A 130692-nucleotide genomic window follows, 5' to 3' on the forward strand; every position below is an offset into this window, starting at 1 on the left:
CCCACTCCAGTATTCTTGCCTGGGAAATCCCATGGACAGAGGAGCCTGGTGGGCTACAGTCCATGGCATCGTGAAAGAGTCACACACAACTTAGCGACTAAACACCAACCTGTAGCCAATGCCAGACAGGAGGTGTCTGGAACCCACGTCCCTACAAGAGAGAACCTGTAAGGGTGTGCAGCTCTCTGGCTGTGACTGGGGAAAGGAGCCCTGTGGCTTAGGGGCTGCACGCAGAGGCCCAAATGAAACACACCTGCAGGTCATAAATCTTTTATTCGTAGTTTCAAGTATGTGTAAGTGTCCGTGATGACACATGGCGATCGGTGAGCGTCCTCCTCACCCAGAACCCTGGTTCTAGCACCGTTGAATCAATTACCCACAGAATTAGAAGGACAGACAGAGGCGTCACTTACACAGGTGGGCTGCTTTTTCTTTTGAGCTGTACGTTCAAAGGCCCAGATACCCGATATGAAATGCCACTAAATTACTTTGTGTTTCAAAGTCTGTGAAAATAGAATATAATTATAGTATCTTGAAAAATAGGAGGACACAGGGGTGTAGGTGTCTGGGGGCAAGAGAAGCACCATCTCTGAGCTCACTGGATCAGAAGACAGGTGGCAGCATTACTTATATGTGTGAATAGAATAAACAGAGTAGAGGCAGGTCATTTAATTGGAAGAGAAGTCTAGATATTCAAGTTGGCTGGAAACAACCTAAGAGGAGGAGAAGTGGGATCCAGCCTGGCCTCCTTGGGCTGCTAACCCACGTTGCCAACATGTAACTTGAGAAGAAAATGGCCCCATGTTATCTGTGGTGAGCCGGGCAGGTGATGAGGCTTGGAGTGGACCACGCCTTGGACGGGACAAGCAGCTGACCACCTGTGTGCCCGTGGTCCCAGCCAGGATGGCTCTTAGTTGGCGCTGGTCCCCACCGCCCCGTGGACGAGCCCCAGCCCCGGAGGCTGTCCCAGGCTGCAGGTGTCAGGAACATGCCTTCCTCGCCTTCCTCCTGAGCTTGGCCGAGGGCTGCAGGGGGTCGAGATGGGCAGGGCCGGGCTGGATGAGGGGGAGCAGGGTGATATCCGGTCAGACTGCAGTTCTTGGGGGAGATGCCCGTGGCCTGAAGGCAGGAGATGACCATGTTGCCACTTTACCGCTTGGAGACCTGGTTATTTATGAGTCCACTGAAGTGCTCAAACTTTTTTTCCGTCTCTTCACTGAAGGAACCACCTGGGGAAACGGGCATCAGAGAGACAATGTTGGGCAAACCAGATGCACAGGTCTCCCCCCGCAGAGCTGGAGCCACCCCATCCTCCCCAGGCGGCCTGCAGGGCCACCTGTGTGTGATGCCAGCAGGGCAGTGACAGGTGCTGGCCATCTGTAGGGCCAGGCTCACGTCAGCTGCCCTGGCAGAGTCGGCTGAAGGAGTGACTTAATCTAATGCCGTTAGTTTTCGCCTCCACCGAGAGCAAGGCCATCACCTTGCCAGTGGAGGAGAAAGCCCAGCCTCCCTTTTCGGAATCCAGGTTGTATAATGCAGGGAAATGCTTCTTCACTGGTGGCCAGAAGCCACAGGGGCGGCTAGAGCTCGACAGGAAAATGACACACAGAGCCCACAAATTGCCGACGCCCACATTTTTGCGGTCTCACGCATAATGAGGTGGTGGCCTCAGCTTCGCCAGCCCTTAAATAGCTTTGGGGTCTGTGCTGGGCCGGCCCATTTCTGTCCCATTCTCTTGCCTCAGCCAAAGCTGGCCGTGAAAACTCCGTCTTCATCCAGGCCTATGTGTTCACCATATCCTTCCCGTGTGTGGAAACGTGAGACTGGCCCCCCTCCCCAAGGTCTTTACCCAACTTAGGAAGGCGCTCTGTTTCCTGGAGAAAGTGGGGCAGCTCCCGCCTGTCTCCTGGAGGTGGGTTGAGGAGTGGGAGGACCTGGCTGGCCTGAGGAGGGGCAGCCCTGGGGGCACAGTGCTCCCCAGCAGGCCCCGAGGCCTTACCTATGTGACAGTTGTACATCCAGATGCGGTGGCCATCATACCGGGTCCTGCACTTCATGATGTTGTTGGTGTAGTCAGACTCCGCCACCTCGTAGTTGGGATTGATGACAACCTGGGGGAGAGTCAGTTCAGAGGGGATCCTGCCTCGGCTACCCTTCATCGTAGGCCCGGCTGCGATGCTGAGACCAGGCCTGCCTCCAGAGCCAGGCTGAGCTCACGAGACAGAGCAAAGCATGGCCGGTGTTGTGTTCTCAGAGCAGAGGGGAGGGTGTAGGACTGGCCAGAGGTGAGGCCAGGGAGGCAGAGGGGAGACCTGGAGGAGACCTCCATGCACCTCACACACACACCCACATACTCCTATCAAGAGTGAGCCTTCAGAGGTGGGCAAGGGATAGTTACTGAGTTTGGGATGGACATGTATACACTTAAAATGGATAACCAACAAGGACCTATTGTACAGCACAGGGAACTCTGCTCAATGGTATGTGGCAGCCTGGCTGGGAGGGCGGTTTGCGGGTGAATGGATACATGTATATGTTTGGTTGAGTCCCTTCGCTGTTCAGCTGAAACTATCACAACACTGTTTGCTAACTGGCTATACTCCAGTACAAGGAGGGCAGGACAACCCTCTCTAGTATTCTTGCCTGGAGAATCCCCGTGGTCACAGGAGCCTAGCGGGCTACAGTCCGTGGGGTCGCAAAGAGTCAGACACGACTGAGCAACTAACCACAGCACAGCACATACCCCAGTACAGAATAAAAAGCTTTTTTTTTTTTTTTTTAAAAGACTGTTAATCACTCAGTCATGTCCGACTCTTTGTGACCCCATGGATTGAAGCCCACCAGGTTCCTCTGTCCATGGGATTCTCCAGGCAAAAATACTGGAGTAGGGAGCCATTTCCTTTCCAAGGGGATTTTCCCAACCCGGGCATGCCTTCAAAAAGGGGTTACCCTCTCCTGGTGCCAGAGAGGTTTGAGGTTAGTAGAGAAGCAGGAGCTGAGGCCCGGGGTGGCCATGAAACAGCTGCTAAAAGAGCCAGAAGGGAGCCAGGGAGTGGGACTGGCTGGGAGGGCATGGGGACCAGGACTGGATGCTGTGGGGAGTCAGAGGGGGGCTGCCCTGGGTGCTGCAGATGACACTGCTCCTGGCAGCACGGCATTAGACACAGCCCTTCTGTTCTCTGGGTCCGGGTTTGCTCTAGGGGGTCCCCAGGCCCTTTCTACTCACCAGGGCAGGTTTCCCCCTTGTACCCCCTGCCTCTGCATCATCCCAGGTAAGAGGGTGGCACCCAGAGGAGCAGGAGCAGGAGGGACCACTCTTTTGAGGGGGCTTCTGGGATTCGTCAGTCCTAAAGGAGATCAGTCAGTCCTAAAGGAGATCAGTCAGTCAGTCCAAAAGGAGATCAAACCAGTCAGTCCTAAAGGAGATCAACCCTGAATATTCATTGGAAGGACTGATGCTGAAGTTGAAGCTCCAATACTTTGGCCACCTGACTCAAAGGGCTGACTCATTAGAAAAGACCTTGAAGGCAGGAGGAGAAGGGGATGACAGAGGATGAGATGGTTGGATGGCATCACCAAATCAATGGACATGAACTTGGGCAAACTCCAGGAGATAGTGAGGCACTGGGAGGCCTGGCATGCTACAGTTCATTGGGTCGCAAAGGGTTGGACACAACTTAGCAACTGAACAACAAAAACACCTGGGAGCAGACAGAAAAGGGATATTTAGTGGTGAGGAGCCCAGAGGAGGAACTGAAGGAATGGGAAAGTGAGGAGACAGAAGCTGGGCCTGGGGCTGTGGGCGAAAGTGCAGAGGACACAGATGAGGCTTTCCCTGAGGGTCCTGCCACATCTGAAGGGCTGAGACCCCAAGGAGGCAAGGGGGACAGGGCCACCCATGGTCAGTATGATGGGGGAGGGACAGCCTGCTCGTTAAGGTGCATTCTATAGGCTTGGGGCCTTCAGGACCTCTTCCTCCAGGACTGAGAGTCAGACCATAAAGAGGATAGAAGGCTGAGAATTGATGCCTTTGAACTGTGGTACTGGAGAAGACTCTTGAGAGTCCCTTGGACAGCAAGGGGATAAAACCAGTCAGTCCTAAAGGAAATCAACCCTGAATATTCATTCGAAGGACTGATGCTGAAGCTGAAGCTCCAATACCTTGGCCACCAGATGCAAAGAACCAACTCACTGGAAAAGCCCCTGATGCTGGGAAAGATTGAGGACAGGAGAAAGGGATGACAGAGGATGAGATGGTTGGATGGCATCACCAACTCAATGGACATGAGTTTGAGCAAACTCTGGGAGATAGTGAAGGACAGGGAAGCCTGGTGTGCTGCAGTCCATGGGGTCAGAGAGTCGGACATGACTTAGTGACTAAACAGTAACAAGAGTCACCCTTTAGCAAGCTGGCTGGGCCTACCAGAGCTACTACGGGAAACAGGTCAGTGGGGGCTCCAGCCCTGAGTCCTAGCCCGTGCAGACCATTCTGGGGGCTCTAGGTTATGCCCCATGGTGACCATCTCTCTAGGTAAGGCTGGAAAATGTCCTGCTCTGGGGTGGCCTTACTTTGATGTTTTCTGCCTGACAACCTTAGTTGTGCCATGTACCAGCCCATGCGTGGCTCATAGCCCAGGACAGACAAACCCCCTGCACCAAGACCCAGGCAGCCTTTGCTCACAGATAGTCACGCCCAGCATGGGTCCCTGCAGGGTGACCGGGAGGGCAGTGGGGACTATTAGGGCCCATTTGACCCACTCGGGTGCAAGGGTGAGAGCTGAAATGAATGGTTTCCACAATCCCATCAGACTCATATGTAGGGTCCTCAGTCTCTTGGGGATCTGTGGGCAGTGGCTTTAGTTCCTTAGACGAGACCTGCTGTGGTTTACAACAGCCAACATGTGGAAGCAACCTAAGAGTCCATCAACAGATGAAGGGGTAAAGATATGATGTGTATATATGTATACACACAATGGAATGCTCAGCCAGAAAAAAAAATGAAATTTTGCCATTTGCAATAACACAGATGGACTTGAGGGTATTATGCTTAGTGGAATAAGTCAGAGAAAGAAAAATACTGCATATTATCACGTATATATGCAATCTAAAAAACACAACAAACTAGTGAATGTAACAAAAAAAACGAGAGTTTGAGTGAATTCCGGGAGATGGTGATGAACAGGGAGGCCTGGCGTGCTGTGATCCATAGGGTCGCAAAGAGTCGGACACGACTGAGCGACCGAACTGAACTGAACTGAACAAAAAAGAAGCAGACTCACAGATATAGAGCGTAAGCTAGTGGTCACCAGTGGGGAGAGGCAAGACAGGCGTACAAACTTCTGTGTATGAAATAAACTGTGAGGATATACTACTGCAAGCACAGAGAATTAAGCCAATGTTTTCTAATAACTATCAATGGGGTACAATCTAGAAAACTTTTGAATTGCTATGTTGGACACCTGAAACTAATACTGTAAATCAATTATACCTCAATTTTTAAAAAACTTAAGAAAAACACACAAACAAAATAAAGTGACAGTGGCAGCTTTGTGTTGAAAAACAAAAAAGATCTGCTGTGGATCCAGGAAATGGTGGAAATTAGGGATCTACTAACTCTGGAACCCTGCCTCTGAGCCTCTGTGCACTGGCCTCTTGGGCTGGAACGCCACCCGCTCCGCAACCCAGCTTTCTCCTGTTCCTGCAGCGTTGCCGGGGCCTGCACGTGGGTCCACATGGGAATGGAGAGGGCCAGTACTCCCAGGCCAGGACTCTTTCGAGTCTAAAGCTCCACGTCCATCCCAAGGGAAGATGACCTGGCCTTGCTGGCTGTGAAGTGCGGGTAATGATAATGCCCATCCCTGGGGATTACATGAGACCATGGGCCCACAGGGTATGGCCAGGGTCTGGCCTACCACTGATCTTCAGTGTACAAGTACCTGCGTGCTCAGTCATGTCTGTCTCTTTGTGACCTCCTGGACTGTACCCCTCCAGGCTTCCCTGTCCATGGGATTCTCCAAACAAGAATATTGGAGTGGGTTGCCATTTCCTACTCCAGGGGATCTTCCCAACCCAGGGATTGAACCCACATCTCTTGCATCTCTTGCATTGGCAGGCAGATTCTTTACCACTGGGCCATCTGGGAAGGTTTTAATGAGTCACAGTTATTAAACAGACATTATCAAAATACATGACGCTACACGTTCCCCTTGCAAAGGGATAGCAGACCTCAAACATAAACTGAAGTATGTGTACAGAGACATGGATATCCGATTCTTTAAATAAAGAGCACTCTGCTCTTTGCTTGGGCCTCTCCAAGTCTGCGGTTCTGGGCTTGTGGGTGGAAAAGTGCTTGGCTGTCTGATTACCAGTCTCTGAAACTGACCAGGGAAACCTTCAGAGCCCCTCTGTGGTCACTTCCCTGCAGGTGTTGGTTCCTCCCAGGATTTTCTATAAGGTGGGGACCGTGGCCAGGCCCTGGGCTGGCTGAATGCCCTCCTAGGAAAGCTTTCAAGACAAAATGACACATTTCTGGTCACCCAAGGATCTAGCTTGAAAGCAAGATGGGTGGGGATGTGGGAAAAATAAGGTGAAGTCTCCGCAGGCAGGAGTGCGCCTGTGTGCCTGAAGGGGAGACGCTGGGGATACAGTGACCCTGGGTTCCCCCACCAGTCTGGGCCCTGGCTGGGGCCTGCAGCTATTTGCAGGAAGGTGGGAGGCCAATGCGTCTTAGTTCCTGTCTCAGGGTGGCCCTTCCCCTAGACAGAGTACGTAGAAGCCCTGGGAAGTCGCTGCACAAACAGTCACTGGACAGGCTGTCTCTAGTACCTAACAATCTACCATTATAGGTTTATTTCTTTGCATTGAACATTGCCCCCTCTGCAGATCCTCTTCTATGAGGCAAACATTTCTGGGAGAGGCAAGTCACAGACATTTGTGAGTGAATGGCTCTTTACGTGATTGCTTTTAGCCCTGACAGCACAGGCCAAGATAGCCTGAGGGAGGGCACTGGGAGAAGCCAGGGTGGAGGTGCAAGTACAGCTCCAGAGACACAAGAAGTGTAGGCCGCCTTAGAGTCTGCACAGATTCCTGGCCTGAGGACCAAATCTGGCCTGCAGATGCCCTTTGATTTGCAAATACCAGGTGCAGGACTCTGTGCCCTTTTAGACAGCCCGGCCTCCATGCCTGGGCACCATCAGCAGGAGGCTGCCTACCCATTTGCTCAGGCAGAGACCCCTCCTCCCATCAGCGGGGGGCCTGGAGCCCCTTACGCGCCTCACCTGGAACAGGTAGTCTCCAGGAGGCACGTCGGTGATGTCGACCCACTGGCAGTCGATGTCATGACGGTACATGTCCCAGCAGCCCATGGTGATGCCCTGCTCACCAAAGTTGGCGCACTCGTAACTCTTCTGGATGTCTGCATGTGGAGACAGAGGGAAGCCCAGTCACCAGGCACCCACGGTCCCTCCACCGTGCTCCCCACGAAGGCCCCCAAGCAGCCTGCTAAGCAGAGGCGCATCTCCAGACCCCACCTTCAGCATCTCTCCCTTCTCCAGGCCCACAGCCTTGGCTGCCTCTGGACTCGGCAGCCCATCCCTGCTCTGCTCTGCTTTTGGTAGAATCCCCCCCTCAATTCCCTATCCACATCCCACTGCATCCTCCTCCATGAAGCCCTCCTGGGCCACTCTGGCCCACCCTGGCCTTTCTGAGGAATATCAGCCTGGGAATGAAGCATGCGCTATTCTGGGTAAGTTATGGTGTTTATTGTTGACCCTGAGGTGGGGTCATCTGGTCTCCCCGAGGGCATCCGTTCTTGGATGTGGTCTTGGTCTGACCCATCTCTCTGACCCGTCCTGGGTCAGCCCCTTGTGTGGCACAGAGTGGGTGCTCAAAACCCATCTGCTGGGTGATTTCATGACATGCCAGAGGCCACATCAACCACTGACATTTAGCACCCATTTACTGAGAGCCTGCCGAGTCTGGGCGCTACTCTTAAGTCCCAGCTGCCCTGAGAAGAGTCATTTGTCTCCTCTTGAGAGAGCTCGGTCAGGCCAGGATGGCAGGGGCGCCCACAGTGGTCACCGTGCAGGTATGGAAGTGACTGGGGGTGTGGGTGGGGTGCTGCCTCTGCCTGGGGCAGTCAAGAGAGTCTGGGAACCTCAAAGTGGGGCTTTGAGCTTGAACTGGAAGGTAAGAACCTGTGGGGCTTGTGTATCTGTGTTGGACACAGAGAGAAAGTGTGGCAGCCAGAGCGGGAGGGGACTGCGTGTCAGGTTCAAGGGTTTGAGCCTCACAGGGGAGACCCACCAGTGGACGCACTGGATCCACCAGTGCCTGTCAGCATGACTCTGGGGACCCAGGTGCCTTTATAGCCAGGCCTTGCCCACCCTATCCCTCCAGCCCCAGATGGCAGTCATGAGGTCTCCAGTGAGGAAGGTCCTGTGAGGAGTCAGCAGGGGCCAGGGTGACACAGAGTCCCGAGCCAGGCCTGGGATCCTGGCCGAATGAGCACGCGCGGGAGCATCTGAGTCCCTCAGAATCTCCCTGGCCCGCCCTGTCCCCCGAATACCTCCTTCACATTCTGTGTCCTCCAAGCAGAAGCTAGCTTTGTGGCCCTCTGCCACCTTGGTGCCATTGAGGTTCAGCAGGTCGTAGTGGGTGAACACCTCCATGCTGTGGTAATGCCTGGGGGCGAGAGGGAGGTCTGGATGTCAGTTTCTGGAAGGATTGCCACCTGCAAGCGATGGCCCAGCTGGCCATTCCCCTCTGGGGACATCTCGAGCAGAGCAGTGTGGTCCAAAGTGGTGGTGGAGGGAGAAAAGTGTGCAGTGGACAGGGCATTATGAGATGGGGGATGGGACAGAAGTGGAATCGTGGCGCTTCCATGGGCTCCGGAGGGGGACAACCCACTACCTTCCCGAGCCTCAGTTTTTTCATCTGCTAAATGGGAATAATCATGTAACGGATGGGGTGCAATGGGAATTAATCAGATAAACTGATGAACAGGGGGCTCAGCATCAATAAGCTCAATAAATTAGGATATATTTAGTAAAAGGATGTAGCACCCTCCAGAGACCTAAAGTGGCTGTCACAGCTCATTCATACCTGGGCACTTTCTGCAGATGAATGCAAGTCACTCTTCGATGTCTTTCAGTTCAGTTCAGTTCAGTCGGACACGACTCTTTGCGACCCCATGAATCGCAGCACGCCAGGTCTCCCTGTCCATCACCAACTCCCGGAGTTCACTCAAACTCACGTCCATTGAGTCGGTGATACCATCCAGCCATCTCATCCTCTGTCATCCCCTTCTCCTCCTGCCCCCAATCCCTCCCAGCATCAGAGTCTTTCCCAACGAGTCAACTCTACGAATGAGGTGGCCAAAGTACTGGAGTTTCAGCTTTAGCATCATTCCTTCCAAAGAACACCCAGGGCTGATCTCCTTTAGAATGGACTGGTTGGATCTCCTTGCAGCCCAAGGGACTCTCGGGAGTCTTCTCCAACACCACAGTTCAAAAGCATCAATTCTTCAGCACTCAGCTTTCTTCACAGTCCAACTCTCACATCCATACATGACCACTGGAAAAACCATAGCCTTGACTAGACGAACTTTGTTGGCAAAGTAATGTCTCTGCTTTTGAATATGCTATCTAGGTTGGTCATAACTTTTCTTCCAAGGAGTAAGCATCTTTTAATTTCGTGGCTGCAATCACCATCTGCAGTGATTTTGGAGCCCCCAAAAATAAAGTCTGACACTGTTTCCACTGTTTCTTTAGAAAACGTTTAAAGTGGGAGTATGGTCGGGAGGGAGACAGAATGAAGAGGGGAAGAAAGGGTGGGAAGAGCAGGCGCTGATGAGCAGGGAACACATGTGTCCCAAACTAGGTGATGGAGGCAGAAACTTGTGCTCCTGGCATCAAGAAAATTTTTTTTAAAAAGAGGGGGAAAAAGGGGCTTTGAGACCCCGTGGGAGGGAGAGGGTGACCGGCACATCCTCTAGAAGGGAGCAGAGAAGGAAGAGAGATTGTGCACCCCCGTGGCTCTTGCCCCGGATGAACATTTACCTAAGAGGGTCCCATCTCATCCCTCGGGAAGAATTGAGAACAGATGCAGGTTCTTGGAAAGGCCTGTGTTTGGTGCAGAGTAACATGGGAAACATGGCTTCCGAGAGGCCTTCCTGAGGGGCTTGGTGCCAGGCCCATCCTAAGCTGCTACATGTCTCATCACAAGTGGCTGCAAGTATTCGCACTCGCTCGTCTGTCATTCCAGCAACATTTGGAAAATGGGAGAAGGCACCAGGTGCCAAGGTTTGGGGAACAGAATCACGAGTTTTGTTTCCCTGTGACCTGAGTTCCCTCCGCAGGAAAGAGGGAATGATAGCATGACCCCTGTCAGGGGTTCTGTAAAGATGAACTAGGAGACGGACTTCCCTGGTTGAGTCCAGAGGCTAAGACTCCACCTTCCAATGCAGGGGGTGTAGGTTCAGTCCCTGGTCAGAAAGCTAAGATCCCACAGGCCTCGCGGCCAAAAAACCAAAACATAAAACAGAAGCAATATGGTAACAAATTCAATAAAGACTTTAAAAAAATAAATAAAAGTAAACTATTAACAGGAAAGAAAACATGGATTAGAAGTCACAGAAATGCCTAACACGGGGCTTGAGACAGAGGAACACTCAGTACCTGTCCACCCTCTCCTTACCACTGCTACTCCCCTGAGTGATGGAGTCCTGCTTTATTACTATCAACACCGCTACCATTGCTACGACTGTGTGTATTAGTCACTCAGTCGTGTCTGACTCTTTTCGACCCTATGGACTGTAGCCTGCCAGGCCTCTGTCCATGGGATTCTCCAGGCCAGAATACCGGAGAGGGTTGCCATTCCCTTCTCCAGGGGACCCATTGCTATGATTATTTCCTGGCCGACAGCAGCTTCCTCGCCGCCCCCCACCACCCCACCCCCAGCCTTAGGTGTTTGCCCTCAGGCTGTCTCGGCTGGATGGGAACAGGAGAGGACAGAGAGAAGAGGAAAATTAAAAGGACAACTTTTCAGAGAGGAAATGAGAGGCCCTTTCCCCTTCTTCCTGCATTGGGCTGGTGCTATAAATAACGTCAGAAGTTCCTAACTTGGGCTTTTCCCAGGTCACTTGGGTTCCTGGGTAAAAGGATGCTGAGCCAGGGACCCATGGGGAACAGTTACAAGGATGCATTCTGTGGCAGTTGAAGGAATGACTTTGAAAGAGTCTATTTTGGCTTCTTGAAGGAGCAAGATGGGACACAAGGTCTGACTCACTGCCTAAAACATGTCTACCTCTTTCAGAGAGGGGTTTATGTTGCTATGTTTACTGGCTGGAAAGACTGAAGAGGAATAGGTTTATGTTCCGCTGTCTAAACAAAATGCAGACGGAGCCCACAGACAGACTCTTGTAAGGCTGACCTTCTCCTGCTGCCCATGCTTCCTGCAGACTTGATTTAAGAGTCTTCTCCGACTCTTCGTTTTTTCCCCTGTGGACACAGGGAGGGAAGCAGCTGGCTGGAGACTCATGATGCTAGCTAGCTGTGGTCCGGGAGCCTCTGTGTTTTACTGCTGGGGCGTGTGTGGACATCACCTCCCGGGCCACCTCTCCTCCCAGCGGGCTGGTTGGAAAGCCCAGGGGCACCCACCCTTCACCACCCACACTCACACCCCAGGAGATTCAGATCGAGGCTGCTGGGAAGGAGGGAGGAAGCATCTGTTGATCCAGGGACATTTTCTCATTTCAGGCTGAGCGTCCTAATCTTCAGAGGTCTAAGAGGTAGCCTGATCTATGGGATAAAGACAGGGAAACACCGGTTTGCAGAGATTCAGGAAGTCTAGGCAGGAGAGAACACCGGACACTAGCTCACTGGAGGCCGGCGGAGGTCGTTGCAACTTGGCGGAGAGGAGGGGTGATCTTCCACCGTGAGACTAGAGAGCGAGGTACACTAAGGCACGGCACCAGCCGAGGTACAGGGCTCTGGGTGGACACGCGGATGACAGACAAAGACAGTCCAGAACCAGAAGTGAGGTTTGGGTATGTTCTTTGTTACCCTAGGTCATCTCGGGCCCGGATAAGACTTTCCGTCTGAGCATCAGCGCATGTTACAGAGATGCTTCACTCTTCTTCCTTTCTCATACCAGCCATGTGTCTCCCGGTGCCTCCAGGTTGGCCAGTCCTGACTGGCGTTCAGGTGTGGGTCAGAAGATGCTCCCATTCCCATTTCAGAGAACGTAGGGGCGTGTTCCAACCTCAGGAGGTGCTGCCACAAAAGGGCAGGAGCCCTGCTGCTCGCTCGGCCTTGCCCTTCCCCACCTGCTAGGCAGTCCTCGGGTGGAACAAAGCCCTCCCGGATGGGATGAAGGCCTCAATTTGGCTCACTGAGGCCGCACGGAATCTGCAGGGCTTTGACCCAAAACATGGGCTGCTCTGCACATGGTGGCAGGGGTGGGGGGTGGGATGAACGAAGTCCCGCCTTTTGTAGCCGGGCCACCCGTGTGGGGGGGTGATGAACGAAGTCCCGCCTTTTGTAGCCGGGCCACCCGTGATCAGAGGGTCTGGCACCTGTGTTGGATATCCGTCTCCCTGCATCTCCAGCTCCCAGTTCCCCTCCAGGGCTTTCCTGAGGTAGGGGGCAAGGCAGGATGCTGCACCCTGGGACACAGCGGGGGCTGAGAACCAGGAGCGGCAAGGCTGCTCTGTGACATCATGTGCCATGTGAGCAGTGTGGCCCACTAGCTGGGGCGCAAGAAGCAGGAAGGGGACCCCCATCAGGATCATCAGTCAAGAGCCATGGTGATGAGAGAGAATGGCTCAGAGCATTTCCCTTTAGGCTGGCTCGTGAGGAGGCTCTGAGACGGCTCAGTCTCTGAGCGTCGCCTTGTGTGTGCCTGCTCAGTTGCTAAGTTGTGTCCAACTCTTTGTGACCCTATGAACTGTAGCCTGCTAGGCTTCTCTGTCCATGGGATGTCCAGGCAAGAACACTGGAGTGGATTGCCATTTCCTTCTCCAGGGGATCTTCCTGACCCAGGGATCAAGCCCACGTTTCCTGCATTTCCTGCACTGGCAGGCGGGTTCTTTACGGCTTTGCCACCTGGAAGCCCCTGTGGTGTTTCATCTTAGCACTTTCAAAGACTATATCTCTGTTCCTCATCATAGCATCAGCTAAATTGGGAGTGACCATTTTGCAGACTCAGGCTAACTTGAGCCAGAGTTCTCAACTTTGACTTCACAGATGGGCTTTAGCATCTGTAAATCTGCTGAAACAGGGTGTAAAATCCAGAAATAATTTTTTTGAGTGGAGGATGGGTCAGTTCTCATCATGCTTCCAAAGGGGCCCAACAGAGAGATTCAGGGCCAGGAGTCCTGTTGAAAGTCCTCCCACAGGTCCTGGAGAAGCTCCCCTGGAGCTCTGGAGGCCAGGCGTGGGGAGTTTCTTACACTCCCTGGGGTCTTGTGGTCAGAGGTTCTCAGCCACAGTCCAGGAGGGCAAGGCTGAAGGGACATATGCTTAGCCAGTGTGATCTTTCCCACCCATTCCTTCCAAACCGTTGACTGCAACATCTTGTAAACAAAGAAAGGAAATAGACCACAGGAAAAGCAGGGTTTGGGGCGGGGAGGTCAGGGTGGCTTGGAGCTCCGGCTCAGAAGAAACACTTCCATGAGGTCACCATGTGTATTCTTAGAGAAGAAACCATTTCTTGGAGAGCAAGCCTATGTCACAGGGAGAGCCCTACCGTGTGATGTCTGGGTGGAGCACCATATATGGGGCAGAGACTCAATTACCTTCTACTTATAGATCCAAAGGGCAGCGCTTCCACCATGTATTCTCGGAAGGAAATCAGGCACCCATACGTCAGGGCTTTAATTTTACTCTCTGACTCCCTCCCTGCAGAAGACCTCCATGCTTCTATATAAAGACCCAAACTTCTTTGGCTAATTAGGACTTTCAGGACATACCAAGAGTAATTGCAGTTGACCTTTGAACAACGCAGAGGTTAGGGGCACTGACCTCCGAGCAGTTGAAACTCCAAGAACTGTTATCTCAGCCTCAGAAACAAAGGAGCTCAGAAATGACTCACCCGAGGGCAGGAAACTGAAACTGCCTGGATAGAATCCGGACACAAGCAGCCCTAATTCTTTTGATTCCACGTATTGTGATCTCTAATCGAACACAAACTTTTCCCCACACTGAGTTAATTTAAAAGCTATAAAATGAAAATATGTAGAGGTACTACGTTAATTGGAAAAGAAAAATTCATGTATAAAGGGACCCACGCATTTCAAATCTGTGTTGTTCAAGGGTCAACTACACAAAGGAATATTAGCACCCCCAAGTTCTATCACAGTCCTTTCTTTCTTTTTTTTTTTTGATACAGACCATTTTTGACCAGATTATTAAATCTATTACAATAATGCTTCTGTCTTATGTTTTGGTTTTCTGGCCATGAGGCATGTAGGGTCTTAGCTCCCTGACCAGGAGCTAAGAACCTGCAACCCCTGCACTGGAAGGTGAAGTCTTCACCACTGGGCCACCAGGGAAGTTCAAATTGTCCTTTCTTTTGAAATGGAGTGAACAACTCTATCCCTAAACAGTTTCAAATGTGACTAGGCCATAAATTATGACATGAAAAAGCAGCCCAACAGGTTTGTGATGAAGACTAGGGGAAAGACAGGAAAGGGTTAGTTGCTCAGTCATGTCTGACTCTTTGCGACCCCATGGACTGTAACCCACCAGGCTCCTCTGTGCATGGGACTCTCCAGACAAGAATACTGGAGTAGGTTGCCATTGCCGTCTCCAGGCGATCTTCCCGACCCAGGAATGGAACCCAGGTCTCCTGCATCACAGGCTGATTTTTTTACTGTCTGAGCCACCAGAGGAGCCCTTCTGAAGACTGGGGGAGGTACCAGGAAGGGCACATACTGGGAGTCAGGCAGGCCCCAGTTAGGACCCCCATTCCCCAACTTCATCCTGGACAAGTCATGTGAATGCAGAGCCACGGCTTCCTGATTCAGAATAAGGAGGGTACCCTGCCTGGTACCTTTTTCTACCAACTCTAGTTCTTGTGTCCCTAACAGTGATCATCACACTTCAGAGCTGGAAGGACCTAGAGGTCAGCCAGACTGGGGCCTCTCAGACTGATGGCACACAATCCCTTGGGGACCTGTTAACATGCAGATTCTTACGCAACTGTCAATCTCCCAAGGGCCCTGGATTTGACACTGACTGCAGATGCTGCCAGCCCTCGTGGGGACCTGATGCAAAACTCTTGTAGGGATGGGAATTTAAGCACAGCGACCCTGCACTCCCGCTGGGTCAAAGTCTGTGGTCCCTCGGGGAAGGGGTGGGAAGGTGGCTGCCATGTTGAATGGCAGGGGCCTCCCTCTGTTCGTTTTCAAAACTGTTCACTCTGTTCCCTCTACCCACCCAGCTCAGGTCAGAGCAGCAAAATGAGAGCCAGCAGCAACAGACAGAGGGTTCTGGATTAGGGTGGGAATCAAGCAAAGGAACAAAAGGAAGGAGGTTGGGGAGCACAGGGAGATGAATGGCAAGGCTTCTGTTGGCTCCAGCTTGGGCTGGCTCTGGGGCTGTGCTCTGCTCTCATCCAGGAATTTATATAGCACTGGGAACAAGCCACAGACTGAGGGTGGGAAGGGACAGTGGAGGTCCCAGCTGACGTGGCCCAGATGGCCTGACATCATGCAGCTGGTTAGAGGCATGGCTGGGTTGAGAGACCAGGTCTCATGACTCCTGGGCCTAGAACTTGTGTCTCCACACTCACCATCTTCCTAGAGACGTCCAACATGTAGAGCATACTGGTCTTTAAAATAACCCACATGCCACAAGTAGAGAGACTGCATGCCACAACTAGAGAAGCCTGGGCACCACAACGCAGACCCAGTACAGCCAAAAATAAAGATAAAGTAGACTAGACTAAAATAAAATATATTTCTACATGAACTCAGCATCCAACACCTGCAGCACCCCAAGCTCCCTGCAGAGCACATATGTGCTGAGAACACACCTGACACCATTGACTGAGGTCAATGGAGGGGCACTGGGTTCTCAATGAAGTTTGTTTCTGAGGTGTCAGGGGCAAGAAAGAGAGCAGGCTTGGAGAGGGTGAGGTGGGCCAGGGCCTCTGGGAGGGGAGAACGCTGTCTGCAAATGTAAAGGAGCCCTCCAGCTAGGGGGAGCCCTGCCCCCAGGACCATGTGGCCACTCAGCTGTGTCTAAGTGGCCCTGTGAGTCTGCGTCCCATCTGGGTCCCGTGGGTTGGCAGGCTGGGGCAGGGAGGGATGGCTCACCTGTGGCAGTCATGCCAGATCCAGGCATGGCGCCCGTTCTTGGGTCGGAAGTCGGACTGGCCATTGTTGTGGATCTGGGAGGAGAAGCGTAGGAGCCGCCGGTAGCCCGTGGTGGGGTTGGTCTGGGCGGCCGAGGCCGAGAGGCAGTTCTCCTCCATGGCGCACTGCAGCATGAACATGGGCCGGTCCTCCAGGTAGGTGCTTTGCTGCACGATCTCTGCGTTGAGGACCAGGTCAGGGGCGGCTGGGAGCAGGGCAGACACAGGCTTCAGACAGGCCAGAGACCCCACGCCCCTTCCCACCTAGGTTTCCTCTGATTCCCGAGCAGTGACTGGCCTGCATGCCTGCCGAGCATCTGGAACTGGCTCTTGTGGTCTCCCCTATCCGGGTCAGGGATTACTACCCCCAACTCCTTCTCCCTTCTCTGAGAGCCCTGCTGGACACCTCTGCAGATCTCACTGTGTGCATGCATGCTTAGTGGTTCAGTGGTGTGTGACTCTTTGTCATGTTTGCAAAATATTGTCAGTAGTTCAATCTGGGTAATGGGTCCATGAGGCTTCATTATATTAATATTATTCTATCTCCTTTAGAATAATCCTGGAGTAACAGGCAAATTTGGCCTTGGAGTACAGAATGAAGCAGGGCAAAGGCTAACAGAGTTCTGCCAAGGGAATGCACTGGTCATAGCAAACACCCTCTTCCAACAACATAAGAGAAGACTCTACACATGGACAACACCAGATGGTCAACACCAAAATCAGACTGATTATATTCTTTGCAGCCAAAGATGGAGAAGTCCTATACAGTCAGCAAAAACAAGACCAGGAGCTGACTGTGGCTCAGATCATGAACTGCTTATTGCCAAATTCAGGCTTAAATTGAAGAAAGTAGGGAAAACCACTAGACCATTCAGGTATGACCTAAATCAAATCCCTAATGATTATACAGTGGAAGTGAGAAATAGATTTAAGGGACTAGATCTGATAGACCGAGTGCCTGATGAACTATGGCTGGAGGTTTGTGACATTGTAGAGGAGACAGGGAACAAGACCATCCCCAGGAAAAAGAAATGCAAAAAAAGCAAAATGGCTGTCTGAGGAGGCCTTACAAATAGCTGTGAAAAGAAGGGAAGCAAAAAGCAAAGGAGAAAAGGAAAGATATACCCATTTCAATGCAGAGTTCCAAAGAATAGCAAGGAGAGATAAGAAAGCCTTCTTCAGTGATCAGTGTGAAGAAATACAATGGGAAAGACTAGAGACCTCTTCAAGAAAATTAGAGATAGCAAGGGAACATTTCATGCAAAGATGGGCTCAATAAAGGATAGAAATGGTATGGACCTAACAGAAGCAGAAGGTACTAAGAAGAGGTTGCAAGAATACACAGAAGAACTATACAAAAGACATCTTCACGACCCAGATAATCATGATGGTGTGATCATTCACCTAGAGCCAGACATCCTGGAATGTGAAGTCAAGTGGGCCTTAGAAAGCATCACTACGAACAAGCTAGTGGAGGTGATGGAATTCCAGTTGAGCTATTTCAAATCCTGAAAGATGATGTTGTAAAAGTGCTGCACTCAATATGCCAGCAAATTTGGAAAACTCAGCAGTGGCCAAAGGACTGGAAAGGTCAGTTTTCATTCCAAGAAAGGCAATGCCAAAGAATGCTCAAACTACTGCACAACTGCACTCATCTCACACGCTAGTAAAGTAATGCTCAAAATTCTCCAAGCCAAGCTTCAACAATACATGAACCATGAACTTCCAAATGTTCAAGCTGGTTTTAGAAAAGGCAGAGGAACCAGAGATCAAATTGTCAACATACGCTGGATCATCAAAAAAGCAAGAGAGTTCCAGAAAAACATCTATTTCTGCTTTATTGACTATGCTAAAGCCTTTGACTGTGTGGATCACAATAAACTGTGGAAAATTCTGAAAGAGATGGGAATACAAGACCACCTGACATGCCTCTTGAGAAATCTGTGTGCAGGTCAGGAAGCAACAGTCAGAACTGGACAGGGAACAACAGACTGGTTCCAAATAGGAAAAGGAGTACATCAAGGCTGTATATTGTCACCTTGCTTATTTAACTTATATGCAGAGTACATCATGAGAAATGCTAGGCTGGAAGAAGCACAAGCTGGAATCAAGATTGATGGGAGAAATATCAATAACCTCAGATATGCAGATGACACCATCCTTATGGCAGAAAGGAAACAAGAACTAAAGAGCCTCTTGATGAAAGTGAAACAGGAGAGTGAAAAAGTTGGGTTAAAGCTCAACATTCAGAAAACAAAGATCATGGCATCTGGTCCCATCACTTCATGGCAAATAGAAGAAAAACAGTGGAAACAGCGTCAGACTTTATTTTTTGTGTGTTCCAAAATCACTGCAGATGGTGATTGCAGCCATGAAATAAAAAGGTGCTTACTTCTTGGAAGAAAAGTTATGACCAACCTAGACAGCATATTAAAAAGCAGAGACATTACTTTGCCAACAAAGGTCCATCTAGTCAAGGCTATGGTTATTCCAGTAGTCATGTATGGATGTGAGAGTTGAACTATAAAGAAAGCTGAGCACCAAAGAATTGATACTTTTGAACTGAGGTGTTGGAAAAGACTCTTGAGAGTCCCTTGGACTGCAAGGAGATTCAACCAATCCATCCTAAAGGAAATCAGTCCTGGATGTTCATTGGAAGGACTGATGTTGAAGCTGAAACTCCAATAGTTTGGCCACCTGATGCAAAGAGCTGACTCATTTGAAAATACCCTGATGCTGGGAAAGATTGAAGGCAAGAGAAGAAGGGGACGAGAGAGGATGAGATGGTTGTATGGCATCACCAACTCAATGGATATGAATTTGAGTAATCTCTGGGAGTTGGTGATGGACAGGGAGGCCTGGCATGCTGCAGTCCATGGGGTAGCAAAGAGTCAGACACGACTGAGAGACTGCACTGAGCTGAACTGAATCTCCTTTAGAGTGGCTTGAGATTTTCCATAATAAAAAGCAGACAATAACAATGAATCGGGGCTTCTCTGGTAGCTCAGATGGTAAAGAATCTGCCTGTAATGCAGGAGACCTGGGTTCAATCCCTGGCTTGTGAAGATCCCCTGGAGAAGGGAATGGCAACCCACTGCATTATTTTTGCCTGCAGAATGCCATGGGCAGAGGAGCCTGGTGGGCTACGGTCCATGAGATCGAAAGGAGTCGGACACAACAGTGACTAAGACTTCTAACTTCTAACAGTGAAATCATGCTACCCATAGAGAGAACACTCTTAATACTTTGGTCTGATTCTTCTGGGAATTACAAATTCCCACCATGTGTAATACTGTATGAAGATTTGTACTACATACAATACTACTTGTATTAGTCTGTTAATGCTGCCTCTCTCAAAACATATCTTGACATATTCACTTGTTCATAGATATCCATTACAATATTTAATTGATAACCCTAACCTACACTTTATTTATTTTTAAATTAATTAATTAATATTACTTATTAACTTTTGACTGCACTATATCTTTGTTGCTGTGTGGGACTTTATCTAGTTGCGGAGAGCGGGGTCTGTTCTCTAGTTGCGGTTCTCAGGCTGCTCTCAGTTGCAGAGAATGGGCTCTAGGCGAGAGGGCTTAGTTGTCTGGTGGCATGTGGGATCTTTCTGGAGCAGGGACTGAACCCATGTCCCCTGCATTGGCAAGTGGATTCTTAACCACTGGACCACAGTTAAAGATAAAGCAGTGATAAACATCCTGTAGTAAATCTCCGTGTGTAACTTTAATCGTTTCTTCAGAATATATTTCTGTAACTTGCTGGGGGCAGGTTGCATGCTTTCAAGGCTCTGATATATATCCGGTTCTACCAGTTTCCCCTTGCACTGTTGCTCCACGTGAGAGTTTTAACCCAGTTACCTCTTTTAAAACAAGCTTGACCTATTCAATTAGCACAATGTACATAGCAGGTGTTAAAAAAAAATAATCACCAGTGGTTACAATCTATGTTTACTAAACAGTTATAGTAGAAGGATTAACTTCTTCGCCAAAGGATTAACTGTATCTCTGTTTAAAAGTGAGATTCTACTGAACATTTCTAGTGTACCTCAATTCACAGGAATGTAGTATATGAATCATTTATGACAAGACCCAGGGACTTCCCGGGTGGTCCAGTGGCTAAGACCTTGCCTTCCGACGCAGGGGATGTGGGTTCGATCCTTGGTTGAGGAACAAAGACCCAAAGACCCCACATGCCTCGCAGCCAAAAACAAAAACAAAAAAAACATAAAAGCAATATTGTAACAAAATTAATAAAGGCTTTAAAAAAATGATACACATCAAAAAAAAAAATCTCAAAACAAGCAAACAAACCTTCAAACCTAAGACCCATCCATCTTTTATTTTCTGATGCTTGCAAATTTCTGAGGTGAGTGTCCTCTATGAGCTTTGCTTCCCTCATGTTCATCACTGCCTGGAGCAATTCTGCCCAGTCTGGGTCCCCTCCCTGGCTGTGCATGGAGCCCAGTAGGTTTTCAGGATGCACAACTGCTGGTGCTGAGTGTTGAGTGCACAGTTTAATGAGGGTGTTGTGGCCTCTTTTCATGATCTGTACACTAGTCAGTACTTAATGGACAATCCCTTTGCCTCCCTCTGCGCTGGTCACTGGGGTCTCCATCAGGCTCTCTTCTTTCCGGGAGGAGGCCAGCCCTACCTCCGTCTCAGGAGTCTCAAGGTAACGTGGCCTGACTTAGCTGGTAGCCCATTCTCAACACCTGCCATGGAATGAGATCTTGACCTTCCTAATACCCAAAGCATCCCCAACTCTGTGCGACCCTATGGCCTGTAACCCACCAGGCTTCTCTGTCCATGGGATTTTCCAGGTGAGAATACTAGAGTGGGTTGCCATGCCCTCCTCCAGAGTATCTTCCCAACGCAGGGATCAAACCTGGGTCTCCTGCATTCCAGGCAGATTCTTTACCATCTGAGCCACTAGGCAAGCAAAAGGTTGCTAGAAGAATATATTTTCTCTTTATGAATAAAATATGAAGCCAGATCAGTGTTCCTGGCCCCAGTGGCTCTTCCTCCCCCTGCAGACTCTGACTGATGCCTTCAGCCTAGGCAGAGGGGTTCTTTGAGCAATAGCCCCATGAAGGTCATTTTTGGTCTGCCGTGAGCATGTGAGGGCCCTGTTGATCTCATAATTCTTGGTCCTCATAATGAAAAACTCCCCTTTGATCTCAGTATCTAGGAGAGTGGGCTTCTCTTGACTCAGGGTTTGTTTCTACCTCATGCATGGTGGTGGTGGTGGTTTAGTTGCTAAGTCGTGTCTGACTCTTGTGATCCTGTGGGCTGTATCCTGTCAGGCTCCTCTGTCCATGGGATTCTCCAGGCAAGAATACTGGAGTGGGTTGCCATTTCCTTCTCCAGGGGATCTTCCCGACCCAGGAATTGAACCTGGGTCTCCTGCATTGCAGGCAGATGATTTACCAACTGAGTTATGAGGGAAGCCCAGGCATACTGTTAATTATATTAAAGACCACATTTCTCTCTTTCCTTTGGCTGGTAGGAAGCTTCCTGTATAATGACAACAATAAATGTATACGACTCTATGACAGTAAATGTATGTGCTGTGCTAGCCTAAGTTGTGTGCAGTTGTGTCCAATTCTGTGTGACCCCACGGACTGCAGCCCGCCAGGCTCCTCTGTCTGTGGGATTCTCCCGGCAAGAATATTGGAGTGAATTGCCGTGCCCTCGTCCATGGGATCTTCCCAGCCCAGGGATCGAACACACGTCTTTTACATGTCCTGCACTGAAAATCAGGTTTTTTTTTTTTTTTTTTAATCACTAGCACCACCAGGGAAGCCCAGTAAATGTATAGGTCTCTATAATATACAAACTTTTATTAATCTCTGTCAGTTCCAGTTTGAGCCACTCTCATTTTGCCAATACCTACTTTTTAAAAATTATATATATATATATATAAAATTTTAAATATTTACTTATTTGGCTGTACCAGGTCTTAGTTGCAGCATGCAGAATCTTCAGTTGCAGCATGTAGGATCTAGTTTCCTGACCAGGGATCAAACGCAGGATACTAGCATTGGGAGCATGCAGTCTTAGTCACTGGACCATCAGAGAAGTCTCCCTACTTTTTTCTAAATCTGCTTTTATCTTATACTACCTTGAATTTTACTTAGGTTTATATTATCTTAGTTTCTTTTTTTGATAAATGGTATATTAAAAATATAAATAAATTATTAAGCTGAGAAAAGACTCCCGATGATGGGGAGATCACATCTCTCTGCCTGGGGGTCTGGTAAGGGTGGTACTCTCACTCTTTCCTCTCAGAAAGGATGCAACAATATATAATGTCTCCCCGGAGAAGCTCACGCTGGGGTTGAGAGTCCTGCTTTACAAGGGTTACGAAATGCTGAAGGGGTCTAAAAGGGGGAGAAGTCGCTGAGTTCAAGTTTAATCTCCCTAGTTCTCCGTGATGGTAAACGACAGTGCATCACTGTTTTTTATGCGGTTGCACGTGTTGTTGTCACATTTAATTTCCAGGCTCTAGGAAAAACAACGAAGACTGTGGATCATAGCAGTGAACTAACTTTGCCAAGATCAGCTAATAAACGGCAGGCAATGCCTGGTCTGGAGTCCTTTGGCCAGGCTCAGGGCCTCTCCCACCTCCCAGATCCACAAGGAAATCCTTTGATAAGGCAAGGAGGGTGGGATCCAGAGAAGAACACACCCACAGGGCTGTCAGCCAGTCCTTTCAGCTTGGCAGGGAACCTGCTGAGATGGCCATTCTGAATTCTGGCCAAGGTGGGGATAGAGGTGGGGGTGGGGGCTCCCTTCCATATTGTCAAGCTCTCTAGGATTCCCAGGGAGTCACTAGGAGGTTAAATCACCCTGTGTGTGTGTGTGACAACAAAAAATGATCTATGTCCTTTTGTTTTTTTGACCATTCCACACAGCATGTGGGATCTTAGTTTTCTGACCAGGAATTGAACCTATATCCCCTGCATTGGAAGCGCAGAGTCTTAACCATCGGATCCCCAGGGAAGTCCCAGGAAATGATCTGGGTGGCAGGGCAGAAGGAAGGAAGCGGACCCACCAAGCAGTGTGTGTTTCACTGCTAAGCCAGAAGCCAGCTCCCCGGAGACCAAGTCACTTAATTCTCCTAAGGCCACTTAAATAATCCACAGTGACCCTGCCTTTGAACCCAAGGCTTCCAGACTCCAAACTCCTCCTTCCAGCCTTCTCCACTGTTATTAGGCAAGATTCCAGGGTTGCCTATGGGGGTAGTTCCTCTTGCCCCTGACTCTTCTCACTTAACAAGAATCCATCCCTACTTTCCATTTTGCTGGGCTCATAGCAGAGACCCCAGGCAGAGCCTTGCAGGGAATAACCAGTGAGGCTCTGTGCCCCTCCTGAAGCCTGGCAGGACAGCTGTCTAGACCCCCAGGAACTCTCACTTTCTGAGCAGGCGACTCCAGCCCCGTACCGCACGCCTCCCTCAGGGCAGGCCACGTCCTCCCCGTCGTGTCGGCAGTGCGCCAGGGACAGCTCCGTTCCCGAGCACTTCACACCACTCATGACCACCTTGTTGGCGTTGATGTTTCCATGCCAGTACCAGGTCTCCTGCATGAACCAACAACAACAAATAGCCAGCACATCACCTTAAATTGTCACTTTCCCACATTCTATCAAATTTCAGTCTCACCAAAACACCCAAGGCTTTCTGATCCCATTTTTCATATGGAGACAGCCAAGACACAGTCACTTACCCAAGTCATGCAGTTTGTTGGTGGCAGCGCAAATGAGGCCCACCCCCTGCACTTGGATTCTGCCCCTCTCCCCTTTTGGAAAGCACACCTAAGAGTGTGCTCAATGCTATGTATCAGGAACAGCAGCCATACTGCCTGCTCCCTCTTCCTGAGCCCTGGGCAGACATTACTAATCTATCACAGCACTCTCCTCTAAGCCTGACTGTGCTCTCAGAATCCTTCTCACCACCGTGCTCCAGGGAGACACCACCAACTGATCAGGATTGGCAGGAGAGAAGAAATCTAGTCACATTTGTCAATAGTTCCATCTTCATACATCTCATTGATTCTGATTTTCTAGAGAACCTATGCACTCCTCATCCTCTAGAGAGAAAACTGGGGCCTCGGGAAGGGATAAGGCCTGCAATCAGCGTACTGAGGTCAAGGGTAGGCCCATCTCACAGCCTCCGCTGTGAGAATCAGGTGTCTTAGGAAAGCGCTGACGGGGAACAAAAATAGCCGGACGGCCACTCTGTTGCAATGAGCACTGTTCTTCTACACTCCATGGAGACCCAGCGAGTGCCTTAGCTGGTCAAAAGCAGGATCAGCAGAAACATGATGTGGCAGTGCGAAACCAGGCTTCCAGACGGCCCCGGGTACCAGAGGCCTGCCCCTTCCTTCTGGGTGGTTTGTGGAGTTGCCACAGGGCTGCCTGGCTGAGTTCTCCCATGTCGCTACTAAGAAACCCCTTCCTCAAGCAGCCACCCAGGGCACAGGGGCTGAAGTCAGGTTAGCAAAGTGAGATGGGGGTGCTCCGGACATTTTCCTGTTCTGGGAGAAGCTTAAGAAAGGTGTTTATAGAGCCTGGATATTGAGGACCTGGACTATTTGTTCCATGTTCACAGAGAGGCTGGGAAAGGTGGCAAGTCATTATGTAGCCAGCTGGTGGGGGTCCAATTGGGAAGTGACCTCCAGCCTCCCGGGTCCCACTCCTCTTGCCCCTGGCCTCTTTCTGACAATGTTCCATCCCAGGATGGGGTCCAGAGGGCAATGATTTTTTAATCCAAACCACTGCTTGTCTTTCTTCTGTTCCTTTCTGATGGGGGGTGGAGCCTAGCTGCCCTTGGCTGAGTCACTTCTGAGCTGGCGGCAGGAGTGTGCAGCGGCTGTGAAAGGGTCCTGAAGCAAGGCTTGGGGAACTGCCAGCCAACCAAGGAGAGGATGCATGGATGTGGACACAGCGAGGATGCATGGATGTGGACACAGCGAGGAAGCATGTTGTGGGAAAAGGGGCCAGCAAGGGAGTGAGCTAAGACAGGGGTCTCCACCCCCCTGGTACTGGTCCGAGACCTGTTATGAACCCGGCCACTCAGCAGGAGGTGAGTAATGGGTGAGTAAGCGAAGCTTCATCTGCCTCTCCCCATTGCTCTCTATCGCTCACATTACTGCCTGAAGCATCCATCCTGCCCCTACCCCGTCTGTGGAAAAGCTGTCCACAAAACCAGTCTCTGATGCCAGCAAGGCTGGGGACCACTGAGCTAAGGCGTCTGGGGTGTTGGGTTGGGTGGTCTCCACATGCCACCCCCCCATAGGACTGAGTGGCTTCCCCCTGCAAAAGTCAGCTCGGGACACCCCAGAATGAGCCTCTGGCATGGTCAAGCCCGGTGCACAGAGCTGAGACCCGAAACCAGAGTCCAGAGAGTGCATGACCCATGCAAGGACTTGGGCCTGCAGGGGACAGAGCAGTGGAGGACAGGATGAGGTTTTTCCTCCAAGTCCATGGCTCTCTACCTCCTGGGAGTCACAGAAGACAGGGGCTGACGAGAGATGGGCAGGATAGGACTGGATGCAGGGTTCAAGGCCCGCGGCGGTGGGGTGGGGGTGGGGGCTTCTCACCTGGAAGGCATTGCTGGCAAACCCCAGGCCTAGCTGCCGGCAGACGACCATGGCCTCCACAATGCCCCAGTTCTCGCCGCATACCATGCCCCATACGAGGGACCCGTTCCTCTCCACCAGCACCTCCACTCGGCCCTCGTAGGGGTTTCGGCCCCCGTTCAGGCGCAGCTGTGGAGGGAAAGGAAGGCATGATCACTGGGAGGGGAAGGCAGGTTGATGCCCCACTATGGTACTGCCTTCAGTCTCAATTTCCCCAAGGCAGGGGGTCCTGCCTGCGACACAGAAGGCTGGCATTACTGAGAACCTGCTGTGTGCTGGGCATCGTGCCCAGCATGGTCTTCTGCATTAGGTGCCCCTCCCCTGCCCTACTGCAGCCATCCTAGGACCCTAGATGCCAATACAGCCGGGGAGACCCACTGACCCCACTATAGACCTACTGATCTCACTGTAGAATCTGCCTCCACTTCCCATGAGCCCACCAGGGGGGTGGGTCTCAGATCAGATGCTTGGAAAGAGGCAATAAGGAGCCTTAAAATGGTAGAATCCCCCGATTCTTTCTGGGACCATTTTCTCCTCCCCACACCCTCTCCTGTACCCCAGTTCCAGCTCCTGATTGCATCTCCTCCCACAACACCCCCTGCTGTCCTTTCCAGAAGAACTCTTACTTGACAGTCCCACCTGGCACCTCGGAGACCCCAAATCTAACTGGTCCTCTTTTTCTCTCTACACCTAAACCTGTGCTCTACCTCCCCCTCATTCTCTGTTTCAATGAAAGGCACTACCACCTGCCCCAGGGGCAGCAAACCGCGTAGGGTGAATGCAGGGACCACAGTATGTAAATAGCGGGGCTCAGCTGTGTGCCCAAGAAACCATATTTACAAATACAGGCAGAGGGATGGATTTGCACTGCAACAGACAGTTTGCTGATCCTGAATCTATTCTGTTAGACAAGCCAGAAATCTAGGAGCGAGCGTCAGCATCGCCCTCTTTCTTATCCCTGACATCAGGAGCTCCCAACCAACCCCCTCCACTCCTGCCTGTTAGGAACTGGACTGCACAGCAGGAGATGAGCAGGGGGACAGCAAGCGAAGCTTCACATCTATATTTGCTCCCCATCACTCTCCCATCACCCCCAGATGGACAGTCTGGTTGCAGGAAAACAAGTTTAGGGCTCCCACTGATTCTGCAATATGGTGAGGTGTATAATTACTTCATTATATATCACAAGGTAATAATAATGAAATAAAGTGCACAATAGAGGTAATGCACTTGAATCATCCAGAAACTATCCTCCCTCCCAACCCATCCTGGTTGGTGGAAAAAACTGTCTTCCATAAAACTGGTCCCTGGTGTCAAAAAGGTAGGGGACTGATGCCCTACATCCCATCAGAATCTTCCTCCATGGATTTTATCTCCCAAGTCCCTCCCACTTACGCTCCTCCCTCCAGCTCCATCCTTATCCCTCTTCCCAGGCACCTTCACCTCTCACCTGAAACAGCCCTCCTCACCTGCCTCCCACTGCCTCTCCTCTTGCCATCACTGACCTATTCTCCATGCAGAACCCAGAGTCACTTTTACCTCCAGGCACACAGTCTTCTTTCCGTTTCCATGGCGACCTAACTCTCCTGACCAAGTTACACAGTAAGTCTCATTTCACACTGAAGTCTATTACATACAGAGGCCCCTTTGCTTTTGGCTGGTCCCACTCATCTTTCCAATTCTATACCCAGTGGCACTTCTCTCCAACGGGGGTCAGTGCCCACTTACACAGTCTCTCTCTATATCTCCTTCTTAGCATTCTTGACAATTATAATTAAGCTAATTTATAATTTTACAATTAAATGGCTGTCTCTCTGATGATATATAAGAGCCAAAGAGCAGAGCTGTATTGGTCTGGTTTACTGGAGGGTCGATAACTAAGACGGCACCTCTCAGATGTTAAGTACCTGACACAATTCCTTTTGGAATGGATGAATATAACACCAGGCTTACAGAATGAAAGCATGGACCAACACATGAGTCCAAGCCCATAAAGGGAAGCAGGATAAGGTATTTGGATTAAGGACTGGAATTTGGGGGAAGGGCTCTGAAAATGCAGTCCTTAATCCAAGTACCTTACCCTGCTTCCCTTTATGGTTCTAACAATTCATCCCTTTGAGATAAGACCTAATACTCCAGGAATCTTCAGCTGTTTGTTTGCCAGTCCTTAGCAACAGCACAACCCTTAAGTCATAGGTCTTAATTCTTATTGACTTGGGGGCTGGGAGGGTCACGAGGTCAGCCAGCAAACAGACAGGCCGAGGGCAGTCCTGACCTTAGATCTATCTACCAGGGCTGAGCCGATGCATAAGTGGCATATACGGTTCCTGTAAAGTGCTCAAACAGGGCCTGGCACTCAGTGAGTGCTGAGGAATCTCAGATATCATCACAGCAATGATCATCATTAGGGTGGGAGTCCCAGCAGGAAGCAACCTTTCCTCAGAGGACCTAGAAGAGGTCAGAGCAGGTAGGAAGAGGGCTGGCCCTCGGAAGACTGACATTTGACTTCCTGAGTGCCTCTGGGCTGGAGGAAACCCCAGTCCAGGCGCTGGACACTGGCTATGGATTGCACATCACCTGTGACTAACATATCTTTGTTGTTGTTTAGTCACTCTTGTGACCCAATGGACTGTAGCCCACCAGGCTCCTTTGTCCATGGGGTTTTCCAGGCAAGAAAAGCAGAGTGGGTTGCCGTTTCTTTCTCCAAGTGATCTTCCCAACTCAGGGACTGAACCCACATCTTCTGCATTGGCAGGCGGATTCTTTATCACTGAGCCACCAGGGAAGCTGGATCTATATAAAAACAAATAAGCAGGCAGAGCCATGGAGAAAGTCCTAGAAAGGCCTGAGCCTCAATGGGAGGCAAACCAGCCAGCTCCAACATCCACAGGAAGGCCAGCAACCCTTGGGGAGGGTGTACCTTCAATCCATCGGGATGTCTCCAAGTAACTCCAAGCCATCCCCTCTGTTCATTTGAGATCTAATGAACGCCTGTATTTCATCCTTTATGTGCTTACTGAACTCTGCCGGTAATGTTGGCACCTCCTCAGAAATGAAGTGAATTGTGTGTAATTCCCCAGATCCATTCATTCATCCAGTATTTATTTGGCTTTTATTATGTGACAGGAGCGGGCTTCCCAGGTGGCTCAGCGGTAAAGTATCCGCCTGCAATGCAGGAGACTCAGGAGATGTGGGTTTGATCCATGGGTTGGGAAGATCCCCTGGAGGAGAGAATGGCAACCCACTCCAGTATTCTTGCCTGGAGAATCCTATTGACAGAGGAGCCTGGCAGGTTACAGCTATGAGGTCGCAAAGAGACAGGACTGAACTGACTTAGCAGGCATGCATGAGACAGGAGGAGTGCTGGAAAATTCACAGGCAAACTTTCAGAGCGCTTACCTTGTCCCCCGCCCTATGTAAGCCCTTTATGGACATTCGGTCCTCACAGCATCCCTAGGAGGCAGTGGTACCATGTCATCCCCATTCACAGATGAGGGGAGTCTCAGATGGAGTAAGCATCTCTTCATTACCATACTAAACCACCTCCAAACCATCCACCTAAGCCTGCTTCTTCAAGGGTGCTTTTGTCCCAAAGCAGGAATCGCTGAGTCAGAACGGAGGACCAAATTTGTGCCTTACAGTCAGGATAGAGAACTCCTCCTGCTGGGAGGTTGGGGTCCTGAACCTTGGGCCCCATGTTTTGAGGCCTTTATAGTAAGTCCCCTACATAGGAAGTAAATCCCCTTCAAGTTGCAGATTTTCAAGGATGCGAATGTGCCGTTCCTGCCAGCTGTTGTACTGTACTACTGTACTTTTCAAGGTACTGTACTACAGGAGTAAAAATGTTTTCTTTGTTTTTTATGTATTATTTGTGTGAAAAGTATCATAAACCAATTACACTACAGTACTAATAAATAGCCAATTGCGTTAGCCTGGGTAGCCAGGCTAACTTTGTTGGACTTACAAACAAACTGAACTTACAAACCCACTCTGGGAATAGAACTGGTTCATGTGTAGGGGACTTACTGTATTGTCCATTGGAGTCAGACTGGGTCCTGAGGCTTAGGATACTAAAGCTTTAATCACTAAAGTATTAGTCATTCAGTTGTGTCCGACTCTTTGTGACCTCATGAACTAATGCCTGCCAGGCTCCTCTGTCCGTGGAATTCTCCAGGCAAGAATACTGGAGTGGGTTGCCATTCCCTTCTCCATGAATCACTAAAGCTCGTGATTTTGTGCCTTGTGAAAACCATCTCCAGTTGCCTCCAAGCACCTATAGCTTTGGCAAGGAGTGGTGTGCCAATCTCTCACACACACCCCCTCCCCACCCACCTGGTCTCCTGTGTCTCCAGCCTCCTGGACTGATTATGGCCTGGAGGACACTGTCCAGGACAAACGACAGCAGGGACTGTGATGGCGACCGCAGGACTGACCTCTAGGCCACAGGCTGAGCCCTCTAATGGCTTGCATCCTGATTTAGGGAGTCTGGAGCCTTCCCTCTCTTTGGGAAGTCCAGATGCTCTTCCCTTCCCCTCCTCGTGGTTTCCGAGTTCCAGCACCAAGGCTGGTGGAGCCGCAGGTTTGCACAGAGGTACACCCTGGGGCACCAGAAGCCGTGGGCAGGGACCCCTCCTGGGGGCTAGGTTAGCACTGAAGTTCAGAATGTCCTGATGGCTTAGGTGGTAAAGAATCCACCTGCAATGCAGGAAACCTGGGTTTGATCCCTGGGTTGGGAAGATCCCCTGGAGCACTCCAGTATTCTGGCCTAGAGACTTCCATGGACAGTCCATGGGGTCATAAAGAGTCAGACAGGACTGAGCAACTTTCACTTCACTCAAAATGCCAGTGGGCAGTGCTGATGGATAATTGGGTTTATTATTATTTTTTATTTCGCTAGGGACTGTGCCCTGCCTTTTTGATTGCACTGGCAGCTAGCTCCCTCTATGGCCCCTCTCCTAGGCACTTCTCCCCCCTAAAAAAAGACTTCATTTTGTTACCCTAAAGTTTGCAAAAATTAGGACTGGGGAGCCTGAAGAATTCCGAGTCCAAACTTTTTCCCGCTACCAGGGGGCAGTGAGGCTCCCAAGTTTGAGTCTCAAAATGAAGACTTGAGTCTTATATGAAAGTCACCTGTATTGAGTCTCAATATGAAGGTTCCTGTCTCTAGGGCTCTCTTTGGGAGGATTCCTGTCCTTTGTCCCCCACTGTCTGTGCAGCCCAGGTTGCTTGGCCAGGTGTTCCTGTCCTAGGTTCTAGAGCCAACAGAAGTCTGAGAGGCTCTGGCCCAAGAACGTGTCTGCACACTGACTCTGGGGCAAGGAAAACATAAGGCCTTCAATGGGAACTGGGGCCTCTCCTTGAGACACTTCCTAAAGCTCCAAGCTGTGGCCATTCCGCCAAGGCTGAGCAGGCCTGGAGCAACCGCTGTAACAGGCAGCAGAGTTTCATTGCCCCTGGAAGAATCCAGGCACCTCAAGATGTATTGGGGGCCTTTTCTCGTTTCCTAGAGGAGACTGGGGGTTGCAAGAGAGGCTGGCCATGAAGTTCAAACTCAGCCCAATACATAGCTCTCCATTCCCAGGGCTCCCCTCCTGGGCACCCCATTCCAGAAGTGATCTGGCTCGAAGTTCCAGTATCCATGGAACCCCAAGAGATCTTGGGGTCAGCCAGGAGCCTCTGACCCACACCCTCTCCACCTCATTACCCCTCAAGGATGCCAGGGGAGGTCCATCCTTCTCCAAATTTCTTAAAACAATCCAAGGCATTTCTTTTTTCCTATTCCTTTGGTTCTTCGTGGCAGTAGTATGCAGTTTGAAAAAAGGGAGTGACATGCAGGATGCTGAATTTTTCCGAGCATGAATAGAGAAAACAAAACACCTACCTCCAGCCCAAAATACAGCGAGGCCACCCTGTATTTTGATAAGGTTGCAGTTCACCAGTCCCTCATCTGTTTTTGGAGGTGGCAGGTAGGAAGCGAGGTAACAGGACCCAGATGTTAACAGGCAAGCAAGCACTGGCACTCTCCAACTCACATTCCACACGTGGGCATGGTCCTGCCATCCGGACAGGGCCAGGCCCACAGTTCAGAAGGGAACTGGAGGTCAGCAAGGCTGCCAGGGGACCCTGTGTGGACGAGCTCACCTGGTAAACCCACCTGCCACCCCCAGAGCCTTCCCACCTTGGCATGTCTCCCCAGCAATGAAAGAAACACAGCTTGGCTGTGGCTGAATGGATGAAACCTCCCAGGTTCATGTCTGTGAGTTTTATTTATTAGTCATTCAATAAAAAGTCAATTTCTTAAAGAACTGGGGGTTGGAAGGGAAGCTAGGAATCACCTCTCTCACCTCCTTATTTTCCAAGGAGGAAACCGAAACCTGAAAGAGATTAATTAAGGAATCAGCCAGTGAATGATAGTAATGAACTGACTTGTGCAAGCATGCTTAGTTGCTCAGTTGTGTCCAACTCTTTGTGACCCCATGGACTGCAGCCCACCAGGCTCCTCTGTCCACGGGATTCTCCAGGCAAGAATACTGGAGTGGGTTGCCATTTCTTCCTCCAGGGAATCTTCTTACCCAGGGATCGAATCTATGTTTCCTGCATTGGCAGGTGGATTCTTTACCACTGCAGATCTTTTACCACCAGAGAAGAAAGCCCTTCCAGGGGATAGAAATGGCCAGATTCACGCATAAAGCTTCCCACACCCCACACTTAAGCACGAGGCTCACTTTCTAGAGTCCGAAGGGCCCCTGAAAGGATGAGGGTGTTTTGTGCTAGGAGTGTGGTGCCCCCCCTGGCATGCCTGGGCACACAGCCTGCCTCAGCTCCACCCACCATAAAGCCCTTGTGGAAAACCTCATTTTCTTTGGCCTAGGCCTTTCATTTGGGTTGAAAACCCCATTCCACCCAAGTCTAATCTGTCTGAAGTGAATGGTACCCCAGCGCACGGGGACTCTTGGCACGTCAGCTTTTGGAGCTCTATTATAACTTTCTTGGAATGCTGCTCAGCAATTAGAGATGGCAAGCCTTTCCCACAGCTGTGGGGCTTGGCCCACGCCCCTGCTCACTTACAAGCAAATGCTTGGCTCAAAGGAGAGGTGTCGAGTTCACATTTTTAGCCCCATGGGGCAATAAGTTGTTGTGGCTAACCAATTCAGTAGTGCCTTTGACATGATGATGCCAAGGTCAAGAAGCAGTGTCAGAGCCTGGCTGGAGAGCCATCCTGTACCCCAACATGTCTGCATTTGCTCATTTTAAAAAATAAGCCCTCAAGAAGCTCTTCCAATGTGCCAGCCTGGTGACCAAATTCATGGTTTAGCACAAAGCATTAGATAGGATTTACCAGGCCTTTTTGGAGGATGGGCTAGACCTCCCAGCAAAATCTTGTTGGTTATCCCTGTAGGGATAAGTCGGAAAGTCACCCACATGAGGGTACATGATGCAGGTTTTTAGAGACCCCGTCTCAGGAAGGGAGGGGTGTGTATCAGACATAATGCTATTAAGGTTTCCTTTCCTTTCCCTCTGGAAACCAAAGTACAGTGTTCGGCCCCAAATACTGGCTACATCGTGCTTACATCTGTGTGCTTTACAGACCAACTGTGGTTCCTCTGGGTCTTTGGAAAGGGCTGTTGCCAAGGGGACCACAGGTGTTGCAGTCCTTGAATCCTTTGCAGGAAGCACTGAGTTGCAATCACACTGTATGTCCAGCCCCAGAGTACGGCGGGGCACACAGAGGATCCCCAACATCTGAGGACAGTGGAGCTTATCCATGTGTCTTTTCATCTGGCACCTTCACCAAAGCCAGGTGACAGCCACTGAAGGTGACAGCATTAGAGCCCAACAACTTTCTGAACTCATCATCAAAGTACCTGTTGGCAAGCTTCAGCCTGAGACCATCTGGTCTACCCTTTCTACGGATTCAATGACCAAAACGTAACAGTCCCCTCTGGGCATCCAGGCTCCTCACCTTTTTCTGGAAGCCCATGGCGGGGATGTTACATCTCACAGCAGCATCTTCCTCATGATTGCAGCCCTGAGACTCAGCATTGAACTTGCAGTCTATGATGGACTTCTCATTCCCCGTGCACTCGATTTCATTGAGGTGAATGGGTCCTATCCCTGGGAATAGAAAATGAACATGCACTATGAAAGCTTCCACAAGAAAGTTTCTGCAAGGGGAAAGGAAGTCCCAGACAGTAAGAACATGCCTCTCCCATCCTCAGAATGTTCCCAACTGCCTCCCACAATAGCTCAATGACTCAGGCCTCTTCTACCTGGAGAGAATGTTGTCTTGGGAGTCACTTCTCCCACAAGAACAAAGGTTGTTACTAATTGATGTGGCCTTGACCAACTCACTCAGCCTCTTTGAATACTGGTTTTCTCACTGAAATAGAGGAGCTGGTCTAGAGGGCATTTAAGTTCCCTTCTCAACTTGTACACCCTGTGTATTGATGAATCCTAAAGGGGCAACTCTCACAGAGTAGTCGGACTCCCAGCAGGAAAGAGATGGCATTCTCAGATTGGATGATCTGAGTTACAGAAAGGAATTTTAAAAATAAAAATAAGAACAAAGCATGAGGAAATCACAAAATCGCAATGGATAGTCCATTGTGTGGACTAATACCACCTCCAGGCCCGCAAGAAAGAAAAGTGTCTGTCGCTCAGTCATATCTGACTCTGCAACCCCGTGGACTGTAGCCCACCAGGTTCCTCTGTCCATGGAGCTCTCCAGGCAAGAATACTGGAGTGAGTAGCTGCTCCCTTCTCCAGGGATCTTCCCAAATCAGGGCTCGAACCCAGGTCTCCCGTATTGCAGGCAGATTCTTTACCATCTGAGCCACCAGGGATGAGGGGAGGATGTTAATATCTGGTCCAGGAGAACAAAAGAGCCTTGTGGGGAGGTCACCTGTTAAGAGCTATTACCCTCAGTGAAGGGACACAGTGGCCCTCAGAGAGAATAAAGACCCAGCTCCTCCCCATCTCCAATCTCCCCCAGTGTTCCCTGCGGGCCACATCCAAACCTGCCTTCCAGGGCCCTGAACCACGTGGACAAGGAGGAGCGTGGAGCCGCAGGGGCAGACAGAAGACATCCCACAGGGACCCCTAATGCACATGTGGGAAGCTTTCCCTACAGGCACCGGGATGGCAAGGGGGAATTCCCCACTGCTGGGGAGAGGGAATCCCTAGTTTGTCAGTATTCAACTCAACTCACCTCACAAAACCACCTCTCCTCTGTCTAGCTCATAAAGATGGATCCAAGTCTAATTCTTTCTGGGAGCTCTGGGCTGCTTCGACTCCCACCTTGGGCCTTGCCCTGCTCCGTGATCTCCTCTCTATCTTGATCTTCACCATCATCCTCTGGTTTGGGTCCATCCCTCAGCACTCATCTGATCCCATAAAATCTCCCGTCTTTATGATGACCCTCCCCTGACTCCACACCTCCTTCTGGCTTGTCACTTTCCTCCCCTTCAGAGTGAACTTGAAAGAGTCATCTGCTTTTGTTCTTTCTGCTTTCAGCAGGAGGACCTTTCCTAATCTGCTTCTCCACAGCATCTCCCTAACTCAGGAAGCAGCACCTCCATCCTCCTGGTTCTTGCCAGAACCCAGAGGCATCACCTCCTCCTCTTTTATCCACAGACAAGCAACCCATCATCGTGTCCTATTCACTCCCCCCAAAGCTCAGTGCTTTTCATTTCTGCCACTCATCTAACTCTGTCACCTCTCATTTGGACAAATGACATAGCTTCTAGTCTCCCTCCTGCTTGTTTATCCCAAAATATTCCCCACGCACAACCCAAGAGATTTTTTAATGCATGTTTAATCATGTCACTCCCCTGTCTTAATCCCTGTAATAGTATCTCACTGCAGTTCAGGGTACCATTAGTTTCCAAATGGTCCAAACAGGGACCAGCCTCCACAAAGCGTCCCAGCTATGCTTGCTCCTCCCCAGCTTGACCACATGTCTCTCCTTTGGCTATTCCTTCTGCCTAGACCCTCTTCCTCCTTCTCCTCAGCAGTGAACTCCTGCTCAACCTTCAGGGCTCAGGTCTGATGTCACTTCAATGGCACAACATTTCTAAGCCTCATCTAAGCTGGGTCCCCTCAGGTCACCTCCACTGAGCACTCCACTTCATGCTGTATTCTGGTGGCTCTCTATTCAATGTCTGTCTGAATCTCCACTGGGCTGCAGGTCCCACAAGGCAGGCATTACATCTATGTTTCTTGGGGATTACCAACCAGAGACTAGCAAATAGGAGGTGCTGCAAACAGTATCTGAATGGACACCCTTCACTTAAGTAAGTGCCTGTTGATTGTCAGCCTCTGTACCAGTGTTGGGGACTCACAGAGGAATACAGCAGTCCCTGTCATGACAAGCTCACAGTATGTGCCTGGGGGATGTAGACACTTAGACAGACTTGTAACATAATGTGGTACATGATAAAGATGGAGGTAACTCTCTGCACTTTGGAGCCCCAAGGAGGGACCCTTGGCTCTGGGTTTCTGGAGACACCTGGGATCTAGACTCTGAGGCCAGAAATTAACTTCTAGGAGCAACCCACTGTAATGGGTAAGAGCCAAGTTTCCATTTCCTTGGAAATTCATAAATGAAGAAGCTTCCAATTCCTTGGAATTTTATAAAATTTATAAAAACACATCAATCAGAACTTTCCTGATGTTCCAGTGGTTAAGAGTCTGTTCTTCCACTGCAGGAGGCATGGGTTCAATCTCTCATTGGGGAACTAAGATTCCACATGGCACATAGTGCAGCTCCCCCCTCACCCCCCCAAAAAAACCCCAACAAACACATCAGTCACTATGGCTAGAAACACCCAAGGACTTAGAGCAGAAACGCTGTGCAAAATACAGATTCCAAACAGAGACGCTGAAGCAAGCAGGGCCATGGCTCATGAATTAAGATGGGCTCAGAAACAGGCAGCAACCTAGGACTTGGATGTGCAGTTAGAGCAGAGGCCTGTTAGATGATTATAAGGATGATGGTGATGGCGGTGGTAATGATAATGGTGGTGATGGTGATGAAAATGGAGGCGATAGTGGTGATGATGATGGTACTGGTGGTGACAGTGATGATGGTAGTGGTGACGGTGGTGATGATGGTGGTGGTGATGAGGATGATGGTGGTGATGATGGTGGTGATGGTGATGAGGATGGTAGTGGTAATGGTGGTGATGATAATGATGGTGGTGGTGATGATGGTGGTGATGGTGATGAGGATGGTGATGGTGATGATGATGGTGGTGACGGTGGTGATGGTGATGAGGATGGTAGTGGTAATGGTGGTGATGATAATGATGGTGGTGGTGATGATGGTGGTGATGGTGATGAGGATGGTGATGATAATGGTGGTGATGGTGATGAAAATGGAGGCGATAGTGGTGATGATGATGGTACTGGTGGTGACAGTGATGATGGTAGTGGTGATGGTGGTGGTGATGGTGGTGGTGATGAGGATGGTGGTGGTAATGGTGGTGATGACAATGATGGTGGTGGTGATGGTGGTGGTGGTGGTGGTGGTGGTGATGATGATGGTGGTGATGCGAATGGTGGCAGTGGTGGTAATCATGATGGTGATGGTGGTGGTGATGGTGGTGGTGATGAGGATGGTGGTGGTGGTAGTGATGGTGATGATGGTGGTAGATGGTACTAATATTTACTGAGCACTCACTATGTTTTAGATTCTGTCCTAAACACATTATTTATATTAACTCATTTCATCACCCCAACAACTCAATAGACTGGACCCCACTGGGGACCAAGGATAAGTAACAGTCCAACAGAGGAACCAGGACTCAAACCAGACAGTCTGACTCACAGCATGATTTTGCTGAGTTTCTCGAAGTTCTTTCAGGAGAGTCAGGGGAGGAAATCCTTTGCTGGAAAGAGTGGCAGATTGCTCTGGAGAGAGCTGAGCCATTGAAGTGCCTATGTTCTCCATCATCTAGGGGTGCTCCCTCTGCCTCCTCCCTCCTAGAACACCTCCTGCTTTCTGCCCATCTAAGTAGAGGTCTGCCTTCAGGGAGCACTGTGAGTCCTTTCTCCTTTGTGGCTCAGCTTGAACAGCCTCACTCTCATCTGCAGCATTTACTTTTTACATCTTTCTTTCTTGCTTACAAAGCAGTAAGCTGCAGCTTCAGCCTTAGAGTAGATTCAGCCTGCGTCTCCTTGGGAAGTGACGGGACCTTTTTGAACTCCACTTTCCCCATCTGTAAAAGGCAATAACAATGTCTCTCTTGCAGGACTGGGCTTTTGAAGATTGAATGAGACCAACTGTGTCAAGTTACCAGGGACTCAATGAATGATAAGAATTACTGGGTTGCTCAAAAAGTTCATTTGAGTTTTTCCTGATATTATCAGGATAATTTCTTATATATCATCACCTATTTGTTAGTGTAAAATACCTTTGGTGCTATTTCTTATTTCGTCCACTTGAGCTAACTTCCTAGAGAGCAGAAACACTTACTAGAAATATCTGTGGAAGAAATGAATTCTCTGTTCCAGGCTCCAGCCCAAACAGTACTCAACAAATGTGTATGGATTGCTAAATTCTGAGACTGGACAGGAGAGAAGAGATTAACGCAAGAGCCTTAACACTTTAGACTCCAACTAACAACTGCTTGGAGCTTCCCAAGTGGCTCAGTGGTAAAGAATCTGCCTGCAATGCAGGAGACCCAGGTTCGATCCCTGGATCAGGAAGATCCCCTGGAGAAGGAAATGAAACCCACTCTAGTATTCTTGCCTGGGAAATCCCACGGACAGAGGAGCCTGGTGGGCTACAGTCCATGGGGTTGCAAAGAGTTGGACATGGCTTAGAGATTAAAAAACTGCTTAGTCTCCTTCTGGCCTAACCGATGTAAGGCCAGAAGGCTGTCTCTAGACATCTGGTGACGAGGCCTGGGAGGGCAGTACCCACTTTCCTGAAGCCTGCACATTCATGGCACACCAGGACAGAATAGAGAGATGGAAGAGCCAGTATTTCTTACATTCTTCCCTATACCACCCAGTTTTGCTGTGAGTTGAGCAGGGTATGAGGTGTTACTGAAGAATACCGGCCTGGATGTCCAGCTGAGGTCGCCCAGCAGTGTCTGTGAGTTCCTAGCTCCTTTTGTTGATCTGGGTTTGATCCGCTGCATCGTGAACCCCAGCTTTGCCCTCATCCTGGGTTCTGGACTGTCCATCCTCTCATTATGCCTCCCCCACCTCCACCTTGGCCTTGCTTTTCCCCAACCTGAACCCTGTGACCACAGGCCTGGGGCAGGAGAAGGATGTGAGACAGAAGCCACGGCCAACCTCTCAGAACAATGTTATGGACTTTGGACCCACAATCAACTGCAGGTTGTCATTAGTTTTTGAAGATCACAGTAGAATAGACTAGGACAATGCAATCTGTTTTTCATGTTAGCACTGTTTCTGGAGACTTCTGTTTAGGCTTTACATGTGTGGCACATGCTGTCAGTATTTCTGATCAGAGATTTCAGGCCTGCTGAATTTCAGTCCTTTCAGAGTCTAAAAGGGACTGATCTCGAGCTGCTCCATCCAGCGCAGTGGCTGCTGCCTCACTGAGTCCCTGGAATGTGGCCAGTCCAGACTGAGATGGGCTGCAAGTGCAAAACACATTCTGCATTTCTGAGAGTCAGTACCCCACCTTTGAACTATCTCATCAAGAGCATTTATGTTGATCAAATGTTGAAATCATAATACTTTGGAAATATATATATTATTAAAGAAAATAGATTACTTAAAAGAATTTCACCTGTTCCTTTTTATTTGTTCTTTACATGGCTACTAGAAAATAACATTACATATGTGGCTTCAAAGAGTTGGACATGACCAAGCGACTAAAACTTGGCGTTTTATGTCTATTGGATAGCGTGGGTCTGGAGTGTTAGAATTTTCTTTTGGCTGCACCGCTTGGCATGCAGGATATTAGGTCCCCAGCTAGGGATTGAACCTGGGCCCCCTGCAGTGAAAACACAAAGTCTTAACCACTGGACCACTAGGGATGTCTGGGAGAGTTGGAAATTCTTGACCAAGTGGGTTGTTTAGCTGATCCTGCTTGTGCAACTGGAACTCATTCATTCATTTTTGATAAAATGAATATCCCCAGAGCACTATAGGGCTTCCCAGGCTGCACTGGTTGTAAAGAACCTGCCTGCCAAAGCGGGAGACAGAAGAGACGTGGGTTTGATTCCTGGGTGGGGAAGGTCCCCTGGAGGAGGGCATGGCAACCCACTCTAGTATTTTTACCTGGAGAATCCCATGGACAGAGGAGCCTGGTGGGCTACAGTCCATAGGGTCGCAAAGAGTTGGACACGACTGAAGCAACTTAGCACACACATACACAGCACACACAGAGTGCTATAAGCTGGGAATGGTGGGGAGGTGGGTGTGTAAACAGCGGGAATCCAGATGTGTTCAGGGGATCTCAGAAAACAAAGCACAGTGCCTGACTCTGACCTAACATCCATGCTGATGAGAACAGGAGGCTGGAGCCAGACAGAACGTAAGACACCATGAACCCAGGGAAGAATCTGAGGCCCAGAAGGTTGCTCAAGGTCACCAAGCATGTAGGTGGCAGGGCCGGGACCAGGACTCAGATTGCCTAACCTGAGCCCTTGCCCTTTCACCACCATCGCTGTAGGTGTGGTCATTTGGTCCACAAGCCACAGCCTGAGCTGAGGACAGACCCTGTCTGCTCCTCTGTGACTTGACATCGAATGTGGACTTTTCCCTTCCTGTCTACCAGAGGTGATCTGTCCAGCGTGGCAGCAGGTGATAAATCATCCAATGGTTCTTTCAAGGACAGCACTGAAAATGCCAGCTGTCTCTTTCTCCAAGAGTTCCGTGGGCCCTTGGAAACGCTTGGCTGCTCTGGGCAGTGAAGTAATTAGGTCAAACAGCACACACCCATGAAAAGCGGAATGTTTATGTCATCCAGTGCTTGTCCACTCCTTGGAGTGAGTGGTCTCTGTCCTGGGGGCCTTGCCAGACCACAACAATGCACTAGCCAATGAGTACAATGGACTCTGGGGCTATTTGAGACCCAAGGGAACCACAAGGAGCTCACCACAACAGGGGAGGGAGGAGGAGTGTCATGTGGGGTCACTACCAGCTGGCACTCAAAGTTCAAGTCCATCCAAGACCCTCAAACTTCAGTGGAAATACCCGGGAAGCTTGCGGGGGTTGGAGAACGGAGATAAGAGATGCTCTGAAGGTAAGCAGGATGAGACAAGGTGGGGACAAGGGAGAAACCTACACCCGAGAGTTAGAAGATGTAGGTTTCCATGCTTCTCTGCCACTAACCATGGGTGTGGCCTCAGACTTGCTCTCTGGAGCCTCAGATTTCTCATCTCTTGGACCAAATGACCTCTGAGCTCTTCTGCAGCAATACCATCTATGATTCTAAGATTCTCTCGGATCTACTGGCTATTATTTCCTTCAGGCTGTGATCAATGACCTAACCACATTCCTTTCTGCAGGGCGACGGCCCTATGTCTGACAGTGTGGAAACATCCTCTCCCCACAGGACAGGACAGCCCACCCTCGCCAGCAGCTCACTCTCCTTCCTCCCCACCCTCTCCAAACCACAGCAATCCCCCGGCTGCAGCAGCCTCCCTGGGGGTCAGTGGCGAGAAGATTCCAGATAACTGGTCTCCTCTGCTCAACACAGTTCTATGGGGGGAAGGCTGGACGCTCTCTGGGCTGCAGACTCTGGAGCGAAGATTCCATTCTCTGCAGGACAGGGGCTGACACGGAGCAATGGCCTTCACAGGGCTCGGGAGAGGAAGTTTCCTACTGTGCTGTCATGTCACGTTTACAACATTCCTCTCAACAGGGTGACAGGCTTGAAAGCCTCCTATACTTTTGCTCCTTGCTCAGAAGAAAGATTTGTTTGGGACACTTAACAAAAGCCAGGCCCCTTTTTTTCTTAGCAGCTCAAGACACTGGGAGAAGTGCAAACTGTTCCCAACCTCTGGTGGCAGGGAGAGAATGTTCATAGCGCTAACCTAAGCGGGGAAAGTAAGATTTGGAATTCTGTGCCTGGGGTGGTCCACAGCCTCATGAATTCCCAGTTCTTCTCCTGGAGAAAGGGCCTGGAAATTCCAGCTTTCTCAGTGGGGCCGTGGGGAGCACTGGGTTAGGAGCTGGGAAACCTCTGTTAGAATATCCAATGGTTGCTAATATGTTGTCTTATCTTGGTTGTTTACTTCCTTCTCGGGGCCTCAGCTTCCAAATCCATAAAATGGGGACAATGTTCTCTAACGCCCTTCCAGCTTGAACTACCTGGAGAGAGGTGTAGGACTGTCTAACAGAGCTGGGTGCTGGATATGTGGGTGTGCACTCTGTCATGTCTGACTCTTTGCGACCCCATGGACTGTAGCCCACCAGGCTCCTCTGTGCATGGAATTCTCCAGGCAAGAATACTGGAGTGGATTTCCATTTCCTATACCAGGGGATCTTCTCAACCCAGGGATAGAACCCGCTTCTCTTATGTCTCCTGCATTGGCAGGCGGGTTCTTTACCACTAGCACCACGTGGGAAGCAGGTGCTGGAGGGAAGAGGCAAAGCCAGAAGGGACTGTAAAGGACAAAGCCAGCCCAGGCTGGGCTCCCACGTGATGCCTTCTGTGAAGAGAGGCCAAGGAACACTCTTCCCACGCCTTACCTTGCCCCAGCCGGGAGCCCGTGATGGCCTCTTTGGCACTCCCGAAGCCCAGCTCTCTGCAGACCACGCTGGCAGACACCAGGTCCCACTTGTCATCGCAGACGGTACCCCATTCTCCATTCTTGAGCACCTCCACGCGGCCCTCCCCGACGTTGGCACCACCTCTCAATCGCACCAGTGGTTGCTGAAGAGACACACCGTTTGCTGAGCACAGCCTACTCCCCTCTCTTCACGATGCCCCCTGGCTCCCCACTCCAAACCCAGGCACCAGACTGGGAGCTGACAGTGCTCCATCTGTGTGAGCGTCTGTGGAGGGGATGGAAAGCGCGCATGCTCACTCTTCAGCTCTGCTGCATGCTCCCTTTGCAATCTTTGTCCTGGACCACCGGGCAGCCCCTCAGGGACTCTCATCAACTCCTTATCCCACTCCATACCTGTTCTAGGGCATAACCACTAGTACTTCCCTCCACTTCCTCACTCCAGAACCTGAAGCTTCAGCACTATCAAAAGACGCTCCTACCCACAAAGTCTGCAGATTCCAAACGGATCCTAATTCTATCAGACGTGTAACAGAGTGCTTGTCCAGCCCTAGGGGAGATTCTGGGGCACTAAGGTGATCACACTGCAAGAATCCTGCCCTGCAGACCCATGAGAGGCAGGAGAAAGAAGACAGAGGGTGAGAGGGCGGGGCCTGACCAAGGCAGCACCAAGGCAGCCAAGACTTGGAGTTCTGCCCAGACAAGGGGATGGGGAGCCTCCCACTGGTTAAGACCAACATCTGTCCTGCAGCTGGACTTCTGCCTGGTCACTACTCCTGCTTCTGCCACCCCTGACTCTACTCCAAGCCCAGACCTGGACAGCCCTTCAGGAGATACAGCCCCACCAGACATTCAGAGAGAGTAGGTGGTTATAGTTTGTTGTTGTTCAGTCACTAAATCATCTCCCACTATTTTGTGACCCCATGGACTGCAGCATGCCGGTTTCCTCTGTCCATGGGATTTCCCAGCAAGAATACTGGAGTGGGTTGCCATTTCCTTCTCCAGGGGATCTTCCCAAATCAGGGATTGAACCCCCATCTCCTGTGTCTCCTGTATTAGCAGGTGGATTCTTTACCACCATGCCACCTGGGAAGCCCAGTTATAGTATAATTGCCCCTAATTGCTCACCATCGGCCTTGAAGCCTTAATAGTCTTATGGGATTTATTTATAATTGCACAGGAGTAAGACCCACTCTTCCCAAGCATCTTAATCCCACTGGATCATACCTTACAAGATAGGAGATGGGTCATTTGACTCCCATCTGCCCACATAGCCTGCTTTGCATCAGTTTCTGTGTGTGTGTGTGTGTGTGTGTGCATGCACGCATGTTGGGGTGGGCAACTCAGAAGGCTGTGAGGCTCTGAACTATTGATTCTATTTGATTCAATACAGAGGGAGTATGAGGTAACTGTGCAGTGCTTCTGCGTGTGGGGATCAGACCAGAGTCATTGTTCTACTTTGGCCTCTGCAGTTCACAGCCCTGGACTCCATCCCACTCACTGATGGAGGCATCCCACTTCCATCCCACCCCTGAATGAGGCAGGCCTGGTTGGTGGTGGTGTCTTTCAAACATTAACATACACCAGTCACCTTGAGCTTCCCTCATGGCTCAGTCAGTAAAGAATCTACTTGCAATGCTGGAGACTGCAATGCATGAGATGCGATTCAATCCTTGGGTTGGGAAGATCCCCTGGAGAAGGGAATGGTAACCCCCTCCAGTATTCTTGCTTGGAGAATCCCATGGACAGAGGAGCCTTGTGGGCTACAGTCTACAGGGTTGAAAGTGTCAGACATGACTTAGCAACTAAAACCACCACCACCTCTAAGAAAACCACCACTGGTCACCTTGAAAGCCAAGACATAGAACAAGAGCTTCTGTCTCCATCTTCCAGTCAAGGTCTGCACCCCAATTTACTGACCTTGGGTAATGACCCTGGCACTAGAGGGAGAAGAAAAGAGGGACAGGGAAGGGCTGCAAAACCCCTCACTGGCTTCAGGAATCTTTATTCTAGCTTTAGCAGAACACGACAAATACAACTGCTGGATCCAGCCAGATGGCTGTAGAATCATGACCTTTCCCTTCCCCCACTTCCCTTCCCAAGCTGCCTAGCCAGATTCCAGGGTCCCCTTCCCATGGAGCGGACCATCCGTGACTCAAGCTTGTGGGAGGCAGAGTTCCAAGTAACCTCACCCCATCTAGCAGTGGCCAGGCAGAGTCAGCTGGCCCTGGAGGAAAAGAAAGAAGGGAAAATGTGATGTAAGCCTCGCTTGATCTTTTTTTTTTTTTAATTGGTTTGGTATAACTTGATTCCTCCGCTTTCAACCACACAGTAAGAGGAATTCCAAAACAGTAGGACCTGGTGTTCTGGATGACACATGAGGCAAGCTCAGAGGCTCAGCCTGAGGCTGTGGAAAGGATGTGGCCATCAAATCATGTGGCTGGGGGGGCAGCGAGGGCCGTGGGGGCTGGCACTGTCCAGGTGTGCCTGTGTGGCCTGCCTGCACACGTGAGATGTGTGGTCAGGTCCGTGCAGTTTGGACGCCCCTGTGGGGCAGGGCTGAGGGTGGGGGAGGGCTGGCTGCTGGCCAGAAGTGTCTGGAAGACACCCCAAAGAGTTCCCACACCCTCTGGTCGATGCCTGGACTTGCTGCATTCACCTCATGCCTTTTATTTAAGGCTTATTCTTTTGTCCAAATACACCACCCCAGCCTTTCCAAATATAGCACCCAAAGCTGTTTATCTGGTTTCTGCATCAGTTTCCTGTTTCTACTGGATAAGTAGATAAGAGATCACTCCCCATCCATGAGCAGGTTGATAGATGTTGATGGAGAGGAGAGATTGGAGAGGGAGATGGGGTGGGGGGCTTCCCAGGTGGCACTAGTGGTAAAGAACCTGCCTGCCAATGCAGGAGACACAAGAGCTGTGGGTTGGATCCTCGGGTCAGGAAGATCCCCTGGAGGAGGGTATGGCAACCCACTCTAGTATTCCTGCCTGGAGAATCCCATGAACAGAGGAGCCTGGCAGGCTATAGTCCATAGGGTGGTACAGAGTCAGACACGACTAAAGTGACTTAGCACAAATGCACGCTTGGGGGGAAAAATGGGGGAGGGGACAGCAGATGCAGAGTGGGGCTGCCTCAGCTTGGGGAGGGGCTGTTACTATCCTCCCTGCAATACCAAGTCCCAAGTTTCGTCCAGCACAGGGCGTCATTCCTTAGTAAATGATCAGCTCTCTTTCCCACACTATCTCGCTACTGTTCCCACCCACTGGCCTGGATTAGCAGTTTCCAGAACATGCATGTCACAGAGAACCTTTAGGGATATGTGCGAAAAGGAGAATGGGAAAAAGATGAGCCAACTAGTGATTTCTGAGGGAAGAGAGAATAGTGCACTTGCTCTTCTTCAGAGGAGCTTCCCGGGTAGCTCAAATGGTAGTAAAGAATCCCCCTGCAATGCGGGAGACCTGGGTTTGATCCCTGGGTTGGGAAGATCCCTGGGTTGGCATGGCAACCCACTCCAGTATTCTTGCCTGGAGAATTCCCACAGACAGAGGAGCCTGGTGGGCTACAGTCCATGGGATCACAAAGAGTCAGACAATACTAAGTGACTAACATTTTCACTTTCTTTCACTTTTCTTCTTCAGAGGAGTCATCAAGCCTGCCTTGGCTGGGACAGCTCAGCGGTCCTAAGGCATCAGTCAGCTGAGATGGGGATGATAATTCAGATGTGCATCCACATCTCTTTAATACAATTCTCCCCACATGCAGGTACTGACTCACAAACATACAGTGTGATAACAGGCACAGATAACATAGATGTGCTGATGACATGTTTCCATTTACAGGAAGTCCCCTATGTACGAACCTTCAAGTTGTGAACTGTCAAAGATGCGAACTTGTGTTTGTACGTCCAATTACGTATAGTTCAAGTGCCCAGCATCCATTGTCACATGGCTGCATCCTCTGCAAGTGTTGCGCTTTTCTGTACTTTCCTATACAGTACTATATACAAAACAGTAGTAGCTGTTTAGTCACTCAGTCATGTCTGACTCTTTGCAACCCCATAGACTGTAGTCCACCAGGCTCCTCTGTCCATGGCATTTCCCAGGCAAGAATATTGGAGTAGGTTGCCATTTCCTTCTCCAGGGGATCTTCGTGACCCAGGGATCGAACCCTTGTCTCCTGCAATGGCAAGTGGATTCTTTATCACTGAGCCACCAGGGAAGCCCATAGAATATAGCAGTACCATATTTTTATTTCAAGCCTAGCATGTCCGGAAGCGAATGTAAAAGCAGCAATACATAACTGATTGTGTTAGTTGGGTACCTAGGCTAATTTTGCTGGACTTATGTACAAACTGGATTTCTAACTTACTCTTGGAACAAAAGTCATCCATATGTAGGGACTTACTGTACTAACTCTGAGAAAGCTTTTAAAATTTGTTATTCTTTCTGATGCAGAATAAGTAAAACCTGTTTGAAAACCATTGTAGTTGACTTCTTGTGCTTTTGAGAGATGGATCACATTTCCAACGGCTCTGAAAGTGTTAGTCCCTCAGTCGTGTTTGACTCTTTGTGACCCCATGGACTGTAACCCGCCAGGCTCCTCTGTCCATGGAATTCTCCAGGCAAGAATACTGGAGTGCGTAGCTATTCCCTTCTCCAGGGGATCTTCCAGACCTAGGGCTCTAACTCATGTCTCCTGCATTGCAGGCAAATTGTTTTCCCATCTGAGCCACCGGGGAAGCCTGCCAAGGGCTCTAGGATGCTTGATTTCTCAGGGAATCGCCCAGGAACCCCTAGTTCTCACCCCGACCCTTCGTGCTGGTCCACAGACAGCACACAGAACCTGTGACGGTCAGTAGTGAGGCACAGCCCTCTCGCGGGTGTTTGTCTGCCACAGGGGGGACACTAGTCTCAGAGTTGAGCAGCAGTGCCAGAAGGACAGTAAGGGTGCTAATGTTTGGGGGCAGGCTCCCAGCTGCTTGTCACACCCCAGCAGCAGCATCTATCAGTGAGGCTGGCCCTGACAAGTATCCTGCATCTTCCTGCCCTCTAGAAAAGTGGTCCGAGTTGCTGCCAGTTCTCTTCGCAGGGGGAGAGGGGGTTCCCTGTCTGATCTTTTAACGGCCAGCCCACCCCTCCAGGTACCAAATCTGCCACCCCATCCTCACCTCTGGCTTATAGGCTTTCCGGAATCTTGACGGTCCATCAGGACTGAAGACCTGGCCGGGCACACAGCTCACCACAGCCGGAAGCCCATTCTCACAGGTGACGTTCTTGACAGGGTCCAGCGACACCTGAGGGCCCAACTTGCAGCTGGAGATGTGGGCCTCCGTGCCTGTGCAGTCCATGGAGTATGGCCAGTACCGCTGCTTCTTGCGGGCGGCAAACATCCTGCGGAAGACGAGACAGGGCAGGTGACCAAGACATCATGGTGCCCACCCCTCCCTTCTTTCACAGCTGGGCAACTGACCCCTGCCCGGGGCTGGTCACTAAGGTAGTGGAACCAGATAGACGTGGTCCCTGCTCCTGCAGTTCAGTCTTGCTCCAGACAGGGCTCTGCAGGGCATGTCTGCCAGCACTCACTGGTCATGCTGGGCAATGGGGAGCCAGACTTGGAAGGGCAGTCATGGCTTCCTGCTTCCAGGGAGCTCACATTCTAGCAGACAAGGGTCTAACTCAGTGTGTGTGCATGCTAAGTCGCTTCAGTCATGTCTGACTCTTTGTGACCCTATGGACCATGGCCCACCAGGCTTGTCTGTCCATAGGATTCTCCAGGAAAGAACTCTGTAGTGAGTTGCCATGCCCTCCTCCAGGGGATCTTCCCAACCCAGGGACTGAACCCAAGTCTCTTACATCTCCTGCGTTGGCAGGCAGGTTCTCTACCAACAGTGCCACCTGGGAAGCCCCTAACTCAGGGTAGTGACATATGATACTAATGCCTATACATGCAAAGTGTAAAAAGGGATCTTGGAGAGACAAATGCAATGTGATATCCCTCAGCCAAAAAAGAATGAAATAATGCCATTTGCAGCAACATGATGGACCTCGAGATGATTATACTAAGTGAAGTAAGTCAGACAGGAAAAAACAAATATCATAGGACAGCACTTATGTGTGGAGTTTAAAACAAATATTACAAAATATATACAAAACAGAAACAGACTCAACAGACATAGGAAACAAACTTGTGGCTGCCAAAGCGGTGAAGTGGGGAAGCTACCCTTCCCTCTCTCTTGTCCTGGGTCTTTGAAGTCTGTGTACTCATCGGTGATTGGCAGAATCCAGTGAGACGCACTGCTGCCAGACTGCCCAGAGGAGGGGCTGCCAAGGGCAGGTTGGCCCCAGATGAACAGAAGCGGAGTCCTGTCCCTATTGGTCTAGCAGGCCTGGAAGTTTCTGCTTTGCCTCAGAGTGAATGGGATGTGAACAGAGAGGAAGGATAAACCTGACAGACGCCACTGATATCTCTCCTTACCAAAAACTGTGACTGGTAGTAATGCTATTCTATGCGTGCAATGACACAGAATCCTTGAAAGAAAAAGGACTGTCTTGGAAAGCTCAGGGTTTGTGCTCAACATAGCTACAGCCAGAGCACAGAACTACACAGGAGGACTGTTAATAATCCCAAGACCCAGGGCTTCCCTGGCGGCACAGTCGATGGGAGTCCACCTGCCAATGCAGGGAACACAAGTTCGATCCCTGGTCCAGGAGGATTCTACATGTTACGGAGCACCTAAGCCCACACACCATAACTACTGAGCCTGTGCTCTAGAGCCTGGGAGCTGCAACTACAGCCCACACACCCTACAGCCTGTACTTTACAACAAGAGAAGCCACTGCAATAAGAAACTTTCACACCACAACAAAGAGTAGCCCCCGCTCGCTGCAACTAGAGAAAGCCTGTGCAAAGCAATGAAGACTCAGTGTAGCCAAAATAAATAAATAAATAAGAAGTAAAAAAGAATTCCAAGAGCCATTGGCCCTCTCCACTCCCTGGAAGCCCCCTGCACTTGGAAACACAGCCTCCAGTTTGATTCCCATGACACTCACACATGGGACAGAACACACTTGAGGTGGCGGGTAGGATGTTATAGCTTGTTACGACACTCCCACAGTCAGTCAGGTGAGCAAACACTCCCAGGGGATGTCAGGCGCACAGGGAGTGGTCAGGTCTCACTGGATCGGAACATCTAGCTCCCAGTTTTCAGTGACCACCAGGCTCTGCCAGGAACAGATGTACTGAGCTCTCAACACAGAGTGAGGCTCCCTCAGCAGACAGAGCTGCTCTTCCTTCCCCAGAGAGCCCCTCTGTCCTCTGATGTCAGATCACAGGAATGCAATCCTCCACAGGCCTCCACCAGGGCAGCCCACCCCGCCCCCATGAGTCACTCTCACAGGCTACCCCTCCCCCACCCCGGGACCCAGACATGGGGATGCAGATAGGAGGCACTGGGGAGGATGTATGGGCTTCCTACGGGGCTCTAGTGGTAAAGAACCTGCCTGCCAATGCAGGAGACATTAGAGACGTGGGTTCTGTCCCTGGGTTGGGAAGATCCCCTGGAGAAGAGCATGGCAACCCACTCCAGTATTCTTGCCTGGAGAATCCCATGGACAGAGGAGCCTGGTGGGCTGCAGTTCATAAGGTTGCAAGGAGTCAGACACGACTCAAGTGGCTTAGCGTGCACATGTACCCATGGACAACCCACCCTAGGCCTGATGGTGGGTGACTGGAGTTACAGGACAGCCACCGGACAAGTGGGAAGCACGCTTGAGAAAGAGGTATCTAGGCTGATGGCTGGGTAACACTGAGCTGAACTGATTCAACTGAAAATGAGAAGTCCTCCTTGCTCTCCTCCAGCCAAGAAGCAAACCAGACTTGGTAGGGATTCTGCCAGCTCTGTGAGACTGTCTACTTCAATATGCATTCTGGAACTAGGGAAATAACCACAGTGTGGGTTCCGGGACCCACTGAGACCACTGTGATATGGACCTGAGCCAAAACTCCACTGATCAACTGATGTCCATACTGACTGTGGGCCACAAGGATGTTTGGGTCCCTGGAATCAGGGTCCTTTCAGAGCCTGTGTCCAGTGGTTCCTGAAAGTTCTGATCATTTCCTTTTCTCCAGTGTACAATGCAATGACCTTGGTAAAAGATCATAGGTCCCTTTGGGTAAATGACTAAGAGTGTACACTTCTGGCAGTGTGCCACAGTGTGCCACAGTCCTTCTTCAAGGAGACCTGGCCTCCTCTTCATTCAAGGACTTATAGGTTTGTAAACTTTCTCAAGTCTGGACATTGAGGGGCTGGACCTGTTTTTATGATTCAGATCAGATTTTTGTTGTCTTAACCTAGAGCTTTTCTGCTTTTACAGATTGAATAAGAATCAGAGAAGCTTCCTATTTCACTTCTGGGAACACTATGAGACAGCCAGCTAGATCAACTGGTCAACCCCACAAGTCTGCAAGGGCCAGTCTATTCTGATTGCTGCTTTGACTTTGCTGGCCACTCAGTAGCCACGCCCATCTTGCCTTTGGCCTTGGGTGCTGTCACCTGGTCCCTGCCACCTGGGATCTAATTACCCCCACTGCATTTAGGTTTCCTGACCTGCAGTGACTGCAGCCCCCACCCCGAGGTCTGGCTTACAGAGAAGGGCCCTCAGGGAGCACTTAAGAACGAACCAGGGAGGGGGGGATTCCTTGGAGGTCCAGTGGTTAAGAATCCTCCTTGCAATGCAGGGGACATGGTTCAATCCCTGGTCAGGGAACCTAAGACCCCACAAGCGGTGGAGCAACTGAGCCTTCAAGCACTGGAGAGCGTGTGCCACAACTAGAGAGCTTGTGCACCGTAATGAAAGATCTCGCGTGCCATAGCCAAGACCAATGCAGACAAATAAATAAATAACTATTAAGATAAATAAATAAAAGAACCAGAGAGGGAGTCAGGGCTCCCCTTACAAACTTATTCCTCTCTGTCATGGTGAAACATCTGCCTTTTGGACCCTCCCAGGATCTTAGACAAATCCATGGCAACATTCTAGTCTCCCCAAGCATCTGAACCCCTTTCTCTACATGAAACCAAGGGGATCCAGCATTTCTAATTTGGTCTCGTGGGCCTCCTTTTGGTCCCTGTTTCAGCCAACTCACCAAAGCTTTAGAGTCCTAACTCCCAATATGCAACATGAGATGCAATCTCTGTTCAGTAATCTTGTATCAATAAATCAATACCAATAATGGGATCTTGCTTTAAGAAAAAGAAAAGGACTACACAATATTTCTGGTCTGGGAGATGGGGCCCTGTGGCTTCAGTTTGATCGATTTCCAGGTACATGTACCACTTCCCAGTCCGTGAGAGGATCATCTGGAGCCCAGCTGCCAAAACGGACCTGAGGTCAGAGATCCCGATCCCCCTTCAAAAGCCAGAAGATGACTCTGGTCCACCCGCAGTTGAGGAGGAGGTTTTCAGAAGCCCTCTGAACAAGCCACCCATGTGTTGCCTGGCCTCGGGCACCCCATCCTGCTGTGGAGCAGGACTGATGGCAGCCTTCCCACTCCCAGGACTGGGCGAAGACCTGTGCCAGGCTGGGGACTCTGGTGCGGCCAGCAGGTAGGAAGCCTGTCAGGGGAAGGGATCTACTTTTCTTGGCTTCAATTGGAAGGAAAGGCTGAGAAGGTGTCTCCAGGGAAGGAGCCAGCCAGCTGACGGGAATTCTGTAAACTATTTAGAGAATGGGACCACCCTGCCTGCTCCCATCCCACCCTGTGCAAACAGGAAGATCTGGGCCATGTCTGGGGTGGCTGGAGGCAGGAATCACCACCAGGCAGCTCAGCTGCCAGCACTCACCCTTATGGTGGACCAGAGGCTTTGACCAAAGGAACCAGGCTGAGCCCAGGAAGGAAAGAAGCCTGCACTGACCCCAGGGATCGGGAGGAAGAGTTGGAGCAGGGACCCCTGTTTCCTGGCTGGAAGCCACCTCTCTCCTTGGCTTGAAAGGGAAGAGGCAGTAAGTCTGCACTCTTGAGGAGGATGGACCCTGCTGCTGGAGACCCGGGTTTGGATCCTGAATCTGCCACTTCCTAGTTTTATCACCTCTCTCTGACTTCATTCCTTTAGCTGTAACATAAACCCCTTCCTAGAATTGTGAAGCTTAAGTGGCTAAGAGGGCTTCCTTGGTGGCTCAGATTGTAAAGAATCCACCTGCAATGCAGAAGACCCAGGTTCAATCCCTGAGTCAAGAAGATCCCCTAGAGAAAGGAACAGCTACCCACTCCAGTACTGTTGCCATTGGGTCACAAAGAGTCAGACACAACTGAGTGACTAACACTTAAGAGACTAGGAACAGAGCCACCTGGCATGTAGTCAGTGCTCAGTAAAGCAGATTATTATCCTTATTAGAAGAGATAAGAAGACCCCATGACCAGTCAATAGACCAGCCTGTCAGGGAGGGAAAACCCTTCACCGGACACCCCTCCGGGCAAATTACTCTGAGTCTCCTTGTCATCTACCCTTTCCCTGCCTGGGGAGATATTAACTTTGGAAACCATAACAGCATCGCAAGATTTACTCAGGATGAGTGTAACTGAATCCACTAGATCTGTTTCTCATTTTCCTAACAGTTGCAGATTTCTCACAATAATCACTTCAAGGGGGCAGAGGACAGAGGTGGCCCCGTCCGCTGCATTCTATGTCTGCATCTCCATTGCTGCACCACAGATAGGGTTCATCAGCACTATATTTCTAGATTACATATATATGGGTGAATATTCGATACGAGGTCAATGCAGGCTTCTCTGGTGGCTCAGTGGTAAAGAATCTGCTTGCCAGGCGGGAGACACAGGTTTGATCCCTGGGTCAGGAAGATCCTCTGGAGGAGGGCATGGCAACCCACTCCAGTATTCTTGCCTGGAGAATTCCATGGACAGAGAAGCCTGGTGAGCTACAGCCTGTAGGGTCGCAAAGAGTCTACTGAGCACGCACACATGCATACCAAGCTACTGCAGAGCTGACTTAGGACAAGGTGGGGCCAGAGTCCCGCCACTCAGAGTCCCTGCCCAGACTCCTTACTTGTACACTTTGGTGTTGTAGGTCTTCTCCCCAGGGAAGCCGAACATGCCGCAGACCACACGGGAGTTCTTAGCCGTCCAGTGCTTGTCACAGATCTGCTTCCACGTCTTGCCCTCCTTTACCTCCACGTAGCCCTCTGTCACCGGGGTACGCTTGCGGAAGGCGGAGAGGATGGCTCGGATCCGGATGTCCTCTACTTGGATGTTCATGTTCTGGGAGGGGAAGGGGTGGAAGGAGATGGGTGACCTTCCTGGTCTGGCCCTGGGGAGGTGATGGCAGACTGGGCTTATCCTGAGAGTCTGCCCGCCTCTCCCCTCGGGCTCTTGGGGGGCTGTGAGTACTCCCCAAGAGCACACAGCACATGCAGTGGGGCTGCAGGAACCAGAAAAGAAGGAGCAGGGTGACCCAGCCAATCAGAGACTTAGGGGACCCCAGCGCTCCTCCTCTGTCCTATCAAAAACACCAGAGGGCAGCAGCCTCCTCATGCAGGGGTCTCAAAGAGCAGAGGAGAGAATCATGTTCCTTGAATGCTGTATTCTAGAGGCAAAATCATTCAGACGCTTGTATTTTACTCCAAAGCATCTGCGTGCAGGCCTGGGAGTGAGTGTATGCCTTCCCAGCAATCTGCCTGTAAAACTGAAATTTTGGGCAGATGAGCCCCAGATACCCTGAGCTGGTGGGGCCACGTTGCACACTGCCTTGTGTACTCCCCTCGTGTCAGCAGTCTTTAGGGTGAAAAGCCAGAAGAGAAAGGGGAGGGTTTGGAGAGAAGGAGGAGGGAAGGAGGTGCATGCCTGGACCCAGGCCAGCCAAGTAGGAGGGGCAAGCCTGGGGCCCAGGAGGTAGGGATGCACACAGTCATGCAACTATGCCAAGGAAAGGAAAGGAAAGATTCTGAATATCCTGAGGCCCTTGTCTTGAAAGCCCCTGTTCACCACTCTCCTCTCCCCATTTCTGTGGCAGTGAGCGAAAAGGCAGGAGCCTGCTAGGAGGATGTGGAGAAGGCTGGGGGTTGAAGGTGGGCTCCTCTCCCATCGCCTGACACTGGGCTGCTCTGTCCCTGTCCCTAGCCCATACCTGAGCCCTCAGGGATTTGGTCAGACAGGGGCCCTCAAGAGGCCAAGCTGGATGGAGGAACAAAGGCCTACCTGGAATTTTCCAGGATGCTATCTTTTATGTTTTTCCAAGGTTCTCACAAATCTGCCCCAAACACTAAGGACGCTCCAGAATCTCTCACTTCCAGCCCGTCTTCTTTCTGCCCCTGCCCAATGGGGCCACCACCAGCTCTCACAAGGCTCGCCAACTGAGTCCCTGCCTCCCTGCTCTCCTCCATCCATCTGGCACAGGGCCAGCCCCCAGAAGACTCCTTCTAAAACCACAACTAACCTTGTCCCTTGGCTGACCACACTTATACCTCAGCCCCAAATCTATAGCCAGCTAGGATGATGCTGGGAAAGATTGAAGGTGGAGAAGAAGGGGACAATAGAGGATGAGATGGTTGGATGGTTATCATTGACTCAATGAACATGAGTTTGAACAAGATCCAGGAGACAGTGAAGGACAGGGAAGCCTGGCATGCTGCAGCCTATGGGGTCGAAAAAAGTCAGGCACGACTGAGCGACTGAACGACAACAACAATAATAGGACAATAACAAGTACCACTACTTTCTGGGCATTTTCTCACTTAATCCTGAAACAGTAGAGGTCTTTATAGATAGTGTCATCTCCATTTTCCAGATAAGAATACTGGGTGACTCCAGTGATCTCCCAGGACCACAGAGAGGCAGAGAGCACCTGAGATTTGCTGTGTGATGCTCTGAACCATGCCAGTTGGGACTGGGCAGGGGCACTGGCAGAGAGGAACCCAACGACCTGGGTGCCCACACCCCCGTCCAGCCAGGATGCAAATGAACTGGGAGTTTGAACAGAACCATTATTTGGGTGCCCAGGGATTCAGGTCTCCTTGCCACTGGCTTCAGGGTGCAAAGCCAGGCCCCATTTCCCCAGTCCGGCGAGATGGTGGAAGTATGTTGGCTGGGGTGGTGGGGGGGAGGGTGGCATCTAGCCCTGGTTCCTTTCCATGCAGAGCGGAAGGAAAGCCGCCAGTGGCAGGATTATGTTTGCCAGCCTGGATCCTTGGATCCATTACAGCTCCCTGTCAGGCCACAGGGCTCGCGCCACCAAGACACATGGACAGAAGTGAGCAAGAACAGGCTGGAGGTCTAGACCGGCTCATGGGCCAGCCCCCTCCTCCGACTTACCACGTCGGGAGGCCAGGCTGGAATTCCAGAGTGTGAGGAATGTGTGATGCCCAGAAGGAAAGTTACCCACTGTGGCACTGGCCCTGAGAGCTGCACGGGGCAGGCAGGCTGGGCAGACTTGATCAAATTCACAGATCCTCCCCCTCCTCCCCTCCCCAGCCTCCCCCCACCACCCCCCCGCCCCTTTCCCCCATCTCGGCCCATGGAGCATCAGCTCAGCTAAGATACAGAGTGTGAACCCAGAGGGAGGAAGGCCAGGGTAGGGGAGCTCAACAGACCCTTGTCTTAAGGCAGGGCAGTGTCCCCTCAGCAGACTAATGACTGGTGGGCAAGCTAGATAGGGTCCCAGATGCAGGAAATGAAGCTCAGAGGAGAGAAAGTGCTAGAACTGACGTCACTGTTCTTGTGTTCCCACTGACTCACTGCATGTGTGTGTGTGGGCACTAGTGTGTATGTCTGGAGTCACGAATACGTCTCTCTGGGTGTGTGTCTCTGCACGTGTTTGTGCGCCCACGTATGCGTCTCTCGGGGAGCTCGCTGTTCCTGTCTGTCCGTGTGCAGGCAGATGTGCACATGTCTGTGGGTTGCATGGAGTGTGTGTCTGTGCGTGCGGTAGAGGAAGATGCAGAGGGTTTCCTTGCAAAGCCCTGGGAGAGCAGTCAGGCAAGTTCCTTCTCCTCTTCTCTTTCCACAGAACTAATTCCTTCCCACCATCTTGGGCTCAAATCCACCTCAGTCAGTCATTCATTCATCCCATAAAATACAGTCTCTCCCTCCAAGGACCCTGCCAGCCTCCTCCCTATTGCCCAACCCTGGGGCCCTGGTTCTTCTCCAAATCATAACGATTACGTGGGCCCTCATTCATCAAATGCCAGCCAATTCATTACGCGTCAGGCTCTGCACTCAGAACTTTGCGTCCATCCCCTGCCTCAGTTCCCATAACAACCAGTGAGAGGCTAATGGTACACCCTGACTACAGGCGAAAAGCGAGGAAACTTGGCGAGGTTCGGCATCTTCTCCAAGTTCACACAGCCAGTAAGTAGATAAACAAGGGTGAAAACCGAGTTCTGACTCCAAGTCCGTGCCCCAGGCTCACCACAATGGGCCTCTGGGTCTTCACCCTTCTGCCTTCATCCCATCCCTTGCTGGCTACTGAGAGGACACAGCTGGGCCTGGGACTCAGCCTTCTGAGGCATCCTTTGGGGGTCCGCCCAATAAAAGCCCACATTTGAAGTCCACCCTGCGCCCCGCCCAGAGAAGCTATGAGTCAGGCCGGAGCGTACGTGAGATGCGAGGGCTGCCTCCCAGCTGCCCTTGGACTCAGGCCACGGGGCAGCAGGGAAACCCTCAGCGGCATGCAGTCAGGGCTCGCTGCTGGCTAACGAGCTCACGGGGGCTGTTCAGAGAGTTCTGTGTAGGAAAACACACGTACACACACAACGGCCCTCCTGATCTCACAGCCTTGGAATCCTTTCCATAACCGCAAGCAGTAGAATTTTTTCCCCCCAGAAGTTCAACTTCAAAAGAGCAGTGAAGATTTGAAACACTAAAACCTATACACATTTTTCTTTTCTAACAGAAGTCTCTTTAGACTTGCATGTTTCACATTTAGCCCAAGAGCCCAGAGGCCGTCTATATACCTGGCCCCTTTTAAAACTTGAAAGTCTGAAGGCTAGCCCTCAGGCCAGAGACAGGAGTTCACCAAACTCTCCAAAAGGCTTCCCTCCAAGGAATTCACAGAACTGTTTGTCCTACTCAAAACTCAGCACATCTCCAGGGAGGGTCTGAGCCCTGGGAGTGACTATCACTGGCTTCCAAAGGGGAAAATCAGGGTGCCCTGAGGCCATAACCTGCCCTGCTGTACCTAGCGGGTGGTGGAAAGAAGGGCTGGTGAATGATCACCAGGGCTGGTCTCCCAGTCTTGTGCTTGAATGACATTTCACATTTGCAGCATCTGTGAATGACTTGCAGATTCCACAGTGTGACAGTCTGGGGCTATTGCCAAGGAGGAAAAATCACCAGTTTTGAAAGTCTAGGTGGGGATTGCATCAGGGAAAGATTCAGGGGGAGGCAAGGCAAGCAACCCTCTAAGGACGCACCTCACTGCTGAAAGTCGGCACTCAGCTCATCGCCTCCTGTGGAGGGCATGTTTCCAAGAGCCAGATCTTAGTCCAATTCTTCCCCTCCCTCCCTCTAGAAGTTGTCATTTAATTATGCAATTAATTACTTAATGTATCAGACCAAGCCTTCCCACCTGAGAAGTCATCCGTGGAGTGGTGTCAGGTGGGAGGATGGAGAGGTAGTGGTCCACCATCATCCCACCAGGACAGACGACTGGTTCATTCTGCATGACTGCTGCTCACTTAGTAAGCCCCTTTCCTCTACAGCTAACAGGCATCTTGCTCTTAAAGGCCTTTATTTATTCAGCTATTTTCTAAATTATTTATTTAATTTTTGGCTGTGCTGGTTTTCACTGCTGCGTGGGCATTTCTCTAGTGGCCATGAGTGGAGCTACTCTGTAGTTAGGGTGTCCGGGCTTCTCACTGCAGTGGCTTCTCTTGTTAAGGAGCTTGGGCTCTAGAGAGTGGGGCTTCAGTAATTGCAGCAGGTGGGCTCAGTAGTTGTGGCTCCTGGGCTCTAGAGCACAGGCTCAATACTTGTGGTGAATGGGCTTAGTTGCTCTGCGGCATGTGGGATCTTCCCAGACCGGGGATCAAACCTGTGTCTCCTGCACTGGCAGGCAGATCTTTACCACTGAGCCACCAGGGAAGCCCTATTCAGCTATTGTTAAAAAATGGGCTTCCAGATAGAGATCCATTTTCCCAGGTGCCACCTTGGCAACTTCATCAGCACCTCACACCAAACGCACCCAGGATGCCCTTGGTCTTCCCTCTTTTCACCGAGTGAGGCAACGCCCTCCCAGTTTGCAGCCTGCAAGCCTCTTGCTCCCTCTCTCTTCCTTGCTCTTGTGGCTCGTTCTGCCCCAGCCATGCTTTTCCTACCCTTCCATCTCCTTCCCATTTCTATTGTCCAGGCAGGTGTGCAGTGAGAATTGTGGAAGTAAGAGAGCATCACAATTCTGTTTCTTTGGGGCAGATGAATGACTGAGCCAGTCCTCGTCAAACGTGGCTGGCATATCCATCCAGCTGAGCACTGTGCACTCATGTGTTTGGCTCAAAATCTTCCTGTGGCTCCCCGAGGTCTTATACTCCAGGTCAAGAGCCTTCCTGATCAGACCCACCTCATCCCCTCCCTGTCCTTTCTCCAGCCTTGAGCATCCCTTGTTGCCAGGCCAGCATCCCTCTTTTAATGCCAGCATCAAGCTGCTTCCTGCAATCCTTTTTTGCTTTCTCTCTACCAATGAGCATCCTCCTGACCCTTAGAAATAATCTCACTCATTCAATCATTTGAAGAACACCAGCTGAAGGATACCAGTCCCAGGAACTGTGTGAGGTTGACATTAGTCAACCAGATCAGCAAGTCTCTTGCTGTTACTCATGGCAGAGGGGGAAAGATAGTATCCTCTCTTCCATGAAGCCCCTCCTCCCTCACATACCTCATCCACACAGATCTGACTTCTTTCTTCTCTAGCATTTGCTTTCTGAGTCCCTCAGTTTATCTTTGGCTTATATTGACAATCTTGTAGTATTGATCTTTCCACAAGTTTTGCCACCTCATCAGACTGTGAGTCGCTCAAGGACAGACCTGTTTTTCATTCATTCCTGTATTCCCCATGGCAACTAGCACCAGACACAGCACATAGTGGGTCCTCACATATTTTTGTAATAAACTACTAATAATAATCATTTAAAAAAATCCAACTACAGGAATTCAGCTTAACTAAAAATGCTGAGTTCTCAAGCCAGAAGTGTAATAAAGACTTTCTTTATTTTTTGCTTAATGCAAAACAAACATCGAGGCCTGCATCTCTTCACAGCATAAGCACTTCTTGTGTGACTTACTGATGGACAAGGAGATAGCTGCACTTTTATCCATGCGATCTCTTGCCATCCGAGCTATTTAACACCCTCCCCTCTTCCCCCTAGAAATCTGAGGCTAGTAAATAGTTATTGAATGGAATTAAAAGCTGATCTGACCATCAGCACGTGTTCAGTTTATCCAAATGGGTAACATCTGTAAACAGCATGAAACATGTTGTACTGGAAGAGGCTGGCTACACTGTAATTATCCCCTTTTGATGATCAAATCTGAAATTCACAGCCTAGGAAGTTCCTGGGAACATTCTCAAGCCAGTGATTCCAATTGGGCCAGATGGATGAAAGGGAAGAGGGAAGGCAGTGTGGTGATTTCTGTTGCTCAGCTCTGTGTGATGGAGACCTGCCTGGGTGGAGGGGGTCAGGATGGGAGTGGCACCAGAGCTGAGGTCATGCCGAACCACCAGAGGAGAAAGCTGGCCGTCTGGGCCCTTCTCCTATAAATCAAGAGCTTTGCAACGCTGCTGGAGAATCAAATGCTCTGTTTCATTTTCCAACCTGAAAGCAGTGGAGCAGGTAACAGAGGCTGCTTCCTTGGAGACCAGGCAAGGGCTGCTGACCGCAGGAAGCTGGCACGACACCTATGCCTGCAATTGGTCCCTCTAAGCCGCGGGAGTGCTGAGGCCACAGATCAAGTAAGTCTGTGGACCTGGCCAAACCGCCTAGCACGCTCCCAGGGTGGGTACCTGATGCCTCTTATCCTAGCAACCATCACCATGGTGGCAAAGGAATGACTTCACTGTGTGTATGTGTTAGTTGCTCAGTTGTGTCTGACTCTTTGTGACCCCATGGACTGTAGCCCACCAGGCTCCTCTGTCCATGGGATTCTCCAGGCAAGAATACTGGAGTGGGTAGCTATTCCCTTCTCCAGGGGATCTTCCTAACCCAGGGATGGAAGCCTGGTCTTCTGCATTGCAGGCGGATTCTTTACCATTTGAGCCACCAGGGAAGCCCCTTTCTCCACTACTGGACAGCAAACTTCAGGATGGTGAGACTGTCCTTGAATATCAGTAGTGATTGCCAGTACCCAGCATAGAATCTGGTGCTCAATTAAAATGTACTGAATGAATGAATGAGCAGACAGCCTCCAGCTGCCTTAGCAACAGCCGCATGGAGATGGGGCGGGGGCAGTCATTGTCACTGAACCCTCTGGCGGGCTAACTCTAATGGGCCACCTGGTCCCCTTGTCACCAGCCTTTACCCTAGTCATATCAGAAGCCCCACCCTACAGAAAAGACCTTCCCAACCAGGGCAGAGAGAGGCTTTCTCCAGCCCAGCTCAAGCCTCTACTTCTTCCATAGAGAATCCCGCCCACAAATCTCTTCCCACAAACCTCTCCCTTTTGAAACAGCTGCACAATTTACCATCCCATCCACACTGTTCAAAGCTGGAGTACAGGACTTCCCTGGTGGTCCAGTGGTTAAGACTCTAGGGACACCAGTTCAATTCCTGGTCCAGGAAGACCTCACATGCCATGGGGCCACTAAGCCCCTGTGCCACGAGTGCTGAACCTGAGCTCGAGGGCCTCAATTAGTGAAGCCCAAGCCCCTAGAGCCTGTGCTCTTCACCAAGAGAAACCACCGCAATGAGAAGCCTATGCACCACAACGAGAGAACAGGCCCCTTCTTGCCGCAACTAGAAAAAGCCTGCTCAGAGCAACAAAGACTCAGAGTTGCCAAAAATTAATTAATTTTTAAAAAATTTACAGTTGGAGTACATATTACCATTCATTTATTTCATCTAAAACAAATTATAAGGCTACTTAGTCACCGATTTCATCTAATGAGTAAGTAAAACATTACCTATTTCTTTCAACTTACAAACAATTATAATGGTGTTTATGATTTTCAAAGGGTTTTGGGTACAGCACAGTGGCCAGGAGTCAGAGTTTCCAAATCTGCCAGAATGTGCCCAGTTTCGAAGAGTCTGTTCTGTTAGCTGCATAAATGCCCTTTTAGTTCTTGGATGTGGTGAAAAATAGGTCACCCTCGAACTCCTTCTCTTATGCCCCTTGTGGTGGCTGGTGAGCCCAGACCATGTCAGGCTCTCGATAAACAGAATCATGGAATGTTAGCACCAGACAGTGTATATATAATACCTCTTCTTGCCCAAGCTCCCTGTAGGCAGGGAGAGAAAACCCAGGAGAGTGGCATGTGATGGTCCAGCTTGACAGTTGGGCAGATGCGGTGGGCTCCCACCGTGGCCCTCTCCCCACTTACTGAAGGGTCCAACACAAACTGCCCACTTGCTACCATTCCTTCTGCCGTAGAGGGAAGCCGGCCAATTACACAGCAGCTGTCTGGGGAAGTAGGGCTATATTTAGCTCGGAGGGACCACCGCCTTCTAAACTGCACAGAGATGAAAACAGACCCCCGTTTCTTTCCTAAACCACCCAAGACAATCTGCTGCGCCTCCTCTCTCATGGGGAGTAGGGGGTTAAATTCCTGTCTGGGAAGTGTTTGGACCTTTCTAGAGTTATTTATGGGCTTCCCTAGTGGCTCTGATGGTAAAGAATCTGCCTGCAGTGCAGGAAACCTGGGTTCGATCCCTGGGTTGAGAAGATCCCTTGGAGTAAGAAATAGCAACCCACTCCAGTATTCCTGCCTGGAGAATCCCGTGGACAGAGGAGCCTGGCAGGCTGCAGGCCATGGGGTCACACAGAGTCGAACACTGTAGTGACTGTAGTGACTTAGCACACAGAGTTAATTACCCCTTTCCTGGCTTCAGGCTTCCACCCTCAAGAGCCCCCAGATGCTGGGATGATAAGGCTGCTGCTGAGGGGAAAGCCCTGAAGCATTTGGCAGTTAACTGTGACTAATAAAAACCTGGACTCCTGGAATTTAAAAAATGCACAACAGCCTCCATCCCTGTGGTTAAGAGCAGAAGAAAGAGGTTTTTCAGGTCTCCAGGTCCCTCCAGTAGGAGGTGAGAGTGTGGAGGGGAGGGGTACCGGATGCCCCCACTGTTGGAAGTGAATATTATCCTCCCAGCTCCATCTTCCTCCTGGCCCCTCCAGTCCTCTTGGGCTGCCTGCTGTCACAAAGGAGAAATTGGGGCTCTAAGGCCACTCAGAGGATGTGTGTGTTAGTCGCTAAGTTGTGTCTGGCTCTGCAACCCCGTGAACTGTAGCCCACCAGGCACTGGAGAAGGAAATGGCAACCCACTTCAGTGTTCTTGCCTGGAGAATCCCACGGACAGGGGAGCCTGGTGGGCTGTCGTCTATGGGGTCGCACAGAGTTGGACATGACTGAAGTGACTTAGCAGTAGCAGGCTTCTCTGTCCATGGAATTTTCCAGGCAAGAATACTGGAATAAGTAGCCATTCCCTTCTCCAGGGGATCTTCCTGACCCAGGAATCGAACCCAGATCTCTAGCATTGGAGGTAGATTCTTTACCGTCTGAGCCACCAGGAAAGCCCATAGGCCACCCTTAAATCTCACAGCTGGAGGATTTCTAATCAGTTCTGGGAACCTACCTGCTTTGGCAAAAGAGCCTTTCAAAAATGGTAGAGGGCTCCCCTGATGGTCCAGGGGTTGGGAATTTGTCTGCCAGTGCAGGAGACACGGGTTTGATCCCTGGTGTGGGACGATCCCACATGTCACAGGGCAACCAAACTCACGCACCGTAACTACTGAAGCCCGTGCACCCTAGAGCTTGTGCTCTGCAACAGGAGAAGCCACACAATGGGAAGCCCCCTGTGCCACAACTAGAGAAAGCCCACATAAAGCAACGAAGACCCAGAGCAGCCAAAAATAAAAATAAGTTTAAAAAATGAGTAGAAAAGAAAGTGAGGTGGGGAGGCCGAAGAAAAGGAAAAGACCCGTTATGTTCCCTGACCTAACAGCACCCGGCCCCAGCCACGAGCCTCTCTATGAGCACATGACTTAGCAATGTGCAGACGGGCCAGAGCAGGGATGGCTGCTCACAAGGGCATCTGGATTTGTAATCTCCCCTTATCTAATGCTTTTTCCAACTTGTCCACAGCCACAGACAGGAAACAAAGCCTCTCGATTTAAGAGCCTCTGAACTCCTGGGAGGTTTGCTTGGAGCTCTGTTTTATAGGTTTAGAAAAGATCTATGCACTTTAAACCAACAGTATTGAACATTTATTATTTGCTCCTGCTTTCCTCTTTTGAAGAAGGTTTTGAGAATTGGCCCGAGACTCATTTTTCTCCCCCCTGTATAAAATGCTGTTTTACAGTGAGGTGTCCAGGGACCCAAGAAGGGTCAGTCCCTCTGGACATACAGTTGCAAGTCTCAGGCTCCAAAGGGGCCATAACTCAGGGGTCCTGCCTCCCACTCTAGGGTCTAAAACTTTAGACCATAGCAAAGGGGAGGATGGAGATCCTGATCGGTTAATTTTCTGGAAGAAATGAACCCAGGCTGGTGAATCAGCAGTAAGGCAAATCTCTTATAACATTTTACAGTCTGCATGCACTTTTCCAGAAATCATCTGGTTTTCCCCCCTACAGATTGTTTAAACCCCCTTGTAAATGATGAGTGCATGCCGTGCCATTCTGAAGGAGAAACCACTGCCACTCCAGATTACAGACTGTCATAGCTGGAAGGGATCGAAATCAACCAACTCATCTTAAAGAAGGGAGTGGACTTGCTCTGTGCTCTGGCCAAACTCTCTCTGGGAGGGGTCATCCTTCTGAGGAAGAAGCACTTTTTCCCTCCTCTAGAAGGGAATTTATGAAGTGTCGGGGGCCCCTGAGGATGCCCCAGGCAGATGTAGGACTCCACGGAAGCACAGTTAGCTCATAGAGTGAAATTCCATCCTCCAGGCCCCAGGGCATAGTGACTCACGCCTCTGGCATCCCAGAGTGGGATGAACTTGGTCTAGACGGATGCCGTTTTCTTCCACTCGCTGCTTGGGGAAATTTCAATGTGCTCTGGAGAAGGCACAAGCCTGTGAGGGTCATCTCTAATGGTCTGTGATCTGTCTTCAACCTCCAGGTGTCTACGAGGGTGGATATGCTAGAACCTGGTCACATCCATTCAAAATAAGGGTGAGAAGAGATGGGAGTGTCTCTGTGATCTTCAATAGACTGATCATTTGTGCCTGGGGTCACAAGACACAGAGAAGTCATTAACTTGACTCTTCACTCTTGGCCACTTTTGAATTTATGAGCCCCATCTGGGGGACATCGAGGGGAGGTGGGGCTTTAATTTTCACTGTGATGTAGAACAGTGAGGGTGGAAAGCGTCTGCTTTCAAGGCCAAAGTCATGATGTGCCAGAGGTCGAGAGAGAACATGAGAACACACACTAGCAGACATCCCTTCTCTGCATGTGTCTGTGTGAGTGTGTGTGTGTAACAGGCATGACCCCAATTCACACAATGGTCGTGTGTGTGTGTGCTCAGTTGAGTCCAACTCTTTGCAACCCTATGGACTATAGCCCCCAGGCCCCTCTGTCCATTGGATTTCCCAGGCAAGAATACTGGAGTAGGTTGCCATTTCCTCCTCCAGGAGATCTTCCTGACCCAGGGATCGAACCCGCATCTCCCGGCTTTCCTGCACTGCAAGCAGGTTCTTTACCACTGAGCCGTGGGGGGAGTTTGACACACAGTGGTGGTCACTGCCAGTAGTCAGCGAGTGTGCACCCCCTGTGCGGGCTGGCTGGGTGTACTTTCAGAGATGCAGATAAACATGGGGTCTTAGAATTTGGTAATCATCTCATCCCGTGTCCTTCCCACGTAGGGATTTGGCTGCCATATTCCTTGCAGGAGCTCATCCAGTTCCTGCTTAAACTACTCTGGGGACAAGGAGCTCACCACTCACAGGGCAGCCTGTCTCCTGTGCTTCAGAGTCCTTGGACGGTGTTGAAATGTGTAGCTCCATCACTCAGCCTTAAAGAGTTTTCATATTCAGCTGAAATCTACACCCCAATCCCTCCCCATTCATCTTAGTTTTGGGAGTTAAGCCAAATTACAAACGCTCTTCTCCATGGTAGCACTTCAATATTTGAAGAGAACCGATATCTCTTCCATCTTATCTCTTTTCTTGACACAATATCTTCATTTCCTCATGTGATGTGGTTTCCAGACCTGTCTCCACCTGGCTGGTCCTTACTCTGGATGACCTAGTTAAGAGATGGCCCTGGAAATTCACTCCCTTCTTGGTCCAAAAAGTGAAGAGTTTAGGAAAAATGTCCCCTTCCCCTCAACCAAGTGTATCAGTTTACACACACTTTCTAGCAGCCATACCATTGGCTTATACTGAGCTTTTAGGCAACCAATCACTTTCAGGGATCTTTTAAATACAATCAACACTTTCAGTCTCTTTTCCTGGCTTTTGCTCTGTAGCTGTTTTTTCCATTTTTTCATCATGAACCTTGACATAGAACCTTATATTCATCCCGAACACATTCCAAGACTTCCCTGATGGTTCAGCACCTAAGACTCCATGCTCTCAATCCACCCTGCTTATTTAACTTACGTGCAGAGTACATCATGTAAAATGTCTGACTGGATGACTCACAAGCTGGAATCAAGATTGCTGGGAGAAATTTGAACAACCGCAGATAAACAGATGATACCACTCTAATAGCAGAAAGCAAATAGGAACTAAAGAGTCTCTTGATGAGGGTGATAGAGGAGAGTGAAAAGCTGGCTTAAAACTCAACATTCAAAAAGCTAAGATTATGGCATCTGGTCCCATCACTTCATGACAAATAGGAGGGTAAAAAGTGGAAACAGTGACAAAGTTCATTTTCTTGGGCTGCAAAATCACTGCAGGTGGTGATTGCAGCCATGAAATTAAAAGACACTTGCGCCTTGGAAGAAAAGCTGTGACAAACCTAGACAGTGTATTAAAAAGCAGAGACATCACTTTGCTGACAAAGGTTCATCTAGTCAAAGCTATGATTTTTCCAGTAGTCATGTATGGATGTGAGAGTTGGACCATAAAGAAGGCTGAGTGCCAAAGAACTGATGCTTTCGAATTGTGGCATTGGAGAATACTCTTGAGAGTCCCTTGGTCAGCAAGGAGATCAAGCCAGTCAATCCTAAAGGAAATCAATCCTGAATATTCATTAGAAGGACTGATGCTGAAGCTGAAGCTCCAATACTTTGGCCACGTGACGTGAAGAGCCGACTCAGTGGAAAAGACCTTGATGCCAGGAAAGATTGCAGGCAAAAGGAGAAGAGGGCAGCAGAGGATGAGATGGTTAGACAGCATCACTGACTCAATAGACATGAACTTAGTTAGGCAAGCTCCGGGAGACAGTGAAGGTCAGGGAGGCCTGACATGCTGTAGTCCATAGGATCACAAACAGTCAGAAACAACTTAGCAACTGAACAACAACAACAGAACTTCCCTGGTCCACACACATCTAACAGGGTACATTTCTCTAGCCAAGAGGAATGATTCCATGACTTCAGCTACTGACACAGCTATTATATGAGGTATTTCGGAGAAACTTGTCACATCCCACAAATATCCCTTGTAGGTAGTCTGGGTGGCTCCCTACCCATCAGGCCAACCCTGCCCATAAGCATAAGCTTAGCCACGAAGTCCTGGATAGAAAAATCTTCTGGCAGCTGTCCGAGGTTCTGGTCAGACACCCTGAAATCTAGGCCCATTCATGATCTACTTTAAGCAGATACCAAAGGGAAGAGGTTACAGGGGACTGCTCATCAACTGAAAATTTTCACAGTATTCCTGGCTAGACAGGAAAGCTCCTAGTCTGGTCCCTGGTAACCAATCTGATTCGTATGACAGCAAGAGGGAGGTCTTCTAGGAAAATGCCAAGTTTAGAGGCTGTGGAAGTCATCTAGCCCTTGAAACCAGACTCCTCCCAGCTAAGCCTCTCTGGGTTACTGTAAACTCACTTAGGATTACCTGGAAGATCATTCCAGGTTACTTGTCCTGGAATGATGTTCCAACTTTCCCCAAGGCGTGCATCTTGTCTTCTAGGGTTATAAGGGCTTGAGAACAAGGGTCACGTTTACTTGCCCCAATGGTATCCCAGACCATGATGTGTACACAGCAGACCCCCAACCAATAAACGTCCAGAATAGAGATAGGTGCTAAGATTTCCTATCATGGACTCTCAGCCCTTTCACAACAAGAAAGTTCTCTCTAAAATATTTTTCCCCTGGTCATTTCTCTGCCTTTTCCAGACAACGAAGGTTTTAATTTCTCTGTGACCCATCTTATTTCCCCTTTATTTTAAAAAATATTTATTTATTTGGCTGAGTCTATCTTTGATCTTCATCGCAGCATGCAGGATCCTTAGTTGTGGCACGTGAACTCTCAGTTGTGACATATGGGATGTAGTTCCCTGACCAAGGATTGAACCCGGGCCTCCTGCATTGGGAGCATAATTAGCCACTGGACCACCAGGGAAATCCTTTATTTCCCCTTTAAAGGCTACGCATTAGAATTGGACCCTACAGGCAATTTCATAAACACTTTTCTGTTGAAGTGCCCTTCACAGAGTTCTTTTTCAGAACTTTTTTGATTCTTCCCTAGTGGCAGATGGGTCTTCTCATTTTTCCAGTCCAAAACCCACTGGCATTTTGGCCTATCCACTTTTGATTCATGCTAGCAGTGACTTTCTCATGCCTGGAAGTCAAGATCTTCACTTGACAATCCAAGTGGATTATCCCAAGGATGTAGGATGAACAAAAGCCCATTAAAGATGTCACACATTTGACCTTGAATCAAGGTTAGCAGTTTGCTGAAGTGATTGTTTCAAGCAGAAGCCTGAAGAAATCTCTATCTATGATCTGTTGGCCACTTCAGAACTTTCGTAATGGAATGGTCAACTCATTAGAAAGAAACATTTCAGTCACTGATGATAGATATGGGCTAATACTTATTTGTAGTTGATTAATATTGGGATTCCAAAATTCAGAGATCCCTGATTTAACTTGATCATTAGAATAGTAATATTGCTAAATCCAATTACTACCAAAAAACCAAAAAATGCTGTGGACTCCCCCCCAAAAAATGTCACACATAAATTCATAGTCCTATTAGGCAAGGCAATACTATGAAGGAATGATTTGCTTCTGTGCATTTCTCATTGCTATTTAGCTTGATATTTTATCCTAGGATCTTCTTCACCTGCCTTTCCAGGTGGCTCAGTGGTGAAGAATCTGCCTGCCAAGTAGGAGACAGTTTCAATCCCCTGGAGAAGGAAATGGCAACTCACTCCAGTATCCACGCCTGGGAAATCCCACAGACAGAGGAGCTTCGTGGTCTACAGTCTATGGGGTCACAAAAGAGTCAGACACAACTCAGTGACTAAACAACAGTGACGAATTCATTAAGTGGATAATGTTGGTTTTCATTCCTGAGAAGAAAATTCTAGGTACCTAGCATCGTTTTTTTTTTTGGATACAATGGTAAACTAGACGGAACCCCTGCCTTTGGGAGCTTCCAATCTCATTGGAAAGATGAGATGCATTATATGAGGGGGTGGCTAATTACTTCATATGAAGTTATATAAAGAGTATAAAAAGTATGAAACTGGATTGGATAAGCCCACCTTCCAAATTATAACCTTCATGATAGAGCAAGATTATCAGGAACCAAAACACTAGATACACAACATCAACTCTGTAACCATCTCTTCTGGTTATCCCAAATAAAACAGCAGCATTTGAAGACTGTCAACCAGAAGTGGTCTCAAAGCTGCCGGCTGAGAGAAGGCTGGAAATCCTTTTCCACACTGTCATGCAGGTTTGGACCAGTTCCCAGCATCTCAGTGCGCTCTCAGAGCATATGAGAAAGAGTAGGGCAGAGTGAGTCATGGGAGGAAAATGTAAAGACCACAGTCTGGGGAGAACTTCCTCTGAAGCCCAAATAGGGCAATTTCAAGAATCAACTCTCTTCTGCATTAGTCTGAGGCCGGCTGGAAACTACAGCACAGAAAAGGCTCCTTGTCCTGGATTCATGGACGATCCCGTAGTGCCTTGGGGGTAACATCCAGCACATTCCTTGAGGAAGGAGTCTTGGCTGCCTCTTCCTCCTGCCCTAAGCCCCACATAGTGGAGAGCATTAAATGCTTGTTCATTCTATTCTTTGGCTGGAGCACTTGTAAAAAAGATAAATCTGAAATTTAGCCATAAATTTAGAAGAAGGGTCACAAGCCCTTTTGCCATTCCCAAATGTTGACTTGGGCTGGCAGCATCAGAATCCTCTGAGAGAGTTAAAAAAAATTAGCTGTTCTTTTAGTGGGAGACCCTCACTCAGGAGGTCTGATGCATTTTAAAAGTGATTCTGATCCCCTGCTAGTTAGGGGACAACTGTCCTGTGACAGCCAGCCTCCAATATGACCCCCAGTGACCACTACTTTCTGGAGTCATATCTTTGGGTAATCTCCACCCACAAGGCGTACTGTTGATGTGAATGACCAATAAAATACAGCAGAAATGATGGACCATCACTTCTGAGAGGACGTTAGGAAAGACGTGGCTTCCATGTTTTGTTCCCTCTCTCTCTTTCTCTTTTGAGTCATTCACTCTAAAGAAAGACAACCACCATATCTTAAGGATGTTCAAGGAGCCTATAGGGCGATTGTATGGAGAGGACCAGAGGGCTCCAGCTGACAGCCAGAAGGAAGCTAAGGCCTGCCAACAACCACAGTAGTCAACTTGGGAGAAGAGTCCCCAGTCCTAGTTGACAACGTGACTGCAAGTTCACGAGATGTTCTGAGAAAAATCAACTGGCTGACCACTCCTGGCTTCCTGATCCTTAGAAACTACTTGAGACAATCCAAGTTTGTTGTCTGAAGCTGCAAAATATAAGGGGCAGGGAGGTAATTTGTTACACTGCAGTTGCTAGCTGATACATTTTCCTAGCCCAAAGGGCAAGCTCCTGAACATAGCTGAGTCTTCTCATGGCCTCCTTTCTACCCTCATTTCACACTATTTCCAGATTCAGGATCTACAGTCTTGAGTGGTATTGACCTGCTTATGCCCAGTTAACAGAGAACTCTATACCTCTGTGTCTTTGTCTAAGCTGTTCTCTGCTTCTGATGGCATCCCCTTCTTCAGAAATGCTTCCTCAACTGCCCTGGCACCAAATGATGAGTTTAGGTCCCACCCCTCCAAGTGACCACACACACTTCTTAGAATCATAGGTGAAAAGTGAGTTAAATGGAAGAAGGGAAACATTCACATGAAAGAGTCATCAAGGGCACATGAACTTATCAGAAAGAGAAACACCATATGATATCACCTATATGTGAAATGTAAAATATGACGCAAAGATGAATCTATCTCTGAAACAGAGAAACAGACTCACAGATTTGTAGTTGCCAAGGGAGGCAAGGGTGGGGGAGGGATGGAATGGGAGGCTGGGATTAGCAAATGCAAACTGTTACACTTGGGATGGATAAACAAAAGGCCACGCTGTGTAACAGGGAGCCCAGCTTGGCACTCTGTGATGACCTAGAGAGTGGAATGGGGGGAGGGGAGGGAATCTCAGAGGGAAGGAATATATGTACTTAATTGTAACTGATTCACATTGTTGTACGGCAGAAATCAACACAAAATTGTGAAGCAATTTAAATTAAATTGCTTTTAATTTAATTTTAAAAATAAATAAAAATTTTAAAAAGATTCTATTACATAGACAGGGAATTATATTCAACATCCTGTGACAAACTATAATGGAAAAGAGTATGAAAAAGAATATATATATGTGTGTGTGCTGTGTATACATATATATATATATATATATATAAAACAATCACTTTGCCATACAGCAGAAACTAACACAACACAGTAAGTCAACTATGCTTCAGTTGAAGAAAAAATAAAGCACATGACTTGCCTCTATGCTGTTGATCAGCGAATTGTCAAACTTGAAGCCAGGAATTCTTTTCTCACTGCACACCACACCCACATCTTCCGTGTGCTTGCAGTCGGTCACACCCCAGCCATTGGAGGAGCAGGCTGCAAGGGTCGCCTCGCTGCCGGTGCAGTAGACATTGTCCAACCAGATGGGCCCTGAAGGAAGCAGAGAAGAGAGAAGCCAAGATCCACATCAGAGTAGGTCTGAGTCTTTGGGCTCAGTCTTTGGGCGCATTTGGACACCGATTATGTACACAAAAACAGGAATTTTCCCTAATTTTGGCAGCTGTGTGGGGTCATCAATTGGTTTTCAGTGTGTTGAAATACTTCATACAGTTCAAGACCCTCCTGGATTCCCCTGGCAGAGGGATGTGATATAGGGATGTGGTGGATTGAAAATGATCGGAGTAGAAATCAGATTTAAACCCGAAGTAACATGGTATAATGGAAAGAACAGGGACTTTGGACCCTAAGCTGTTTGATACTAATTCTGGCTCAGCCACTCAGCTCTATAACCCTGGTCAAAGCTTCCTTTTCTCATTGGTAAAGTGGGGATAATAATGACATTTAAATGGCAGGACCATGTGCAGATTAGAGATAGTACATGACACATGCCTCGTTTATTGTTAGTCCAGAGTTACTAAAAAAATGGTAATGATGAATTTCCCTGGTGGTCCAGTACTTGAGAATCTGTCTGCCAATGAAGGGACACTTGTTCAATTCCTGGTCTGGGAAGATCCCACAGGCCATGGGGCAACTAAGCCCATGCACCACAACTACTGAGCTGGCAAACCACAGCTAGAGAGTAGCCCCTACTCTCCACAACTAGAGAAAGCCCATGGGCACCAAGGAAGGCCCAGAGCAGCCAAAAATAAATATTTTTTAAAACGGTGATGATGATGATGATGATGATGATGAGGGTGATGGTATTAGTTATGCTCACAGAAGGCAACTCACAATGTGAGGTCATCTCCCTGAACCCCAAATCCTGGTGCTTTCAGGTCTCTTCCTACTTCCTGATGTTTCCCATCCACTCATTCAGAGATGGTCCAGCAAGACTAACCCACAGAGCCTCCTCTTCATGCTTCAGAAGTCAGGTGAAGGCAGGGCTGGTTTGTAGCCAGGCAATCTGTCTGGGAGTCCCTGGTGGGTCTCTGCTCACCTCCTGTGCATATTTATCTGACTTATAGCAAGTAGGGAATTCCAAGTGCAAAATGCTAGAGGGTTAACCACAATGAGACACAATCTCACACCCACTAGGATGGCTACTACCAAAACAAAAACTAAAACAGAAAATAACAAGTGTTGGCAAGGATGTGGAGAAATTGGAACCCTTGTGAACTGTTGGCAGAAATGTAACATTGCAACAGAGGAGCTCACGTTCTTTACATGTTGGTGCAGAAAGAATTCAGTGAGAGGCAAAACGATAGGTAAGAGATAGATTTAAAAATATAGGATGCTGGAACTTCTTTGGTGATCCAGTGGCTAAGACTCCACCTCCCACTGCAGGGGGCACAGGTTTGATCCCTGGGTTGGGGACTAAGATCCAGCATGCTGGACTGTGTGCCTGCCCCCTTCAAAAAAAAAAAAAACCAAAAAGCTAATATCAAATGCTTGTGAGAGATACAAGCAGGCAGGCAAGGGAGCAATGCCCCAAGAGCTGGATAGGCTACATTTTTATAGTCAAAGGAAAAACGGGGAGGGGAGAAGACCACATTCTTCCTCATTCTTGAGTAGATGTCAGGCTTCTATCATCAGCTCCTCTTCCACATCAAGTGGGGGAGATTTTTGTCTCGTTGTGGCCCAACCGGCCCAATCTGTCATGGTACTATGTTAATTAGCTAAAAGCTAGTAGCATAAGCTAAAATATGGTAAGCCATGTCAGGTTTCAGTATAATGAGGGTCTTCTACTTCAGAATGTCTTCTTTCTCCTGTATTTTTGTTTTCAGTGTGCACAGAGGAGCATGACCTAGGGATCATTAACTTATTGACCCCAATGGCAGGATGCAGGTGTTATTTTTCTGCCATTGTTTTATTGTCTTGAGGGCTGGCTCACGCTTCTATTGCACGGTTTTGTTGCTAAGCAAATCTGCTTTCTTGACTGATCATTCACTTACAGGGGTCTTCCAAAGTTCCCTCTCTATCTATGAGCTCTTAGTGAGATTTTTAAACTATTTGATTATCTTACTTTATCCCTATCAGAATGATGCAGCCCCTATAAGAACACAGGGTGGTTCCTCGAATTAAAAATAGAATTACCATATATCTAGCAATTCCCACTTCTGGGAATATATATATTCAAAAGAATTGATAGCAAGGTGGCAAAGAGATATCTGCACACCCATGTACATCACAGCACTTTTCACAATAGCCCAAATGTAGAAGCAACCTAAGCATCCGCTGACAAACTGTAGTCTACACGTACACGGGAATATTACTCGGCCTTCAAAAGGAAAGGCATTCTGTCACTCGCGACAACATGGGTGAACCTTGAAGTCCTTATATTAGGTGAAATAAATCAGTCGGGAAAAGGCAAATACTGTATGATTCCATATATATAAGGTACTGAGAGTAGTCAAAATCACAGAGACAGAGTGTAGAATGGAGTTTACCACGGGCTGGGTTAGGGGAGTTGAGGAGTGGTTATTTAATGGGTATAGAGTTTTAATTCTGCAAGATGAAAAGTGGGTCCACAACACTGTGAATGTACTTAACAGTACTGCACTGTACCCTGAAAAATGGTTAAGATGGCACATTTTATATGTACTTTACCACCATTAAAATTTTAAAAAAATTTTAAGTGCTAGAGTGGTTTCAAGTAGTGATTTTTATAAGCATCACTACACAAAGAAAGAAAACAGAGTCAAAACTCTCCTTTTTCTCATGACTCCAGAAGGACTCTACAGTAGAGTGGAGTCAGAAAACCTAGGTTCAAATTCTCTCTGCATCAGGACTTCCCTGGTAGTTCAAAGGTTGACTCTGCACTTCCAGTGAAGAGGGCATGGGTTCCATTCCTGGTCAGGATATAAACACCCCACATGCCATGTGGTACAGCCACAAAAACAAAACAAAAAACAAATTCTCTCTGCCTCTGGCATGGTTACCATGTGACTAGGTCAACTACTTCACCAAGCCCATTCCTCAAGTGAAAACAATGATACTAACAAACAGGTCGCCATGGAGATTCAATTAGATTATGAATGTGCCTAGTATGTGTTCACCTTCCCTTTCTCCTTCCTCCTCCCAGTAAGTCAGAAAACAAGGAATTCTGCTGCTTCCTCGCTGCAATGAAAAAGCAGATAAAAACACTCCCATTGTAAAGATGAGAAAACCAAAGAAAATCTGAGGTTCTTCAAGGTCAGCGGGAACCTCGGGTCAGCCTCTGGACTTCGAGGCCCCAGATGAAATGCGTCTGCTATGACAGATGGCAGCTCAGGGCTCAAACGAGAGAACCTCAGATGCATTGAAGGGAAACAAAAGGCTTATTGAAAACATCTGGGCTTAGGTTTTCCAACTGGTTTCTCAATTTGGCTTCGTTTCCAAGCCATCAAGCTCCACTGAAACACATGCTCCCTAATCGATTGCTGTTTCAACAACAAACCAATGTTTGTCTTGCTAAGTACTAGCAACAGAAAAGACCCTCCACGTTTGAAGCGGGGCCTCTTCTATGGAACAGTCTTCAGAAAAGCTGCTGAATGGACAGAGACGGTGAAAAGAAACAGAGCCCTTATTCCATCTGCAGACAGAGAAACCACCCTGACTAAGGGGATGGGAAATAGGACAACACTTAGCTAAAAGTACCAGCAGGAGCTGCAAAACAGATGCCCCAGGGCGTGTTTTATTTTTTGATAAGAAGCATTTGAAATTAGCACCCTGTTGGCTCAGAATGTAAAGAATCTGCCTGCAATGCAGGAGACCCAGGTTAGATTCCTGGGTCCAGAAGATCTCCTGGAGAAGAAAATGGCAACCCACTCCAGTATTCTTGCCTGTAGAATCCCATGGACAGACGAGTCTGGCGGACTACAGTCCATGGGGTTGCAAAGAGTCAAGGCAACTGAGTGACTTTCACTTTCATTTGAAATTAGCACCCTGGAGCATTAATGCTAACTATTACCCCAAAGAGCTGCTTTCTTAAGAAGCTTCAACTCATCCCCAGTAAGTCTACCTTCTACACAATCCCACCAGTTACCTTCTTAGATAGTGGGAATGTTCATTTCTATGTGCCCCAAGATGACATCACCATGCCAGGTAAACTGATTTGGCCTAATTTCATGACCTATTTTTCCCCGCTGTGTGCTCAATGCCTAACAACTAAATTGTTCTGATTCCAAAGCAACCAACTTCCAGTTTGCTGCTGGAATGCACGGTGGTTTGGGAACAGTTCACTACATGCCATCTGAGAGCTGCTAGGAAAGTGCCATAGGGACACAGATGGGGGCCAAACTAAAATGCCAGTCAGGGACTTCCCTGGTGCTCCAGGGGTTAGGAATCTGCCCGCAATGCAGGGGATGTGGGTTCAATCCCTGATAGGAGAACTAAGGTCTCACACACTACAGGGCAACTGAGCCCATGGGTCACAACTGATGAGCCCACATACCAAAACTAGAGAGTCTGTGTGCCGCAACAAAAGACCTCTCATGATCCAACGAAGATTCTGTGTGTTGCAACTAAGACCCGATGCAGTCTAATTAATTAATTAATTATTTTTTTAAAATGCCAGATAATCAGAAGCAAAACTTCATTTTACTCCTTCCACTCATTTACCCTAAGAAGATGCTTCTCCTGATGAAAGGAGAAGAGATGTACCAACAAGTTAACAGATCATTTGGAGAGAAAAGATTATAAATATAATTCTATTTGAAATCCAGCATTCCCCTGGCTGTCGGGGCAATGGAGATACTTCAAGCTAGGAGCTTCGGGGCCCCACTGCAGTCATCTGCTGGCTTCATCACTCTGATCTGAAGAATGACGCAGTGAGGGGGGGATTACATTAAACCTCAGATCTGAAGACTCCCAAAGGAGAGCAAACATCTGAGGTTCGGGAGGCTGCGATTCCATCCAGAGAGTAAGAAATGGGGCAGCTGTCCCCTCCAGAACTCTCTAAAGGCCCATGAGGTCTCTAAGCTCAGAGATGCTTTGGGAGAAAAGATCTATTGACAGGCTGGGCTGGAAACCTGGAATATCCCTGGTGCTCTCCCTGGCTTCATTACTACAGCCTGAAGTTGAGAAGTTCACCTACAGTGTTTCTGATTCATCCAAAGAGCTGTCTAAACGCCATCAGAGCACATCCCAGGGCACGGGTCACTATGCCAAGTACTGCTTGCCAACTATTTTCTGTTTCGTTTTGGCCACACTGCACAGCATGTGGGATCTTAGTTCCCCAACTAGAGATCAAATCGTACCCCCTGCATTGGAAGCACAAAGTCCCAACCACTGGACTGCCATGGAAGTCCCTTGCCAACTGTTTTTAATATTTTTCAAAATCAAACTGAATCAGCATTGGTGGTATAGTGGTGAGCAAAGCTGACTTCCAAATCAAACTGAATCATGATTAATGAATATTGACTGAATGTTCACCATGCACCCAGTGTTAAAAATCTTAAACTGATGCTGATGAGATTCAAATATATTTTACATCTAAAGGGTCTCTTGGGATAAACCAACTACCACTTTACATAGACAGGATAATGCTTAAAGTCCTAGAGACAGGACAGTTAAAAATTTTTTTAGCGTCTCTTTCTCCCTTCCTCTCTTTGATACCTATTCTTTCCTAAATCTTGATGGTTTCAATATCCCCAGAGAGGACCCTTCAGTACTCTTAGTTTGTCACCTCCTCTCTCCAATGACTCTCCTCATCCTACATCATCTAGTATCCCATGGTCATAGCTTAGACTTTGAATTACAAACTATCTCACCCCTTCCCCAATCTCCATTTCAACGCCTCTAGTGTGTATCTGCGTCCATGAGCCCACCTTTCTAGCACACTCCTTCTACTACTGCAATCTCAGCTCACAATCTGTTGATCTTACCAGCTTTCCCCAGTCCTTCAGTGGCTTCCTGGAGTACCTTGTTACCTACCCAACTTGGACTCCATGGACCTTGATTTTAATCATTCCCTTGAAAATTCCCTCTACTCCTGTGAACTTTTCTCCATTCATCATCCTTGGATGGCAAAGTCTGAGCCATGCTAACTCACTTCTCTAGCTACCCCGTACCTGCTCCTGAGCAGGTGAGTGAGGGATGGGGGGAAAATCATGCCCATCTTACCTGATGACAGGTAAATTTTAAGTTTAGGTAGAGAGAAAATAAAGATGTCACTAGAAAAACCCCAAAGTCATTGAAAAATATATGTTATAAAATAATCAGGCTTAGAGAGCCTGGAATAGAAAACATAAATCTGATGTTACCTCTAGATCACTCAGCAAGCAAAAAAAAAGAGAGATGTGAAAGGCTAGAGAAGTTATCCAGGAGTTTTTGTAAAGAAGACAGGAAATGGGTTTTAAAAGCCTAGCACAACAGTCCATCGGGTTGAAAAAGAGTCAGACATGACTTAGCAACTAAACAGCAACAACAAAAAGATGCGAATACATCTTTGCTGCTTTTACTTGAATCACGGTAAGGAATGCAGAGTCAGCTTCAGAGAACAGTTTACACTAACTGCAGTCTCTTGATCCAGTTATCCCAAAAGGACATATTTAATGACACAGAAGTGAGACATGTATGAGATGAGATTTCCTCTCTCCTAGAATTTCTAGAATAATTGAAAGCCAGGGTTAGGAGGGACTAGAACAGTGATCAATTTCAGGGACTCCCAAACCTGGCTACATGTACAAGCACATTCAAAAGTTACAGAGTCCAAGACTCCATCTAGACCTTAACTCAGAATATGAGGGGTTAGCTCCCTGGAAGATTCTAATGCCATTAGCGTGGCTGGTGGCTCAGAAGATAAAGAATCTTCCTGCAAAGCAGGAGACCCAGGTTCGATCCCTGGGTCTGGAAGATCCCCTGGAGTAGGAAATGGCAACCCATTCCAGTATTCTTGCCTGGAGAATTCCATGGACAGAGGAGCCTGGTGGGCCACGGTCCACAGGGTCACAAAGAGTCGGATACAAGTGATCAACTTTCACTTTTAATCAATTTATCCAACAAGAGTTTGGGGACCTCTGCTTGAGTCCAGCAGCCACGCTAACACCTGGGCAGCCGCTCAGCCAAGTGGACAAGGTGCTTTTGCTTTACTAACCTCCAGCTAGGAGGGGTCCTCTAGCTGGAGTTTTTATTTATTTTTTGGCTGCACCATGTAGCATGCAGGATATTAGTTCCCTGACCAGAGATGGAACCCATGCCCCCTGCATTGGGAGCATGAAGTCCTAACCACTGCATCACCAGGGAAGTCCCTGGAGATTTGATTTTATCTTTAATATTTATTTATTTACTTGGTTGCATTGGGTCTTAGTTGAGGCACTCAGAATCTTCATTGCACTGTGTGAGATCTTTCATTGTGATGTGTGGGCTCAATAGGTATAGGGCATCAGCTTAGTTGCTTGGTGGCGTGTAGGATCTTAGTTCCCCAACCAGGGATCGAACCTGCATCCCTTGCATTGTATGGTGGATTCTTAACCACTGGACCACTAGGGAAATCCCAAGATTTTATTTTTAAATAATGCCCTTGGTCCTTATCTACTTCCCCACTTACAACCACAGACTATGACAGTTTCAAATGTTCTTAGAGAGCCTAACTTCCTAGTTATCCAAGAGGATAAGCATCTTCCTGTAAAGCATACAGTTAATTAGGTCAGTACAGGACAGAGCCCCAGGTTCTGGGCTCCACCACCTGCCCTCCCTCAAAATGATCTCCCCCCAATTTTTTTCAGTGTATTGACTGAGCTTATCATGAGTGGAAAGAAGAAGCCAATCAAAGTGAAAAAGACACTTCCCTGGTGGTCCAGCGGCTAAGTAAGACTTCTGGCTCTCAGTGCAGGGGGACTGAGTTCAATCACTGGTCAGGGAACTAGATCCCACAAGCTACAACTAAGAGTTCGAATGCCACCATCTAAAGATCCTGCATGCCGCAACCAAGACTGGCACAGGCAAATAAATAAATATTAAGAAAAAAACCCCCACAAAATGGAAAACAGAAAGCAACTCTGTTCTTATCCTGGCCAAGCCCAGCATGCTAATACTAAAAGCCTGAACTCTACCCCTTCAGGAGAATGGTAGAGTCAGGGATGCTAGCCTATGGGCAGCCCTTGTGACAAAGAGCAACAGGCTCTTATGAAGGAATGGTTAGGAGAAAGGCACCGTGTCCCCCTGGCTGATGCAACCCCAGGCAGTGCACAAGGCTTGAGAGATGACCATAGACGGACCTTGGTCACTACCTAGGGTCACTTCCTGGTGTAGTTGGCTCAGGACCAGGCTGCCAGATTTTGTGTCCTTAAACCAGGAAAGTAAAAGTGAAAGTCACTCAGTCGTGTCCCTCTGTTTGCCACCCCATGGACTATGGTCCATCAGGCTCCTCTGTCCATGGAATTTCCCAGGTGAGAATACCGGAGTGGGTTGCCATTTCCTTCTCCAGGGGACCTTCCCGATCCAGGAATGGAATCTGGGTCTCCTGCCTGTCAGGCAGATTCTTCACCATCTGAGCCACCAGGGAAGCCCCAAACCAGGAAAGTCGTGGGCAAAGCAGGACTGGGAGGAGGGTCACTGTCTCCCTCCCGCACACCCCTGCATTCCCGCCTTCCAGCATAGACACACAGGCTGCCCAGATGGAGTATTATCAGGGATTCCTACTTGACAGTAACTGCAGCTTCGTTTAGGAGGCTACCCCCCTGGAAGCCTATTGCCGCTCTCTCCAGGGGACCCCAGAACTCAGTTCCCAAGCGCAGAGCGATTTACCTTCCCCTTTGCCGTAGGAGGAACTGGCAGTCCAGGACTTGGCCTCCACGTAGCCCAGCTCCCGGCAGACGACGTGTGCGGCGTGGATGGTGAAGTCATCATCGCACACGGTGCCCCACTGGCCGTCGTAGTACACCTCCACCCGGCCCTCGCTGTGCTTCCGCTTCTGGCCCGCCAGGCGCAGCTGGATCTTGGCCACGTCGGAGGGCACCTCAGGCCGGTGGTACTCGGGGGCAGGCTCCTGGAAGTACTCGGGGTAGTGGCGCCAGCTTTCGTACTGCGCCAGGCTTAGTGTGGGCAGGAGGGCGAGCAGGGCCAGACAGCGGCAGAGGCAGGAGCTGCCGCGCCGCTCCATCCCTGTCCTCGGGCTGGGGGACCGAACGCGGGCGGGCACTTGGCGCTCAGGACCAAAGCGCAGGAGTTTCCTGGAAGAGGGGAGAGTTTCGGGTTACAGATGTCTAGGAAACGGCCAGTGATTTCATACTCTTTCGCTTAGGATTGAAAGCTCATTCTAGATTCCAACTTCTTCTCTCCTCCCATTGCGCTTCAACCTAGACAGGTCTAGGAAGTCCTACCTCTTTGCCCTCTACCCTACCAGATGTCTGAAATGCTTTTTATCAGCGCAGCTTCTGGCAGGAAACAGAGCACACTCAGACTTCATTTGAGTTGAGTTTTTAAAAAGACTGTTTACAGGAATGGATAAAAAAAGAGGTGATATATATATATATATCATATATATATATGTGGAATATTACTCAGCCATAAAAAAGAATGAAATAATGCCATTTGTGGCAATGGATGGAGCTAGAGATTATCGTATTGAGTGAAGTAAATCTGACAGAGAAAGACAAATATTATATGATATCACTTATATGTAGAATCTAAAAAAAATGGTACAAATAAACCTATTTACAAAACAGAAATACAGTCACAGATGTAGAAAACAAATGAATGGTTACCAAGGGGGAAGGGAGAGCAGGAATAAATTAGGAGATTGGGATTGACATATACACATACATACATATAAAACAGATAACTAATAAGGACTTACTGTATAGCACAGGGAACTCTATTCAGTACTCTGTAATGATCTGTATGGGAATAGAATCTAAAAAAGTGGGCGTACGTTTATGTATAACTGAGTCACTTTGCTGTACCCCTGAAACTAACACAACATTGTAAATCAATGATACTCCAATAAAAATTGACAAAAGAGAAAAAAAGACCCTAGACAGAGATGTGGACAGAGTTCAAAGAACAAAGGACCATGTAATAACCAGGCTGGCCAGAGGGGGCAGCTGTTATCATTGCCAGTCTTGGGGGTGGTGGAAAGAGTAGCTGAACCCAGAAGGCGGCTGTTGGAGCTGTGGCTTCAGTGAAGGGTCTCAGAACCACATCACAGCAACAGGGGTAAGGGGAACAAGTTCTTGACTTCACTGTCCTCGGGCTTCTAACCTCCTTCTGATGTTCCCCAGTGGGCAAACCCAAGCTGCTGAAGACAAGCCTGTCTCTTGGCGAGTCTCTGCAGATCTGCCTCCTGGGCACAGGGAGGGTGAAGGTGGGGAAGCAGGCTGAAGGGAGGCAGAGGGTCTTCAGCCCTCTTCCCCCTTCTCACCTCTGTGCATCTTGTTCTCCGGGGCCCAGCTCAGAGCCCGCCTTCTTGGGGGCAGCACTCCTACTGACACAGCCCCCCAGGATCTTCCTTCCAAAGGGGCTTGTTACCTAGACCTTCTCCTCACCCCTGTCCCCAAATACCTTCATATGCCCAAAGAGCCTACAGACTGCTTAAGGGCAAGACTTGTATCTCCTCCTTCTTTGGCTCCTCCAGAGTAAACATAATAGGTTCATGGACGTGTCTATGGAATGAAAAGGTGATTTGCTCCCAGGAACTGAGTGGCTGGAAAAATGAAGACGTGAGAGTGTCTGTGAAGAGGGCTCGGGGAGACTCCCAGGTAAGGCAGGCTTCCTCCCTCTGGACGTTAGCTGCCCTGAATGGAAATGGCCTCTTCCAGGTGCTGAGATAACACTACGAGACATCGAGTCTCCGTCTCTACTTGTTCACGGGGTGCTGTATCCTCTGCACATATCGGAACCCTCCTCTGGCTCCAGGCGTCCAGACACCCTGATGTGCTGCCCACACACCCCCCAGATCTCAACATGTTTTATATTCTGGATCTCATGGTGGCTGAGGTCACTGAGATAGGAGGCAAAACTCCGTAAACAGTTCTAACACAGGGCCTGTCCTTAGCTGAGCTGAAGTGTAGCCCCAGAGAGCAGTCCTGAGGCACCTCTCCTGCCCTTGGGGAAGCCAAGGAGGCCCAGGCAACAATTCCGTCCCTTTTTAAGTTTCCATCCCTGCGGGCTGCTAGGGACTGAGTGCAGCCTGCTCTGTACACAGAGGGCAGACATAAAGGTCTTTGTGGTGAACAGGAGCAAGAAAGTTTGAGTGGCCTGTCATCAGGCGGCAAGGGAGGATAGGACAGCAGAGTTGAGGGGAGCACGGACTCTGGAGCCAAGCAGTTTGGGCTTTAATCATCATTCTGATGCCAACTAGCTGTGTGACATGGGGCAAAACACTTAACCTCTCTGTGCTTATCAATGTTCCTTATCTATAAAATGGGAATAATAATTGTATCTAGCTCCTAAAATTGTTATGAGGATTGACTGAATGGCACATAATATGCCTTAGAGGAGCATGTGCCAAATAAATATTTTTAATTTTTGTATTTTTAAGATTGTGGTCACCATACCCAGGTGGAGCCTACTTCTAATTCCAAAATGAGGTCCTAGAGCAGAAAATAAAGACTTAGCTCATGTACCTTGATCCTTCCATAATTCAGAGAGATAGGAAGACAGTTTTAAAGGACCACAGGTACTTTCTTTCATGGAAGAGGAAGTAGAGTTGGAAGATAGGGCTCCCAAAGGAAACCAGGACCAGCAGGTAAAAGCTACAGGGGAGCATCATACATTATTAGTTGAATAGGTTGTGTGCATGCTCAGTTGTGTCCGACTCTGCGACCCCATGGACTGTAGCTTGCCAGGTTCCTCCATCATGGAATTTCCCAGACAAGAATATTGGAACAGGTTGCCATTTCCTCCTCCAAGAAACCGTCTTGGCCCAGGGATCGAATCTGCATCTCTTGTCTCCTGCATTGCAGGTAGATTCTTTACCACGGCACCACTTGGAAAGCCATTAACCAGGTTAGGGCCAATCGTATTTCTCAGTTCATAGCACATCACCATCAAGGGAAGACCAGATAACTTCCCAAGAGTAGCCCAGGGCGGATGATCTAACTTGGAGAGAGGTAGTTCCATGTTTGTTGGGATGGCCTGGTCCTGTCATGGGTGCTAGGGTGGAGATGCCAGGGCTTGGCAGACAGTCAGGACCAAGGACTTAGGAAGGCCCTCTGGTTCACTGGAGGTCCAGCGTCCTCATCCTGTGACTCACAGACAAGGCCAGAAAGTTGTGGGGTTCCTGTAATGGCCACTTGCAGATCACAGGCTGACAGGCTAGTATGTGGCTCTGAAAGGACGCCTCATCCCATCCACACTTCATTCCCGTCCCAGCATACTGCCGTCCACGAGCTCATCTATGCCTCACTAGAACCTTGAGGCGCTGGGTGAAAGGATGGGGACTCTTATTCTGCAAGGGAGAAAATCGGGAACTAGAGAGAGAGGACTTTTCTTATTAGACTTCACCAGAGTTGCTCAGTTCGTGCAGGCAAAGCTAGAAGTTATCAACCCCAAGTACCAAAACATCAAAAATCCACGAACACATATAAAAACTGTCCAAATTCTGCCTGGGACACAGATGCCTTTCAGTCAGTCAGTCAGTTCAGTCACTCAGTCGTGTCCGACTCTTTGCGACCCCATGAATTGCAGCACGCCAGGCCTCCCTGTCCATCACCAGCTCCCAGAATTTACCCAAACTCATGTCCATTGAGTCTGTGATGCCATCCAATCATCTCATCCTCTGTCGTCCCCTTCTCCTCCTGCCCTCAATCTTTCCAGCATCAGGGTCTTTGCAAATGAGTCAGCTCTTTGCATCAGGTGGCCAAAGTATTGGAGTTTCAGCTTCAACATCAGTTCTTCCAATGAACACCCAGGACTGATCTCCTTTAGGATGGACTGGTTGTATCTCCTTGCAGTCCCAAGGGACTCTCAAGAGTCTTCTCCAACACCACAGTTCAAAAGCATTAATTCTTCTGCACTCAGCTTTCTTTATAGTCCAATTCTCACATCCATACATGACTACTGGAAAAACCATAGCCTTGACTAGATGGATCTTTATTGGCAGAGTAATGTCTCTGCTTTTTAATATGCTGTCTATGTTGGTCATAACTTTCCTTCCAAGGAGTAACTGTCTTTTAATTTCATGGCTGAAATCACCATCTGCAGTGATTTTGGACCCCAAAAAAATGAAGTCAGCCACTGTTTCCACTGTTTCCCCATCTATTTGCCATGAAGTGATGGGACCGTATGCCATGATCATACCAACATTCCTGACTTCAGTATTCCAATGATGCTGCTCTCCTCGCCCTTACTCCAGCCCTTCACATGTCACCCATCTGATCATACCAGCCTAGACTGGCTTAAGTTTTTCCACCTCAATCAATGTGCTCCATCCACTCCCACCCTTCCCTCTAAAAAGTGTATGTTACAATCCTTCCTGTTCTTCAACATCCTTCCCAGATGTTCCTAATCAGAATCAGTGTCTTCTCTGATTCCCTTTAAAATAGCATCCTGCTTGTGCTTTACCACATTGTCATGTCAGACTCTACTGGCCGCTCGAGTCCCAGGGGCAGAAGACATCTCTTGTCATTTCTACACAGTACCCTGTGTTTCTGGCTACAGCAAACTAGTTTGTAACAGATAAAGTTTCCTGCCAAGGACAACTGGAAAAGGTAGATAAAATGCAAAAACCATGTATTTGAAGTCACTGAAGAGCTATCGAGGCAGCAAGGACTCAAGAAGCCAAGAATCCAAGAGATGAAAAGCACAGCGAGGTGAACCTTGCACTTGTGTCTGCTTTTCCCCTTAAGCCACTTGCCAATTACAAGGCAGTGGCCAGCAGGCTGGGAAGTTAAGTAAAACTTCAGGCATCCTCCCAGGACTAAGGGCACAGACACTGGGGTTCAGAGCCTGCCAAGGAGGAATAGTCCTGTTTAACAGCGCCAGACTTTCAGATAGGGCTTCTTAAAGAGCTAAACTCTAGAAGTTAGGACAGGGTTATATTCTCCATGTTAGAAAGATCTAACATCCGTATAATTGGAATTTCAAGAGGGGACAAAGAACGTCTGGAAGAAATATTTGAGAAGATAATTGTCAAGAATTATACAAAGCTGATGAAAGCTACCAAAGCCCAGGAAGTATAGTTTACAAAGAAAACCATCCTGGGGCACATCAAAATCAGATCATGGAAAACCCAAGACAAAGAGAAAAGCTTACAAGCAGCTGGAGTATAAAAGTGTTACCTTCAAAGGAGCAACAATAAGATTAACAGCTGGACTCTCACCAGTAAACAAGAAAACAAAGAAGATAATCACATGATGTTTTCAGAGGGTTGAAAAAAAATAAGTCAACCTAGAATCCTGTACTGCTTGGAGAGGATAAAGGTTTTCACAGAAGTGGCAAGACTGTGTCTTCAGAGAATCCACGAGATGGAAATACTAAAGGGAGTTCTTCGGAGCACAGGACCAAGCATCCTAGATGTAGAATGAAGGAAATGGAAGGAGAGGCTATGTAGGTAAATCTGAATGAAGATCAACTGTGTAAAATAATAATGTCTCATGGGGTTTAAAATGTATGTATCATTGGGAATTCCCTGGTGGTCCAGGGAATTTCTCTGCACTTCCATTGCAGGGAGCACTGGTTCGATCCCTGGTCAGCGAGCTAAGATACTCCATACTGAGTTTTAAGCCAGCTTTTTCATTCTTTTCTTTCACCCTCATCAAGAGGTTCTTTAGTTTCTCTTAGCTTTCTGCCATTAGAGTGGTATCATCTGCCTGAGGTTGTACATACAATTAAATGTTTAAATGCATGTCTCTCAACATTCTGCTGTATTAATTCACTTAACGGAGTGAACACCATTATTATCAAGGCACAGAGAGTTTTGGCAAGTTGCCTCAGTTTGCACTGTTGGTTAAGTGGCAAGGCAGGCTCTGAACAAGGGCCAGCAGGCTGACCTGTGTCCTTCGCCTTCATCTCTGTGCTCCGTGGCCCCAGCCCAGCACTTGTCCCATCCCCTGAGCTTCCCCCCACATGAGAGCTACAGAGGCCTGCAGCTCGTCTATTCATATCTCAAAAAGAAATGGAAAAAATTTGCGGTCTGCAATTTTTTTAAAGAAATTGTAATCCTTGGATTTGCCTATCTATAAACTGGTCCACCCATATTCATGGAGTCTCCAATCTGTGGGAAGGCCAGGGTTCAACTCCTAAATCTTTCTTTGATAAATGCTCCTGAATTTGTTGCTTCTTTTTTGGGGCCTTCTCCTACTCCTTACTCTGAGGGATTGTGAAAGATTAGACCCAGATGTTTCTCTTTTCTTTTAAAAATAGCTTTAATTTTTTTTCTTTTTTTACTTCCTTATTGCGAAAGTTATACAAGCTGGTAATAAAAATCTGGAGAAGGCAAACAAGTAAAAAGTGGAAAAGAATTTGCAGTAATACCCCACTGGAGAGAATGATTGTCAACACGGTTGTGTCCACCCCTTCCAGCCTTTTTTCTGTGCATCTATGTGCTGTGCGTGCTCAGTTGCTGAGTTGTGGCCGACTCTGCAGCCCCATGGACTATAGCCCCCAGGCTGCTCTGTCCATGGGATTTCCCAAACAAGAATACTGGAGTGGGTTGCCATTTCCTTCTCCATCTGCAGATATATATTTCCTCTTAAAACTTCGAAGAATTTTCTACATACTGCTTTGTAAACTGCTTTTCCCGTTTACCAATCTACTGCAAACATTATGCCTCACTGACTTTTACAAGATTTACAATGCCTTTTACATTCAGTATTATGGATGTGCCATAAGATTGAATAATCTTCCCAGTAAATATTTTACTGCTATTCACATCACTGAAATCAATATCCTTGTAGCTAAAACTTCCCACAATCTTGGGATAAATCCCTAAAAGCAAAATTGCTAGGTTAAAGTGCTAGTAAAAAGGGAACTCTTCTGCAAAACAATATTAAGTGCCTCCAGAAAGACTGCTAGGGTACACTCAACCTGCAGTATGTAGGCTTCCCCACAATCTCAAAATTCTAGCCATGACCATGCTTTCAAAACCTTCTTCGTTTGATAAAGAGGGAGGAAAAAGGTATTCTGTTTTAACCAGCATTTCTTTTACTAGTGAGCCTGACCTTTTTTTCTTCAGGTTTTATTGACCACCTGTATTTCTTTTTTTTTCCTGGAAATTATCTCTACATGTCTTCTTAAAATTCCCTTTTCTGTTGTATGTCTTTCCCTTACTGCTTTGCCAAATTCATTTTTCACGTTGGTATCCATCCAACCCACAGGAGGAAAAAACTGCCAAAGTCCAAAGAAGAGCTTGGGAGGATGGAGAGCAAAATGCCGCAAGGCTACCACCACAGCCCTCCCTCTGCTCTGTGGTGGGCTCCATTCTGCCACCCCCTGCAGATGCTCCCATGTGCCATTTTCCGTTCTGCATTTGAACTGGGGTTCAGCCCCTTCTTGGGGGAGTCCCCAGCTACCAGGGGCGAGGGTGGCCTGTAAGGGAATCTGTTCAGGGTGGTCCCCCTGCTTGTGGTCCCGGCTACAGTGTGAGTCCAGTGACAAGGTTGTTGGCAGGCTGACGACCCAGTTTAGAACCAGGCCCCACTGGGTGTCCCCAGGTGCGGGGATGAGAACCGGAGTCTCAGAGCAGACAAGTGGCCTGGGCCAGTAGCTCTTCGTTCTCCAGCCTCCTCGCTCTGCGCCCTGGGTCCCCTCCCCTCCTAGCACCCAGGGCCCCTGGGGCCAGGGAGTCCTCAAGTCCAAGAGGTGACAGCACGTGGTCCAGGGTGACCGGCACACGTGAGTCCATGGGGGCGTTTCGGGTGACCAGGGTCCCAAGCGGGGACCGCAGGCTGACTCTGTGGCCTTAGCTTCCGGCCCCGCTGCAGCAGTGCTGGGGGCTCCACAGCCTCTGCTGGCGAATCAGGACTGGTCAGTTGCGGTTGGCCGGGCTGTACCAGGAGCCCTGGGGGCGGACGTCCCCCCACTGCTCAAATCGCTCACGCGGAGGCAGCCCTGTTGGTGATGGGTGGGGGGCTCACTGGCCCCGGGACTTACCATGGTGCCTGGCACCTGTTGCTGCTGCTAAGTCATGTCAGTCATATCCAACTCTGTGCGACCCCATAGGTGGCAGCCCACCAGGCTCCTCCATCCCTGGGATTCTCCAGGCAGGAATACTGGAGTGGGTTGTCATTTCCTTCTCCAGTGCTTGAAAGTGAAAAGTGAAAGTGAAATCGCTCAGTCGTGCCCAACTCTTCACTACCCCATGGACTGTAGCCCACCAGGCTCCTCTGCCCACGGGATTCTCCAGGCAAGAGTACTGGAGTGGGTTGCCATTGCCTTCTCCAGCACCTGTTGGGTGCTTATTAAAAATCGATTGGACAATAACAGCATAGGATAGCTCAAAGCAGACCCATTCTCATGATGCTTTTAAAATAAGCTCTAATTCTTGATCATAGGTTAAAGGCCTATTGAAAGCGAAGTGCAGACATTCTTTGTGGTCCAGTGGTTAAGGATCCACCTTCCGATTCAGGGGAGGAGAGTGGGTTCCATCCCTGATCTGGGAACTAAGATCCCACTAAGTTGCCCTGGAGGCAACTAAGATCACCCACCTCTACTGCTGAGCCCCTGACCCACAACTAGACAGAAGGCTGGGTACCCCAGCAAAGATCCCCTGAACTGCCACTAAAACCCAACAGCAGCTGAATAAATAAATATTTTTTAAAAAAGTGAAGTAGATGGAGGGGGTTCTTGACGTTCTCATCTTCCATTGTATGGGTCCTCTTACCTCTCGGCTACCCTTCCTCCTGGCATTTGCTGGCACCATTGGTTCCCAGGGAAGAGAATGTTGGGCCTCTTGGAATCAGAACATAAGGATCTGAATCCTGACTTTACCACTTCCAGGCTCTACAGATTTGGGGGTACTTTTGGAGCCTTGATTTCCTCTTGTGATCATGGAAACAGCCTTCCTTTCAGGTGTGTGTGATGATTAAATGAGATAACATGTGGAAATCCCTAGCACAGAGCATAGCTTCATTTACATGCAGTTTCTTCCTGCCTGCCACCTCTGAACCCCTGAGCCTTGTACTCAGCAGGCACTCAAATATTAATTAAATGAATAAATATAAATTTCTATTTAATCATCATGCCTTATCAAAACTGCCTTTTCCTTCTGATCTAACTGCATAGGTAAGCAAATTGATAAATCCATTCCTTATGAATTTATTGACTTAAGACATTTACCACATTAAGGAATGAATTAGTGATTTTTCTATGAATAGGGAACTTTTATGTTTTAATAAGGAACTCCTAGTCTCTTTCTGTTTTTTTGTTTGTTTGTTTTTGTTTGTTTTTGATTTTTGGCCCCACTACGTGGCATGTGGATTTTAGTTCCCTGACCAGGGACTGAACCCACACTCACCACATTGGAAGCACAAGTCTTAACCACTGGACTGCTGGGGAAGTCCCTGTGAATGTTAATAGCTAAATTTTTCATATTGTGCAATGTTGGAAATAAGGGCAATAGGGTTTTTCATGAGTAGGTGGACCTTCCCCATGCCCTTCAAATCTGCTGACGTGGGTGCCTCTGAAATGCACTTTGTGTGGGAAAGGGGGCAGACAGACACTGGGGTAATTTATGGGAAGTGAAGATCCCCTGGGCTCATAACATCTTACCCCAGCATATAGTCAAGGCTTGTGTCTAGTTGAGAGTCATGCGTTACAAAGTTGGATAGAAGAGGCAGAGTGAGGCATGATCTCACCCCAACCCAACACAGATGATTTTCAGGGAAATGAACCATCTTGAGACACACACTGGTCTGGCCCCAAAAGGATGAGCCCATAAACCTGTGCTGGACACTGAGGCCCTAAGGGCCCATGAATGCAGGAGGCAATGAGCACTGCTGCTGCTGCTCGGAGGGGAGAACGACAGGCTGACCCTCAGGGAGCAGGGATTCCTCAAGTCCCACTTCCTCTGAGAAGCCTGATCTGGTGACTTCTGCTCTCTCTGCTCCCCTCCAACAACGCCCACAGCTGTGCTCAGAGGCTATGGGGTCTGGGCGTCTCCTCCTCCTGCAAGAGTACCAGGCAGCCCCAGCTCGCTCCACTGTCCCCTGAGGCCATTTCCAAACAGACACTGGCCACAGCAGGACAGAAGGGAGGCTTTCAGGGCAATTCAGGAGGCTCCATCTTTGTGCAGGACAGTATCTGAGATGGTGTTGAGAAGCAAATGTGCTTGACCTTTGGAGGGGGGTCTGGTCCTTTTGGACATTTGCAGACCTTTGGACTAATGGAAGTCACTTCCCCTCTTCACACCTGTTCTATCGGTCCTCAGTCAGAAGATTTGATTTCACTAAAGAAATCAAAAAGCTGCATGGAGATGTATCTGATACCACAGTTCAGAGAGCTTTTAGACAATAGAAAGGTCTATTCTCAGCTTCACCTATGAACACCTCCAAGGTCATCAACAGCCCAAGAGTCTACGCCAGTGAGGTTGCATCACCATCCATCACAGAAACTCTAGGAATAGCCTCTACCCTGAACACAAGCCAACTGGGTCAGCAAAACATTTCTGTAGCTGATTCACACGTACCAAACAAGGCTCAGGTTTCACCAACCCTCTCCAGGTATGCAGAGGAAAATTTCACAAGAGGAAGATCCACTTTGCAGAGTCTTCTGTTAAAACCTCATCTGAGTGAACTCCAGGCACTACTGCAGCAGACGGACTTAATTCTTCACACAGTTTGGCTCAGGAGAAGGTCATCATCAGGGGGTCAGGGCAAGATGCCCGGGATTCCCTGGTGGTACAGTGGATAAGAATCCACCTGCCAATGCAGGGTACACGGTCCTGGAAAATTTCACATGCCGCAGGGCAACTAAGCCCCAGCACCACAACTACTGAGCCAGCGCTCCAGAACCCACGAGCCATAACTACTGAGCCTGTGCTCCACAACAAGAGAAGCCACCTCAATGAGAAGCCTGCGTACCACAAGGAAGAGTAGCCCCCACTCACTGCTATTAGACACAGCCTTCGCAAAGCAACGAAGACACAGAACAACCAAAAATAAAAATAAATTAAAAATTTTTTAAAAGGCAAGGTGCCCAAGGACCTCAGTATTTGACTAACATGAATAAGAGCCAGCCAGAAATCAACTGTGACCGTGCCTTATCAGAAAGTAGTAAGTTATCTCTCCCTGGGCTGTTGGCTAAGCAGGTGAGGACATTCTTCCATTCAATTCAATCCATTTAAGGACACAAGTTCACATAGTTGATACTTTAAGCATTGCAGACAAGAAGTCCTGTAGCCCCCAGGGGGTGTCTGGGAGAGATGGGGAAAGAATTCCTTGACAGACCCAGGACTTTAAATCCCAGACATTCCTGATAAACATCAGCCAGAATCAGCTCACCTTCCGCAAGAGCCTAGAGCACCCCCTGCATGCAGCCACGCCTTCAGGCAGCCTGCACATTCATCCTCTGTGGAGAATGGGCTGCGCATAACACCACCTCCTATCGCCACTAAGCACACAGCCCAGTGGTGTAGAGCCACACAGGGCTGGGTTCAGATCCCTCTTCTATCACACGTTAGCTCTGAGACCTCAGGCACCCTCAGATTTCCTAAGTCTCAGAATTTCATCTATAAAATGGAAATAATATGCATGTGTGTGATCAGTCACTCAGTCGTGTCCAGTTCTATGCAACCCCATGGACTGTAGCCTACCAAGCTCTTCTGTCCATGGGATTCTCCAGGGAAGAATACTGGAGTGGGTTGCCATTTCCTACTGCAGGGGATCTTCTTGAACTAGGAATGGAACCCGCATCTCTTACATCACCTGTATTGGCAGGTGGATTATTTACCACTATGCCTCCTGGGAAGCCACAGAAACATATGTACTTAAAAGCAACTTTTTGAAGCAAAAAACAAGCAACATCTTCATTTCAGGACTCTCACAAAAGACAAAGATTATGTTTCTTAAGTTCCTGACCCATGGTAGGCGGTCCCCCAAAATCAGGTAAAATATTTTGGTTCAAACAGATGTTGCCTGATAGATTTTTTTTTTTAGCCATTTCTTTTCTTTTTTTTTTTTAACATTTATTTGGCTGCATCAGGTCTTCGTTGCATCACCAGGAATCTTTGTTGTGATGCACAGACTCTCTAGTTATGGCGCACAGGCTCCAGAGTGTGTGGGTTTAGTTGCTTCAAGGCAAGTGGGAGCTTAGTTTTCCAAACAGGGATTGAACCTGGATCCCAGGTCCCCTGCATCGCAAGGTGGATTCTTAGCCACTGGACCACGAGGGAAGATCCCTTCCTGCTAGAGTTGACTCAAGTTGTTCAAGTGCTAACTACCGTTTTAGTTGATGCTAAATGCTTTTCCCTGGTCAGTAAAGAATTAATCTGCAATGAAAGAGGCTGCCTGCAATGTGGGAGACCACTTGCAATGTCGGAGACCTGGGTTTGATCCCTGGGTTGGGAAGATCCCCTAGAGAAGGAAATGGCAAGCTACTCCAGTATTCTTGCCTGGGAAATCCCATGGACAGAGGAGCCCGGCCAGCTAGTTCACGGGGTCATAAAAAGTCGGACACGACTTGGGGACTAAACCACCACCACCAAACTGTATAATGTAGGTGGTTGTATTTAATTTTGTGCTTCAGATTTCCCCAAGTGTTATTAATATTTAGGAACCCTCAAGGATGAGCTTACATAGTTTCTCCTGGATTCAGCTCTTGCAAGAAAATACTTGAAAACTAGAGACAGACATTTTTCCAAAGAATACACAATATTAGAGAAAAGCTTAGGTACCAAAACAAAAGGTGTGTTCACATGTGCTGTGTAAACTATGTAGGTGCTAAATTGTGCCAAATTCCATGGGAATGGTGGGCTCCATGGAGTCTTCAATGCCTACAAATAAGACTGTCAAACAGGCCTGAAGTCAACCAATGCTTCCTGGTCTTGCTGGGAATTGGGGCTCAGGATGTGGTCAGAAGGAGAGAAAAAAGTTTTAAGCCTGGATCTTGCTAAGATTTCTCAGTTCATTGTGAACAGCGCTCCTTCAATTGATTCACATCATTTGTTGGAGCTCCAAAACATATATCACCCCTGGAACTTTCCAGTACATTCTAGAAATGCTTATGTTTATATTTTATTGAAGCTTAGTGAATTTACAATGTTGTGTTAACTTCTGCTGTACAGAAAAGTGACTCAGTTATATATACATTCTTTTAAATGTTCTTTCCCATTATGGTTTATCCCAGATATTGAACATAGTTCCCTGTGCTATACAGTAGGACTTTCTTGTTTATCCATTCTATATGTAATAGTTTGTATCAGCTGACCTCAAACTCCCACTTCATCACTCCTCCATATCCCCCTCCTTTGGTAACCGAAAGTCTAGAAACCCTGATTTCTATGATTCCAGGCATGGCACTGTACTGATAATGGATGACTATCTGAAAGTCCTATACTTAATTTGGACCCAAAGGGGCTTCAAGAGGAAAAGGAGATGTAAAATTGGAATTTCCAGGGTCCTTTTCTTAGGCTGTTCTTTTGATAGCTGAATTTTTCCACTTAGGAAGGAACATCAAAGGCATACTCAAAAAAAAAAAAAAACCTCTGAGTCTCAAGATTTCCTAGCTGCTGCTACTGCTAAGTCGCTTCAGTAGTGTCCGACTCTGTGCGACCCCAGAGATGGCAGCCCACCAGGCTCCCCCGTCCCTGGGATTCTCTAGGCAAGAACACTGGAGTGGTTTGCCATTTCCTTCTTGGGACTACTCAAATATTTGTTTCTCTTCCCCTAAAAGCAATCCCGTCTGAATGACATCATCATCTACCTGAGAAAAGGCATTCTATATTGTAGAACTTGCTGCAGCAACAGTATTTTCTGAAAAGTTGAGTTGCTTTGGACTTCCCCAATGCAGTCTTAAATAATACAACAGACCTCAGCCTCTTACCACTGATACCCGAGTGTCAAAAGATACCCAATATAACCAACTATTTCCTAGTCTATAACAAAGACATGTGGGCCTTCCCTGGTGTACAGCAGTAAAGAATCCACCTGCCAATGAAGGAGATGTGAGTTTGATCCCTGGGTTAGCAAGATTCCATGGAGTAGGAAATGACAACCTACTCCAGTATTCTTGACTAGAGAGTCCCATGGACAGAGGAGCCTGGTGGACTACAGTCCATGGGGTCACAGATTTAGTGACTAAACAACAAAACAAAGATATGCATAGATAAGGAGGGGAAACACACTATAAAAATTCTACACTATTTGTGGGATTTCCCTGACTGTCCAGTGGTTAAGACTCCGAGGTTCCCCTGCACGGGGCGTGGGTTCCATCCCTGGTCAGGGAACTAAGATCCCACACTCTGCACAGTGTGGCCAAACAAGAAAACATCATTATACACTATTTGTGGATAGTGCATTTAGCTAAACAAGGACTGTTCTTAACAAACTGATCTTCTTAACTCCTTCTACATACCAACATGACCATCTGGGGCCAGAACCTTCTACAACAGGCCTCCCTTGGGCTCCAGCTTTGCGTGATTGGCCTCACCTTCTCTGAGAGCCATGGTAGGTAAATGACTCCTTGCTTCCAGCACTTGCTCTGCATCTTGTGTTCTGGGGCTCCCAGTAATGGGCCCACTGTCCCCATTGGGAAGCACTGCATCAGCAAGCATGGGGCTCCCCAGTCGGGAGCAGTGGCCCTTGATGCAAAGGCCACTTGCTTAGTGTCTCTGAACAACAGAGCAAGGAGCTCAGCTGGTTTTTTTCACCCAGACATAATTCTCTGCTTGATGTCTCTGCCAGACGTCGGCACTCAGATCTGGGGTCAGAGGTGGGGTGAGGGCTGTCTCCTCCATCAGACCCTCCCCCTGACACCCGCCAGGGGATTCCTGCTCTAGCAGCAGAAGTGATGAATGGTCCTCTTTCATGAGGACCAGAGCGCACCGGAGAGGCTACCCCAGCTGTGGTCTCTGGCTGCTCCTGGCCCCACACGGAACACATTCCTCTATGGAGGAGGGCTGTCTTGGGTGGACAGAGAGCGATCAGAGAATGAGGGAAGCAGGCGGGAACAAGGGGGTCCTTTTGAACCACCTCAGACAAGAATGCAGACTCTGACACCAGGCTTGGCCAGGGCTGGTCCATCTGGCCCCTGGCCAAAGAGTCCACCTCCGTCCTGTCTATTTCTGGCCACAGGGTGGGAATGTTCAGGGCCCAGTGAAATGGCCAGAAGGTAGGCATCCAGAGCTGAATTTCTGTCTGCTTTCAGAAAGAGGCCTTTGTCCGGCATAATTTGTTGTGACCGATCGGGGTGCCCCACAGTCCATCTCCGGCCCTGGGTGGAATCTCATTCTGACCAGGCTGTTTCCTGGGGGGGATGAAGGTACAATTTCAAACACTTCAAAATGAACCACTGGAGACTGTCAGATGGAATCAGAAAAGGAAAGCCAAATATATAGTGTCTGTAAGAGACACATCTTTTAATTAATTTATTTATTTTGGGCTGTGCTGGGTCTTCATGGCTAGCTTTCTTTAGTTGCAACAAGTGGGCTTTTCCTTGCAGTGGCTTCTCCTGTTGCAGAGCACAGGCTCTAGAGTACTGGTTCAGTAGTTCTGGCATACAGGCTTAGTTGCCCTGAGGTATGTGGGATCTTCCTGGACCAGGGATCGAACCCATGTCCCCTGCACTGGCAGGCGGATTCTTAACCACTGGACTACCAGGGAAGCCCTAAGAGACACATCTTATTTCCATAGATTGTAGCCCATAAAGAAGGGGCAGTTGCTGTTGTTCAGCCGCTCAGTTGTGTCTGACTCTTTGCGACCCCATGGACTGCTGCATGCCAGACTTCCCTGTCTTTTACCATCTCCTGGAGTTTGCTCAAACTTGTCCATTGAGTTGGTGGTGCCATTCAAACACTCATCCTCTGTCATCCCCTTCTCCTCCTGCCTTCAATCTGTCCAATCATCAGGGTCTTTTCTAATGAGTTGGTTCTTCCCATCAGGTGGCCAAAGTATCAGGTCTTCAGCTTCAGCATCAGTCCTTCTAATGAATATTCAGGACTGATTTCCTTTAATATTGACTGGTTTGGTCTCCTTGCAGTCCAAGGGACTCTCAAGAGTCTTCTCCAACACCACAGTTCAAAAGCATCAATTCTTTGGCACTCAGCCTTCTCTACGGTCCAACTCTCATATCCATACATGGCTACTGGAAAAAACCATAACTTTGACTAGATGGACCTTTGTTGGCAAAGTAATGTCTCTGCTTTTCAATATGCTGTCTAGGTCTGTCATAGCTTTACTTAGAAGGAGCAAGCATCTTTTAATTTCATGGCTGCAGTCACCATCTGCAGTGGTTTTTGAGCCCAAGAAAATAAAGTCTGTCACTGTTTCCATTGTTTCCCTCCCCCTACCAAGGGCAGAGGAGATCCAAAATCAGTGCTGCTGCTTGAAGGCAGAGGAAGCGGGGTGAGGTGGGGATGATCATCAAGTTCAAGTTGGCCACCCCCCATCACCCCTAAAAAAATGGAGATATGATTTGACTGCTGCTGCTGCTGCTGCTGCTGCTGCTACGTCACTTCAGTCATGTCCGACCCTGTGCAACCCCATAGACGGCAGCCCACCAGGCTCCTCCATCCCCAGGATTCTTCAGGCAAGAATACTGGAGTGGGTTGCCATTTCCTCTTCCAATGCATGCAAGCATGCTAAGTCATTTCAGTCATGTCTGACTCTGTGCGACCCTATGCACAGCAGCCCACCAGTCTCCTCTGTCCACAGGATTCTCTAGGCAAGAATACTGGAGTGCGTTGCCATTTGACTACAGGATAATTTTTTTTTTCCATGTGTGCTCAGTCATGTCCGACTATTTGTGACCCCGTGGACTGTAGCCCGCCAGGCTCACCTGTCCATCGGATTCTCCAGGCAAGAATACTGGAGTGGGTTGTCATTTCCTTCTCCAGGGGATCTTCCCAACCCAGGGATCAAACCCACATTTCTGGTGTTTCCTGCATCGGCAGGTGGCTTCTTTACCAGTAGCACCACCTGGGAAGCCCACTGTATAACATACAGTGATGCAAAAAGCACGGCGCTGGCACCTGAGAGTGATCCCAGATTCACATCTGGCTTCTGCAAATACAGAAGGGTCTCAGGGTTTTAGTGGGTTCCATAAGAAGTGTCAAGTGCCCAGGACAGTCAGTGACTGGCTCAGAGCCAGTGCTAAATGAGTGGTCACTATTACAGTTACAAAATCAGCAACAACCTGGAAAAATTCTAGGAGGTCTGTCACTTCACCCATCGACCACTCTTTCTTCTATTTCTGTTTTTGGTCATACCATGAGGCTTGGGCTTGCAGGCTGTTAGTTCCCCAACCAGGGATTGAACCCAGACCAGGGAATTCCCACCCTCTGAACACTCTTAACACAGCACTTGGATAACAGGTTTTAACCATCTCCCCACCTCCCCCCGACTTCCAACACAGACACACTCTCAGACATCCTTTCTCAGAGCTAACAGTCAAGTAGCCAAAGTGGTCTGAATTTCCGTGCCACTTTGAAGGAGGTATTAAGATCCATAAAAGGTAGGGAAGAGAGGAGAACAGATGTCAGGCCAGGATAGGGTGCAAATTTGGCAAGTAATCCAATCACTGCAAATAAGTCTTTTTTCCAGGGGAGGAAGTGTAGTGGGGGATGGGGCGACTGCATGCAAATCTCTGGAGAACTGGTCTGGGCAGACACTATGGTAGAGAGGGGCTCGGACAGCTGGGAGTAAGAGGAGCCCACTGGGGTGGACGCGTAGGTGAGTAGGGGGAGTCCTGGCATGGAGGGAGTGTACACACCAGCTTTTCTTTAAATCCTTTTTTTTTTTTGGCCACACCGAACAGCTTGTGGGATTTTAGTTCCCCAACCAAGGATGGAACTCAGGCCCCCAGCAGAGGAAGCACAGAGTTGTAACCACTGGACCACCAGGAAAGAAGTCCTCAGACTAGTTTTTCTAAGAGATGGACTCTCAGAATGGCTAAGGAGGGACTTCTCTGGTGGTCCGGTGGTTAAGAATCTACCTGCTAATGCAGGGGATTTGAGTTCGATCCCTGCTCCGGGAAGATTCCACATGCTGCAGAGCAAGTAAGGCCATGAGCCACAACTGCTGAACCCTAGGGCCCTAGAGCTGTGCTCTGCAACAAGAGAAGCCACCACAAGGGGAAGCCCGCACACCAAAACTAGAGTAGCCCCCACTTGCCACAACTAGAGAAGGCCCTCACACAGCAACGAAGACTCAGTGCAGTCAAAAATAAATAATTTTTTAAAAACAGCCAAGGAGCTCAGGTTTTAAGTGACATACTCCTCAAGCCCTCTCTATTTAGCCCATGCCTCGGGGGGCTTCCCAGATGGTGCTAGTGGTAAGGAACCCGCCTGCCAATGCAGGAGACATAAGAGATGCAGGTTTGCTCCCTGGGTCGGGAAGATGTCCTGGAGGAGGACATGGCCACCCACTCCAGTATTCTTGCCTGGAGAAGCCCATGTACAGAGGAGCCTGGCGGGCTACAGTCCATGGGGTCGCACAGAGTCAGATACAAGTGAAGCTAAGCAGCTTCACACGCATGCCTCACACACGCATGCTTCAGGGAGTGACAGTCACAGCAGGGCTCAGCTGTGGCTTTAGACACCTTCTGTGTCTCCAGAAGCTTCCAGGTCAAGCTTCCTTCCAAGCAATGCAACCTGATCCAACAGTCACTTCATCACGCCTGAGTCCCTTAGATGAGAAGTAGACCCCAGGGCCCAGGGAAGGAAGGAACAGCTGGTATAGAGGCCAGGGCCACATAGAAATGTCTGGTGGCCTGTCTAGAAATGTCTGGTGGCTCAGCGGAGGGCGCAGGAGTGCTGTCCTCAAGTTTGTTAAGAGCCCATGATCTGGGATCCTCCTGTCCATAGAAACCCTGGCTCCCTTCCAGAAGTCCAGAGAGTAATAGCAGCAGGTACCAACTGCCACCTCACCAAAACCAGCCAGGCTCAGCTCACAGCGCCAGCTGGCACTGTGTCAAGAAACTGACATCCACAGTGTATTTACACAGAGAGCCACAAGTTCTTACTCTTACTGAGGAAGGCTGACTTTCTCAGCTACTTTTAGAACTGATCAATTTCCAATGTCGGTGCATCAAAAGACACTATCAAGGGGACTTTCCTGGTGGTCCAGTTAAGAATTTACCTGCCAGTCCCTGGTCTGGGAACTGAGATCCCATAGGCTGTGGGGCAACTAAGCCCCTGTGCCACAACTACTGAAGCCCATGCACCCTGTGCTCTGCAACAAGAGAAGCCGCTGCAATGAGAAGCCTGTGCGCTACAACTAGAGAGTAGCCACACTCGACGCAACTAGAAGAAACCTACACGCAGCACAGAGGAGTCTGTATGCCACAACAAAGACCCAGTGCAGCCATAAATAAATCAATGAATATTTTTTTAAAAAGACACTATCGTGATGCTTCATGAACCAGAGCAGCAGCAATGGGGGTAGAAAAAAGGGTGTGCGTGTGTGCTGAGTCACATCTCTTTGCAACCCTATGGACCATAGCCCTCTAGTCTCCTCTGTCCACGGGATTCTCCAGACAAGAATACTGTATTGGTTTGCTGTGCCCTCCTCCAGGGGATCTTCCCAAGCCAGGGATCAAACCCGCATCTTTTATGTCCCCTGCATTGGCAGGCAGGTTCTTTACCACTAGTGACACCGGGGAAGGCCAGAAAAAAGGGTGTACTAATCGATTATTTATTGTACTGTTTACATATCTGTTTCCCTCCTAATACTGTGAACCCCTTGGAGGGTAGATACATCCCCAGGTCCTCTGTGTCCAGCATAGAATAAATACTGAGTAAATGTGATGTGAATTGAGAAAAAGAAATATCAACAAACTGAAAAGACAATCCACAAATAGGACAAAATATTTGTAAACCATATATCTGAGAAAGATCTAGTATCCAGGATATATAAAAACTCCTAAAATTCAATAACAAAAAGACAAGCTATCTGATTTAAAAATGGACCCAGGACTTGACTAGGCATTTCCCTGAAGAGACATACAAATAACTGAAAAGCACATGGAAAGATGCTCAATATCATTAGTCATTAGGGAAATGCAAACGAAAACCACAGTGAAGTACCACTTCACACCCACTAGGATGGCTATAATTTTTTTTAAGTGGAGAAAAGTAGGTGTTGGTGAAGAGGTGGAGAAACCGGCAGCCTCATTGCTGTACAGATATAAAATGGTGCAGCCACTATGGAAAATAGATCGACAATTCCTCAGAAAGTTTAACCAAGTATTACCATATGACCCAGCAATTCCACTCCTACTTATATACCCAAGAGGATTGAAAACAGATGTTAACACAGAAATTTGCACACAAATATTTAAAACAGTGCTGTTCATTATCACCAAAAGGTAGAAACAACCCAAATGTCCATCAACAGTGAATGAATAAATAAAATAGGGGTGTATCCTCACAGTGGAATATTATTATTGGGTCAGAAAAAGGAATAAAATGTGGATACATGCCATTACATGAATGAAACTTCAAAACATTGTATGAACTAAAAGAAGCTAGACAATACCATATATTATGTGGCATGGCATGTGAAGTCGCTCAGTCGTGTCCGACTCTTTGTGACCACATGGACTGCAGCCCACCAGGCTCCTCTGTCCATGGGATTCTCCAGGCAAGAATGAATCCTTTATATGAAATATCCAGAATTGGTAATAGAGAGACAGAAAATAGATTAGTGGCTATTCAGGGGTGAGTGTAAGGGGATGGGAGGAAGAGGAGATGGCTAAGACATACAGTTTTCCCTTTGTGATGGTTGCATGTATCTGTGAATATGCCAAACTCCATTGACTTGAACACTTTAAATGGGTGAACTTTATAGCATGTGAATCGCATCTCAATTAAACTTTTTAAAAAAAGAATCTACTTAACTGACATTTCAGTTTGCTGCCAAGTCACTTCAGTCGTGTCCGACTCTGTGCCACCCCATAGACGGCAGCCCACCAGGCTTCCCTGTCCCTGGGATTCTCCAGGCAGGAACACTGGAGTGGGTTGCCATTTCCTTCTCCAATGCATGAAAGTGAAAAGTGAAAGTGAAGTCGCTCAGTCGTGTCCGACTCTAGCGACCCCATGGACTGCAGCCCACCAGGCTCCTCCGTCCATGGGATTTTCCAGGCAGGAGTACTGGAATGGGTTGCCACTGACATTTCAGTTTAGTAATATCTATTTACTAATTATCTGTTACCTGGCAGGCATTGTATTAGACACTGAGATTCAAAGATGAATCTTGATGTGGGTTCTGCTTTCAAGGAGTTCACAGTATATTTAGAGAAGCAAGCACAGAAATAGAACTGAAAAGACACTGATTACAGTTGGAGATGAGGAACGGGCAAAGATTTCGACAGTTGACATCCAGGCAGGTTTTGAAGGGAAGACGGAGTTTGACAGGTTGATGGTGGGGAAGGGAGATCATTCCAGGCAGGTGTGAAATAACACAGGAGGTACTGAGAGCCGTGTGGGGTTCAGAATTGCAAGATGAAAAGTGGAAGGGTTGGGATAGCGGGTAGGGTAACGGGGTGTAGAAGAGGTGAGCTTGGAGAAGCAAGCAGAGGACCATGAGGAAACTTGAATGTCATACCAACAAGTTGAGTTTTCCTTTTGGGGATCAGAAGCCAACAAAATGTAAGCAGGAGGGTGAGGGAGGGTAGATCTGTGATTAAAAGCAGAGTCAGCAAACAACAGCGTGTGGGCCAAATCTGTGACGTTTTTGGAAATAAAAGTCTTGGAACACAGCCATGCTCTCATTTCTTGTTGTTTATGGCTGCTTTCCCATGAAAACAGCCAAGTTGACCAGTTGCGACAAAGATCGAATGGCCCTGTTAAGTCTGAAGTATTTGGTATCTGACTCTTAGAGAAAAAGTTTACCCACCTCTGCTCTAGAAAGATCACTGTGCCTCCTACATAAAGAATGACTTGCCATGGGTTAAGAGCAAGGTAAAGGAGGCCAGTTGGGAAACTAGCAACTCTCCAGGCAAAGAATAAGCTAGGGGCTTCCCAGGTAGAGCTAGTGGTAAAGAGCCACCCCTTCCAATGCAGGAGACCTAAGAGATAAGGGTTCGATCCCTGGATGGGGAAAGTCCCCTAGAGGAGAGCATGGCAACCCACTCCAACATTCTTGCCAAGAGAATCCCATGGACAGAGGAGCCTGGCAGGCTACGGTCCATAGGGTCGCAGAGTCAGACACAACTGAAGTGACTTAGTATGCACGCACAGGGTACCATCATGATGCAACATTATGATGATGGGGTAACAGATTATATAGGGGATTGATAGTAGGGTGGGGAGGTGGGTGTAGCTTTGAGAGCCTGGAGAACATCAATTTGAGAATATTAACAGTGCCACTGGAAAGGATTAGAGACCTCATGGGGTTTACTAATGTCCAAATTTTTGTTTTTTCTTTTTAAATCATTAAAATGGTCCCTAAACCTCAAGGTTAGCAGAGTGCTCTCAGACAGCGCGTCGGAATTCAAGGCAGCTCAAAAGTTTGCCTTTTTTAATTACTCTTACAATTTGGTTACGGGCATGCTAGAGCAATTCCAGATCACCTGACAGGTAATCTTACCCTCTTTGTGAGATGCAACAAGCCCAAACCCCACACATTCTCTGGCTCTGCTCTGAGACTGCTGTTGGCACCAGGTGGGCACCAGGGAGTCAGCTGCCAGGCTTCAGAATATCATTCTTGACTGATGACTTATTTTTAAATGCACATGTCAAATATCATGTCTTACTCATATTTGTCTCTTACAGAGACTGGCAGAGTCTCTGGCAACTGGGCTGGCACTCATAAATCATTTTAGTTAATAACAGAGGGGACCAGAGACTTCCCTGGTGGTCCAGAGGTGAAGAATCTGTCTTCCAACATAGAGGATGAAGATTTGATCCCTGGTCGAGGAACTAAGATCCCATGTCCTCGGGGCAACAAAGCTTGAGTGCCACAACTAGAGAAGCCTGTGCACTGCAGGGAAGATCTAGCACAGCCAAAAATACAGAAAGAAATCAAGAGGGGAGCAGGTGGGAAGGAGAAAGGAAGGCAGGAATTTTTCACTTGAGAAATTTTCACTCAAGGCTTAAAACTCAGGATCTAACAGAAGGTGATAAAAAAGCAGGAGTTCTCAGTCATGTCCAGCTCTTTGTGATCCCATGGACTGTAGCCCACAAGTTCCTCTGTCCATGGGATTCTCCAAGCCAGAGTACTGGAGTGTGTTGCCAGTTCCTTCTCCAGGGGATCATCCCGACCCAGGAATTGAAACTGGGTCTGCCACATTGCTGGAGAAGGAACTGGCAACCCACTCCAGTATTCTTGCCTGGAGAATCCCATGGACAGAGGAGCCTGGTGGGCTACAGTCCCATGGGGTCGCCAAGAGTCGGACTGAGCGGCTAACCACAGCACACTGCCACATTGCCGGCAGATTCTTAACTGTGTGAGCCACCAGAGAAGCCCCAAAAGAATACTGGAGTGTGTTGCCATTCCCTTCTTTAAGGGATCTTCCCACCCCAGGGATCGAACCCAGGTCTCTTGCATTATAGGCAGACTCTTTACTGTCTGAGCCACCAGAGAAGCCCCAGGAGTTTTCCAGGTGAATGCAAACCCGCTTGGCCCAGGGAGAGCCTGGAAGAATGATGTTTACTGGTGATGATCTAATACAGCTGTAACTGCAAACCCAAAATATGTTGTATCATCTTCTGCTGACATTTAAAGGAAGGAAGTTGCTTAAATCTCACAACTAATCTTGCTGCCTCTCAGATTATAAACTGTTTTCAAACATCTCTTCTTAACAGTCTCATGGTGGACAAAATGAGGTGCAGTGGAAGCAGCCACACACAGACATGAAATGTATTGATTTCTCCTACTTTATCTTTAAATCCATACACTCTGGGTAATGTCCTATTCTTCATCTAGGTGGTCATTACAAGGATATGTTCATCTTGTAAAATTCATCCAGGACAGGTATTTGTACACCTACATTCATAGCAGCATGTATGTATTAGCATGCATGCACATATCGCTTCAGTTGGGTCCAACTTTTGGCGTCTCCATGGACTGTAGCCTACCAGGCTTCTCTGTCCATAGGATTCTTCAGGCAAGAATACTGGAGTGGGTTGCCATGCCTTCCTCCAGGGGATCTTCCTGACCCAGGGATCGAACCCACATCTCTTACATCTCCTCCATTGGCAGGCGGGTTCTTTACCACTAGCACACCTGGGAAACCCCTATAGCAGCATATTCCCAATAACCAAAAGTGGAAGCCACCCAAGTGGACAAGTGAACGGATAAACCCAATGTAGCATATACACACAATGGAATTTCATTCAGTCTTAACAAGGAAGGAAATTCAGGCACATGTTACAACACAGACAAAAGTTGAAGACAATATGTTAAGTAAGGGGTCCACCATCCCAACCCCCTCACCCCTGCTCTCCCGGCCACAGAGCAGGAGATGGGTAGTGGAGGAGCAAGCAAAGCTTCATCTGTATTTACAGTCACTCCCCATTGCTCACTTTACCACTTGAGCTCCGCCTCCTGTCAGATCAGCGGCGCCATTAGATTCTCATAGAAGCCTGCATCCTACTGTGAACTGAGCATGCGAGGGATCTAGGCTAAATGCTCCTTATGAGAATCTAATGTCTGAGGATCTGAGGCGGAGCTGAAGTGGTGACACAAACGCTGCTGGGGAGTGGTTGCCACCGTCTCCCATCACGCCCAGATAGGACCAGCCGGTTGCAGGAAAACTAGCTCAGGGCTCCCATTGACTCCACATTATGATGAGTTGTATAAGTATTTCATTATGTATCACAAGGTAATAATAATGAAATAAGTTGCCCAGTAGATGTAATGTGCTTAGTGTAATGTGCTTGAGTCATCCCCAAAGCATCCCTCCCCTCCACTGGACCATGGAAAAAATGCTCTTCTATGAAACTGGTTCCTTGTGCCAAAAACGGTGGGGACCACAGGTGTGTTAAGTGAAATAAGAAAGTCACAAAAAAGACAGCTAGTGTATGATTCCATTTATATGAGGTATTTAGAGTAATTAATTAATTAATCCAATGGACATGAGTTTGCACAAACTCCAAGAGACAGTGAAGGACAGAGGAGCCTGGCATGCTGCAATCCATGAAGTCGCAAAGAGTTGGACACGACTTAGCAAACAACAACAAAGAGTAATTAAAATCATAGAGTCAGAAAGTAGGATGGTGCTTGCCAGGGTGATGAGAGACGGGGGAGTCGGTATTTAATGCATACAGACTTTCATTTTTGGAAGATGAAAAAAATTCTGGAACAGATGGTGGTGATGGTTGTACAACAATGTGAATGTATGCAATACCACTGAACGGTACACTTAAAAATGGTTACAATGGTGAGTTTTATGTTATGTATATTTTACCAGAATAAAAATGAAAATGAATGCTCATCCATTTGTATACTTAGGCTTGGTGCCACTTCACTTACATTCGCTATTCTTCTAGAAGAGGTGCTTTTAAAAGGTACTTTACTCAAATTTATATTCGTGTTTGTTTCAGAAGAGCTTTATATTTAGAGAAACATCTTTCTCACTAGGTCATGAGTCATGCAAGCATCTGGAAAGCTGTGCTATGTTTATCCCAGGACATGCATGTCTGGGGACAGGGCTGGGGATGGGGGAAGTTCATGGATCCAAGTTCAAGAAGACAGTATAAAGAAACTGTCTGAGCAAAAGTGAGCTGTTTGCAAGTCATCAACAGAAGTTATCTTCTCATAAAGCTGCTACTGCTACTAAGTCGCTTCAGTCGTGTCTGACTCTGTGCGACCCCGTAGACGGCAGCCCACCAGGCTCCCCCATCCCTGGGATTCTCCAGGCAAGAACACTGGAGTGGGTTGCCATTTCCTTCTCCAATGGAGGAAAGTGAAAGTGAAGTTGCTCAGTCATGTCTGACTTTTAGCGACCCCATGGACTGCAGCCTACCAGGCTCCTCTGTACATGGGATTCTCCAGGCAAGAGTACTGGAGTGGGGTGCCATTGCCCTCTCCGTCTCATAAAGCACAAGCTTTATAGGAAAGCAGCAGTATTTTCTCAGAAGATGCTCTCAGCATTGTGTTGGCAATGCATCAAGGAAGACATCTGGGAACCACTGACGCGGGACAGCCCCAGGCCAGCTGCGTCTGCTTGTCTGATAGATTTCAACAGGAAAAAACTAAACAGAAAATGTATCATCACTCGTGTATTATATTATAACGTAATGGTGGTTTAGTTGCTAAGTCATGTCCGACTCTTTTCCACTCCATGGACTTCAGTTCTACTCCAGAGCCCACCAGGTTCCTCTGTCCATGGCATTTCCCAGGCAAGAATACTTGAGTGGGTTGCCATTTCCTTCATCAGAGGATTTTCCCAACCTGGGGATCAAACCCAGGTCTCCTGCATTGCCGGCGTATTCTTTATTGACTGAGTCACCAGGGAAGCCATTATAATATAATATTAAAGGTATTTCAAGTGAACGGATCAAAAATCCTTGGGCAAGGAGAACTTATTAACTGTGATCCTAATTACATCCTCACCTCTGCTGAGTTCATTCTCATTCTATACCTTTATTTACTATACACACTTATCTGGGTATATTGTTTTTGTCAAGAAAAGCGATAAAGAGTTTTTAATACTCTGGACAGACTTTTTTTTGTTAAACAGACTTCATTCATATTATTTTTCTCACATAAATCTATGTGGTGACTACAGCTGGAGTCTGGGTCCTCTGCAAGGAACCTCTGGTATGTTAATGTATTAATATACAAAGTGCCAAGTTGCTTTAGTCATGTCCAACTCTTTGCAACCCTATGGACTCTAGCCCACCAGGCTCCTCTGTCCATGGGATACTCCAGGTCAGAATCCTGGAATGCATTGCCATTACCTTCTCCAGGGGATCTTCCTAACCCAGGGATGGAATCTGTGTCTCTTAGATCTCCAGCATTGACAAGCAGGCGCTTTATCACTAGCACCACTTGGGAAACTCTCATGTATAATAAAGGGGTATTCACAGGTGTGTTTCCTGCCTTACTTCACTCTACGTCACAGGTTCTAGGTGCATTCAGCTCACTAGGACTAACAGACTTTTTATGGGTAAAAAGTTCCTTTTTAAAGGAAATTTTCATTCCTTTTTATGAGTATGTAATATTCCATTGTGTATATGTACCACTTCTTCTTTATCCATTCATCTCAGACAGACATCGTATCCAAACTGTCACCATCATGCTTTATCACCCTGGAACAAGAACCTGTTCTGAAAGGCTGGCTCTGATGCCTAAAGATGTCTCTGATACAGGTGGCAGGGGAAGACTGGCCAGCATGCCTGGCCGGACGGTGCTCCCTGCCCATCACACGCATCTCCTGCAAAAGGACAGCTGAAGTGACTAGGATGAGGAGATCTGAAGACTCACTTCAACCGAGAGAGGGCAGAGACTTAGAAGATAAGTAGCACATTGCTGCGGATCTGTGACTCTGGGTATCCGCTTGGCTCTCCCTTTGCTGGCTCATGACTGTTAGTCCTGCTGGCTCCCTGGGTCTGGAGCAGGCAGGCTGCAGCTACTTCATCCAAGGCCCCCGGACCCCCGGGGTCCAGATGGGTCTGGGTGACACTCCTAGGCAGACTGATCATAATGCCCTTCTCCAGAGGGAGATGAACTATAGTCATTGCAAGCTGTCCTTCTAAACTCAAGCAGCCCCAGGAGAGGAAACCTGTACCTCCTAAAGCTCCCAAAACTGTTAAAGGAAGAAAGCTACAGCAACTGCTGACAAGGAATCACCTAGAAATTTTACTGTCCCTACAGAGACAGTCTGTTAGCTGACAGGGAAGAGAAATCATAGCTGCCAGAAGACAGCATGGTTAAAAGGTAATGCTCTGTCCCTTTGGAGTTCCTATGTTGAATAACGGGACTGGAGCAACCAGTTTCTCAGTCCCTAATGGGCTGTTTTGTGGAAGGTCTATTCATTCGATGTCTATTTCATGGCAAAGAATATGACAGCAGAAAATCTAGGCATCAAGAAATAAGAGATTCCATTTTCCCACACAGCCAGTCAAGGAGGGAGAATTACAACTCATGAATCTCATTAATAAGATGTAAACATGACTTTGTTGTTACCCCTTTCCAAAGCAAATAAACACAAGTAGTGAAAATGCTAAAAGCAGAAAGTTCTGGTGTCCTCTAGCCTCATCAGACAATGGCAGAATAAACAAAGTTGTCCATAAATGAAGGACTTCAGAGGGGAGCCTCTTTGTTGCCATGGAATTTAGCCATCTCCAGCTAAAGATGCCAGCAGCCAAAATACTTGGGCAATGATCAGTGAGAGGTAATTGTTCTCAATGAAATTTCTTCGTGGGCTGTTTATCTCTTCCAGGAATTGCGGCTCCAGTCATTTCACTCATCCTACTTTCAGAACTAGGAGCCTGAGAAGGGGAAGGATGATGGCTCTTAATTCAGAGGGGGCCACCCTGAGTTCTCCAGAGGTGAGTTGCTTTCCCATAAGCTGGAAAATAAGCCCAGGCTTCCTGATCTTGCCATTGATTTATCTCCAGCACCAAATGGCCAATTACTAAATATTTACACTGGGATTTCTGATACCAGGTGAATAGGAAGTGATAAGCCCAGGATGAAGCAAGAGCCAGAATAAATGAGTCAGAGAACAGCTGATATTCCATGAGGAGCACAGAGAAACAGAACCACCGCTGCCCAGGAAGGAGGACGCTGGGTCAGGTTTTGGCTCTGCCAGTTACCAACTGTGCCATCGGGACAGTTTATCTGTTGACAACCTCACTCAACTGTAAAATGAATTCAACAAAACCCACCTCGTTCTTTAGTGGGAAGTTGTGTGAATCAAATAACACAGGGGGTAGAAAAGTGGTTTGAAAGGAATAATATACACTTTGAACATAAATCATAGAAATCAACAGAACATAGATTAACTTTAAAAAGACATTTGGGTGGAAATTTGTGGAAAAATTGAACATGGACTGGGTATTAGATGATACCAAAGAATTATTCTTACTTATCTTGGTTATTTAATATTTTTAGAGGTCACACTGAAATACATAGGGATGAAAGGATTTTATGTCTGAGATTTGCTTTAAAATACTTCCACTATGGACTTCCCTGGTGGTCCAGTGGCTAAGACTCCATGCTCCCAAAGTAGGGGGCCTGGGTTCAGTCCCTGGTCAGGGAATTAGATCCTACATGCCTCAATTATGCGTTCCGGAGTGCCTGTTAAGTTGCTTCAGTCATGTCTATTTGTGACCCCATGGACTGTAGCCCGCCAGGCTCCTCTGTCCATGGGATTCTCCAGGCAAGAATACTGGAGTGGATTGCTATGACCTCCACAAGGGAACTGACCCATGTGTTTTACATCGCCTGCACTGGCAGGCAGGTTCTTTACCACTAGGGCCACTTGAGAAACCCCAATTAAGAGCTTCTATGTTGCAACTAAGACCTGGCGCAGCCAAATAAATAAAAATAAATGCTTAAAAAATACTTCTGTGAAATAGAAATTGGAAAGGGATAGACAAGTAAGTATGGCAAAATGTGGATAACTGTCGAAGCTGAGTGAGAAGTATATGGGGGCCTTTTCCCTATTATTGTCTATATTTGAATTTTTCAGAATAAAAACATGATTTTTAAATAAACAGTGTAGAATGTTCTAGGATACTAGACAGCTTCACTAATGGTCACCTCCCAAAGCACAGAAAATCTGTCTCATGTACAAGGCCCTTGTACACTGGTCACACAGCTGTCAGAGAGCAAACCTTAGGAAAAGGCCAGAAGAGGCCAGGTGAAGAGGCCAGCAGTAAAGAGGACATATGAAAACATCTCTGCAGAATTTCCCATCTGCCATGCACCAAAATGTCAGCTGACTGTAATGTCAAGGGGATGCTTCCTCTTCAGACCTAAGTTTCCTATTCAACTCTGCCACTTAACGACTAAACGGCCTTGGACCAAATCACTTTTTTAATACAAAAATCAGAGACAGAAAAATGCTGGTGTGCATGTGCACACGTGCACCATGGGATTCACCAGGCAAGAGTACTGGAGTGGGCTGCCATGCCCTCCTCCAGGGGATCTTCCCAGCCGAGGGATCAAACTCACTTCTCCTGCCACTCCTGCACTGCAGGAAAATTCTTTACTGCTGAGCCACTGGGGAAGCCCAGTTTACTACGGATTTGATGGCTAGTCCAGAGATGGATTCTAGGCACCAGAAAAGGGAACAGAACAAAAGACAGAGGGAAAGGAACAACTTAGCTAAGGAAGAGTCCAGGGAGTCCATAGTTCCTCTGGAAACTGACCAGGAAAGTGAGCATTTCGTCTCCGTCCTAAGCCCCAGCCCTGACCATTAAGTACATAATGCACCATAAATAACTAAGTTATTCCACCAAGGGTGACAAATGGTCTTTTAGGGTCCGGGACAGACTGGCTAGCCGGGAGGTATGTGAGGCGCCTGGAGTGGGGGTTTTGGATTCAAGTCTCCACACCCACTAACCCAGTGTGTAGCCTTGAGCTTCAGCACTTTTCTCTTGCACAGAAAAGAATCCACTGGACCGATATGAAGATCTCCGCAGTTCCAAGATTTCAGTGGACCAAATTAACCTGGGGCGTGTTTCTGACTCTCATTCTTTTTTTTATTTTTTAAAATATAAATTTATTTATTCTACTTGGAGGCTAATTACTTTATAATATTGTATTGGTTTTGCCATACATCAACATGAATCTGCCACGGGTATACACGTGTTCCCCATCCTGAATCCCCCTCCCACCTCCTTCCCTCTGGGTCACCCCAGTGCATCAGCCCCAAGCATCCTGTGTTATGCATCAAACCTGGCGATTCAATGCATTCGAATTCATATATGATTCGTTTTATATATGATATTATATCTGTTTCAATGCCATTCTCCCAAATCATTCCACCCTCTCCCTCTCCCACAGAGTCCAAAAGACTGTTCTATACATCTGTGTCTCTTTTGCTGTCTCGCATACAGGGTTATCGTTACCCTCTTTATAAATTCCATATATATGTATTGGTGTTTTTCTTTCTGGCTTACTTCACTCTGTATAATAGGCTCCAGTTTCATCCACCTCATTAGAACTGATTCAAATGTATTCTTTTTAATGGCTGAGAATACTCCATTGTGTATATGTATCACAGCTTTCTTATCCATTCATCTGCTGATGGACATCTAGGTTGCTTCTATGTCCTGGCTATTATAAACAGTGCTGCAATGAACATTGGGGTACACGTGTCTCTTTCAGTTCTGGTCTGACTCTCATTCTTATCTCTCTTCTCATCGGGACTTGAGGCTTCCTAGCCTGGAGAAGTTCAGTCCCCTCTCTGTTGGTGTTCCGCCGCCTCTCCTCACCCCACTCCAGCTGTGTTTCGGTGGTCTTTCCTGGGGCGGGTGAGAGATAGCTAGGAGGAAGGAATTCCTCCGTTTTTTCCAATCATTTCTATCCCAGCGCTGATTTACAGCGACTGCTCTTGGAGGCAGCTACTCCTGAGCGCTCCAGATGAGGGGTTGGAGGGTCGGGTCGGGAGAGGGCGGGGGCGGGGGTGGGGGAGTAGAGGGAAGGAAGGTGTTCAAAGCGCCTGCGTAAAAGTTGCGGGCATAAAACCAGAATTAGCCCCAAGGCGATCCTGTGTGTACCATCCATGGATTCGTCTGTGCTGGCGCTTTTCTGCTCCAGAGCCTCCATGTGATAACGGCGGGAGGGGTTTCCCGGTACCCAGACACGCCAGGAATGGCTACCTGGGGCGCGGAGAGGACCTCTCTGCCCAAAGGACTCAGCGCGCACTCCAGCGCTCAGGCTAGCCTTTCTGGCAGGCTGAAGAGAAAACCAATTCCAGCTCTCAGGCTGCGCCCTAGCCCCCGACCTTCGCACACCCCCATCCCAACCCAGTGTGCTCCACATACCCAAAGCCACAGCTCAGGAGACGCCCCAGTGCGCCCCCAGTCCCCCACGCGCTCCACATCCTCAAAAGCCAGAATTCCAGGCACCAGCGCAGCCCTCAGTGTCCGTGGCCCTACGCTGCGCCCTCCTAGGCACCTAGCCCGCACCTGGTCTCGACCGGCTCTGTCCTGCCTGGTTGCAGGCGCCCCTGGCGAGCTACCGACCTAGCGGCCAGCTAGGGCTAACCGGGTTCAGGCGAGGTGGGACTGGGTGGGTCCCGTTAGCCTGCAAGTCTTCACATCTCCGAGCAACAAGCTTTCTCTCTGTGTGCCCCCCTCGTAGGTCCCGGGAGCCCCACGCACTGCTGAGAGGCGGCCCGTGGGGAGCGGATCCTGAAGACCCCACCCAGACCTCCGCTTTCCCGCGAACCGCCCTGGGGAGGAGGAGGCTCAGGCAGCGCGCTTACTTGGCAGAAGTGGTGCGCACTGCTTGGCTGGGCCAGGCTCTCCACTGGTGGCTCCTCTCTGCGCCCGTCGCCGCGGAGCCCCTTTCCCGAGCAGATGGGGGCGAGCCGGCGACTTCTCCGGTGGTTGAAGAAAGCGAACTCCCAAGTTTAGGAAGCCGTGGGCTGGAGTGGCTCCTGAACCCTTTTCCCGGTACTTTTAACCAGCGTCGGACGGCAAATCCCTCCCCGGACCCACCCCCTTCCCTGAAGGCGGCCACCGCAGCAGGCCCGGCCTCCAGCCCCTTTTGTTGTAATTCGAGAGCGACCGCTCCCGGGGCCAGAGGGGCTGTGCGGTGGAGGCTGCGCGCCAACGGGGCAGCCCTTCCTAGACTATTCTCGCCCAGGTTTCCGGAGCCTGAGAAACTAGGGAGCGGACTTTTCCTCTGGGAGATTCCTCTACACTCCCCTCTCCCGCCCCCGCCCCCGCCCCCACGCAGAACTCCTGGAATTTAACCCTTCGGTGTCTTTATCCATCTCCAGTAGAGTCCGCGCCAATTCCCTCCGCGACTGCAGAGAGCCTAGCGCTGCCTGGTACCTAATAGATGCTCAATGAAAACTGGTGATTGAAAGAGTTCAGAAACATTCATCTGCCTCTCCTGGGGTTTTCCTGATGGGCAAAGCAGTTTCTGGAGGTGACTATGCACAGCCCCCTTTCTTCAGGCAGATCGTCTCTCTCCTCTGAGAATCCCTTCTTCTTTTGTAAATTAAAGGCTTTGGATTCAGTTATCTTTAAGGTCCTTCCCTACAGTGCAGGGCCGGGTTTAGCATTGCGATCAGGAGCCTGAACCCGACGCAGCTAAGGATGTCTATGGCGCAGGACATTCCTTGCCTCGCTCGGAGGCTCACACTGAAGACAAAGGGAGGGCGTCCTGTGGGCTGGGGGAGCCCTGAGGAGATTCCCCGGGACTTCCTATGCAAGAGCCAGGTTTGGCCGGGGCAGGAGATAGTCGATGGAAAACAAGGCACCCAGTCTGTGGGCCTTTGGCAGTGGGCAGAAACCCAAAAAAGGGATTTACATTAAAGATGGGGCTCCTCTTCTTGGTTCTTCCTCTGTTCCCTCTTCCCACTCCTCTGCCTCCCCAGTAAACTCGAAGCTTCATCTGGGATAGGTGGGGACTCCCAATCTCAGCCTCCAGCTCAGACTTGTCTCCTTATCCCTGGGTTTGTAAGCCCGTTGTTCTCTAGGACATTCCATCTGCCACAGCTAACCTGTTGTTTGGTCGCTCAGTCCTGTCCAACTCTTTGCGACCCCATGGACTGCAGCACACTAGGCTTCCCTGTCCTTCACCATCTCCTGGAGTTTGCTCAAACTCGTGTTCATTGAGTCGGTGATGTCATGCAAGCACCTCATCCTCTGTTGCCCTCTTCTCCTCTTGCCCTCAATCTTTCCCACCATCAGAGTCTTTTCCAATGAGTCAGTTCTTTGCATCAGGTGGCCAAAGTATTGGAGCTTCAGCTTTAGTATCAGTCCCATGAACATTCAGGGTTGATTTCCTTTAGGATTGACTGGTTTGATCTCCCTGCTGCCCAAGAGATTCTCAAGAATCTTCTCCAGCACCACAATTCAAAAGCATCAATTCTTCAGCTCTCAGCCTTCTTTATGGTCCAACTACCACATCCGTACATGAAAAACCACACACTGGAAAAACCGTAGCTTTGACTATATGTACGTAGCAAGCCCCAAACTTGGCACCCTGACTCACAGCCCACCCCAAGCCCTGTGAACTCTTCTCACAGTCCTCCTCCTCACCCTGAACAATGAAGCGATCCTCAGGTCTGGTGAATGGTACAGGAAAGGGCCAGGAGGGAGGTGGGTGTATTTCTAAAAAGGCAGCATGAGGGATCCCTGGGATATTGGAAATGTTCAGAGTCCTGACTGTGGTGGTGAATACCAGAAGCTACACAGGTGATAAAATTGTGTAGAACTTACTATACACACACACACACTACATACCACATACACACAGTATGAGTAAGTGAGGAAATCTGAATATCAATGGATTCCATCAACATCTGGTTGTGATATTATTGTATAGTTTTGCAAAATGTCACCATTGGGGAAAACTGAGCAAAGTGAGTGAGGGCTTTCTCTCTATTGCTTCTTACAACTGCATGTGAATCTACAATTATCTCAAGAAAAATTTCAACTGAAACAAAAAAGCCCACAGTAACTCCAGGGCCCCCAGGTTGCAGCCTGAACCCCTTGATACAGCTGAAAGGGGCCTCTCAAGGGCATTTTCAGCCTGCCAATCTCCCAACCATGCTCTCTCCTCCCCATCAAAGGCCTTACTAGCTGTTCTGCATCCCTATTTCATGCCCCAGGGCCTTTGCACATGCCATTTCCTTGCCTATCTGCCCAGCAACACCTTGTTCTTTGAGATCTCACTCAACTATCACAATCCACACCCTACACAGTGCCTGCACACAGCAGATGCTCAATAATTGCCAGCAGGAAGAGAGCTCTCTCTTCTCCCCTCACCTTTTTCTCTGATTTCCCCCTCTTCTAACCCTACTCTTCCTGTTAAAGAATTCACCAATAAGGTATAAAATGAAACACATTTATAAACACTGTTTTGTCTGGTTGTGAAAATAATGAAAACTCCTAGTGGAACATTCAGAAAATATAAGAAAGTATAATGAAAAAAACATTCATCCTGATGTCCTATCACTTGTAGACAAACATTTAACATTTTGGACTATTTCCTTCATGATACCTCTAAAATCAAATTATTAATAGAGTTTTTGTATCTAGATTTTTTTTTAAACTATATTATTTGGGGCACATTTTCCATGTCCTTTTAAACAGCTTTAGACTATTCTAGGCTCTAAAATGACCATGGTCCATAGTGTCATTTCTTAGTCTTAGACATCAAGGTGCTTACAACTGTTACCAATGTAAATCACACCAAGACAATCGTGAGCAGCTATTACGTGGTTCCTGATAATTGTTATGAATGAGACAGCTGACGCTCAGAGAGGCTAGGTGATTTCCTCAGAGTCACAGACAGAGGTGATAAGCGATCAGGTTGGGATCTCTAAAGGGTACCTGATCCCTCTTGCAAGTTCTAAGTGGCTCTACCCTGGAGGCTTCAGGGCATCCTCTTGGGCTTCATTCACCATCCCCCATTCTCAAGAGAAAATGAGTGTCAGCAGCTTGCACAGAGTAGTTCACTGATGCACTTCTGTTGAACTGAACCAAGGACTTGGGATGCCGCTTCAGGAAAACCATACACCCTTGTTCTAGGTGAAACAATATGATGGCCATGTTTCTAGGATGGTCGACAATATGATGGCTGTATGTCTCTAAGGCCGTATCTGTCACCCTCCTGTCCCAGGCTCTGTGCTGCCCCAGAGGCACACCCACACAATGGATTCTGAGCGCATTTCTGCCATCAGAGGACCTGGGTTCGAAACCTGGCTCAGCTACTTACTGTCCTAGACAGGTGACTCCTTCGCTTGTCTCGTCTGTAGGAAACAAGCTCATTCAAAAACCTCCCAGAGGAATAATGGGCTGGATCCACGGAGGATGCAGCATGGTCCCTGCCCTGTGAGACGGCTCCACAAGTTGCTCTTTGACATGAGCTCCCCGCCAGGCTGCAAGGCTGCAAAGAGTAGAGGGCACTGAACTGCGCAGACTCACCATGTGAGCTGAGTTGTGGGCCCCACACAGGGCTTCCAACGAGAAGGCAGCGCCCTCCTGCCCCGCCCCACCCCCAGGGGCCACAAGAGTCACATTCCCACAGGGCGAGTTCAAGGGCGTGGACTGCACTCTCTTTTTCCTGGCTCTTGAGTTCTGTTGCCAAAATCACCTTCCTAATGGTCTGGGCATGTCCCATCCTGGCAGCACAGCCTGAGACTCAGTGAATTCCGTCCGGTGTGCTGGCCTCTGCGGGGAGGCTGGCAGGACTCACCGTGACACACAGAAAGAGTAAAGTGGTGGGGTCAGGCTACCGGGAAAACCAAAGCTGAGTTAGGAGGAGAGAAGGTGAGAGAAGCATGGATGCTCTTTCAACCCAGCTCAGGGGAGAAGGGGCCGTGGTCTGGGAAGACCCTAACCTCCAAGGGAGCACAGGCAGAATTTCAGAGCAATCGGTGTAAAGTGGAAAATCCGCATTCCTCTGGGCTCCACAGCACTTGCATCATTCCTTCACTATGCATCACTTCCTATTTATGTTAACAGTTATCTGTACATTCCATTTATCTCTCTTGTGGGACTCCTATGAGCTCCTTACGCACAGAAACCGTGGGTCCATGTGCTGTTAAACTCTGTGGTCAGCGGCACATGTCTCTGATCAGTATTTGTTGAAGTGAAGCAGATTGAACCGAAACCACTGGAAAGCCTGTAAGGGATGATTAAAATAGAAATACTTTTAGTGGATGTTATCCGTGATCACTCATACTAGTAAGAATGGAGAAACCAGTAGATTAAATCCATGGATTTGAAACGGCTCCAACTTGCCTGTTAAGTCAAAAGGGAACCAACAACCACTCAGGCAAACATTGGTCCAGCCAGTTGCGAAAGTGATTTGAAGTGTGGGTGAAGGGGCCAGGGTATGGGTCTGGAGGGGATTATGGTTACAGGAGGCGGGTTGGTCAAATATTTCATATATTCCAGTGGTCCTATGTTGGCCAGATATCTATTAGGCCTTGAAACTGGCTTTCTCAGATTCATTATTGCAACCACTTTTATTTTTTAAAATTAAGGTATGGTTGATTTACAATATTTTATAAGTATCATGTGTATAGCATAGTGATTTACAATTTTTAGATTATACTCCACATACAGTTATTATGCTGTGCTTAGTCGCTCAGTTGTGTCCGACTCTTTGTGACTCAATGGACTGTAGCCCACATGGTTCCTCTGTCCATGGGGATTCTCCTGGCAAGAATACCGGAGTGGGTTGCTATGCCTTTCTCCAAGGAATCTTCCCAACCCAGTGATTGAACCCAGGTCTCCCACATTGCAGGTGGATTCTTTAGAATGAATATATGTATATGTATATAACATCTTTTTTATCTGTTCACCTGTTGATGGGCACCTAGGTGGCTTTCATATCTTGGCTATTGTAAATAGTGCTGCTATAAACATTAGGGTATATGGGAATCTTTTTTTTTGGCCACGCTTCATGGCTTTGGGATCTTTGTTCCTCAGCCAGGGATCAAACCTGTGCCCCTGCAATGGAAGCACAGGAGTCGTAACCCCTGGACCGCCAGGGAATTCCATACATATACTGGACTGGCCAAAAAGTTCGTTCAGGTTTTTGTAACATCTTACGGGAAAATCCAAACGAACATTTTGGTCAACACAATATCTTCTCAAATTAGTGTTTTTGTTTTCTTTCGATACTCAGGAATGGAATTGCTGGGTCATATGGTAGTTCTATTTTTAGTTTTGGACAGAAACTTCATAGTGTTTTCTGAACACAGTGGCTGAACCAATTTATATTCTCATCAACAGTGTACAGGGGCTCCCTTTTCTCCACATCCTCGCCCCAACATTTGTTACTTGTGTTCTCTTTGATGATAGCCGTTCTGACATTCTCATTGTGCTTTTGATTTGCATTTTCCTAGTGAATAGGGGTGTTGAGCATCTTTTCATGTGCCTGTTGGCCATCTGTATGCATGTCTTCTTTGGGAGAATATCTCTTCAAATCTTCTGACCATTTTTTAATTGGGTTGTTTCTCTTTTTTTGATGTTGAGTTGTATGAGCTTTATATACATTTTGGATATCAATTCCTTATCAGTCTTATTATTTGAAAATATTTTCTCCCATTCAATAGGCTGTCTTTCAGTTTTGTCAATGGTTTCCTTTGCTGTGCAAAAGTTTTTAAGCTTAATCGGATCCCATTTGTTTATTTTTTGGCCTTTTCCCTTTGTTTTAGGAGACAGATCCAAAAAAAGATTGCGCTGATTTATGTCAAAGAGTGTTCCACCTATGTTTTCTTCTACGGGTTTAATGGTTTCCAGTCTTCCATTCAGATCTTTTTAAAAAGAGATATTTATTTTATTTAGTTGGCTGTGCCAGGTCTTAGGTGTAGCATGTGGGATCTAGTTCCCTGACCAGGGATCAAACCCAGGCCCCCTGCATTGACAGCCAGGGGTCTTAGCCACTGGACCACCAGGGAAGTCCTACATTCAGGTCTTTAATCCATTTTGAGTTTACTTTTGTATATCGTGTGAGAAAATATTCCAATTTCATTCTTTTACATGGAGCTGTCCAATTTTCCCAGCATCATTTATTGAAAAAACTGTATTTTATCCGTTGTATATTCTAGCTTCCTTTGTCATAGGTTCAGATCAGATCAGTCACTCAGTCGTGTCTGACTCTTTGCGACCCCGTGAATCGCAGCACGCCAGGCCTCCCTGTCCATCACCAACTCCCGGAGTTCACTCAGACTCATGTCCATCGAGTCAGTGATGCCATCCAGCCATCTCATCCTCTGTCGTCCCCTTCTCCTCTTGCCCTCAATCCCTCCCAGCATCAGAGTCTTTTCCAATGAGTCAACTCTTTGCATGAGGTGGCCAAAGTACTGGAGTTTCAGCTTTAGCATCATTCCTTCCAAAGAAATCCCAGGGCTGATCTCCTTTAGAATGGTGACCATAAATGGGTGGAATTATTTCTGGGCTCTCTATTCTGTTCCATTGGTCTATGATATATCACAACTACTTTTAATGAATGTGTACACTACAGGCAAGATGTTAGGGAACAACTTCTGCTTTCTCCTAGGAGGCAGTGCCCCCTAGTGGTCTATGTCTTGCACAGCACTGAGCTCTTGGGCTCTGCTGCTAAGTCTGCTAAGTCACTTCAGTCGTGTCCGACTCTGCGCGACCCCATAGATGGCAGCCCACCAGGCTCCCCTGTCCCTGGGATTCTCCAGGCAAGAACACTGGAGTGGGTTGCCATTTCCTTCTCCTTGGGCTCTGCAGCATTTAATAAACCAAGGGGTTTTAGAGAACATCTGGGCCAATCATTTGATTTCTGACATGGAACTAGAAACCCATAGAGCTGTTGATGGGATCACTGTCTCTTGGCAGGTTAGCAGCAGCTCTGAAAACGGATCCAGATTGAGGTCTTCAAAACCCTGGAGAGTCACAAATCTGCTCAGATAGCACAATTGTCACAAGTGGTTAGGGTGCCTCTGCCTTTTCCCCAGGCAGAGGATTCCCCAGGCAGAATATTCACATATTCCAGTGGTCCTGTGTTGGCTGAATATCTATCAGGCCCTTCTATCTGGCTTTCTTAGATCCAGACATCTGCAGTATTCTATCCATATACTGGTTTTATATTTTAAAAATATAATTTCATTCATACAGTCTATTTTCTAGGATGACTATTCATTCTCTGTCCCCCACTATGGGTTAATCACTCCCCACCCTCCTTCTGGAAACCGCTGATCCTCTTACTGTCTCCGTGGTTTTGCCTTCTTCAGTGTGTCATGTTGAAACACAGCAGGACACTACGGCACTTCCCCCCAACCCATGTCCTCTGCCTGCCTTTTGTCTGTGGAAAACTTTAGTCAAAGGATAAGTGTAATCAGAGAAATGAGAAAATGCAGAAACAAAAGAAAACAGTCAAAGGAGACCAAATAATAATAATAATGTAGTCATTAAACATAGTCAAGGACCTTTAGTTCCTTCTCAAGGGCCATAAATAATATTTTGAACCATTGCCTGTGAGCTGTCTTATAGATACTGAAACCCCCACCAGGTGGAAGAAGTTAACTATATGATGACTAGACTGTAGCCATGACATAAGCTGCCACAATTCTAAGAACTGACCTCAAGGAAATGAAAAGAAACTGACCCTGGAACTGAAGATTAACTGAACCTAAAACAATCAAGATGACACTTGTCAGACCACCACATGACCAATTTCAAGATGACTGTCAGAGCTGACTCTGCTGTTTCCGCAGATAGCTCCCTCTCTCAGCCTGTAAAAATTCTTACCCCGCTGCTTGTCGGTGGCGGGCAGTTATCTTTTGAACAGACATCTGCCCTTCCTCCCCAGCTGCCAGCATCTGAAGCAAAGCACATTTCCACCAACCCTGCCTATTCACTGGCTTTTGAGCACCAAACAGCCCAACCCTACACCTTTCAGTAACAATACAGTTGGAATCAGATAGTATGTAACTTCTTAAGATCGGCTTCTTTCATGTAGTAATATGCATTGAATGTTTCTCCATGTCTTTTCATGACTTGACAGCTCATTCCTTTTTATTGCTGAATAATATTCCATTGTCTGGATGTATCACAGTTTATTTATCCATTCACCTATTGAAGGACATCTTGCCTGCTTCCAAGTTTTGACAGTTCTGCATAAAGCTGCCATAAACATGTGTGTGCAGGTTTTTGTGTGGACATAAGTCTTCAACTCATTTGGATAAATATCAAGGAGCGCAAGTACTAAATCACATGGTAATAGTAAGTTTAGTTTAAATGGCTTATACTTTGGATGGAATATTATGCTGCCTTCAAAAGAATTCTCACATATGCTACAGCTTAGATTAATCTTAAGGACATTATGTCACAAAAAGACAAATATGTATGATTCTACTTTTATGAGATACTTAGGGGGTTAAAATCATAAAGGAATGTAGAATGATGGTTGACAGGGGCTAGGGGGAGGGGAGTCAGAAAGTCATTAATAAAGGGTATAGAGTTTCAGTTTTATAAGATGAAGGAGGTGGAGTTATGAGATGGTATAAGGGGGTTATGAAGATGGATGATGGTGATGGTTGGACAACACTGTCAATGTATTTAGTATCACTGGACTGTACATCCAGAAGATCCTCTGGAGGAGGGCATGGGAACTCACTCCAGTATTGTTGGCTGGAGAATTCCATGGACGGAGGATTCTGGAGGGCTACAGGCCATGGGGTCGCAAAGAGTCAGACACAACCGAAGCAACTTAGCACACACACACGTGCACGTCACAGTTTAAGACAGTACATTTTGTATGATGTGTATTTTACCACAGTAAAAACAACTGGAGAGAAAAGTCACATAAAACAGAGTAATTGTGGGGGGAAATGAATACATTTAGTTTTATAAGAAACTGCCAAACTGTCTTCCCAGGTGGCAGTACTACTTCACACCCCGTCAGGCAATGATGGGTGAGAGCTCCTGTTGCTTCAGTCGCACCGGTATTTGGTGGGGTCAGTGTTCCAGATTTTGGCCATTTTAATGGTACACAGTGGTGTCTCATTGTCATTTTAATTTTTATTTCTCTAGAGTGACTTATGATGTGGAGCATCTTTTCATATGGTTATTTGCCATCTGCCCATCTTTTTTGGGTTGTCCTTTGAGTCATCTTTTCAAGTATTTCCTTCACTTTTTAATTGGGTTGTTTGTTTTCGTATTATTGAGTTTTGAGGGTTTTGTGTATTCTGGAAACAATCCTTTGTCAGATATTTATTTTGAAAAGATTTTTCTCCCAGTCTACAGCTTGTCTTTTTATTTTCTGAACAGTTTGCATAAAGCAACTAGAGTTCTATCATACCTTCTTGTCTCCGTGTGAGTGTGTGTGTGTGTGTGTGTGTGTGTAAAATGGCCGGGATTTGGAAGAGGGATAGGTACAAGGAATAAATAAAATTTGATGCAGTTCTTATACTAGGCTTATAGTGTGCCTTAGGGCTTATATTGTGATTTGGGAGAGAAAACCACATAGACATTAAATAACCAGACAAAGCAGTGTGAGATTCAGGTCAAAATGCCTGGCACCAGGCAATGAGCAGAGATCAGAGGGACTGGAGAGTCCTGGGGAATGGGGGGAGCACATGGAGTCCTGGTGTGGGGTGGGAGGGTAATGAATGATGGGGGAAAGAGGGAGAGAGGAGGGTAAGGATAGACAGGGAGGGAAGAAGTGGGAGGGTGGTCCAGTCTGGGCCAGGTGGCGGTGCTGAGAGAAAGACACAGACCTGGAAAACCAGCTTAATACTTGTTCAAGGAGTTGCCCTAGGACATCTGGGAACAGGTAGGGTGGGGCTGGACACAGAGTGGACCCTGGAAATTTGGCAAAGCCATACAGCATGGGATAGTGGGTTCCAAAGACCAACTTTGCCCACGTTATAATTTTGCTGTTCCCCTCACTCCCCACATGGCCCCTCCACCAGAAAGTCTCCCACTGAGAGAAGGTGGAGACTTTCACCCTGCACAGTCATTTAGAGGGAAAAAAAGTTTAAAAAAAAATCAGTCTAAATCTCATTCCCAGACACCTGGCTTCTGCCAGCTCTGACCACCTTGTCTCGAAGATGCAGCTAGAGCAGGGAGAGAGTGCGCCAGACAAAAATGGGAGTTTTTCTGCCTAGCGATGGGCTGGCATCTGGCAGGGCCCCGCTCTGGCCACAGCCCAGCAAAGCCCTGCGGGTTCCCGGTGCTCTGTAGCGCCTGCCCAGATTGCTCAGGGTTGGCTGAGGACACAGCCTGACTCTGGTCCATCCCAACTGCTGGCATTTATGAGGTTCCTACGTGCCCAGAGCCAGTTCAGCACTCTGGGGGAGACAGAGGAAGCAAGAATCCAGCTGTCACCAGCCTCCCACTCCCAAGAAGAAGACCCCAAGAGCTCACAAAGGCAGTTGGCTTAAATATCTGGGAGGGTGGGAGTTTCCAAGGAAGCCATGGTTCCGCAAAAAGGCCCAAACCCCAAGGGCAGGAACGCTGCTGTGGACTGAACTGCGTCCCACTAAATTCGTATGTTGAAGTCCTAATCTTGGTGTTTGGAGATGGGCACCCAGAGCATTGGCCAGTTAACTCAGTCCCCTCTCTTGATTGATTCCAGTCACTTCTACATTGGAAACCATTCAAATATGTCCCATTCCAAGGACAGAAGCCCAACCATTCTTAAATGATTCACCTGCCACAGGGCTAAGGCCTCAGCCCCATCTGCGGCCAACCCACCTCCCTCCACCCACATCCACCCTTTTGAGAGAGGAGGGCAGAGGGAAATTGCACATCCTTTTCTCTGGTCATTCTGCAGAATGTGGAAGGAGGTAGGCATGGGAGCTCTAAGACTTCCTTCTCTCTCTCTTTTTTTTTTTTTTTAAGATTTTTGATGTGGACCATTTAAAAGTCTTTATTGAATTTGTTACAATGTTGCTTCTGTTCTATGTTTTGGTTTTGTGGTCACGAGGTGCAGGTGCGTGGGATCTTAGCTCCCTGACCAGGTATTGAACCCACACCCTCTGCATTGGAAGGCAAAGTCTTAACCACTAGGCCACCAAGGAGGCTCCTAAAACCCCCTCCTTCTGAAACTCACCAAGCCCTTTGGGGCCAGGTGGACTACCTGCTGTTGGGGGATGGAGTTCCCACTGGAGATTCAGGCTGTCATGTGATATCTGGTAGTGCGTGTTCTTATGTGTTGATTGGTGACATGTGTCTTAAAATTTAGAAGGACCATTTTGCACAGAATCTGCACTTTGTTGGTCTTAGGTTTCTGACCCTTTTACCATTTACAAGGGCTTCCCTGGTAGCTCAGATGGTAAATCCACCTGCAATGCAGGAGACCTTGATTTGATTCCTGGGTCAGGAAGATCCCCTGGAGAAGGGATAGGCTATCCAATCCAGTATTCTTGGGCTTCCCTTGTGGCTCAGTCAGTAAAGAATCCTCCTGCAATGCGGGAGACCTGGGTCTGTTCCCTGGGTAGAGAAGATCCCCTGGAGAAGGGAATGGCTACCCAATCCAGTATTCTTGCCTGGAGAACTCCATGGGCAGAGGAACCTGGCAGGCTACAGTCCATGGGGTCACAAAGAGTTGGACATGACTGAGCAATATTCACTCACTCACTATTTAAAATTGACATTTAATTTTCCAAATCACTCTTGCTGCCTGATCACTTGTTATTAGTTCTGCTTTGTTTAAAAAAAATTGTAATGTGTATTTATCCTGTGAGTAGGTCTGGGGAGCGGGGCTTCCCAGGTGGTAAAGAACCTGCTTGCAAATGCAGGCAACATAAGAGACACCAGTTCGATCCCTGGATTGGGAAGTTTCCCTGGAAGAGGGCATGGCAATCCACTCCAGTATTCTTGCCTGGAGAATCCCATGGATAGAGGAGCCTGGTGTACTATAGTCCATGGGGTCGAAAAGAGTAGGACACGAGTGAAGGAAATTAGCGTGCACGCACCCAGGCCTGGGGTCGGGTGGGAACGGGGCACAGGGGCCTGTTTTCGCTGTGGTGACATGGGACTTGCAGGTCCCTTTATACTTCAGTGTTGGAACGGGACAACAATAAACAAACAACAAAAACAGACTTTGTTCCAGTGCCATCTTCCCTGGGAGGACTTTCTTGACTGTAATATTTTCCATCCCCCCCTCCACTTCTCTGGCATTTCCTATTCACCTTCTCCACTATGCTACTTCTCCATTTAGCCTTTAAGCCTTGGAGCATACAGTGTACATTATTCATTTGTTTTCTTCTCTGCTGGAATGCAAGTGCCACAGCGGCAGGGCTTGCTTTCTTATTTTCCTTATTTTTTCCACTGCTATTTCAAGTACCTTTGTTTAATAAATACTTGTGGGATGAGTGGCTGGGTTTCTCGGAGGCCAGAAAGTCCTGAGGGGCAGGCACAAAGCTGGCCTTGCTGCCTGCATGGCTTCCCTACCCAGCCTCTCACTCACCGTCATCTCCTGACTTCTCTCCTTTCGGAAAATCAGAAGTTCATACCTCTCTCAGTGTTTGCGTTTTTACAGACATGTTCACTGGTTCCCTGCAGTCAGGACAAAGCAAGTTCTGTCGGTTTGGTTGAGGAGCAGAGAGAGTACTGATGCTTTTCGGTGATTAGCTGCATTGTGTTAACTGCAGATTTTTTTTTCAGAGTGTGTGTGTGCATGTGTGTTGGGGGTTGTTTAATAAAGAATTTGTCTGGGGACTTTTCTAGGGGTCTAGACTCTCAAGAGTCTTCTCTAACACCACAGTTCAAAAGCATTAATTCTTCGTCGCTCAGCCTTCTTCACAGTCCAACTCTCACATCCATACATAACCACAGGAAAAACCATAGCCTTGACTAGACGAAACTTTGTTGGCAAAGTCATGTCTCTGCTTTTGAATATGCTATCTAGGTTGGTCATAACTTTCCTTCCAAGGAGTAAGCATCTTTTAATTTCATGGCTGCAGTCATCATCTGCAGTGATTCTGGAGCCCCAAAAATAAAGTCTGACACTGTTTCTACTGTTTCCCCATCTATTTGCCATGAAGTGATGGGACCGGATGCCATGATCTTAGTTTTCTGAATGTTGACCTTTAAGCCAACTTTTTCACTCTCCTCTTTCACTTTCATCAAGAGGCTTTTTAGTTCCTCTTCACTTTCTGCCATAAGAGTTGGACTGTGAAGAAGGCTGAGCACCAAAGAATTGATGCTTTTGAACTGTGGTGTTGGAGAAGACTCTTGAGAGTCCCTTGGACTGCAAGGAGATCCAACCAGTCCATTCTAAAGGAGATCAGCCCTGGGATTTCTTTGGAGGGAATGATGCTGAAGCTGAAACTCCAGTACATTGGCCACCTCATGCAAAGAGTTGACTCATTGGAAAAGACTCTGATGCCGGGAGGGATTGGTGGCAGGAGGAGAAGGGGACGACAGAGGATGAGATGGCTGGATGGCATCACTGACTCAATGGATGCGAGTCTGAGTGAACTCCAGGAGTTGGTGATGGACAGGGAGGCCTGGCGTGCTGCGATTCATGGGGTCGCAAAGAGTCGGACATGACTGAGTGACTGAACTGAACTGAACTGAACAGAGTCATCAATGTTCTTTTAATTGCAAGTGGAAATTGCAGACTCACCAGTTTGAGCTCTCTTAAATGCAAAAAGAATGTTCCCTGGACCAGTGTGAAGCTTCCCTCCACACTCTCAGTGCAGGGGCCTGAGTTCGATTCCTGGTCAGGGAACTAAGATCCCACATGCCTCAACTAAGCAGGCGCACTACAACCAGTGTGCCTGCAGGCTGTGCAGCTCGCGTACTGCGACTGGAGAAGCATGCAGTCCACAGTGAAGATCCAGTGCAGCCAACATAAATTAAAAAAAACAAAACCAAAAAAACTACTCACTTAAAAAAAAAGAATTTGTCTGGTTTTCATCCCTCAGCCTGGACAGAAAGCTCCTAAACCCTTGGCATTTCCCCAGTGATAGCGGTGTCTTTGTTATTCATGGTGGGTCCCCAGAACCATGCCTGAGTTTATGCTGAGGTGACTCATGGTGGCCCCTGGATAGTTTCAGGATGGGGGCTTGCCACGTCAGAAAGACCAATTATGTGATTGAAGGGTTGGGATTTTAGGCTATGTTACATCAATCTGACTTCCCAACCTCTGGAGAAAAGGCCTAGAGATTGAATCGTTATGTAGCCAAGGACTCAGTCAATCATGCTTATATAATGCTGCTGCTGCTGCTAAGTTACTTCAGTCGTGTACGACTCTGTGCGACCCCATAGATGGCAGCCCACCAGGCGCCCCTGTCCCTGGGATTCTCCAGGCAAGAACACTGGACTGGGTTGCCATTTCCTTCTCCAATGCATGAAAGTGAAAAGTAAAAGTGAAGTCGCTCAGTCGTCTCCGACTCTTCGCGACCCCATGGACTGCAGCCTACCAGGCTCCTCCGTCCATGGGATTTTCCAAGCAAGAGTACTGGAGTGGGGTGCCATTGCCTTCTCCAGCTTGTATAATGAAACCCCAATAAAAACTCTGGCCAGCAAGGCTTCGTGCCTGGAGGGTGATGGGTCCTGAAGACACGAAAACTGCTCACTTTGGACCCTCCCAGACTTTCCTTGTCTCATATGTTTCTTCATTGGGCTTGTCCTGATTTGTATCCTTTATAATGAAACTGCAACTGTAACTAAGGAGTTCTGTGAGTCATTCTAGAGAACCCTCGAACCTGAGGGTATCATAAGAACCCTCAAATTTGTACCCAGTTGGTCAGAAATGTAGAGGCCTGGGGACCCTGGAACCTGCAGCTAGTGTCTGAAGTGAGGGTAGTCTTGTGAGGGGGACTGTGCCCTCAGCCTGTGAAGTGTGGCCTAACAATGGGGAGGTGACCTCAGAATTGCATGGCAAGGGGAACCTCCTGTGGTCATCAGTGCGGTCTTTTAATTGCAAGTGCAAATTGCAGGCTTACGAACTTGAGCTTTCTTAGGCGCAAAAGGAAGCATACTGGCTCATTAAACAGGGGAAGCAGGGGCAGGGGGGAGATTCAAGAATAGACTGATTGGAAACCTGGATGGATCCAGGGACTCGGCTACTCAAGCAGGGAGGGTCCCCACTAAGGCTTTTCTCTAGTGGAGAGCCTGGCCCTACTGACTCCTTTGGACCCCTGGGCTCCCAACACTGAGAGAATACATTTCTGTTGTTTTAAGCCACCCAAATGTGTGGTAATTTGCTATGGCAGCTATAGGAGAGATCGTGGAAAGCTGGAAAGAGCACCATGCTGGTGGTCAGTAGTGTCTGACTCTTTGCGACCCCTATGGATTATAGCCCATCAGGCTCCCCTGTCCATGGGATTCTCCAGGCAAGAAGACTTGGAATGGTTTGCCATTTACTTCTCCAGGGGAATCTTCCTGGCCCAGGGATTGAACCTGAGTCTCCTCTGTCTCTTGATAGGCAGATTCTTTACTGCTGAGCCGTCGGGAAACCCAACGGCAGCCACAGGAAACTACCTGCTATTCCAATGGGTTGATCTAAATTGAATTTTTCCCTACCTGCCACTGTTAGGTACCCATGTGTGAGAGTGAGGAGTGAGTCTGTCCTTTCCAGGACAGACCTCAGCTCTATAGGCCTCAGGACACCAATGAGCAAGCAGTGGAAACACCCAGAGGAGGGGCCAGGGAGACACAGGGAGCCAGTTACCCACGGAGCCAGTTGGTGGCATTATCACACCTCTGAAATGAAGTCGCTCAGTCGTGTCCGACTCTTTTTGCGATCCCATGCACTGTAGCCTACCAGGCTCCTCAGTCTATGGAATTTTCTAGGCAAGAGTACTGGAGTAGGTTGCCATTTCCTTCTCCAGGGGATCTTCCCAACCCAGGGATCAATCACACCTCTGGTTTCCCACTAATGGTGGACTTAGATCTCTCTAACTTTGTACGACTCACGGGACATTTCTGGACTTACAGTGATAAAATGTACTTTTAGTTTGTGATTCCGCTGCAAAGGATACACTGCTTCTTCAGAAGGGCAGGCTGTTCAGGTCCTCAGAGAAAGAAAAAGACAAGGGTTAGAGCAGCCACTAGGTGGCGAAATCTCTTTCTGCAGCTGGACAGCAGGTGGACTGCAACCCCTGCTATGGGGTTCTCAGAGGATGCTACCCAGATAGGCAGGCTGAGGCTGCACCTAGAAACTTACATCCAAGAAAATGGTGACTCTGATGCTTGATTGGTGATTATTACATGCAGAGAGGGACTGCCCTGGTGGCTCAAATGGTAAAGATCTGCCTGTAATACAGGAGACCCAAGTTTGATCCCTGGGTGGGGGAAGATCCCTTGGAGAAGGAAATAGGAATCCATTCCAGTATTCTTGCCTGGAGAAATCCAAGGACAGAGGAGCCTGGTGGACTATAATCCATAGGGTTTCAAAGAGTCAGACATGACGGAGTGACTAACATTTCCACTTTCACACATGCAGAAAGGGGGTGATAAGAAAGAACTCTAGAGTGACATGCAGGTTTCTGGTCTGAGTTAGCAGAAACTGCTCAGAGGAAAAAGGTATGGGGGAGGAGGTATGTTCTGTGGGACATCTAAGTAACAGTTGGCAGGAAGCAGAAATAAGGGTAATTCTCGAGTGGAAGTAAATTAAAGGATGGTATGTAGGGGTGGGATGATCTTCTCTAATATTACACCCAGCAGAGTGCAGTGTCTAGAGGAGGGGCTGGCAAATACTGTCCATGGGTGGAATTGGCCTGCCATCCACCTTCTGTAAACATAAAAAGTTCATTTACATGTTGTCTATGACTCATTTCACACTACAAAAGCACAGTGAAGTAAGTTTTGGATAGAATTTATATGGGCTGTGAACCGAAAATATTTCCTATCTGGCCCTTTGGAGAACAATTCTGCTGACATCTGGTCTAGTTTCTCCTTTCTTGTTAGTCATTCAGCTCCCCTTTCTGTGGGTCATTCATAGCCTATTTTTCTTTTTTCCTTTTTTGGCCATGCCACGTAGCTTGGGAGATCTTAGTTCCCTGACCAGGGATTGAACCCAGGGCCACAGCAGTGAAAGCACAGAGTCCTAACCACTACACCACCAGGA

The 130692-nt window shown here is 48.3% G+C and overlaps 1 protein-coding gene and 1 non-coding gene across 2 annotated transcripts; one reads left to right on the forward strand and one right to left on the reverse strand.

The window, feature by feature from the left end:
- Positions 1-254: 254 nt before the first annotated feature.
- On the reverse strand, positions 255-113817 carry LOXL2 (lysyl oxidase like 2). Its single transcript, XM_019966354.2, has 14 exons — positions 113429-113817; positions 80756-81180; positions 71844-72019; positions 53798-54009; positions 47903-48125; positions 42692-42875; positions 33978-34129; positions 25976-26143; positions 23789-23954; positions 16319-16562; positions 8567-8682; positions 7278-7414; positions 2000-2111; positions 255-1229 (listed from the first exon to the last, which is right to left on the reverse strand). Exons 2-14 carry the CDS (start codon positions 81108-81110, stop codon positions 1150-1152), a joined length of 2325 nt encoding a protein of 774 aa, XP_019821913.1. The 5' UTR covers positions 81111-81180; positions 113429-113817; the 3' UTR covers positions 255-1149.
- On the forward strand, positions 68712-68847 carry LOC139184707 (small nucleolar RNA SNORA2/SNORA34 family). The gene has a single exon (XR_011568272.1). It is a non-coding gene; the product is annotated as a small nucleolar RNA SNORA2/SNORA34 family (small nucleolar RNA).
- Positions 113818-130692: the final 16875 nt, after the last annotated feature.

This window comes from Bos indicus, chromosome 8, assembly GCF_029378745.1.
Source record: "Bos indicus isolate NIAB-ARS_2022 breed Sahiwal x Tharparkar chromosome 8, NIAB-ARS_B.indTharparkar_mat_pri_1.0, whole genome shotgun sequence".
Classification (NCBI taxonomy): domain Eukaryota; kingdom Metazoa; phylum Chordata; class Mammalia; order Artiodactyla; family Bovidae; genus Bos; species Bos indicus.

Coding starts and splice junctions, on each gene's coding strand:
- LOXL2 (XM_019966354.2), bottom strand. CDS start 81,110: ATGGAGCGGCGCGGCAGCTCCTGCCTCTGCCGCTGTCTGGCCCTGCTC. Junction 48,126..53,797: donor TACAACACCAAAGTGTACAA/GTAAGGAGTCTG, acceptor CGTCTTCCGCAG/GATGTTTGCCGCCCGCAAGA. Junction 42,876..47,902: donor GGAAAGCCTATAAGCCAGAG/GTGAGGATGGGG, acceptor GTGTCTCTTCAG/CAACCACTGGTGCGATTGAG.